Below are 143,768 nucleotides of genomic sequence, written 5' to 3'. Positions count from 1 at the left end.
ATGTCCAGCATCACCACGACCCACACCTTGCGCAACCAATAATGCTCTGGGGTTAGCATGATATATATCAATGTTATTTAGAGGTTATATCGTGAGAAGGATCAGAACAGGAAATAAGATTCGTTTTTCAGAACATGTTGTTACGACTGTTAGGAGACTTGTGGAATTTAATAAGGTCTGTGACAAAAGATCGTAAGTAAGGCCCAGGAGCTCAACGAGAGAAGCTGTCGATGGAGATATTATTGCATTTAGTATCGAAAATTAGATAAAGCAAGCTTTAGAAGACGTCTAAAGAGAGTCATGGATCGTTCAATTGACATGTCTATAACAGATAAAGAGCTTGTTCTCAAGAGCAAAGTAAGCTGAAAGCGACGCTCACGAGCATGCTCATGTAGTATATTTAAGGTGAGTAAGCTCTCGAGAGCAAACTTTTGTATGTTGTATGACTTTGTTCCGCATCAAGCAATTAAATTTCATAGAGATTTTGTTTAATTGATATAATTTTGTTCCGAATAATCTAAATATTACAACACATTCGCGCTCAACACCAATCAAATATAATTTCATAATTACCATATCATGCAATCATCCAAAAATCATTCAAAATTAACATAAAATATAGCCATGGTTATAACACAATTTAAATTTAATTGCACCTTGAGAATTTACGTTTTTATACGAAATTAAGTCAGTCAATTTTATTATTTTCAGACACATAAATTGTTCCTATGCTGACTTCATCATCATATATAATATTTATTATACACAAAAATTTTTTAATGACTATGGCAGGTGATAACAGAATTGTTGAAAAGTTTTGAGTGGTGTGCATTTTAATGTTTGAGTGTAATAAATTTAAAATAAAATCAATATTGGATGTGTAAATTTTTTGGGGTAAGGATGGATGTAAATGAGATGAAAATGCATGAATATGCATAATCTTCAAGCCTGTCTTTATATAAAATTTAGGTTAAAAATTTTATATTCTTTTCCTTTTGTTAATATTGATTCTGTTGGGTTTCTTGTTAGGTCTCGTCTAGACTCAGATGGATAGACTTTTTATTAAAGCACACAAATTTTGACTTTAAATTTTTCACTAAATCCCTTTTTTGCATATTAAAGTTCAGAATCAAGTCCGAATAGAAGAAAATCTGGTCCTAAGCCAACGCGACTCTGACTTGATGTCGGATTTAGATCGACTAGCTGACCTGAGCTTTAAGGGTACCCAAAAGAACAAATAAACGTTAGAACTAGTCATCAACTAGACATAAACAGACCAACAACTAGTTTTGATGTATTTTCGTCCAATCAGAGTCGATTTTTGGTCAAACAAAGCCACTAAAAATATTTCATCGAATAATGCAACCAAGCCATTCAAATTCATCCCCCAAAATGTCCTTAAACAGATGCATTCAGATGATCAATTTCGTTTACGAGCTACCCAGATAATATAAACTAGTCTTATACTATTAATATTTAGTCTTTCTTACAACTAAACTGCTGAATGTTGTAAAATATATAAAAAAGTATTTTATGGTCAATAAATTGAGGATACATAAAATTTGCTTATGGAAGTAAATAATCATAATTTTAAATTTATTGTGGTTTAACCCGAGCGGCATATATGAGGAAGGGTCTGCAAAAGTTCTTATATCAACACCAGATTGATGTCGGCTCTGGATGGTATTTATATTACTGCCTATACTGTCTAATAGAGGTGACTTCCATTTAATTTTAGTACTCGAGTGACTCAATTGATGAAGGCTTCACCATGGACCTAAGGTAGGTGACTGACGTCATATGCCTTATAGCTTCGACATTAAAGTGGCTTCGATTTAGAGTTCTCAGGTTAAAGTAGCTTTGACAAACCCTTTTAAGCTCTCTGACAAAGTCTTCATCACATGTACCACTCGGTCTTTAAGTTTCTTGTAACATGCTTCATCCCAACTTCGTCTTTTGCTTATATTGTAATTTAAAGCTAACCAAATTTAAATACATTTTTTGTTGAATCCAAGTTTCATCAAAAAAAAAAAAGCTTTAACATTTTTTCCACAACAAATAACTGTAAATATTCAAAGCCGTTGGGAAATTATGACAATGTAAATGAAATAATTACTTGCTGTAGCTTTTATTTGACATCTGAGGTCATGGTATTTAATTATGATCAAACAATGCTTCATAATGAGCATTTTGAAAGAGTAACAAACCGGATAAAAAAAAGTTAATCTAATCTCATAATTACACTGTATGCTCATTAGAATACCCCCAAAAAAGTGATGCATTTGGCATTGCTAAATATATTATGGATTGTAGATGGTTTTGTCATGTAAATTCGGTTGATTGTGATTAATGTTAATTGAATTAATATGGTTTATGGACGATTGGGACACAATATTCATGATAGCCATTTGGCTGCTGTATGGTGTCCAAGTGGCAGATTTTTGTGGATCAGGACTAGAATAGAACAGTTTTGGCAGGACTTTAATGTGGTCGCTAGAGTCCTTTCTCCATAGTATAGGCGGATTTTTTGGAGTCCGGACTTCCAAAGTCCTGTCAACTCTGTAATAGAATTGATGATTTTCTGCCAAAATTTTAGTAAGAAAACTGACAAAATTTAATATTAACCCTAACATACGAAGAGACCAGGTTTAGTTATGTTCACAATCATGGGTCGGTCAAGAACTTCCTGAACCATGTAAGCATCCTCTTTGCCTTTTATGGTATACCATCCACTGAATTGTTTCCAGAATTTTTCCCAATTTTTTTATGACATTTTCCCAATAATGTCTTCAAAGCCCATCCTATATATGCAAATGTCTACAAATGTCTATGATGAAAATTTTTCCCAACAATAATAATGATAATAATAGAAAATTCAAAAACTGGACATACTGAAATTGCGACATCATCATCATCTACAATAAGCAAAGATGTCCTCTAAAACTATAATACAGTCCGTTCCATTACCATTAATTCCCAATTGCTTGCCTTTTCTTACAAAAAAGAGGAATTTTCATATTTTGAATATGTAAATTGTCAAAAAAAAATATTTATATGTAGATATAGGAAGGGTATCTGATGATCGAATGAATGATAGAAGTTCAATTTTGGTCGAATGATGATTTTATTATGTAACAAAAGTTAATGTAAATTGGCTCCTAAAAAAAGTTTTTTGTGAATATCGATGAACGTCCTTTTATCTATTTTTATTCCTTTCTTGCCAGCCTTTTTTCCAGCCTTACAAATACGATAATATAGAAGAATAGAAATTGGAAAAGAAAAGGTCACCAGAAATAAAATTGGATAAAAAATTACTGCGGAAATTCAAAGAAATTTCAACATTTTGATGACTTAAAAAAAATTCATGAGTTTGAGAAACTGTCATTGCTGAATATAAATGCCATCGTCAAAAGACGTCCTTTGAACCCTTTTTTTGTACATTCATGATTCTCATTGTGTCCTTCACTTGTTAGTTTCACAACCAGAAAACAAAAATTTTCCACCTCTAACACACTTCCTTCCTTCCTTTTATACCATAGGTCTTTAATAGCATGTATTCTCACATGCACGTACTTGAATACATAACAAACACTTTATCAAATTACATTTTATCACTACAATCAAAGAGGAAGAATAAAATAAAGCAATGAGTTTAAAATTTATGTGATAATTTTGAGCGCACATTTGTAAGCATTAATTCTAGTTATTGAGATTTTGTTGATAAAGTCTGGTCTACAATTTAGTTATTTTGCTTATAGCTGTCGCGTTTATGATAGAATGTATGGTTTTTTTATTAAGTCTATAATAAAGGGCGTAGTCTGAAATTCAGAGCTCGTAGTCGACTCGAATTTAATATGAAGTTTGGGCTACTTACTTACTTACTTCGCTGGTAATTTTTTTGGCAATATTTAAAACATAACCGGCAAAGTTTGTTGGACCTACCCTTGAGTAGGTGCGTGATTATTTCTCATTTTTACAAAAAACACTAGGAACCTACCTTTATCTACGCTAGGTTTGTCTAGACATAGACATGCCTATTACAGGCAGTGCATAGGCTAAGGCAAAAACTATTGCAATACCTAGGCCTAGGTATTGCCTTTGGCTAGGTAAGCCTACAATAAGGTAAATTTGTTTGCCTTTCAAATCAGTAGATTCCCTACAGACAAATTGATCACCCACATCCACGCCTATCCTAGAAAAGTAAGCACATATATTTTCAAAAAAAGAATCTAACTTTATTGGGTAAATAAGAAATTCAAAAAGGGAATGATGATGTCTGACAATTTCATACAATTCCAATTTATTTCCTTTTCATATTCACATTCATACGTACAAACACGCACATATTGTAATGTATTTTTTTGCTGTATTCTCACTCCCATTTCCACTTTCTTCTTCTTTTCTTTTGAAAATCGATTAGATGATGACGATTTCCTTTCTCTTTTTTTGCCTTGACTCTTGTATACGTATAAGGATGAATATTTCGTTTGCAATCAAAAATTGAGAGCGATGAACAGAAAAGGATAAAGAAAATTGCATGGGAAAGTAATGCTTTTTGGAAAATCAAATTCTTATTTTTCTGAGTGCGATTTTATTGCATGGGAATTTTTGTGAGGAGTTTTATGGATTTTTAAATGGTTGAAGATCGGAGGATACGATTATTGGCAAATTTAGAAGACATTTATGAGGAGGAGGGTATATGAAAATAAAATTGACACTTTTTGTTGTCAGATGGTGGATAATTTTTTGAGCATTGGTGCATGTTGAATGTTCTAAAGTATTGCGTTGGAAGGAGTCAAGGCGTAGAAGCTCCTGAAACATCCCAAAAATCCAAGCAATTATTGATATGATTTTTAAAATCTCTTTTAAGGTCGATACTAGTTCTTAGACCAGATTTCATGGAATTTTCTGCCATTTCAAGGCATGAAAACTCTAAAAAATCCTTAAGCATCCTGAAAACTCAATGAAATTCGGCCTTATACCAGTGTCAAGTTGTCCTGAGTCGGATTTTTGGTCATTTCTAGGACGCGAGCTTTTCGGGTGTAGTTGATGATTCGCAATAAGCTATTAAAGATATTTAGTGATTTTTGGAAGTTTCTACGCCTTGAAAATATGTCGGAGGTCAGCAACTTATAATGACAATCATTTAAGAAGGAGAATCTAAAACTAAATTAATGCTTGCCCTTTAAAAAGCAAGAAGGTGGTCTATAAAGTCCTATTTCATGAATACACATCGTTTACGGACTAGTCTTAATAATATTTCAAATTATTCCATCGATTTTGCATTATTGAACCCTTAAATATCTACATAAATTGACCCTTTCTTCTGTTGTATTCAGCATGCCATCAAATCTTCAAACGCGCTATTACTCTATTCGATTTCATCACTCATCCAATTTCAGTTCTTTGAAGTGAATTGTAATTTACAGTTTTTACAAGCATATCGAAAGACTAAGATTAGCCTTTCAAAAGAAATTATCCTTTAAGTTATTTTTGTGCCTTTTTTCAGAGAAATTTGTCAAACCCTTTTTTTAACGCTTGCTGTTGTTGTCTTTACTTCCATTTACAAAACTCAAAATTCGATGGAAAGGTTTCCTCTTTCTGAATCGGCGTATTTTACAATAAATTGACTGTTGTCAGCACTTTTACATAAATACGTTTCAACCTATTCAATTAAGCCGAAGGTAAGCTCTTTTATAAAATGATTATATAGTTGATTGAGTTGAAAATTTCCTCCACGTCTTAAATTAATCGGGTCAATAGTTTATATTTATTTTTTTATCAATACAAAAAAATCTGCTGAAAATGTTGTTTTTTTTTGTGCTTGTTGTTATTGTTGTTTAAATCAGTGATGGGCAATCTTTAACAACATGCTAAGAAACCAAAAGTAGGAACCGGGCTGGGTAGGAGGTCATGGACTACAACTGATCTGTACGACCATCGAAGTAAGTAAGTAAGATGGACAATCTTTAATTTTTTGCGGTATACCTTGATGTTAAGTCTCGACTGAAATCGCAAACGGCATATGGTTCATGCCGCGGCACAGAGATTTTCTACCACCATTTAAGATTAGTCTTGGATTATGTCGACTTACTGCACTAACAACTCTGGTTCAATTTGGTCAATTCAACCATAAAATTGTTATAATTTCAAATGACTCAGGGTAAGGGTGAGTCGAGGTGGCTCGATGATGAAATGGTTTAGTACTTCGGTACATAATTATTGCGGTACCGACCAAACGGTCATGGGTTTATTGAGAGACTCGGCAGGAGAAATTTTATCACTCGTCGAATCTTATGCAATGATAACCGCGGCTCTATACACCCTTTGTTTCCTAAAGACAATAAGAAACTCTATTGTCAGAGTCATCAAAGGAGTGGTTCCGATCCCACATTAAACTGTAGGTCTACTGAGTATATGAGTCTCTCACTTCTTAAACAATCATTAGCCGTGAAACGCCCTAGCGCAGCTCTGGATCTCAATGATCTGAATAGCTAAAGGCTTTCAGGGTCAAATCCTCCAAAAGTACTCAACTCAATGTACTTGTTTGAAAAGTACAGTAAGTACAGCAACCACGATAATTATACTTTGGAGTATCTGACCCACGTAAACGACCTCTTTTCCATTATTATCATCCTTAAAATCTCCTTTAATTCATTTAAGAAGCAGCAAACATTTCCTTTATACGTGCCAAAGGCATAAAATTGGATTATAAAAAAGCAAAGAAGAAGGATAAGGAATGAATTGTAATTGCGTCATAATTGGGACTTATCAAACTCTTCTTATTATAAAATTTCTATAAAAAAGGAGGATACGAAAGGAAGCAAAAAAAAAAACTCTGTTCATTGCGGAAATGAATTTTCTGTGCGTTTCATGCCTTAAGGATAAATTTCATCCCCCATACTTTTTTTTCCATGTATATCTTTTTATCTATTCTCAACTTCCTTTATTTTTTTAATACTTGAGCAATATGATTGCGTAATTTAGATATTAGAAAATTTTACTCATATATTTCGTATCGTCATCTGTGATTTTGTGCTTGAAGGCGCAATAAAATTATAAAATAATTTAAACATCTCTTTGATTTGTGTCAAGGACCTGAAATACATTTTATTTAATTTTATTCGAATTATATTGGAATGAAACGATTTGGATTGATAATATTAGGAGATGTTCATTTATTTCTATCGGTTCTTAGGGAGAGTTGGGGATCTATGGTGGGGATTTCTGATACCGAGATCAAAATCGAGTCTTCCCGGGTAGTCTCAGTGTCGGTCTCTGCATCGAGAATTTGTTGACCTTATTCTATAGTTTTGCAATAGTTAAAATAGTAAAAGACAACCTTTTTGTGTCAAATCACACCTTGATGGTATATCATGATGGTTCATGCCACTTCTCAAAAAAATTTGTGGCAGTTTAGTAACATGGGGCACAAAGGGCCTGAAAATTAATTTTTCGCATGATGTTATAAATGCAACGACCCCTAATAGGGGTTTTATGATAAAAAGTAAGGTGATGCTCCGATATATTCAATATTGGTCCATTTTGATGATAAGCTACGACTCTAACCGTACACGACATGTGGTTCATCAGGTTGCTCATAACTGCTAAAACTAGTTAAAAACAACGTAATGTCTAGTTCATGACTAATCAGGCTTGTTCATTTCATATCAAAAGAATCTACACCGGATGCTCGGATTTCGACATTAAACAATCCCTTCCTACTTCAGTGAGTTCCTTAATTATCTCAATTTAACTCAAATATATTACTTTTGATTCTGGATGTTTTTATCTGATTTTAACTAACATTAACAATACCAATTCAGCCCAGAATACAGACTAAAATAGAAATTTAAGTATCACATCCATAAATCACTAACAAAAATACTTTATTTTTGTCCCCACGAATATCCAAAATTAGCACGAACATATAAATAAAAAGATAAGATAAATTATCTCTCATCTCAAAACAGTCACAAAACATTTTGCATTCTTATATTCATCCTACATTAAAATTCTTCCTTTTTTCCATTTCCATTCCGTATTTACGTAAGAGACAAACATTCGCAGAAAAACGTGAGTTGTCAAAAAATTGGAAAGCGTTAATTTGAATATGTAAAAATGGTAAACATTTGTGTATATGTGTGCATTCAAGTACAATCCATTTCACTCCTTCCTCTAAACATAGGAAAGTCGTTAAAAGCATATTAGAATATGAAAATTTTACAATATTTGGCAATAGGAATAAGAAATATTTCGGTTCGTTCGATATTTCATCAGTGTATTGTGTCTACATCCGTTGAGAGTAAGTTTGCTTTTGTTAAACTTGATATTTCTTAAAATGCAAACACATTTTTTAAGCTTTCTTATTCCTCTTTTTGGATATATCTTAAGTAAGTAAGCTTAAAGCACATTTTGAGATATTAAAAGGTTCAAATTGTTTGTTTAGTACCACGAATTATGATGCTTTCGCATGATGTTTATTAGAAAACTTTTTTTTATGTACTTAAATTATACCGAGTAGCATATAGCTTTATTTTGTTGGGATAATTTCTAGATTTCTATGAATAAATATTGATTTTATTTCCTATTGATTTGTTTTAGGTACAAAATGAGTCAGGTATCAAGTAATTAACTTGCCGAGAAGCTTTGCAGGGATAAGTACTTTAAAGAATAGATTAAAAGCCTATTCAAATTCCTCGCCTGTAGGATGGCAGCCCTACAAACAGGCTAGGTAAAGTAGATTCAAAACTTGTTATATATAATAGCGTTGTGATGTAGCCAGTAACAGAGTCAGATGGAAGGCCTTTTAATAACCTAGGCTCCAAGTCGGAGTATGGTTCCAGTAAGTAAGTAAGTATCGTTTTATAGAGCCATTGCCAAGTACATCAAATCAAGATTGACCATTAAATCAAGTCTTGCTAACAAGAGCTGGTCAGTAAAACATTAATCGGAAAGTACTCAAGAGAAAGGATCAGCGGTGTAGCCTGAGTTTTTTGAAAGGGTTGGGGACTACTTTGTGATTCTAAACAACTCCATGAATACGTATCTGAAAAGCATGGTTAGATAGGTCACACACTTCATAAGCGAGACACACTAAAACAGTGTCATAAGTAAGATTTAAACACAAACTTGTTATACCACCATATTAGGTAGGAATCTTCAAGGAATAAGTAGTCCTGGTGGTCCCAAACAAGAATGACGTAAAACAATAATGCAAGAATGTCAATTAGATGAGAAAACAAAGGAAACAAAGGATAATACAATATTTGTCACGTGACCATCATTATAGTCAAATGGAAAGCCTTTTGTTGCAGATTAAGTTCCACATATGGAACCCACTGAATACTAACCCTATCCACTACAATATCCAGTTACTTTTCTATAAATAGAACTCTTTACCTCGGCAACTTTCTTGCTTCTTCCATTAAGGTATGAAATTTCAATTACTCCTTATATACGCATGAATAGTTAATTATTTTTTATGAGTACGTTAAGCTTTCTTTTTCTTACACTTACACTTCTTACACTTTCTCTTTATTACACTTATTTACAGTTAAGTAGGAAATACAAGGTAAAGCTGTACTCAATGTATTCTAATATCAACAACTCGGTATATTATAATTATATACACATTGACCTAGATTTATTCATCTGTTATTTAGATGTGAAATAATTTATTTTCTCCAGTTTCCTTCCTTCATGTTTGTTTGTTTCTTGTTTCTTTTGCAATTTAATACTTCACTCTTTCATACTCTCGTGAGGTTAACTGTCTTTTTTACATCCTCTCAAATGACTTTTACTTTGAAATATGAGGAATCTTACGTACTTCTTCTTCCTCCTTTTAGCGTTTTTTGAAAGTGCTTTTAAGATAAACAATTTTACTATTGCAATTTAGGAACATTTAGAATGTTCAGGATTCATTTTGCATGTGATCGAATTAAGCGAGAGATTTGCAATTATTTTTCGGTCTAATGAGTTTATCATATTAAGTTTTAATCACTTTTTAATTGGATCAGTAGCTTTTAAAATTTTTTTGGTTAATTGGATTATGAATTAAAAAGTCATTTTGCATTAGAAAATGTTTTGGTAATTAAGAAGATAATTCCAGAAATTACGAAGTCTGAGTTACACGTACAGTTCTAAATAGAGATGAGTTGTCAAGTCAAGTTATCAACATCACAGTAATAATTAAGATTTGTAACAAATGTTTAATCCAATACAACGATTAGAGTTGTGCAAAGTGCACTTTATATGGAAATAATATTTAAATGAGCAATGTGCCAAACACTGTTTAGTAACCCCGGGTAGCTCAGTAGGTAAGAGTACTTGACATGCAATTAAGAAGGCGTGGATTCGATTCCCACTCGGGATTCGTTATTTGGAATTATATTTATATCTTTTAGATCAGCATCATTTGATTTTTAATTAAATTAGATCTGAAAATAGATGATGATGAATAATGTTTGAATGGGAGGCGGCTTGGAGGTACTTAATTCCTTGGCTAAGGTGCACAGGTGGGCAAATGGTCGCTTAGAGAGAACGTCTTAAGCCGGCTCTATTCTTTGACTTCTTCTTCCAGAACTAGAGGTACTTTGATTAATAATCAAGTGTGCTAAACTCTTTAGATCTACAGTTTAGAGTTGCATCCGAATCATTTGGAAGTATGCACATTGCAAGGACATTAGTGCGTAATATGATCTATTGTTACCTTCATGTATCTAGTTACACATTATGTATGCGCAAGATTGCACCAAGAAAACTGCATCCTAGTTTACCTAGTAATTATGCAATGATATATACTTGACAATGGAGACATATTATAGCTGAAATACCTCTGCACTAAACCCAAAGCACGATCCGAGCTTTGTAATGAGACAATGAAAGCTTTGTAACTTCAGATTCAGATGTGACCTGATATTGAACCCAGGATCTTTAACACATAGGGCCAACGCTCTACAATATATTTCACTGATGCAATTTCATCGCTAAAAACAATCTAAACAAACAACTTTAATATTCTATAATTTATGTAAAAGCTTGTCAAAAGCTTGCAAGCTTGTTAGTGTAAAGACAAAAATTTCTTTTTAAATCATTAAAACTTCCGTAAATTTTATCAGAAATAACTTTTTCACTCGTTTTCCTTTAAAAAAAGTTAGCAACTCAATTAAAAAATATCAAAAAACATCAAAAAGATGAAATGGAATAAATATTAGAACAGAATAATTGCTTACAAAAAGAATGTACATAAAATTATTTTATTTTAATGATTTAAAAAATTTATTTCGCATGACAAGAAATTTAAGAGGATTTACATGCTAGGTATTCCTCAAGGGAAAGCAAATGAAATATTTTAATTGACGTCAAGTATTAAATTACTGATTTCTGATATTTAAAAATAATTGCTAATTAATTGATTAATTATGTTTGGAGAAAATTCCTGCAAAAAAAAAATGTCGTGTTAATTAATCAGCTTACATAGTAATAGATATTAAATTGCTAGTTTAGGTTGTAGACATTTTTTGGAAATCGACTGCTACTTATATCAAGTCTTGCTATCAACACAGTAATGTAACGTTGTCCTAGCGATGACATTCAGCTACTCGATTTCAGTTTTAACTAATTTAATGCGCGTGATAATATTTTCATGGATTTTAATGATAATTTTTCAATTTTAATGAGGAACTTGTGCACAATATTATGTATTCATTTACATGTGATGCATCATGACGTCAATTATTTTCTGATAAACGAGTGGTGAGCAACCTTTTATTTTTCGAGGCACAACTTGGTGGTAAACCTCAACTGAAACCGCACAAGCCATACAGTTCATGGCATTACGAAATTTATTTGGATGCACACTGATTGCCCATCACTTTGATACTTACTTCTTTACTTACCTTGGCTAGAAGGATTCGTCATGACGGCCCATACCGCGCGAATGAATGTCTGAAGACATCTCGGATGCCCTTCGAAACCTGATCTGCCCATCACTTTGATAAACAGAGGATAATTCAAACTTACGTAAAGGCATTACTCAAAAAGATTCGATCATTCTAGAGAAAAACGCGTTTCTAATCTCACGACTCCAATCTCACTTTATAATCCTAATACAATGTATGCAGTTTATTATGTTGCATTTCATTCCGTCGTTGAAATGTATGCAGGAATTTCATGGAATTAGCATTGTATACTTTACAAGCATGTTACATACATGTTATGGAGATTTAAGAAAACAAAAAATTCATAAATAAACCCGTGTTGTATAATAAAGTATGGTTCGACTAAGAACCGCAAGTATGTATTTCCTGCATTTTAGATGGACAAGCCTGTAGATGTGGGATGAATCTCTAAATATTCGTCTAAGCTTGCGGACCATGCGCTTTTTTTTCGATAGAGTTGCATTTTTACAAGAACCTTACAGTAGGGTTTGGAAAAATGTTATGCGACTAATATGTGCCGAACCCTACCTTACAGTAAAGACACAATAATGCCGTTACTGTCCAACATTCAAAGCAAAACATGAGGAGCCCGTATGGCGTTTCAATTGATTATGATTCATTTCCATTGTGAAAAATAAGATTTGCAACATTGTTATATTTGGGAAAAATTCTGGGAAAAAATTGAATGTTAAAACCAGTGATGGGTAATCTGTTTGCCGTGACGCACTGATGTGCAGCCGAATTTTTTAAAAAAATGTCATGAACCGTAGAGAAGGAGGCAGAGTAAAAACACAAGATACTAGTAGAACATCAGTTTTGACCAGGATAATGAACAAATCATCATCTAAATTGGAACTAATCATCATATCACCACGAATCGTATACCGATTTCAGTTTAGACTAACCACCAAGGTGTGCCACAAAAAATAAAAGGTTCCCCACCACTGCTTTTAACTGTGAATGAGATTATGAAAATATAGAGAATAAATAAGATATAATAAAAGCATTAAAGGATTTTCAAGAAATTTTTAAGAGAATTCTCGGAAATCTCAATCGAGATATTTGAAGAGATAATAAGAATGAATTTTTGAAGATATTTGAGATCAAGGACTTGTATTCCTGGTACAGAAAAAGTAATTAGAAATATGAGACTTTTGATTTATCTTTAAGAATTTTTGATTTAATAATATCGATATGATATTAAATATTGATATTGATATTACTGATATTAATACTAGTAAGATGAATGATACTTTTAAAGTAAGATTCATAATTGAATAAGTTTGGTTGCCAAGAGCTGATTCAATTTTTCCGAATTTTCTACATAATTGCCTTTAATTCCGAATTATCTGAAAAATTATAACTCGGTTCCTCATGTAAAATTCTAGTCACATTGTATCAACGCATTGCAGAGTTCCCCATCCATCCCAAAAACCTCATTTACATATCAACACTTGCGAGATAGTTGGATGAAAATTCTTTTTGATTAACTCTTAAACGTGCCAGTGCTGCTTTTAATTTTTTTGTGGGTAAATTTTTCTGCATTCAGTCTTTTAAATTCCTTTACTTTTCGCATTTCTAACATCTTCAAATTTTTTTTTTCACTTCCAATTCATTCTTATTTAACTCGCGCGCGCTTAAAAAACTTTTCTCATTTTCCTGCTTTTATTATTATGATTACCTTCACATAAGTTCTTCCTTCTTTTGCTTTAATTTCTCTCGTTTCCTTCTTTTCTTTTTGCTTTTGATTATTTAATATGGAAAATTATTTTTCTCGTGTTGGAAAAACTTTCTTTTTTTCTTATTGTTTGCACTTCAAGAACGGATAGAAAGATGAATTTTTTTTTCCAAATTAGTTAATGGAGTTTTTAGGCCATAAATATTTAAAGAAGAGTAAAAATTCTCTTTAAAAATTTCTCATTAAATAAAACTGAGATTTTTGCCTTTAATTAAGAATTCTTAATCAAGGAAAAGTAAACCTGAACATCGACCGTAGTTGAAATTCCGAAACGTAGATGAACAGCGGGGTATACCTTACGAATACTTATCCGTATTAATGGTTATGAAGTTGATAAATCGTGAGTCAGAAGCATATTCTATCTGTAATTATTGATAAAATTAATCCTTTCTGATTTTGAATCCAATTTTGTATTTTGAAATTAAATGAAATACTGAGAATGAAGTTCAAATGATTTCATAACGCTTTAAGCTTACTCTCGATTATTACATGTTGAAATGCTGCCACTACGACTGGTGGCAGTACATTTAGAGACACTTGACTGAAACATCCAAGTTTGCCAATTGCCTACCACAATTGTCTCGTCGTCGTGGTTCGATCAATGAATTAAATTGTAGCTTTTGTGATTGCGGTTTAAAACCTAAAAATGAAGCAAAAATATGATTTTATAAATAAAAATTGTGGTTTTAAAACTACCAAAATAGCAATTTTTGAGCTTCTGCAAAACTTAAGACAAATTAAGAATTTGGGATCATTTATTTTATATTTATAAATATGTTCACTTTTAAAGTATCCCGAACAGCACACGTCGCTTAATAGATGCGATATCCGGCATTAAACTTGGATCTAACATGATACCGGATTTTAACCGATTCCTCCACCAATTAGAGTAACGTATGCCAGATTCTTGATCGATTAACTAATTTGTGCTATTCGGGTATATCAAAAATCCTCAAATAAGCTAAAAGAAAACAGTTTTGTTCTCGAAATCATGATATTTAGACTTGAATAACGTCGTAGGTAGTTTTTGTAAAATACCTAAAATGTGAAGGCAATAATAATTGTTTATTAAAAAGAAAATCATTAAGTTTCATAGAAAAATTAATTAACAAAATTTATTCTAGATAAAAAAACCTCAGATACGAAGATTGTTATCTATTAATTAAGTACCATATACAAAATAATTGCCTAAAAATATTCGCTAATGGCAACACATTTCGCAATGTTCTTTAGATGAGATTAGTGGGTGCTAAGCAACTAAAATTGAACAATAATAATAAATATTCTTCATCATCTAATTATTTAGCAAAAATTTTGGCTGTATTTATAGAGTTTTTGACGAAATACTGCTTACTGTTGTCTTAGTGATTGTCTTTTTTATTCATAAAGAAACAATTTTTAATCTTAATTGATTTTCACTTGAACAAGCGGCCAAAAGTTTTATTTTCGATTATTTTTTTCTTTCTTTCTTTTGAATTTCTCAATCAATCCAATTATATTATTTTACTGTTCAGCAAATATAATATCAACCTGTTTTGGAAAAAAACAATTGGCTTTCTAAGAAGGTTTTTTGTCAATGTTGTTACAAAAAATGTGAAAAATAATTTAACTTTCAGATCATTTATAAAAAAAATCCTTGATCGGTTCATGGAGTGGAATGCGTGATTTCACCATCAATATATTGTTGATAGTTTGAAATTAAAGGAAATTAAAGTTTTTCAAATGTTTTTCGCTTTAACATAAGAAAATTGAGGCAAAATTCGACTTTTCCGAGTGTTTTTCGACATAATGTAGGAAAATTGAGAAAAAATTTGGCTTTTCCTAGTGTTTTTCGACATAATATAGGAAAATTGAGACAAAATTTGGATTTTCCAAGAGTTTTTCATCATAATATAGGAAAATTGAGGCAAATTTGGACTTTTCCGAGTGTTTTTCGACATAATGTAGGAAAATTGAGACAAAACTTGACTTTTCCGAGTGTTTTTCGACATAATCTAGGAAAATTGAGGCAAATTTGGACTTTTCCGAGTGTTTTTCGACATAATGTAGGAAAATTGAGACAAAACTTGACTTTTCCGAGTGTTTTTCGACATAATGTAGGAAAATTGAGACAAAACTTGGCTTTTCTGAGTGTTTTTCGACATAATATAGGAAAATTGAGACAAAATTTGGATTTTCCAATGGTTTTTCATCATAATATAGGAAAATTGAGGCAAATTTGGACTTTTCCGAGTGTTTTTTGACATAATGTAGGAAAATTGAGACAAAATTTGGATTTTCCAAGAGTTTTTCATCATAATATAGGAAAATTGAGGCAAATTTGGACTTTTCCGAGTGTTTTTCGACATAATGTAGGAAAATTGAGACAAAACTTGACTTTTCCGAGTGTTTTTCGACATAATGTAGGAAAATTGAGACAAAACTTGACTTTTCCGAGTGTTTTTCGACATAATGTAGGAAAATTGAGGCAAATTTGGACTTTTCCGAGTGTTTTTCGACATAATGTAGGAAAATTGAGACAAAATTTGGATTTTCCAATGGTTTTTCATCATAATATAGGAAAATTGAGGCAAATTTGGACTTTTCCGAGTGTTTTTTGACATAATGTAGGAAAATTGAGACAAAATTTGGATTTTCCAAGAGTTTTTCATCATAATATAGGAAAATTGAAGCAAATTTGGACTTTTCCAAGAGATTTTCACCACAATATAGGAAAATTTAGGTAAAACTAGGCTTTTTTGAGAGTTTTTCGACATAATATTGAAAAATTTAGACCAAATTTGGATTTTCCGAAGAATTTTTACCATAATATAGGAAAATTGAGGCAATGTTCGACTTTTCCGAGGAATTTTTATCATAACATACAAAAATTAAGGCAAAGTTTGACTTTTTCAAAAAAATTTCATTATAATTTAGGAAAATTGGGACAAAATTCGACTATTCCGAGAGATTTTTATCCAAAAATAAGAAATATGAGGAAAAATTCGACTTTTCCGAGGTTTATTCACTTAGGATTGAGAAAACTAAGGTGAAATCAGACTTTTTCCAAAGTGAAAATAGAATTTTCACAATTTTCTATTTAAGTGTTTGAGTTATAAATGATCAGCGGTATTTATATGAAATACCGCGGTATTTGGCGGTATTTATATGAAATACCGCGGTATTTTGCGGTATTTAGCGGTATTTATATGGAATACCGCGGTATTTTGCGGTATTTAGCGGTATTTGTATGGATACCGCGGTATTACCGCGGAGTTTCTCAGCCTGGAATTTTTCGGAGTTTACAACAACAAAAATATTCACAAAAATTCGAAAAAAATTAAAATTGATAGCTTAATTTGTTAATTAATGAACTGGAGTAGAACTAGAGGCTGTATTTATGTTGCCTTTTTGTGTTTTGATACTCAGATTATTTAACAGAAGACGTTTTTTAAACTTTTGAGTGATTTTAGAAAATGGAACTGTTTTTTCGTCTAAGCCCAAATATTTTCAATTTTAAAGTATCCCAAACAGCACACGTCGATTAATAGATGCAATATCCGGCACCAGACCGGTATTGGCTCTAAAATAATACCGGATTTTAACCGATTCCTACACTAATAAAAGCTAGATTCTTGATCGATTAAACAATTCGTGCTATTTGAGTCTCAACTAAGCTAATATAAAACAGTTTTGTTCTCGAAATCATGATATTTAGACTTGAATAATGTCGTAGGTAGTATTAGCAAAATACCTAAAATGTGAAGGCAATAATAATTGTTTATTAAAAAGAAAATCATTAAGTTTCATAGAAAAATTAATTAACAAAATTTATTCTAGATAAAAAAAACCTCAGATACGAAGATTGTTATCTATTAATTAATTTTTAATTTTTTAGTACCATATACAAAATAATTGCCTAAAAATATTCGCTAATGGCAACACATTTCGCAATGTTCTTTAGATGAGATTAGTGGGTGCTAAGCAACTAAAATTGAACAATAATAATAAATATTCTTCATCATCTAATTATTTAGCAAAAATTTTGGCTGTATTTATAGAGTTTTTGACGAAATACTGCTTACTGTTGTCTTAGTGATTGTCTTTTTCTGATTCATAAAGAAACAATATTTTTAATCTTAATTGATTTTCACTTGAACAAGTGGCCAAAAGTTTGATTTTCGATTATTTTTTCTTTTCTTTCTTTTGAATTTCTCAATCAATCGACTTTCTTAGAAGGTTTTTTGTCAAAGTTGTTGTTACAAAAATGTGAAAAATAATTTAACATTTAGATAATTTTTTTTAAAAAATCCTTGATCGGTTCATGGAGTGAAGTACGTGATTTCACCATCAAGATATTGTTCTATAGATTTAATGGCTTATTGAGTTTGAATTGCACAGCCAGATATTCCTAACAGACAAAGACAACGTAGTGGTATCACTGTTTCATTAAAAAATGCTCAATGTTTGTTAGAGATTATCGTAAAAATACAAATAATCGTGAAATTTATTTGCAAAAATCGAATTTATTTGGAAAAATCATGATTTCTGCGAAAGTGTTTGATCCTTGCTCGAAATAGGCTCATATTTTATATTGAGTCGAGTATGCTTTCTCTCGGGATCGGGATTCCCCGGAATTTCCCGGATATATTTTTTTTAAAAATTAATTTGAAAATTTTTTAAACTTTTTCATTAAATTTCATTTATTTTTCTAAAATTTCCGCAATTTTATAGTTTAGCGATTTTCGCTGTTAAACTGTTCGAAAAACTCCCCTTTATTGGTAAAATTGTTGCCTCATAGGCACTATTTTCGGGATCCCGGGATTTACGATTTTGAACTTTGTTGGTATATCGAATGGTTTCGTTTGTTCAAAACTATTTCTGAAGGAACTTTTGTTTTCAGAACCCTTCTTCCTCATTTCAGTGATTAGTCAAAAAATCATAAAATAATATTTGTATTTCGTAACCAATTTTTAATATCTCTTCAAATCCTTAAGTGCCACGTAGGAGTGTCATTGGCAGCACGGGATCCTTTCTGAGAATTAGAAAACCATTTAGTTTATACCATTTTTTCTGGCTACTCCAATGGCGCTACGTGATATCCGAACGTTCCTCAAATGCTTTAATAAATGATTTTTATTGAACTAAGAAAGCTTAATAATTCTATAAAAAAGCTTCAAATGTTCATTCTTGACGAGGACTATACTAGTTAATAGTCACGTTATGACAGAAATTCCTATCACGAAGGTTACAGAGAAACATTTCAATTATTTTTGTTATCGCATAAAAATGGTTGAAAAAAGGTATTAAATAACAGAAATTGTAAGCAAATAATTCTGCTAGTTGTCGGTAAATATACGCAATTTTTTGGATGCTTAAATATTGTCACGATGTAAATTACTATCCAATTCAAATTTGATAGAGACCTTTAGGGTATTTAAATCATAGAATATGAAACAGTCAATCAACAGTTAATAATAATAATTGTTTATTTTCACCAAAACAAATACTCTAAAAGAAGTAGGAAAAAGGCTCAATTCAATAGAAAATCAATTCATTATTTTCCGTAGAATAAAAAACCAAAAAAATAAATAAGAAAGTAGGTAGGAAGGAAAAAATTTTGATTAATGACTAAGTGAAAATGAATAAGAAAACAAAGCATTTTCACCTTAACATTCAGTGTAAAGCAACCTTTTGCGCCCACGTGCTGTACAGTCATCCATTTTGTAACATTTAAATTACACCATAAATAATCCTAAATGAAGTGCACTTAGTTTGTTTAATTTAACCATTTTTTATTAGTTTTATTATCCTTTTGTACTTCCAAAATAGGCAAAAAGGAGCTTTGTTGTTGTAATGAAGAGGAATCTCCATTGTTAGATGATCAATATTTTGTGTTTTATGCCAAAAAGTGCTCTTTAGAAAGGTTGTAAAATCAATTTTGATTTTATCTGAAGTGCCTTACTTTAATTACCTAAATTTGTTGATCTTTTTAATGTTGAAAGCTTTAAAAAATTTAAAGTGAAAATTTTTCATTCATATTTTATGATTTAAGACCTTTTTAAAAATGAATTTTATTGCAAAAAATGATGAAAAAGTTTTGTGCTCTAGTTTATCAAAAGTAGAACAAACTATAGTTATAAAATAAATAATTTATTTACTGTGGGGATTTAAAATGCAAACCTCGAGCATTTTAATTGATGTTAAAAATTTATTATTGAATTAGTCTGGATTTTTATTTTTTTTTTGAATTTTTTAACAAATTTATTTTTAATAATAATTTATAAACTATTTTTTGAATAAAATATTATGAAGAAATATGAGTTATCAGCTTTAAAAGTTAAAGATATGTTCAGGAATTTGAATTTAATAATTTTTACTACAGCTCTTTTAACCCTATTGAGGATGTACTCAATACAATTTTTCCTAGAAAAATCGAAAAATACTTGAATTTATTAATCCTTTATAAGATCTTTATTCACTCAAAATCATGACACTGGATAAAATGTAAGAGAAACTAATGTTAGAGTATGCATGTTTTCATGATACAAAATCACCAGGATACCCAAAAGAGGTCCTTTTGCCTGTTATGGTCAAGAACAAACTTCTGAAAATTAAGAATTTTTTAAAAAAATTTCAAAATTAAATTTAAATGAAAAACATTTAAATTTTGCAAAATTTCCTGAAAATTTTCATTCATTAACAAATCACGCGTTATGATAATGATGATGATGTTCTTTTATTCTGCTGTGAAGTGTAGACAAAACTTTTGAATCCAACAGCTAGTTCATTGAGTTGTTTGCCTTGCTGCCATGTCGCATCTTTACTGAAAAACAGTTACAAACGAGAACTATTTATATCTATAAGGATTTCGCTTTATTAGAAGATTACAGAATACATTTGGTCGTGTTATATCTGAAGGGTATTAAATAATCGTGTGACTAATTCAGCCTCACTTCTTTTTCCTTACATCATCAGCAATGAACTTCTAATTCATCAAAGTGTAAAGTATTTCTTATAAGCTCCGAGTATTATCTAGTTGGACAGGTTTACATAATATCTCTTTAATAACTAAATTTATGGTCGACTTTTGCCACATTTTATGGAACGTCCTTGAGAAAGTATTATTAGTCGACCGTTGGTCTAGTTAATACTGTCTAGGTCTATTAGGTCAAGTTGTCGACTCGAGGAAGATGCTGTTAATTTTTAAATTTCAAAGAATCCACAAAACTCACACAAATAAAAGATTTAATATTTAACATATTTACCTCTACAAAACATACTCTTAAAGAACTCTTGGAAGGAAACTGTCGATAGAGATAGTAGTGCACTTGGTATCGGAAATTAGCAAGTGGTAGCCAGCGATAGAACCAGCTTCAGACGACTCCTGTGGGAGTCATGGATCACAACTGATCTGTACGACCAGCAAAGTAAGTAAGTAACTAAGACATACTCATTATCAGAATAAAATTCACCATTTTTATATTTTGTTTTATTTTGAAATAATAATAGTCAGTTTATTCTTTTCCTTCTTTTTTTCATTTTAAATAGTTTTTTTTTTTTTATAATTCTTTCAACAGTCAAAAACATTTTTTTTATCAGTATTTTCAAGTTTTTTTTATTAATTTATTTATTATTCTTATTTTGTAGGTTTTTTCTCATTTTTTTTTTATTAAATATATACTTTTTTATTTCATAGTAAATCATCTTTAGTTATTTATTCACAAGAATTAGATAGTTTTAATAATTATTAATAATTAGAATTGAAAGTTGACTTGGATTTTGTGTTAAAAAGTCGACTTGACTCGCTCTACTCTTTTATTAACACTAAATGGAAGCTTTCCATTTTTGGTAGTCAAATAGACCCCAAACGGAGATGGCTTCCATTTGGTATTGATAAGAAAGTATGGCTATCTGCTGTATTGTATGCCGGGACGCTGCTGTACTTTTCTACCTTGCTGCTGTGTCCCGACAAAGCCTCAAAATGTCCCGATTTTTCAACAAGTCGAAACTCCATACAAATATTGGAATTTTTGACAAATTTTGAACATTTTCCTTTTGAAGGTCCGGGTTAAAGTTCAGGACTGAAAATATATTTTTTTCGGAATTTTGACTTTTCATTTGTGTCGCTCGGATCAATACAAAATTCCAGTCAACTTCAAGCACTAATTATCACAATTAATTAAAAACTATCTATTTCTTCTTTGACTATTTCAAAACGAAATTACTTTGTGGAAAAATTTACATACGTTTAGGATATTAATATCCCTAACATATAATGAGCATACTCATAAGCATGGTCCTTGATGGTTGGGTATAATAATGGAAATTTACAAATGTTTACAAGGTTTTTTTTAAAGTAAATTAAATAAGAATTAAGTTTATGTATTAAAATTGAAAAAGATTGATGTCTACTTTACCAATACTGCATATTTAATAATTTGGGAGAATCATAATAGATCCAGAGTGTCCCAAATAGCACCAGTTGGTTTAAATATTAAAAATCCGATACTAAAACAGCCTAACTCTAACATTTTGCCAAATTAAACAAAATCCAGCAACATATTCATTCACGTCAACTGATCGGAATTTGGATTGATTACCCAACCTGTGCTATTCAGCTAATATTTGAAACCAGGAATAAATCAAAAATTGGCTCAAAAATTAATGAAATAAACCAAAAATAGTAAAAATTATCAAAGTAATTTCCTTTTGAAACATAATTTAATTTATCCTTATTACCATTTATATAGAATATACATACATTTATATTACAAATGCAAATAGAAATTTAAAATTTCCTCCCATCCTCACCTAATGGCATAACTGAATTTTAAATCATTTATTCGATTATTATTGTTAGTCTTTTCATATTTGTTAAATTTATTTAAATGTATTTGTAATATCATTATTTGTGTTAGTAATAATATTATAAGAAAGGACATTTTATAATTAATTTTATATGGATTATAACTAGTTTTATAATTATTCCTATTAATTATCCTTTCACGTTCATTACATCGATGACGATCACGATGATAACATGTTGATGTTGTCATTGAATTTTCTACTACATAGCCACCATCATTAGTTTTAACATTACAACGCTTAAGGAAGTGTCTCGTTAACTTCCAGTAGAATTTCAGCGTGTGCGTGTGTATTAGGAGAATATTACAAATCATTGATTTACATAAATCACCACTTAGAAATTGTATTAAACGCTTATGAATATCTTGAGAAAGGAAAACGTGGATAATAATACTGATATACAAATGAACAGATAATGTCGACTTGATGCTATTTGATGACACGGCACCCCGCGCTGCATTGCTGCTGGGAACTCCCCTGGAAACAGAATGCGAAGCACCTGTTTAATTTTGACTTTACACTGCTCTCCAAATATTTCCATTAAATGCATTTTTGTCGACATTTCTCACAATACCGTACATTTGTGCATACATATCACCTTTTTTAATGGTTAATTCACACAGAAAGACGAGAGTGGATTGTACTCATCTCACAAATTATTTATACTGCATGTGTTTATATTTGTTATTATTATTGCAATTTTCATTTTCACAACCAATATGGATACTTTCATGTGGCGGTATTGTGACAATTGTCAAAAGTGGATTAAACATGGAAGATGTACAAGGGATGGAAAGTTTTTCTATTGAGATTTAATTATTTTATCTAATTTAGAATACTTTACGTTGCCCACAATGAATTGGCCATCTTCACAGAAGACCAAGTGACCCCTCAATATTTAAGCTAAGATTTGATGGCATTCTGAATGGAAAGAGATCTCGAGATAGACTTAAAAGCTCATAAAGCTACTGTCTAAGCTACAAAGCACAGTCTAAAGACAGATTTAACTTTCGACGAGCTTTAAATGTGACAATGGACCCTAGCAAGGCCCTCGTGCGCCTTCGTCAAGGAAGTAAGTAAGTATTACATTAACAAATCAAATCAAGGAAAGAGTGTTAGACTTGGGAATTGGTAGTGGTGGAAGCCAGGAACAGACCCAGCTTCAGGTGATACACATCGGATATTACGGATCACAATTGATCCCTAACGAGCAATGAGCATTTTCATGAGCATGGTCACAATATTAAATATGCTCAATTATATTAATTTGGTATACTCATAAGTAAGCACTCTCATGTATGTAAGTGAGTATGCTCATTATCTGTTAGGGGATCTGCATGACCAGAGAAGTATGTGAAGTAAAACAAAACGACAGACGCTGCGACATACTGAATTCTTTAAAGCTTTATTTATCTGGCAATTTTTCAATTATCACTACTCAATTTAACATTTGTCATTCCCATTCCGCTGATTTTTCCGATCAATTAAATCTCATTTTCATTTTAACATCCCTTGAACGATAATTCATGTATCATACACATCTATTTAATTATTTACCATTTAAAACATGTACTGTAACACTCCTACTCTTTGCATTCGACGGATTGCACTGTAATGTAATAATAAAATATTTATTAATGTAACATTTGTTGTGATTGTAGCTTGAGGATAAAAAGGAACGTTGAACACATTCACACACAAATTTTTTTTAATCGCAGCATGTGTGTATGTGTGCTGTCATTCTACAAAGAGCCTTATCGATTATTTTAATACCATATGTATAAAAGGAAATTCCAGTATGCATATGCATTTTTTAATCCACGATAATTGCTCTTGAAATATGAATATTTAATAAGATATTTTCTCTCTACATACCTGATACTGTCCCGAGTCTGATGGTTTTGCATTTTGTATAAGCAGAAATGAGGTGGATGTTTCACCTTTTTCCGTGATTACCTAAAGATGTGCGTGTATATAAATATAAAAATTAATATAGAAATATACCATAAAGAGAATGTAAGAGAGATTTCATACCGAGACACCGCCGCGTGGAGAATCGTAGGAAATTATCTGTGAAATGAGAAGAAATTTCATAAGAAAGATAAGAAAAATATCAAAAGTTAGAACGGGGTTGAAAGCAAGTGAAAAAGGAAGTCAGAGACGTGTTAAGGAAGAAACAGAACTTCAAATAATAATAAACTTCCACCTTAATACATCCCTAAAGTAAAGTATGTAAATGGAAAATTGACAATGACTTTATAATATGAAGATAAGGAGCACAGAAAAAAATTATCCTTGAGATGAAGGGAGAAAAAAAAATGTTTTCGTAATTAAGCATGGAGGGCCAATGCAAGAGAAGAGGTTAATTGCTCTAAGTGCTAAATGAACCTTTACTTGGTAATGGATAATAATAACGATCTCGACGTCCTTTCATTTGCAGATGAACAGAGAAAAAATGAAAGCGAAAAACGTGATTGCCTTGCATGTAGGTGTGCAAAAATGATTCAACTGGGAGATTTCTTGTTTAAATTATTACTTTAATCATGTTTTGAGATGTAAGATTGGGGATGTTTGGAGAATGTGGATAGGATGTGACATTTTTGTGAAAATTGGATTTTTGAACTTTGTTGAAATTGAGCAATTGAAAGGATGTTGATTTGAGCTTGATCTACTTCATATTTGGTACTCAAGTTAAAGCTTAGATACGTTTTGAGTTAATGATGTTCAAAAATTAACCGAATTTAATCAATGATGGTCAGAACGTCGAGGATCTTGAAATATCTTTACCAGAATCAAGCATGATTTTTTGTTATTTTGAGAAATCTAAAGCTCTGTATCAAATAGTAGCTTAAACAGGAAAAATCGGTTGATCACTCAAAGATACTTCCTCAAGCAAACATGAAGAAGAATTGGTGCCATATTCGGTTTAAATCCTGAATCATTCTAAATTCTCACTGACCAAGAACCCGAGTTTGGATCTATTAACGAAATTTTAATAGACATAAAGCTCTAGCCAATAATAGAGTCAGCCTTAAGCTCCATTTTAAGGAGGCCCATGGATCACAATTGATCTATACGATCAGCGAAGTAAGTAAGTAGCCTGATCGTGCGATTCGGGTTGATCCACATTAAATTAAGATATTTCCCATATTAAAGATACTCTAATAAATATTCATGTAAATGGATTGTAATCCATAAGCATCCACAACCATTAAAATTTAAATCCAAAGACAACGGCATATTTTGTTGCTATTTTTTTTTTGGTTGTAATGATGATGTTTGATGGGAGTAAAAGCACTTGCACATTAAAAGCACATGTGGCATCATCTAGTATTATGAATTTTTTTGTTGTTGTGCTGCTCTCATGCACTGTACTTGTGTTGTTTAAAATCTATGCTTTTACTGTAAAAGCCATCTCTATATTCTTTCATTTTTCAATAACAATTTACCAGCATTAAATTTTTTTTTTCCGTTCACATCTTTCACATTTGTATACATATTTATATAAAGCAGAGAAAGCACCAGGAGGACGAAAGGTCATAAAATTTTTTTTCATTGGCAAAAAAAAGAGAGAATCATCATCGTTGTCAACAGATGCCTTGAATAGCATCATAAAAGAAATGAAATGTATATTATGATATGGTACTTTTGGAGCTTTACCATATGGAAGGCTCTTGCCCCTTTTTCTTTACTTATAATATATATCATAGCCAAACATATGCACTGGATTTGCATGTGCTATTCTCAATTTGTTCAGAATGCATCTATGGTAACAATGGCATTTACTTGCAATGAGACATGAATGGTAATTTTTTTTGGGTATGAGAATCCTTTCATGTGTGAAGGAAAGAAAATATTGCAATTTTCCTACATTGAATGATAGCAATCGTGAAAGAAGAAAAAAATCTTTTTTTATTTTATTATACTTACAGCATTATTGTGATTCCAAAATATGAATGCTGGGGGCTCTGGACTGTCATGAATCTTTAAAAAAATAAGTAAAGTTTATTTATAAAATTGTGCACAAAGAATTGAATTTAAAGGGTTGAATTCACTGGTTTTTTTACTAGAATTTGCGAAATTAGATGCATTGGCCTGCATAGATGCAACCTTACTTTTTTCCCCAGGCTGAGAAACTCCGCGGTAGTACCGCGGTATTCATACAAATACCGCTAAATACCGCGGTATCCATACAAATACCGCGAAATACCGCCAAATACCGCGGTATTTCATATAAATTCCGCCGATACCGCCTAGTTTCTCAGCCTGGTTTTTTCCTGCTGCAGGCCTGTGCATCCTGGTAAATCTTAGTTTGTACTATCGCTGTCTCTAACAGACAATGAACATGCCCGTCCAAATTAGCGTTCTTTTGAGTATACTCAATCAATATAATTGAGCATTCTCAATTTTGTGAGAATACTGATGAGCATGCTTCTTGTCTGCTCGGGCATTTCCCAAAGTTTCAAGCTATTCAACCTTATATTCAAGTTATTTTACTTAAATTTAAAATAAGATTTTTTTAGAAAACTGATGCTTCTAATAATTTTGAGAATAAATGGAAAAGTAAAGCTTTCACTTACAACACATGTTAAATTTATCGTTGATCCACTCTCAATATATAAATCTGGTGATCCAATTATTTCAGTTGATGGTTCTGCAATGAAAAATTAAATATTTAACATTCGCAATTTGATTAAAATTTATAAATTTTATTAAGAAGTGCTTGATATATTTTGTTGATTTCTACATTTGAACATGAACTTTACTGAATTTAAGTCGACTTGATTCGACTCAGCATGCCTTCAATTGAGTCTAAAATGGTCGATTTTGAGCTCTGTTCTACAATATATTAGGTTTAAGACTAGTTTAAATTTAAGTTTCAAGTTTGAATTCTAACCCAATCTGCACAAATTGTTCATGGTAGCCAAGTGGCTGCCATATCACGTCCAAATGACATTGTTCGTGTTAATTCTCATAAAAATCCTAAGTTTCCCGAAGTCTCGGTCTTGACCAATTATCGAGTCAGAAAGCAAGACCGAGACTACCCGAGAAGTCTCTGTTTTCGATTGAGAATCCTTAACTTGGATGCTATTGGGAAAAAGTTATAACTTATAAGCGATTCAAACAAATATAATTTATTGACTCAAGTTTAGTGTTTTAATTCCCTCGATTAAAACGTATTGAATACCGAGATTGATTCCAAGAATACATACAATTCAATCCCGGAACTGAAACCCCTACTCAAGATCCTTGAACCAAAAACACATTTCTCTAATTACTAAACTAACAAGTAGTTCCTTTTATCCATTAATATATCAAAGAGAATTACTTTCTAACATTATGATACATAATTAAGGTTCTTTGATGAACCCTTAGTGCCTTGAAAGCTTTTATGCTATCCTTAGTGTTCCATAATTTTTTATCTAAATTATCCCTCCTATGTCACACATATTCTCATTAATTTCTGAATTTATGTCCGCCTACATACTCACAAGCACTTTATCAAATAATATAGATCTCTTTATATATCTACACAAAAAAGCAATTAAAATCCCTTTTTTTTCGTAGATTTCGACGCCATTTTACACATATTGTCGTGCTGTTATTATTATTGCGATGTATTTTGTACAGATTGAATCAGCCTTATGTGACTATTGTCGCTTTTATTGATAATATTTCATATTTATTTCACAATACGCATACAGAATTTTTTTCGATTTAATAAATTCTCGTCCACTCTCTATTGATGCTTGGTTCAGGTTCCGGTATAGTTTTTTATGCTAAATCAATAGCCAACGATAAACTTAAATTTGTGACTGTATTTTTTTTATATTTTGTCGCGTAAAGTAGTGAAAGATGATAAAAAAAATTGATGAATAGGTGAAATTTATTTAGAATTCGGAACCGTATGTGTAGAACATTAGACTCGCGTGTCATATGTCAGTGGAACATTTTTTCCATACAGCATGGGTAAGCTTATAAATGTTGAGAATGGCACGCAAAAAATGTCTAAATTTAGAAACGTAGGTTATAAATATTTAAATTAAAATTAAGGGGATTTGAGTTCGTTTGAAATGTTTTGTAGCAGTGCTGATGATATTTGAAGAATTCTAGGAATACGGGTCGATTCTGCCACTTTTTGGACGTTTTATAAATTTAACATTATCGACACATTCCACGTTCAATTCATGGTTTCTATAGCTTAATCTCAACTTAATCTAATTTATTTCTGTCATAAGTTCATATTGGTTCACACTTCAGGCTGGATGGCAGCTTTCATCATTTCTCAGAAAATTCATAATACTCCCTCAGTTCGTGCCTTCCACGTTATATTTATAACATGTCGCATTTTTTGTCGTGAATGAAATTGAATAGAATTATTCTGAAATAGAACCAAACTTTTCAAGCATGTAGTATAAATATTTCAACAACATGAACTTTAAGCGATTCTTATTTTTTTGCTTATTAAGTCAGTTCAAGAAACGCCTACGATTAGCATGTCGGATGTGAAGAATCATTCAATTTTTTTTTATGGGAGCTAAGAAGAATAAGTATGCAGGCTGTGGAATATAAATGGGATATTTTGAACTTTTGTATCGTTTTTAGAGTTCATCTGAAACTGCAGGCTTGCAGCCAAGGACGAATATAAGCAAGTCAAAAATGAGGCTGTGCATTAAAATGCAAGTCTGGAGCTCTTTGCCGAAGTTGTAATCCTTTATAATTGATATCATAATTTATGCAAATTCTAAGGAGACACTTTTGTGTCTCTGAACTGAAATAAATACCCAGCAGGCCAAGAGTCTGCCTTTTGCAGTAAGCTCACGAGCATGCTCAACTTGTATATTAAGGATTATTAAGATCTCGAGAACAAGGTCGTTGCCTGTTACAGAACATTACACTGTCAACCTTTCCCATTGCCTTAGCCTGTAAGTATGATTTCCAAAAAAAAAATCTCCGATTTTTCGTGTAGACGACTTGTGTGGGTGAATTATTATGCGTCGTTTAGTAGAGCTTAACAATATTATTATTGATCTGTAAGAAGGGAAAGAAAATGTCATAAACAGATATTGATATCAATTTGGAAAATTCATGATAAGTAATTGCGTTGTTTTGGATTATATTTTTTGTGTAACAAAATTTCCTGTTAAGGATTTCTAAAGATACATTTGAGATACATGTACACGTGTCTTAAAAAATTGTATGTAACAGTATTCAAAAGGATTATGTTGGCTGTTAAGAGTTTTTAGAAGATTTTATTAAGTTTTCGGAATTAAAAAGAATTGTTTGTTTTGCAAATCGAGCATTGATGTTTGTTGCTGGGGTTATTAAATCCAGTTCATTTAATCTTGATTGACAAGTCATGTGATTTGGAGTGTTACATTTTGATAGTCTTAATGAGCATTGACACATGGATGAATTTAAATAGGGTGGATCGCAGAGGTGACTGTACTCCATTTTGAAGTACACTAGAGTCCGACTCTTGTAGTCCTGCACAGCTCTGACTGATCTCTTTTCTGGTGGAGAAATGAGATTTATGCATATTTAAATACGGTTTAGCCTAAAACTGCAGACCTACGCATCTAAAATGCAGCAGTCTAAAATGCATCTAAATCGAGTTGGGGTATTAAAGCTGATTTGAATTCGTCAATCCGTTTCGAACGTAATAAATGAATGGTCCATAATTTAAAAACCAATTTACATCAATATAAACACTTTCATCATATGCATCACTTGCTATAATTATCTGCAAAAATATCAAAACAAATCTAAATTGCACAAACAATAGAAGTTCAGTTCTGTCAATTTGTTTGAATGCGTGACGATCAAATATTATCAATTATTTCAAATATTGAATTCAATTTCACAGATGTCGAGATATTTAAATATGTATGTAGTCAACAAACACGCACCAAATTATTCGATTGAATGATAAAATATGTAAAAAAATTCCTGATCTGGATTATTTCTATTTCAGCTCACTAATCCTGCCAAAAGTCCATGGCCTCGAATTAAGAATCATCTTTTAAATCCAATTCCATTACTTTATTTTATTTTTATCATTCTTAACTAAAGCGCGTGCACGTTAACGGAATTAAAATTGAACAAATGCTGTCTTTTAGATTATCAGTTGTTATGTATGTGTCTGCTTGTCTGTGCCTTTGATTTGTCTTTCTATGATTAAGTAAAATAAAAATATTATTTGGTTCTTTAGGAATCATCTAGTGATGTTAGTTATGAGATTTGATTTGTGATGACGATTAAGAGCGTCGAAATGAGCAATCTAGCTAGTTAGCTAACCAGACAATCAGACAATTAGCCAACCAGTTAACCAGTCAAGTAGTCAACCAGTAAACCAGACAGCCAACCAAGCAATTAGTCAAACAGCCAATCAGTTATTCAGTCAACATGCCAACGAGTCAACCAGTCAACTACCTGGTTGACCTGGAAATACCCCTTATAGCAAGTATACCAGTCAACCCGCCTAGGCCTCCCTGAACCCCTGACTAGCTAGTCAGCCGATTAAAAGAAGGGATTAGTGAATTTACATACTAAATCAATGCCTAATCTAGACCTATCCAAAGATCACAACTCTGAAATCATCAGTAACACAAAAAAGCCATTTCTATATTGCGGCAGCAGCATTAAATAAGAAAAAAAAAGTAAAGAAGAAAAGTTTTCGAATCAATTTTTATTATATTTCCTTCGACATCCGTTCAATTCAACTTGATAAGGATATTCAGAATTCGTTAGTTTCATCTCTACAATTTTTGCTGTTAGTCTCACAAACCCCATGTTGTGAACAGATGAAAAAGGAGAGGAAAGAAAGAAAAATGAAATAAATAACTTGCTCGCCAACCAAAAAAAAAAAAAGAAGAGAGACAGCGATAGAGATAGAAACTTTTTTTTGATACTTTATCTACGACAATAAACAGAATAGTAACAAAGACTGGAATATAAATGAAAAAAAAAAAAAACAGAAAGTTAAATGCTTTGACCAACAACAAAGAGGAAAGAGAGATGAAAGGAAAAATGCGAATAATTTCTTTTTTGTTGCTTTGTAGCGAGCTTTTAGTAGAAGATGGGATTAAAAGTTCTGCTAGATTGACTGGAGGTTTAAGTAAAATGTTAATCAATTTATTCTGTAAGAATGAATTTCTCTTCTTATCAAAAGTGTTATCAGAGATTCAAGATTCTTCTGTAAATCTATAAAAATCCGTCTCGCAAGTTTATGAACGCTGCGATATTGTTTGGATGTATTAAAGGAAAAAGTTTGGTATTAAAGTATTAAACTCTGTATTAGAGATGGAATTCTATTGAAGAATCATGAATTTGACTATTGGGATGGATAGTAATCAGTTATAGTTTGAGATGAGTTTAGTTCAAGCTATGTTTATTAAGTTGCAGAAAGTTTAAGGTGTGCTTTTTGGACGCTGTTACGCTGCTAGTTCAAGATAGGCTCAATAAGACATGTTTAAAGGAAGTCAAACTCAAATGGAAGTGTTGCGCCCTAGCAGGACAGTAGAATGGATGGGAATCCGCCGTAATTGAGCCATCAGGGCAACTATGCGTCCTACAGTTGATACAGCAACGCTGCCAAACTGTTCAAGTTACTCTACTTCAACTTAATAACATTTAAACTACTCGACAAGCAGATGACTCATATCCAGTGCGTCTTGTTCATTAAAATTAAGCGTAAATCATTCAACTTATACAGTTCTCTTATCTCTATCCATCCCATCAAAATGAAATATCTCGAATATTTGCTGCTCGTTCTCTGTGTGTGGTAAAGTTTGCGATAAAATCAGGCAATGAATCAGGAATTAAATTTATATTTTATTTATTGTTCCGGTGGTGATTTCTGCTACTACCCCAAATAATTCTGTGAGTCTGTAGATGTATTTATATTGCCTATTTATTTTATTTGTATTCGTCTCTTTCTCGCTGCTTGTCATTTTCTGCTCATTTCGCAGCGTACAACAAATTTGACAGCTCTCATAGCAGAAGCCATGGCAGCAAAAAACATGTTGTTTGTTATTGTTCAAAATGAAAATATTGTTTGTTAGTAGATGTCAAATATTTTCATCCATTCCATATACATTCTCAACACACATTATATTATTCAGCACAAATTTCTTTTTATTATGTTTTTTTTTGTTGCTCTATCCTCATTGCTTCCTCTCACTCACTCTCTCCTCGCTGATTTCATTTTTTTGTTGCTTTCGTCAGTATCGTAGTTAGGAAATCAAAATGAAGGATGAAGATTAGCCGCTTGAAATCACACAAGAGAATATTTATGAATGTTGTTCTACTACTTGCTTATTGCCATTGCTCGACTAGATAGAGAATTGTTGTTTCTATGCCATTAAAACTATTTATATAAGTATGTATATAGCATGAGACAACGGGGAAAAACACACACAAAATAAGAGACGACCGATGGGGAAGAGATAGAAGACATTGCAAGATATAGAAAACATTTTATTTCATTTCATTGATGTTGTGTATTGTGGTTTTGTAGCAATTTTCTCGTTTGCTAATAATAATTTTTTTTGCTTCCTTCTCTTATGTTTTATGTTATATTATGTATTGACTATATCGTCGAACGATAATAAGTTTATGTTTAGGAATTAATGTGATGCTATAATGAAACTTGTTTCTCGATATGGAAGCTTATAAGTTTTATAGTTTCTTTTTTTTTTTGGCAATAAATTAGAATTTATTATCAAATTTTTGTTGTTACCTCAAAAGTGTTGCGCTCGTTAGACTTATGAATAGTCGTTTAAGATTGGGAGATAGAGAATATTTTGGATCATTAATGAACCTTTAAAATGGGGTCAATTTTTAATGGATCATAAATTTTGAGGCCTAAAAGAAAATGAAGTTATGACAGACAATGGTGATCGTTAAGGACATTTTGTTTGGTAATAAAGTATTTTGGAATCTTAAATATCAAGAAATATGGTAGACTTAATTCTTTACTCCCCTAGACTACCGCAGACTCCTTAGTAGAGGAGGACTAGTCCCTATCAGGCAATGAGCATTTTCACTTAAACAAGAATATTCCTAATTATGATTATCTTAATATAGTCAATATAGTTGAAAATCAATCAATTTAGTTAAAAATGCTCAATTTTGTGATCATACTCATAAGCATGCTCCTTGTCTGTTCAAGTAATGCGATGCTAATACCTGATAAAGTAGCTAAATAACTTCTCCAAATACTACAAACCGGGTAATCGATCAAGAAACCGACCCAGTCCTTCGTGACTCTGACTTGGCTCTGGATTCGGCGTTCCTTTGGCTCCATTGAAATGATTGAATACAGCCTGGTGCCAGATTTTGAACCGCTTAACTTCTTCAAAAACCACCAATAGGAAAATTGCTCTAAAATCTGGATGAGGTTGTCGCACTTTGACTTTGTATCGGATTCGGTTTATCTTTAGCACCATGACCATGAATCTGGAACTTTTAACCGACTTGCGCAATTAGGGATCAAAGTTTGAACTCTCTGTAAATTCGAGACATTTCCTGTCGAATTTCGGATTTTTAACAGGAAGTTCATATCCCACTGGAAACCGAATCCCTAAATCCATTTCAAATATTGATGATGACATGAAAAGGTTTTTACCTAATAAATCGTTCACCCCTTTTGTTCCACGATTCCTCTTATCAACAAAATAATCGATTGCATAACCAATCAACCCCAAAAATCATCTGACTATATACTTCCTTGTATCAACCATTTTTATTTTCTCCTCCTTCTACATCTTTTTAGGATTAAATATATATTTTTTTTGCAGAGTTTGTGACTTTTCGCATTCCATAGGGGCTTTATTCATCGCATTGTATAATACACAAAAAAAGGAAATAAATAAAGAGTAGCGATAAAAAATAGATACAAAAGCACAATTTTGTTTATGAAGAAGCTTGCTTTTTTTTGTGCTTCGTTCTTTGCCTGATAGATATTCAAACACGCTGCTACCATTGTCATGGAATTGAAGGGTCGCTTTGTTCAGTCGGACTAGCATGACCTTTCTATGATGAGGAGATTGCTCATAAATTTCACAAGATCACCATAAAAAATTTTTTATATGCCCAAGGTTTTCGGTTTATTACAATTATTTTGCATATATAATTTTACTTGTGACAGTTAAAAAGAAGGCAAAATAGCTGTTTTTGTGTGATGGCTGATGGACAACGAAGAAGAATAAAGTCTGATTTTCTGTTTTCGATACGACTAATTTATTATATTTTGGATGTCATCAAACTTAGTCATGCATTGACGCATGAAATGTGATTCTAAATTTTTCTGGCGACTATTCAAGGTTTTGTTGTTTTCAAGTTTGATGAAAATATATATTTTTTTGGATGGTGGATTATTGAACGCTTAATCTCGATTAAAGTCTTATCACTTGAGGCGGTGTCAGCACTTTATTACTGATCTTTTTATGATCTACATCAGTTTATGGGATATTTTTCAGGGGAATAACTGGATGAGTTCAAAAATTTTTACTGTTTTTCACTTTTAGCTGATTTTTATCATTGTTGTGGTCGTTGTAAAGTTTGAGATACTATTGTCTATATTATGCCATAACAAGCAAAGGGCATGCTTTCAAGAGATTACTCTACTTGAATAAACTAATTGAGAATGCTCAAGAACTTGCTCTCAGCTTACTTACTGAAAATAACAGTGTGCTTGCTAGAGCATCGTTACGTCGCCGGTTATTAACGGCTAGACATCAAATTGACGCGGTTAGCTGGATTGTAGCATTCGGGCTATGCTTTTGCGAGCATGCTCTTTGCCAGTGTGATATGCATGTACTGCTTTGAGTACAATGGACTTCAACTTGTGGCAATCCATCTAGGTGTCCTTTTTTTGGAAAATAATTTCTCATTTTGCCAGAGTTTTTCTAGTCAAAATTTCAAAAACTCCCTCATTTTTTGCATTTGATTCATAAACCACCCTTTGCCCCCCTCATCCCACTATTCTCTCAAGTAATTTCTGACTACGCTCCTAACTTGTAGTCAACACATATCATTCAATATTAATCAAAAATCCTAACAACAAAACTATAAACCTTTAACTTTTATAAGTCTACTCTAAAATATAGACATAAATGCCACTAAAATGCGCTATAAACACCTCACTAGGTCAAATTTCCACAAGTTATTCACCCACAAAACAAAAGGCTTTATATTTTATTATGAAATTAAAAAAAGTTCCCAAAAAAGATGATGAAACTTTCTAAATGTCGAATATTTCCTCGCCATGAAGCTATTAATGTCATAGCCTCAATAAATTAAAGTCACTGAAAAGTTTGTCACCCCCTTGAACCCCATAAAATTTCTATTCTGCGTCATTTTTATCTCATCTTGTTCATGTTATAAAAAAAAGTTTTTTTGTGCTGTTCAATCATAAAAAAAAGTTTTATTTTAATGTTTATCGTAGAATCACTAAAATATATCAAGCACAAGTTTTGTTCTTATATCCTATTTTGACATTAAATAAAAATATAGAATATTTCCAGACTTACCTATGACATTCAAATGAATGAAATGTGACATGTGTGGGGTTGTAGAGATTTGGCATTCATAAATGCCTGATGAATGGAAGTATGCAGCATATAGAAATGGATAATAAAAGAGATAAAATATTTAGGAATAGAATTTTATCCATTTTAGAATTTGTGGCTTGTTTTTCTTTGTCCGTTTATTTTACATTTCACACAAAGCATAAAACACAACAAAAAAGTATGTAGCAGATCCTCACCTGAATCCCTATGTTGTGGATATTTTATTTGAAGTATCCAGTCTTCTGAATGTGGATGGTGAATAGCTTTAAATCGTTGGTCAGATGTATACCTTAATTTAATTTATAGGAAATGAAAATTTTACAGTTTTTGTTCAGAGATATAAAATTTTATGACAAACTTACGTATATCTTCCCACAGTCAATAAATGAATGTCTCTATGCCTAACCCATGACACTTGAAGCAGCATCTTTTTTTATTTTGGTTGGAGTTGTATGGGGTGATATAAAATATAATAGATAGGGTGAGTCAAAAAATTCAATTAACTTTTATGTGCAACTAAATCCTAGTTTCCATATCCCATCATTTGAATGTTTCTATAATTTAAATTCTCCTTTGGTTTTCCAACTTAATGACCATTCAAAAATAATATCTTTCAAGACTTTAAGTACATAAAGTACATAAGGATGTTAAGATAGTTCATTTAAAATGAAAAGTATATAAAAATGTTATAAAATGTAAATCGAGGTTTACTACTTATATTAAATTTGTGAGTAGGTTTCTCTATCGACTCTGTTTAGTTATCACTGTTGAATATCGATAGTCACTGTTAATTATTTAATCCAGAATTGTCTTTATAAAATGACTTAAGCATTCTTATTAAAGAGAACCTGAGTGGCAGAATAAGGCAAACCACATTTCGCTGTAAAAATGAATCAAAATCAGCCGTCATGGTGTCTCCAGCGGAGCTTTGCTGAATACTATCTTAGTGGTACCCTAGCGAACACCAGGACCCAAGCACCACTGCTCACGGGTGATCCAGACAATGCGTCAAAATGCATTTTTCACCACAAAAATAGACAACGTGATGCACAACAACGTGGTGGTGTCCTAGCGAGCATGTTGTACAGCTCGGTCGATTGGCACAATGCGGTAAACTGCAGTTTTTGTCATTAAAATTGGTCAAAATTCATCGTCACGGTACCGTTAAGATAACTTCTTGTCTAATAGTTTAAACTACAACGCAGCAGTGCCCTAGCGAAACAATATACTATTCTGGAGTCGATTTTTCCGGAGGTAGTATGCTACGATACGGTATGGTATAGGTACAACAATGGTAGAATTCTTTCATACACCTGAGATGGTAAAGTGGTATAATTGTACCGTACCAATGGTGTACCTATCTCAGAGCTCGAATTTGACACAGAATTTGTATAGAAAGAAGCTGTCGATAGTGATAGTGTCACACTTGGAATTGGTAATTGGCAAGCGGTAGCCAGCGATAGAGCCAGCTTCAGGAGCCGACTGAGGGAGACCATGGATCACAATTGATCTGTACGGCCAGCGAAGTAAGTAAGTTTGAATGGAAAAGTCAACTCGAATCGACTCTACGTTCAATTCAAGGTCTATATAAGGTTTCATACCAAGCCTAACAGATTTCAATATTTTTAAGGAGACACCCTTAAACAGTACTGAGCTTTTAAAATATTTCAAGTACTTTCGACTTCCGCAGTGCTTAATCCTTGTCTTTACTGCTCATTTTGCTTTTTATTCTCATTTCCTTACTCTCTTTTCCTTACTGCTTATTTTACTCGTTATATGTATTAAATCCCAGTTTAATTTTTGTAATGAGAGCTGTTGAGTAGCAATTTTAGGGGTGATGTAGAGTACGGAAAAATGAACACTAGACGGATCTGTGTATAAAAAAAATTTAATTAAGCACTTTATTTTCATTTATATTTATTTTCATTCTATCTGAAATTGGATATGCTGAAATGGAATTGCAGTGATAATATCATGAAATTATTTTCTCTCTTGCGGGGTACTTGAGTTGTTTTGATTAAGTTCAATGGATAGAAAAATTTGCTCTATGCTCTTTTCACTTCACATCATTTCGAAGATGTTGAGATAATGAATTTGGCTTGAATTATTGTACAAGAGTCTTGAGGAAAATTGTTATTTTCTTCAGTCTTCCATGAACATTTTGTGGAGGGTTGATTTAATATTATTATAAGATTTAACATTATGTTCATCTTTTTTTAAGGATTAATTGATGCTATATAAAGTCACATTCAATTAAAATGAATGGCCCGAGCATTTATATGCTCTTTAATTTGACCCTTAGTCAGGATGATTATCAGGACAAATTCTTTAATTTTTTTTAGAGCAATTGTTGATGTCAAGCAACGAAATTTATAATTTATGAGAACCTAAACTCTAAGAAATTGTTCATTGATCCGTTGAGTTTCAGTATCCAAGTCAGTTTCTTTGATTCCATAGAAATGTCAGACAATTGTGAATCATTTCATTGAATTTCAATTATAATAATTACATCATTTTCATACCAAATATTGTCATGGCTTCAAATTTCATTTTTATCTAAAAATAATGTCAATAAACTTATTCAGCAACGACGAAAAAAGTGAGCGACAAATTTATTCAAATTCCCAAAATAGATTCAACCTTGCAAACGTCGATGCCATAACTGTTTACAAATAAAGAAATTTTTTGTCAATCCTCTTAGCACACATCGTCGTATAGAAATGAGCATATTATAAAAATCACTTCCGTTTAATGTTAAAAAATATGATTGAAATTTTTTCATTTGAATTTTAAATTAAGTTTAAAAATATGAGCATATAGAAGGGATTGAGACATAACTTTTAAAGCTTCAAAATAATTTAAATTTTAATTCTCATTATAAATCTCTAAATTTTAAGCTTGTTGTGCACATAATGTTATTTATGGTGTTTGTGCTTTTATATATTATGTTGTGATTCAATTTATGAAATTGATTACTGTTGCTGATTTTCATAAGTATCGATCATGCATTAAAATGCAAAATGTATATTTAATAAATAGTGTTTATAGATAATTTAAATCAGAGTTGTTTCTATATGCACAATGGCAATTCACATTTTAAGCTCTAAATCGAGCCACTTTTACGCTTCTAACCCAATATATTTTAAGGTAAGGATTCTGAGATTTATGTTAAAATGTAGCTGTTTTCAAGCCATATAAACAATATTGTATATTTCAAAAATAAGAAACAGTTTAAAATGCAATTTATCTTTGTTCATAGCAAAACAACTCTGATTTAAATTAAATATTCAATAATACTCTTGATATGTTTTAATAATCATGTAAATTTACATATTACAACATATACAGTTTAAAATTAGCTAATGGTTTTGATTTAATTTTGAATTCTGTGGCTGGCATTTTGTTGTTAAATTTAAGGATATTCAAAGGATTCAATAATGAATTCACTCAAGTTTCTAAATTATAATGAATAAATTTTTGTTGCATATGATTAAGTTTTCAGGCTTTAGATTTAATTTTACTCAAGTAAAAGATTTCACATTAAAGGACTTGAAAATTAATTATGTATAGAATTCAAAGGATTTGGGGTGTCAAACACAATTCCTAAAATGTAGTGCAATTCCTTAAGTTGGGACTTAATCAATCTAGAAATGAATTAAATTATGCAGAAATATTTTAAAGGACTGGATGCTTCTAATAAAAGCCTAAATTTGCATTAAAAATAAGCTAATTAATAATTATGATGGTTCTAGAATTGACTTTTAAGTGTTGGGATTTGAAATTACTATGGCTTATCAAGTATGTGGTTTTTTAAATGAAATTTGAACCAGAGTTGGCATTTGGAGTCAACTCCTAAAGGAATTGGACTCCATTTTTTTGGAGTCCGGACTCCAGTGGAGTCCTGCCAACTCTGATTTCAACATGTTGGGAAGCAACAGATCTTATTAAACCTTTCCGTATCATTTGATTCCTAGTTTATATAGTTAATAAGTTTGCAATTACTGTAGAAATTAGAGTACTTTTCAAGAATTAGGTTAGACACCCCTCTCACAGGCTGAAAAAAACTTGATATTGCAATCCCGAAAGGACAACTTAACATAATGTCTAGTTATTAACTAGACTTACGGTCGACTAATGATATTTTCTCCGAAAAGTTTCATAAAATTTGTCTATAGTCGACCTTAGGTACCACTATTAATTAGACAGTATATTAAACGTTGCATACCACTGCACTATATGATTTTTATTGACTTGCAAAGCGATTGTCATTAAAATAATATGTAGTTCTTCCCATAAAACCAATGCGTTTATTAAAAACCCACAAAAAATTTTTTGATTGATCAAACAAGCATAAAAAATTGTGCTGATTTCACAAAGCCACTAATTGCATATTTTCGAGTCAATCATCATATTTACCACTCTATTTGACAATTTAATTAAACTGAATCAAATTTTTATTGCAAACGACGTAAACATGAGAAAATTGAATTTTCTATCAACCCCTCACGTTAAAAAATTTTCCAGGAAGATTTTCATCGAAAATTTCATTACATTGAATTAAATTTAATTTTCCAAGTATCAGAAGAGGACTAAAAAGACAGATCTTGATGATTCTAAATGCTCATTTAACTATAATTTAACATCAATGTGCTCATTTGTAACATCAACAGCGCAAAAAAGAGGAATAATAATTCCCCTCAATGGATATAATAAGCATAATTCAATTTATTTTGTGAATGAAATGAAAATTCAATTTATATGAATGTGTGGGTGATGATAATAATGAAAATGAATGAGAAAGTGCACATTGATTCCTCAATAAGTAAGTATCAATGTGAATACCTAAATATAATGTACATAAATTTATATATTTAATTCCAAATCAATGTCGCACTGAATTTTCATGAAAAATTTTATTTTTTTCCACTTCAATGAAGTAATGCCGAATATATTTACTGAAATAAGGCAGTATGTAGCATCTTTTTCAATAGAAATACATTTATGTCTGTGTACACGTTTTCTCGTCTACGGGAAAAATAAGAAGTAAGGCGAGAAATATTTCCGTTTGCCATTGAAATAGAAATTCAATTTTCAAAAAACTCGTGTTGAACAAAATTCTTATTTTTTTGGAATGATATTAGCATTTTACTATTGATACTAACTGCTTAAGCACGATGAAGGAGATGAGGAAGAAATTTATGTGAGAGGCATTTGATATACATGCTGACTTAATGCAAAGTTAACGATAGAGTGTAATAAGAAGAGTAAATATGCAATAAAATTCATTGGGTAGAAATTATTGTGTGGAAGAATTCTTGAGTATGGATAAATCTATTTGTGATTGCAGTTTTATGAATGAATGTTATGATGAGAATATGACTGGGGTAGAGGTTAGCAGAGGTGAATACAGAAGGGAAGGAGTTTAGGGATCAATCTTCCCAAGTACTCCTTTTTGAAAATAAGTCTTTATTTAACTAGAGATTTTTAAAAAAACTCAATTTTGTGAATGAATATTATGGGAAGAATGCCTATGGTAAGTAACAAGTAGAGGTGGATTCAGAATGGAAGGGGATTTGAGGTCAAACTCTTCTTCCCACCCCATGATAACTTTAATTTAAGTAAGTGTCAGTTTTTGAATTCTATCCACTGAATTGTGAGGTCCCAAAATAGCTTTGAGTGGGAATTGAAAGCCTAAGTCTGACTCCAAAACTGACCAAATGTCAAGTGTGTATACGTTTCATCTCTTGAAACCACTAAATACTCTGCCGATGTCTGAGCTATGAGTCGGAATAAGTACGTTAAAGAATAGATTGAAAGACTATCCAAACCACTTCGCCTGAAGGGTGAAGTTTGAAGAACTGCAGTCCCACAATCAGACTAGAAATGGTAATGTGTACAACCGACCAGTTCCAAAATCAAATTGTACAAATAATTAGACATTCTACATTCTAAATATCCTCTAGCTTCATCAATCATAAAACACTAAAACAATACAAAATTTCAAAAATTTCAATCTGTTTCAATCTAAATGTTTCATAACTCATCAAACATGAATCTGTCCGACCCAAATTGTCTACCTATCAAGAACTACCAACGTAATGTTTCTAAAGTGGAAAAGTTTGTGCTAAAATCAATTTTCCAAGTTTCTATTTTTCCTGTCTTTTTCTTTATTTAGTTCACTTCTTTCATTGTAAACTTCACAAGAACAAATACTTGTTGAAGGCAAAGAAAACTTTCATTCTAAAACGTGCCGATATATTTTCAGCTTGTGTACAAATGTCAACAAATTCTTAAAAATTCTATATTAAATTGCTTCTTTTTAAATTTTGATCCTCCCATGCTTGTTGATATACGATATAAAATATTGGCAACAAATCCACTAACCATACTGAAATTAATTCTCATCCAAAAAGTCTCATGAATATCAAAAGCATTTCACCCATCCAAAAAAAAAATTATTCGACACAATGAAGAAAATGGAAATCCATTAAATCGGCCACACTAAGCTAAAACTATCAGAATCTGACCAAAAAAAAAAAAGAATCCTAGGCATTTGAAATTTAGTTTTATACCAAAAATGGATATCAACATTGAATGCTTACGTATGCAATACATACTGAATAATATTCATCTCCAACTCCACATATGTACAATTTTGGTAACAGCAAAGGAATGAAAAAATAAATAAATAAATAAAAAAATTCTCTATACTTGGTATTAGTTTTTTTTTTGTGTGGCTTTTTCTATATCCTCAAAAAAGGAAAGGGAAAATGAGATGGAATTTTTTTTTTCTTTGGGACGAATGATGTGGGTGGATGTATGGATATACATAAAAAAAAATTCCGTTATCGCAATGCTATTTTCTTTCATGAATGCTCAAATGAATAATACATGGACATAAATTATTGAAAAATGGTGAAATAAAGGAAGAATAAATTGCGAATAGCCTTCGAAGGATTTTCCTGACTTCATCTTGGTTAAATCAAATAAGAAAGAAAAGAGAAAAAGCCACAAAGCTTGTAGTAAACTTTAATTGATTAATTGCCTAATGAATTAATTTGAATTGTATTCGAAAAAGAAATTTGGGGTAATTGACGATTGAACAACTTTGGCTTTCTTCTGGAAATTGGACTAATTAGATCTTTTATTTTTTTTGATTTTTCATAGAAGGACAAATATAATTGTGAAAAATTACCCGGAAGGCAAATGGCGTGAAAATGTCAGAAAATGGTGTCCGAAGGCCAAAAATCTGGAAGTGGGCTCGGATTTTTGAATGGAAAAGTTGACTCAAGTCAAATTTAATTTTAAATACAGTCTCAGGAGGATGTGGTAACAAGATGGTGTTCCTAGACTCTAGTTTCAAAATGGATCCGCGTCAATCCAGTCCATGTTAATCTCACGCTGAGACGCTCAACCTGTGTGCCGCAATACACTAGTGTGCAGCCATTATCTTTTAAATCGTGTCGTATGCCTTGTGCAATTTTGATCAAGCATCGTCACCAGTATATGCCGTGAAAAATTTAAGAATTCCCACCACCGCCATGTACCTTTCGGGTCAAGACAAGTCTTTAAATAAGAATCTTCGCCAATGAAAATTTTCTTTTTGTAAGCAATAAAAAGGATAAGCAATGAATAATGGATAATGTGTAGGCAGCGATGACAAAGTCATATTGAACCAAAATTCAAACTATTAAAAAGAAGATGCTAAACTGTTTGAAAGAGTATTATTTATGGGGTTCTGATAAGGAGCAAAGAGTTTTATTTGAAAACAATTTTTTTAAATGAATGCTTGGCCCTTCCAAGAAATTAAAGCGATGAAGAATTAAGGAAATTGTTGGGAAAATGAGAGTTGAATGGTGACTGAGTTGGACAACGTAATTGCTAGAGCTTTATGAATTTACGACTGGACGCGAAGTTGTCCTGATGGCACTGTGAAGCCTCACTTGTGTCGCTTGGGCATTTGTACCATAATGGTATTTCTGTACCATAAAAGCATGCTCTTTGCCTGTATGAGACACTCAAATATTATATGTGCAAAATTCATTGACTTTTGTTTATTCCTAATAGAAACAGTTGCTATGAAGCTTGAATTTCCAAAAAAATGTCAATTTTAAAAACAGCTTTAAATTGCGTACGTGAATCGCAACGCATCACATAGACAATATATAAAAAAATGCCATCATAATGATGTATCGTTTCAAAATTTCCATAGTTACATAATTCAGATCCTCTAAAAATAAAATTGAATTGAGAAATTTACACAAAAGCATTTCCTTAGCATTATTGTACAATTTCATTGCCATTCATTATCTTATTGATTACATTTTCATGAACATCCCTAATTGTATACATACACACCACCATAGCATAGATAATGAAACAGAAATTATTTATCTCAGCTGTCAGATACTTTTTTGGATGTGAAAATTCTTTTCTTAAGATAATCAATAATTTACACCTTTGTCACCGGGGCTGTGAAAATGAAAAACTTTTTCTTCCATAAAATTGCCCAAATCTTCTCATTGTTTGAATACCCTCGTGGACAAATCACAATAGATTATATAAAAGTAGAAAGAGAAGCGATGTGAAAAGGGTTTTTTTGTTTGCAATTTTGATAACAACTTTTACACAGGTTGAATTTCAGCAAAAATAAGAGCATGTCTGCTTTAAAATTAAAGTTTCTTTTTGGGTACGCTTGCTTATATTTAGAATAGCAGCTATGTGAATTTTTATGTAGTTTTGAATATTTATACGTGATTGAGGGAACGTTTGGAAGTTAGGTGAGGCTAAAATCAACTTTATAAGATCTCTTCTATCCACCGTAACACCAAAATTTGAACTCCGTAACAAAATTATACAAAATGGGTGTTTAAACCTCCGTAACCGTTACGTAATTGGAAACATTCCGGAAAGCATACGGCTTAGAAATTGCATAAAATAAAGCCATCTTGACTCTGGAATCTGACCACGACCAGTATGACTCTAGAATCTGGTCTGATTCGATAAAATCCGGTCAGGCCATGAGGTCATGATGACTCTGACAAATTGGCCAGAATCCAGCCTCAAATCTGGAGTCAAGTCAGTCTAGAGCCGGGTTCAAGGTCTACACCGTGTGCTTTCCAATAACCTAACCAATAACCTTCAAAATTAAACTTACAAATGTTCAATTTTCATTTCTGTAAAGGTTTTTCATTTCATCTATCAGTAATACAGTCATTCAATTGAAAAACCAATAAATTGCACAAATAATGGGAAAGGATTATTCCAAAAAAAATGTCATCCAAATTCAATTCAGTTTTCAATAGATACTCACCGTTTTATTACCTAAATTTTTTACTCTACAATTCAAATAAGCAGTTTTTCCTAGTAGTGCTGTGACCTGTATATAAATTTTTTTTGGACATATGCAAATGATTTTTAAATATTAATGACAATTTAAAGATTCAATTCAATTCAGCCAGAAGGTACAGATATAAAAAAAAGGTATATGAGAATCAATATCTCGTTTTATGTAAAAATGTCAATGCTTACATTTTTGCTGGCAGCTACGTCGAAATATGGACCATTTCGATTAGCATCTGAGTCGGATGTTGTCGCGGTAGATGCGACAGCAATATTTTTGTTACTGCCAACGACAGCATTTGGATTATTTAAATTACTACTTGTCGATAAGTCCTTGCTCTGTTTATTGGAATCTCGATGTGAGCCTTGTACTGTAAAATAAAAATAAAATAAATATATGAAAATGGACGAGAGATGAAATAAATGTTTATTATCATAAAATCAGATTTAAATATTCAATTGTGTGTGAAAAATTCATTCAGTCAATTGTCAACATGCAATGGCTATAAATGTAGTTGTTGCCAAAATTTTCATGCTCACAATTGGCTACAGAAAAAATTCAATACACTATTTATTATTAATTAAATTACGGATAAAATGACTTGGGCATTTATATTCAGACATCAACAGCAGAAGTTGTTGTTGTAGCCAGAGATAGAATAACAGTCAACAATTTGATGGGTAAATTATTTGCGCACGGAATTGTCCCAGGATATGGAAAAGAAATTAATGAAGATAACATTGTCACTAAATTTTCAGCGGCACGTAAGCATATCGTACATCAAGTTCCTGTATGTAAAAACCGTTAATGTGTGCGTCAAGTAAGTGGTGCGTTGTGGTTGCAAAATCTGGCTTTTAGCCGGAAATTTATCAAAATTTAGAATTTTTGTCAACAGCTGCTCCATACAGATTCTCAGAATTTGATAGCCTGGAAATCCAGGAGATTGTGTTTCTAATAGTATACTTTTAAGATCTGGCTAGGAGGGCATTAATCGTGAAAACTCATGCAAAAGTAGGGTTAAATAGATCACACACTTTAAAAGCACAATACTGCAGAAAATGTTAATGCGAGAGCAGAAACACGAGTTAGTTTAATCATCCTAGGATAGAATTCACAAGGGAAAAGACGTCCTGGAGCTCCAAAAGTAACATGAAATACGAAAACTTTAAGAGAATGTCAGTTAAATTCAAAAAACGGATAATTTGCATAATCTTTGTGATAAGGTTAGCAACTGAGCTGTAAGGAATGGCTTTTGTAGTAACCTAGATGCTACCTCTGAGCTTTTAGTGGTATCGAGCTTTTCATCGTTCTATTAAGGAAGTAAGTATGTCAAATCACACTTGGTATTGGTAATTGGTAGACGAAAGTCACTGAAAGAGCTAACTTTTGGCTCCATCTGAGGTAGACCATGGATCACAATTGATCTGTTGAATCGCCCAACGAAGTAAGTAAGTAAGATAACTTGTTAGGCAGAGAATCAAGCTTATAACTTTCGCTATCCAACCCTGTAAGAAGTGACACTAGTATTGGTGCAAAAAACTTTTTTTTTTATCTTCCGTATAATTTTCAATTGCTTTTCTGCACATTCATTTATGTTATTTTTTTACCATTTAGTTGCCAAAAACTTTTTCTAGGGCAATTTAAGTTTTGTTAGCCAAAAAATATATAGATATGAGAAAAAAGTCATTGTTGAGAGGGAAGGTGAAGAAAAGAGACAGACAATGTGAGAGGTGTATAGGTGAAATAGGAAGGGATGAATTATTTGATAAATCAGAAGCGAAATAAAAAATAATGGCAATTTGAATTAGAATGGACTAAATGTGAGAAAAAAGGAGACAAAAGTTTAGTGCTGAAAAAGCAGCACATACACACAATAGGACGTGAATAAAAAAAGTTCAAATATTTGACCCAAAAAAAAGGAATTGAGCAAACATATGGAGACATTTAACCAGTTTTTCTATGAGGAAATTAGAGAGAACGAATGACGAGAGCTTAAAGCTTTTTATGTGGATGCTGAAGTTATAAAAGTCAAAGGTTAGAGGAATTTCAATTTGTTAAAGTGACTTAAAAAAATATTTAATAGAAAAAGTTGAGGAATTAGAAACTTTTTCCTGTAGAATGAGAAAGTTTAATTCTGTTGAACTTCATGTGCCACAGATTTTGTGATTTGAACTACATTCATCAAGTTTAAATCAACCATATCCTCAATTTTATTTCCAACTGACCACAATACATTTTATAAAAATTATTATAAAATTTCGATTTAAATCACAGAAACCCCAAATCTAATTCAAATTCTTTAACAAGAAGACTTCTTCATGTTCATCTCGTATCATAATTCATCTTCAACACTCTGAAAATTTTCCTTTTTTACGCTTATTTTATTTTATATGAGTTGTTTTGTTGATATGTATGACTGTTTGTCTACACTTCTTCATCACCTGTGTGTGATGGAGTGAATTAATGGATCCATTAATATTATATTATGAGATTCTTTGTGACACACCCGAAAAGTGCATAAACAACCAAGTACACTGTGCTCGCTAGGGTACCAGTAAGACTCAAAGATGCCTGGATATCAACTTGATGATATCCGATCATTATTAATGATATGATTTCGACCGATTTGACGCATTAATGATCGACACAAGGGAGATGGTGGTCATGTGGCATGCAAGTGGCAATTTTTATGGCTGTTTGCATGAAAATTGTCTCTTTAACCCCATGTGATCATGAATAATTCGAAAGTTGAAAGCCACTTGGCTGTCATGAATAATTTGAGTCGATCGAGATTGGTTCGCTTGGGTCAGTAAATCTGTTTACTTGCTTGGTTAAGTATAGACTGAAAATCTTTATTATGTATCATTATTATGTATAGTTCGCATCCTAAACCGACAGAGCCAAGTAGCATTACAACTTACTAGAACCATTCCTATGTATGTGGAGCTCAGGTTACCACAAAAGGCTTTCAATCTAACTCTGTTAGTGGCTCTATCATCTTGTTAATATAAATTGTCTGTTTGCACACTTAGTTGAGATTCTTTCATCGCTTTTCTGCGCTAAATAGCTTTTAGAGCTTCTGGTCATTATTTTCTTTGTGAATTCAAGCCATGAGCGATGTAGCAAACTAAAGGATTTGTCCCAGCAACGATATTTTCTCTTGCACGAGTAACATGCTTATGACTTTGTTTTAATGTGCTCCTTTTGGTGAATAAACTCAATATTTGCTTGGAATGAATGATTGAATGAATGAATGTTTGCTTGGGATGATGTGAACAATGAAAATCTGACTTTAAAGTTTGTCAAATTACCAGTAATTGAATCATTTCGAGCAATAAACCACAATTGTCACAAAATGCGCTTTTCTCCCTATTTATTGGATATTACTTGCTCCTATACTTTTCTCTTTCTCTTCGAGTGCCCTAAAAATAAATCACTTTTATGCAAATTTTCGATGATCTTGAGAGAATAAGAAAGCTCTGACTGAAAAGCTCTTATGATAAACTTTCCATTTTTTTTCTCTCTCACTCTCTCTCTTTTCCTATCAAAAGAAGATATCGGGAATTGACATTTATTATTATAGAGAAAAAGAACACTGAAAGAAACTCATCAAGACCCAAAAAAAAATATTTCACTTCTTCTTTTCTTGTCGCATGAGAAAAAAAAAGTTTTTCTTTTCTTTTCCTCTTTGTGTTGCTTCTTATATATAAACTCGTGCCTTTTGTACAGCATAAAACTTTGACGACAACGCTAAAATTTCATATGAATGAAAAAAATTTTCATAGAGTAAGCATATAGCAGCTGAAAAATGAAATGTGAGTTTACAAGGCAACAGTAGCGACAAAAAAGTTTATAAGTCGCTCTCATGTATTTTCATGACTAGACATTTTCCGTTTGTTTTATATGAACGGCATTTAATCCCTGAGTGGGTTATAATCTCTCTCATACATTTACTTTGTGTATATGTCGTATAATATACATGCTTTATGCCTTCAAGCCTGCCCCCTTTTTTGAACATTCACTGTTGTTATGTGTTGAAAGTCTAAGCAATGATAAATAAGGAATTATGATTGTATAACCCTATATGCTTTGTGCGCGTCCTCATCTTCGTCAAAATGAAACTAGTGTATCGGGTAGAAACCCAATGCGGATATATTCACACCGTCCATAAAAAGTCTTGCGGGTAGGCCAAGCTTTGCTTGGCAAATGTTTGAAGGATCAAGCTCCAGCGGGTAGGCCAAGCTTCGCTTGGCAAATGTTTGAGGAATCAAGCTCCAGCGGGCAGGCCAAGCTTCGCTTGGCAAATGTTTGAGGGATCAAGCTCCAGCGGGTAGGCCAAGCTTCGCTTGGCAAATGTTTGAGGAATCAAGCTCCAGCGGGCAGGCCAAGCTTCGCTTGGCAAATGTTTGAGGATCAAGCCCCAGCGGGTAGGCCAAGCTTCGCTTGGCAAATGTTTGAGGAATCAAGCTCCAGCGGGTAGGCAAGCTTCGCTTGGCAAATGTTTGAGGGATCAGGCTCCAGCGGGTAGGCCAAGCTTCGCTTGGCAAATGTTTGAGGGATCAAGCTCCAGCGGGTAGGCCAAGCTTCGCTTGGCAAATGTTTGAGGAATCAAGCTCCAGCGGGTAGGCCAAGCTTCGCTTGGCAAATGTTTGAGGGATCAAGCTCCAGCGGGTAGGCCAAGCTTCGCTTGGCAAATGTTTGAGGAATCAGGCTCCAGCGGGTAGGCAAAGCTTCGCTTGGCAAATGTTTGAGGGATCAAGCTCCAGCGGGTAGGCCAAGCTTCGCTTGGCAAATGTTTGAGGAATCAAGCTCCAGCGGGTAGGCCAAGCTTCGCTTGGCAAATGTTTGAGAGATCAGGCTCCAGCGGGTAGGCCAAGCTTCGCTTGGCAAATGTTTGAGGGATCAAGCTCCAGCGGGTAGGCCAAGCTTCGCTTGGCAAATGTTTGAGGGATCAAGCTCCAGCGGGTAGGCCAAGCTTCGCTTGGCAAATGTTTGAGGAATCATGTTCCAGCGGGTAGGCCAAGCTTCGCTTGGCAAATGTTTGAGGAATCAAGCTCCAGCGGGTAGGCCAAGCTTCGCTTGGCAAATGTTTGAGGGATCAGGCTCCAGCGGGTTGGCCAAGCTTCGCTTGGCAAATGTTTGAGGAATCAGGCTCCAGCGGGTAGGCACATGTTTGAGGGATCAAGCTCCAGCGGGTAGGCCAAGCTTCGCTTGGCGAATGTTTGAGGAATCAGGCTCCAGCGGGTAGGCCAAGCTTCGCTTGGCACATGTTTGAGGTATTAAGCTCCAGCGGGTAGGCCAAGCTTCGCTTGGCGAATGTTTGAGGAATCAGGCTCCAGCGGGTAGGCCAAGCTTCGCTTGGCAAATGTTTGAGGAATCAGGCTCCAGCGGGTAGGCCAAGCTTCGCTTGGCAAATGTTTGAGGGATCAGGCTCCAGCGGGTTGGCCAAGCTTCGCTTGGCAAATGTTTGAGGAATCAGGCTCCAGCGGGTAGGCCAAGCTTCGCTTGGCAAATGTTTGAGGAATCAGGCTCCAGCGGGTGGGCCAAGCTTCGCTTAGCAATGTTTGAGGAATCAGACTCCAGCGGGTAGGCCAAGCTTCGCTTGGCACATGTTTGAGGGATCAGGCTCCAGCGGGTGGGCCAAGCTTCGCTTGGCAAATTTTCATACAATGTTCAAAGTTTCAAGAAATCATAGAAAACATTGATTTTGAAATTTTGTATGAAAACGAAAGTTTTTTGCTTTTTTAGAAGCAACGGCTGTTCCTGCCATGCCCAAAAACTAATCAGCTCTTCTATAGAGCAACACGGATCGTTTGCAAAAAACTAGAAGTCTCTACGATGTCTCGTTATTGAGATTTCTTGCTGATTAACTTGTTTGTTTGCTTGCTTACAGAAAGCGAATTTTTCGATTTTCTCAGCAATGCCTCCACCAAAGCCAAATCTGTTTTTTGATTATGATGTAAAATTCTAGGCACAAACTTTTTGCAATAGGACATACCTTGCAATCATGCTTAGTTTGGCTGAAAAATCCAAAAAACTGGTTTTTCAATCTGAACAAATTCAATACATTCACACGTGAAAACGGTGTGAATATAAAAAAAATATTTTAATAAGAAGAGGAATGAAGATGAAAAAAGGACCAAACAAGCAATTATGAATAAACAAAGCACAAATGGTGCTTTCTAGAACATTCTATTAAGCTATCACTGCTGTTGATAAAATACATATGTAGGCGGAAATATGTAGAATAGAAATTGAAAGCATATAATTTAGTTAGTAATCACGTCTGACCATCATTTGTCATCTATATTGATTGTTATAGCTTGAAATTCCCTTAGAGACAATGACCATAGTCACTTAATATAATAGAACATGCTCAATTTTGATATCATGAACATGCTCCGTTTAAAAAGCAAAGAGCACACTTTCATGGTCTAGAAAGACCTCTAAAAGCAGTCTCTTTGTCTGTTCGGGAATATTGGCGACTTCAAATTCATAGAGTGCTGAAGAAGAGACTCATAATAGTTTTGTTCTTAAGTCAAGGTACGCCATCCAGCAATCATGAATTCAAGCTCGACATGGGATATGGTTCACTAATTCTGTTATGAAGCATATGCACTGGAATCGCGGCTTGCAGAATCTCTTTGTAGGCTACAAAGGTAGCCTACTGGTATTAATGTCGTTAAAGGAGTGGTTTGGATCCTATTATAAGCTGTCTTGAACAGACAAGTAGCGTGCTTATTAAATTGTGTATGCTCACTGTCTGTTAAGGCGTAAGTCTAAGTTTCAGCGCGTTTGCTTGTTGAAATCGCACTCGTTAAACTGTCATTAGCCCGGAAGCTCACATAATGCAAAGTTCTAGTTCTTTCAAAACTGAATGGCTAAAGTTCATTCCTTTCTTAATTCATAGAGACTAACATGTCCTTAGCCAACTTTTTCAAGTGGGTTTAAAAAGTCAAGTTTGTTGAAACAATGAAATATCCTTAGCAATAGCCTTTGCATCTTCTTTAATTAATTCAGACACTTTTAAAGTGGTTATACCTAGACGGTACTTATGCATGTGATTGTAAACACTCTTAAGGTTGCTAGACGAAGTAAGAAGTTAGCATTTTTTGAAGGTATTTACCAAATTTTTTTCGAAAAATTCATTAATTGAGCTTGGTTGGAGTTTCATTCAGTCATTACATGCCGACGATTTGTCTCAAATGTGTCTTAAAAAACTTTTTTACGATGCGTAATAAGTGAACGGCCTCATAAAAAAATAGTCAATTTGAGGGTCCATTCACGTTTATATCCATAACTCTTGGTTTTTAAATGCTTCCTCAATTTCATCACTTTATTCCTCAATCTGCTTTTACTTTAATGACTATCTGCTTTTTAAACGAACATAACATTTTTATTACATCATTTACTACTTGTTGTTGTCATTCACTGTACACATATAAGAATAATTTTCACTTTCCGTCCACTTTTCCATGATTTTGATGATATACAATATCAAGTGCCCATCGACATGAAGTCATTATTTTCCAATTTTTGTTTTTCTTCTTTTCCACATCTTCTTATCATACACTTATTTGCCAAATTGCTATCTCTTAATATAAGGATTTATGTACAAATGACTATTCAAGGGCTTCCTGTTGTTCGTTCATTCACATTTCCCCCTTTTTTATATTTTGATGTTTACATCATTTCTATCATTTTTTATTTATATTACATAATGTCCCCTTATTTTTTTGTCCATAAAACACCAGAGGGAGAAATATTCATTCCCCTAGTCTGAACATGGACAATGGCAAAATTTGTCACAGGATGAAAATGAAGCGGCAGTCGATGGAGTTATTTGTAGTACACAAAGCATGAAAATGCAAACAATACTCGAGTGAAAATTGCAGAAAATTATTCTATGTCTTGTTTGCTTACAGAAGTGCCACAAACATATCTGAAATATGATTGTTACTGTGTATATGTCTACAAACAAAAGAAAGAAGGCCAAACAATAGTCCGACACAGAAAAAAAAGTTTTCAAAAAAGGGAAAAAAAATCTTTTGTTCTGTTCCACTTTTTGTGGTTTTTTTGCTGCAGCACAAGTAGGGGCAGTCATAGTAAAAGTGGAAGAATGGAAAAAAATCTGTACAAATCGTAACTTTGTATACCACATAGTTTGTGTAACCAATAGCACACTTTATCTTTAACAGTTTTTTTCTCTTCTTCCTTGTCTCCTCTCCATTTCATTTTGCGGGGAAGTTGAAGTTGTGTGCATGCACTCGTAAATTAATGGAAATTGAGGTAATTTTTTTGATTGTAGGAGCGATAAGGATGTTAAATAGATAGAATAAATGAGATTGTGGGATTTTTGAATAAATGCAGAATCGCTGCTGTTTGTGGACTGATTGCATGAAGGGACAGCTGATTAAAATAGAATAGAAATGTTGCAATTACTGCGATTGTAACAAGATGGGCTTTTGTGGATAGAATTGAACATGATATTAGATGTGGACATTTGTGTTCATCTGATTTTGGAATTACCCATTTTCAGTCAAACCTTTAGATTAATATCGACGTAGGTCGACCAACAGCACAAAATATGATGTTATGTAAACATTCAAATACTCCTTTGCATAATGGAAAGTTGACGGTCACCTTGACTGCTCATAAACAGACGCAAATTCATAAAAATGCTTTGTTTTCCTCATATTTTGCAACGCAGGTTGGATGCCCGAAGCTCTTAATGCTGATCTTGACAGCTTATTTTACAGACATCAAGATGTTGGTGCTAATAAACAACTTTGATCCCTGCTTTGATCCTTGAAAAAAAACAACGTTTTTTATTCAAACATTCAGTCTTCAGGGGTAAGAATGGGAGATAAACAGAGAATTTAGGAATTTTTAAGTAATTTATTCATCCTTGCCTAACCTAGCTTGTAATTATGAATTGGAAAATATTGGCCGAGAGGTACAATGCGGGAAATTGAATTTTTTATTGTAATGATGGGTCATAATTAAGGTAAAATAGTGAAGATCCTTTTAAAAGCGAACACCTGTAATTTTTGACAATTCCTTAAAGTTCGTCTAATGCTATAGGTCTGCAGTTTTGGATATTAGTCGAAATCAATGGTCCTGACAATACATGGTCAATTCACGGTGCTGACAAGGCAACTTCAAGTTTAATCCTAGTCTTACCGTTAATATGTCAACATAGTTCTGCCTTACCGAACACATTGAGCTGTTTAAGTCAAATAATAAAAATACTTTAATCCTTAAAGTCCACAAAACACTCAAAATGTTTCTATTCAATTTTATAATCTGTATTTATGTAATACCAAATTCAAATCAAATTTTTATTGTCTGATTCATTCAAACTTAAACCAATAAAATTACATTCAAGTTTAGACAGCATAAAAACTATTGAATCATAATTAATTTGTCTAGTTGTTGAATAGATTCATTTATCTTTTGGATCCATAAATTTCTAACGATTTATTCATTATAAAGAAGAGAACATCTACATATTTAGAAATCAACACATAAATTACATATTGTGTAGCTGCACAACGATTAGCAAGTTCCCTGTTCAGTTTATGGTTTTAGTCTAGATGTCCTAAATCCCGAGAGACATGAATGAAGAAGGTTCTGTCACGGATCGAGAATGAGTGGACCAAAATACGTTATAAGCAGCTAAAAGTGGATTAATATCTAGTTGTTGGCTAATTCTAAAGGTTTTATATCTACTAGGTCTTATGGGCGCCAAACAGAGCCATTAAAATTAGTTTAAGAAGCAATAAAACAGATTCAATTGAGTATTAAAACCTCCATGTCGGAGCCTTCTTCATTTGTGTCGATCTGCCTTAAAAAAGCTTTTTCCTCTCATGAAATATCAAAATTCATTCTCAAAATATAATTCCGTTTTGATGATTCATTTTATTTTCAATAATCTTCAATAAAAGAATTTTTATCACATCAAAAAATACCTAAATCTTCTTTTTTTAAAGATACGACCCGCTCGAGATTACGATACGAGTTTCTACAGTCAAAGTATATAAAAGCAAAATCCTCAAACAAATTTTCACTTCCTTAGAAAAAAAATAAATCCCCATAAAAAATTGCAGCACAAATTAAGCAATCAAATCTCGATCGAATTCAATTTTTTATAGTATTAAGCATAAAATTTTGTCTTGATTTTATTACATTTTCTCTCGTTCACAAATGTCTAGGAAGCTAAAGAAGAATGAAATACCGCCAATCAGCATCAATCGTACCTGCTGCAGTATTTTTAACCCATCAAAAAGTCAAACGAAATGACTTTTACCGAGAATAATAAAGTTTCACAAGTACCTGTAAACATTCGTCTATTCGTGGGCAATTTCGAAAGTTGGAAGTGAAGGAATCAGATTCATTAAAGGCCAATAAATGCCTTACAACAAGCAAGCTGGAAGGTAGCATTATTTTTTCTATTATCAACAGCAGTGAAATATCCTTTGTGATTTATGATTTCTTCCATCGTGTGCACTTCATTCTAAAAATGTATATATACAGCCACAGTTCAGTGCGACGGTACATTAAGGAGAGAAAAAATTCTTTTGTTGTGAAAATAATAAAAATATTTAATCTTTTATGAGACATTTTAACATTAAATTTTACGTTGGGTGTCATAAATAAAAAGCGAAGAAAAGCTCAACTTAATTCCTTTGTAATCCTCATTTTTTATTTTCTCGGTGTCTGTTTTTATTTTTTTGTGCTTTTCAGTTTTATTTTTTTTTTGTATGATATTTGCATGTTTTAACCATAAAATGATGGAAATTAAATTTTATTGATGGTGAATGGTGAATAAAAATTAGATGTTGAACTTGGGATTAAAACAGAAGTTGGAACAGTAACATTTATGAACGTTTTTGGTGGGATCTTGGTGATTTTTTTGAGGAATAATGAAGCTTATTTAATACATTAGTGTACCCTAACATACAAAGAGCATGCTCGCATTAATGAGCATACTCAAAACATGCTCTTTTCATACAAATGACTCATTTTAGTTGGTATACTCAGATTATGCTCTTTGTCTGTAAGGGGTAGTTTATTACAGTTATGTTATGTATTTGTGGTAACAGTGTCGATAATTGAAAGAATGCCAGTTAAATTTTCGAACTGATTATTTTTACAAACAAGGTAGCATAGCCAGTGACAAAGTCACATAGTAAGCCTATTTTTGTAACCTGAGTGTCTTATAGGAGCATGTTTACAGAAAGTGAATGTCGATTATTTACACCGATACCCTAACAGGCAAAGACCATACTCTCAAGAGCTTGCTCATCCCAAATGTATTAATTGAGCAAGCTCGCTCATGTTACTCTAAGCTTACTCATCTCTTGAAAAAACGATCTTTTCTAATCTGGGATTACAGTCAACATTACTAAAGAAACTAAAATTCCAATTCCTCAGATGGACAAAACACATTGTTAGAAGACCTAATGATGCTGTCATTAATTAGGTCTTTAAGTCTGATTTTGTAAATGTCAAAAAACTACGAGAGCGGCCTAAGTACTCTTGAAGAGAAGCTGTTGATAGAGACAGTGTAGCATTTGAATTGATAATTGGTAGGGTTCGAAGCCGACATAGTTGAAGTCGACTTGACTCAAATGTAGTCGATTTCGAGTTCTGATAATTGGCAAAAGTCAGCGAGCGATAGAGTCAATTTTTGACCCCAGCAAAGAGAGACTTTGGATCACTGATGATCTGCACGGCTAGTGTCATAAGTAAGAATGAGAGTTTTGACACCAAAAAACAACCCTCCTTCCGTACTTAACTACGCCCCTGTCTATTGACAAGTAAACAACCAATTACCCTAATTGCAAAAAATCCCCATTATTGACCTAATTTTAAAATTAGAGTTTGAATTGAGGTAAATATTAATTTCCCACTTTTGTGGGATTCACTCATCTGTAATAAATTATTACAAAAAATTGGAACAATAAATTTTTCTGTACTTGATACAAAAGGGTTGTACATAATTAGTAAACAACACCTTATTGAATCAATTATAAATAAAAATTCAAGCTGAAAATGTTCGAGTTGTTTACTGTTTTTCATGTTAAAATAAAAAAAACCAAACCAGGTATTTGCGTACAACTTGATTAATAAATTTTGTGTGAGAGTATAAAGCATTCCAGTATTTAATTAATTTACAAATTGAAGGTATTTATTTACCGTAAAATTTATATTTTAACAGTTTATGTACAAAATAAATTGGTTTGCTTTTTTATTATTTTACAAAATAATAGTCCGCAATGAATATGGAAATGGAAAATTGGTAGCACTTTTAAAAGCTCATTGATGAGAATGTATTGATTGCATTTTATGTGGATTGTTTATGCGGGTGCTGCAATAGGCTTTTATGATTGTTAGAATGTTTTTAAAATAGCTCTTGCAATTTATGGTATGCGAAATAGTTTGTCAGCATTTTTATGCCTATTTCTATTGTGGAAATGTCTAGCTGGTCATTCATAGTGAATGTATGACATTTTAAGTGTTATGCAAGTATTTTTGATGTATTTAAGAACGGAAATCATACCCAAAATATTTGACAGATACATGATGACCATTTAATTTCATTTAAAGTGCTCGAAGCTTTAACACTTGTTAGCTGGAGACAGTGCGATTAATAATCTATTGTATTACACTAGGTACCACATCATTTAGACCTATAGTTAATAATAGGATCTGAATTACTTATTAACTTTGCACATTGCACAAGACACGAGTACGTCATAAGATCTGATGTACCCTACAATGTATCTCTTGTAGCGTCTTTGTTGATATACCAAGCAGTAGAGATACATAATATGCCATAGACATCAAAATTGTCCCCAACAGACAAACCGAGATCGTACTTGCGCGATTAAATAGAAAAAAGAGCTTCGAAAATTGAACATGACCTAAAATTTAAGCTAATGATCTTTATTTCCCGCTTACGGATATAAGCAGTTCCTTTGCAGATAATTTAAATCTATTTTAAATTAAGTCTTACCTACACTTTAAACATAAATAGAAGTAAACTACATAAACAGTTTCCATTCATCAAGTACCTACACCTAGTCTAAACAATTATCTACACCTACTTGTCTTAAAACATTAAACCCACGACATTTTTCCGTAATATTTTCAGCACATTATAAAAAAACAATAAATTGTTTTCACGATTTCATTATTATTACGATATATGGGTTGAAATACTTGTTGGCGTCGATTCAACCGTGCATAAGAGCACTTTTGTGTAAATTTTATATACATTCATGTAGTTCTTTATGATCTTAAAATGTCACCTGAAGTGTATAATGCATAAAAATCCCCGTTTTCAATGTATGTGCTGGATGTGTGAAGAAATCACGTTTTAAACTCGAAGCAATTGCTGCGTTATTGAAAACTTCTTAACATAAAAAATTATTGCTTTAAAATTGACATAAATACAACATGAAGAGCGAAAGATAGGGATTCTCTACAGCATAATATGAAAATAAATCTAACAGTAGAAAGGATGGATAAGAGGTTTAAGTTACTTAAAATTGATGAAAAAAAAAGGAGGAGATATAAAAAAGCTTTTTGCATCCCACGGGATGCTTGAAACAATTTTCAACGAGTTGAAAGCAGAAAAAAAATCAAAAGTAAATCTTCATGGCTTTATTTTATTGATGATGCATAAAATCCTTTTTTTTCCCTTCCTTTTTTTCACGCTCATGAAATCGCTTCCTTGATTGCGGCGCAATTATATCGAACAATTTCATTCATTCTCCTTCCACATACGTTCGAGAATATGAAAAAAATATTCTCAAGTGGAAAATTTCATTTCAAGTTCATTTTTTATCTAAAAATTGTTTCTTGTTCCTTCTTCAAACCCACTCAGTTCCTTACAGGAGGTTTTCTCCCCTTTTTTTGTGCCTTATATACTCCATTAACATGAAAAATTTTTTTCATCATTCATCCATGAATATGTATATGAGTAACGATCTCATGTCGTACATATACTTTGAATTCAGGATATGAAGTTGGGGTTCCACATGTTCGGTATATTAACATTTTAGGAATTTTTTGTGTAGAACTTGTTGATAAAAATAAAATATTTATGAGCTTAATGGGCTCGCAATTCACAAATACAAGGAAGAAAGTTGTTTATTTATCAACCCAGTGTAGGAATCAATACAGAAATAAATCGATGCTGGTAACTTTTATTAGATGAGAATATTTGATTTCATTGTTTAGGATTGTTTCATATTTATGAATAAAACAATGCTTGTACTGTAGATAAACAAGTTTAAAAATATTCTGACCTTGGGGTGCACGAGCTAGATTTAATGATGAATTTACTGTGAAATTTGACAAGCTTCAATCAACCACCACGGTGTCGTATTGGCAACTTCGTGTCTTACGGCGACTAAGAAGTGCCTAAGTGAACATATTGTGCTGTTCGAGTTTATTATTACATATTTTCTGTTTCTATCCTTAACTAACCCGATCGGCACAAATTGAAATGTTGCCACCGGTTGTTTTCGCCAAGTGGCAGCCACTTGGCTCTAAGTATACGACCGACTCGTCGCCGTGGTGGCAAAATTTCAATTTGTGCCGATCGGGTAAGACTAGAGAAATAAGTCAAAAAGGCATCAAGAAACAGAAATATTATTGAATTTTCTTGTAATTTTATTTCTACGTAACTGTCCCGACTAAACAAAATAAGTTAGGACAAGTCATTAACCCTTATTAAATAAACTTCAACTTATTACAACGTATTTTGTCCCTTCTGATATTATTCGACTTTAACAGCTATTATTATAGATGATTGTTAGTCATCGACACCAATTATAGATGACACCGAACACAAAATGGTTTTGAGAGTATCATGTTAGAGTCTAGAGAGCTTATGTAACTCTAAGAACTCTAAATACTTTTAAGAAGCTCAAAGTAATTATAAGCTACTCTACGTATCGTAAAAATTCTACGACCCAAGGAATAATGTATCGAAAATTCACCATAATTCCTTTTTCCAACTTCACACTCCTCCGAAAACTCCACCCTAATTTCTCCATCGATACAGCCTTCTTCCTATCGATCCCTAAACAAATCAAGATTAAATATAAATATCAAAAAGATATTTTCTATAATTCACTCCAAATTACCTCCAAGATAAACTTCTTTCATCACAACTCCCTCTCAAGTACATAAATCAACGTCACTAACTTCATTGACTTCTTCTTAAACTTCATCCCCTATTTACCAATAATTGAACTGAATAAAAAACATTATTCGATGATGTTTTCGTCATCAAGTAGGAGCTGCAAAGAGGAGTGTCTAGGGTGTAGCTAAATTTTTCGAGGGGTTGGAATTTTATGATGAAAATCCCTAGTAAGTTGAAGGTGACCTCCAAAGCCCCCTAAATACACCCCCAAGAAGTGTATACTTTAAACACAAATTTTGTGATTCCAAAATTGACAGGAAAGACTTATGGATTTAATGTATGTTTGAATACATTTTGAAATACGGAAGAATAATTCAGTCATGCCATTTTACGATTCTTCTACGCTGTTGAGGATTTTTTGATGATATGTATACCATGACTGTTCTTTCTGTTCAATCATACAAAACGTAAACGAAAGGAAAAAATATGTATATATACAGGGATGTAAGGGTATACAAGGCATACAGAATATGTCGATAAAATCCAATTTCCTGATTTTTGACATAACAACTGGGAATGACATGTGTTATATTCTCTACACAAAAGCAGTGCTGCGAACTCATATATGTATGAAGAAGAAAATGAAAATCGAGGAAAGAAAGGAGGCTCAGAAAAAAACATCTGCTATTCTATCCGCCATTGATGATGATTACAGCGTCGAGAAAAATATGAAAAGGAAGGAAAGCGAATTGCCTAAAAGGTATGGATGTAAAGGTAGAAATGGCATTTTGGGGATGATGTAATGATGGGTGAGAATATATTTTTTTTCTGTTGTTATTATTTTTTGTTGCTTCTTCTACGCTCTTCAACAAATCGATATTGATAGCAGGAGGAAAGTTTCCATCACTTATTCATGTGAATTAAGAGCAAAAATGTTCATGTCTCTTATTCACTCACTCACTATCGATCGAAACCATCTCTCCATTATATGGGCCGTGTATACGCTCAATGAAATATTGTTGTCTGTTCTGGTAAGTGCGGCAATATTGTATTTTATTCATTCGCTTCTCCTCTCTTTTTTTGACATAATTTTCAGAACACTGATAATCTTTTTTTTCGACGATTAATGAAATTTTAATGAGATTTTTTTTTTTTTAACTTCCTCTTCTTCTTTCGCTTTGATCTAATATTAATGACAGAGTAATGTCATGAATGAAATATTTCATCATCATCCCCAATAATAACATTAAATGTTGACAGAGTAATTTATCAGTTATGATTTAGTTATTGGTAGCTTACGCATGAATAAATTTAAATCCTATTTTGAAGAGTGTGGAGGTAATTTTTTGAAAATAGCCGACTGTCTTTAGTATATACTTGTTGATGATTTGATTTCACATAATTTGGAGACTACTTCAAATCACTTGACAATGACTTTGTCAGTTTTGCTGTTCCAAATTTCATATACTACTAACTTAATTAACAAGCAGTAGATTTCAGGTTTGAATCGTTAATTGACCCTAAGTTTCGGCAACAATCGTATATTACTTATCGGTAAGAAAGCGCTTTTATATCCTCTCCCAACTTAATCTTTTGGAACAAAATCATGAATCAAAATTTGACCTTCGTAACTATAAACCCTCTTTGTAAACCCTCTTACTCCATTAGGTGCACTTCGTTGATTGCTTAATTTCCGATCTGAACAGCACAAGAATGTTGATTAATACAAAATCCTGCACCAGACCGGCGAGACTCTGGTATTTTGCCGGATTTACGCCGGATTGTGCCATTTGAGTCAGAGTCATCCCAACCCGAACATATTTTGGGACTGTTAACCGATTTGCAACTGATTTGTAACCTGAAAGAATGTCAGCTCAACGTGCGGACAGAGAATTTGTGAAAACCAGGTGACAGAGCCAGCAACAGAGTCAGATGGAAAGCCTTCTGTTCTAACCTAAGCTCCACATAGGAACATGGTTGCAGTAGTAAGTAAACAACCGATTTGTGCTGTTTGGGATTTACTTAGAGTTCTATTACAATCTAATAATTGAATGATTGAAAATGCTCAATAAAATCAAAGTTAACAGGCTCTTCTAGAGCAAGACAGAAAGTTGTAAGGATACTGTGAAAGCTCCATTAAACAAGGTATTTAAGTCAAATTTAGTTTATGGCAAAAGAGCATGGAGTAGGTACAATAACTCATAGACTGCAGCCATCGTTGGAGAATGGATTGTATTTGATATTGATAATTGGCAGACAGAAGCCATCAATAGATCCGGCTTTCAAGGATACGTTAAGGAAAATCATGGATCGCAATTAACTTATACAACCAGTAAAGTAAGTGAGCAAAATGAGAAGTACTACTTGTTTTGAAGGATGTAGTAATTAAAATCATCTCAAATATTTGCTACGTTTTTCCATAGTATATTTCAAAATTTTTTGATGGACATCCCCTAAATATTTATTAAACCACAATTAAGAGTAATCAAAATATTTGAAATTTCAAAAAATATTCAACTCGGATAAAAAAATTCGAATAAAATAAAGTAAATATTGCCGGAAATATAATTTCAAACACAATATTTTAAAAATTTCTCCGAATAAGAATGCGTACGGAAAATTAGCTATCATCATCATCCTATCAAAATAATTTGTTTACGTGCCTAATTTTTGGCATAATAATATCTAAATTCCGAAATTTAGAAAGATACAAATTTTTCTCCAACCATAATTTTCCACTTCCACGAAGATTTACGCTCAATTTACATACTAGATTTATAGGATGATGTAAGCCATGCAGAAAATGTTCGTCTCAATTTGAGTTAACAATTTTCTCATGCTTCAACCTTTATTGAATATACATTTATTTTGTACTGTATTAAAAAAAATCCTTGACATGAAATAAACCTTGAAAGTTATGACATGAAATTATTACTTAGTCATGTAACTCATTCAGTGATAGTTACCCAATGATAACTTTTTTTAGGGTTCGGCCATATTCAGTTATCTACAGTTATCTACACTTATATTCAGTTATCTACAGTTTACTAACTGTAGATAACTAACTGAATATATTTTTTGAATTTAAAATGACCGTTTAAATTGAAATGCGTAAATTTCCTTCTTCAGGATCTTCTTTTATGACTTAGGGCAGCCATCTGCTGTCTTTTTGCCGGGACACTGCTGTACGTTTCACCCTTGCTTGCTGTGTCCCAACAAAACCCCAAAATATCCCGATTTTTTAACAAGTCGAAAACTCCATACAAATATTGGAATTTTTGACAAATTTCAAACATTTTCGTTTTGAAGATGCGGGTTCAAGCCCAGGACTGAACATATTTTTTACAGAATTTCAATTAATTTCTGCACTTTTTTGCCAGCTCCTAACGTATTTTAATTAGTTCTTTCAATATTAAGACTCAAAATAGTAAAAAAGAACCCCAATAGTGCCAAGTTCAGAAATGCACAGAAATATTCAATTTGAAATTAACGGAATTTTTGTATTCAAAAAATTTATCTACAGTTAGTAAACTGTAGATAACTGAATATATTCTGAATATTATCTACATGTTAGTAACTGTATATATTCAGTTAGTATTTTTCCGAACCCTACTTTTTTCCCACTCAATACCTCATCGTAATACTGTCATAATTTAATCAATTTGCTCATCTGATTAACATGTGAAGATAAGGCATATTAAGTTTATTGGAAAGTTAATGGAATTAAAGCTTAACCTACATCTGTTGAACTCATTGCCTCTTATGTAATGACCTCCATACACTTGATAACTTAATACTAGTAAATTGATTCATAAATCAATCAAATTATTCATTTGTATATTACTTTGCGTGAAATTACAGTTAATGTCTACTTATCAATAGTTACTTCCACTCTAATTTTTCCTTACACAGCACAATATTTTATTCAATGGCATTAATATCAGCTAAGCTGAGTACATGGGAAAATTTTAAATCAAATACAATAAAAAAATGTAGAGTAAATATGACATAGTTATGATTTATTCGAAATGTCATGAGTAGTATAGAATTAAATTTCTTACTTGTAATTACTTTTTGTGAAATTTTGAAAATCACGCGAGTGAATTGAACGTAATTATGGTAATTTGTGGAGTGGAGTAGTTTTGACTAGAGAGGTATTAATTTTGCAAAAAGGTAATTGATGTCTCGTCTAGATTGGGGGCTTTTGAAAATGGATATCGTTGAATATTACTGATGTTATTTTTGAAAATGAATGTGTTTTTAAATTTTGTGTAATTTCCTTGGAAAGCATATGTAATGGTTTGGCTTTATCACTTAAAAATTAATGTATAAAACCATTAGCTATTCAAATTAATGAGATTTAGAGCTGAGCTAGGGTGATTTGGGGTTAATAATTGTTTAACAATTCAGGGTGCGCCAGATCTCTGGACTATTTAGACCCACAGTTAATAAAGGAATCAGAACCACTCTTTTGATGACATTACTGTCTGTAGCCTAGAAAGAAAAGCTGTGAGCAGTGTTTCTACTGCCTTATAAGGACAAGTGAAAATTTTCTCTTGTCAAATTTCATGGAAGCCCAAGATCGCAGGGTCGGTACTGCAATAATTATGTACGAATGTTCTATACTATTCGAGGTTAGTTTGAGTCTACAGTCAGACCAGATTCAATGAAATCGGGCTTGAAACCACAGTCAAGTCGGCCTAAGGCTCGATTTTTGGCTATTTCCAGCGCCGAGTGATTTCCGGACATGTTACATTAATTATTATTGTTCATTTCATATGCATTACTTCATTTTCAGCATGCTCTTCCGACATTTTATCATTAAAATTTGAGTGAATTTCACATAAATATTGTATTTATATTATGTATACAATCTCATACAGCAGGAACTTAAATGAGCATTACAATGAACACAAAGATTATTTACAAAAAAAGAGAAAAAGTCTGTGTGTGGGTTGTCGACAACAAAAAGCCGGTAGCCATTAGCAAGTGGTGGGAGCAAAAGGCATGTAGACTAATTTACATTAATTGTGACTTCCTTCTCTCTTATTTTCTCTCTTTTTTAATAACAATTGCTTCAACTTAACATTGTGTGGATGTTAAAAAGGAACAATCAGAAATGATGAAGGAACGACAACTTTTACTTCATATTCATTTTTTTTCTAAATTATAAGCATATATCTACATATTAGTTGACAGTTATTGTAGATAAATATGTATGTTGCGAATGAGAGGATTAAAAGGAACTTGGGATAGACACAAATTTTAATTTAATTAAACTAAAAAAATACCAAAAATGTTTAATGAATGTAATTAATATGGCTACACATTTACATATCCAGCAATGCACACAGGAGTTTAGTGTATTAGTTGGAATTAAACGAACATTTTAGTTAATCATGGTGAAGCACAGTTGGGGGGTAATGGAAGTCTGTTTATTTAATATGGGAAATATATATACATGTAATCAAAGGATATAAATGTTAAACGAGAGTATAATTGTAATAAGGGAATCATTTTTAATTTATTTCCGCATGTTGGGGTTGAAGTATTTTGGGATTTTGTTGCTTTTTTCATGTAATTCTAACATTTTTTGAGGAATTAAGGAATTAAGTGTAATTGAAATTCTAAATTTAATTTATTAGGGAGGAATTAAAGCTTCTTGTGTAGTGATTTGTTGTTTTTTTGTGAATGGTAGCTACTGCCAGAAAGTTGTCACAGAGTATACATCAGTGGTGGGCAATCTGTGTGCTGCAGTGCATTGAAAATCTTTAGAAATGCCATTAACCGTATGTCATGTGTTGTTTCAGTCGAGGCTTAGCACCAAAGTGTGCCGCAAAAAATGCAATTTACCCAATACTGGTCTACGATGAATAGAGACGCATTCAGGACGGGGTGTTGAGGGTCAAACTCCTTCTTTCAAAGCAAATTCTTCAATTTTTATTTAATTTAAATTCCAAATCACCCTAAATTTTTGCTACACCTCTGACGATGAATAAATCCATTAGCAGAATTTTTCACGTGACTGCCTTTTAGTGAGTTTTATAGTTGATTAAAAAGATTATTCTAATTATAATTTATTGCAGTTATAGTTTTGAAGTATTTTTTAATGCATTAAAGCTCCCCTATTTTCATATCGTGGCTGTTTGTACTCGTAATTAGAAGGGGTGTTGTCAAGAGGGTCAGCTGTTATTTACCGATAATTCTGCTAAGCTTTAAATATTTTCGAGACTTAAAGGTAATAATACAAAAGTATTTTTAGTCCTTAAAGCAAATAAGCCACAACATTACATAACATTGCATTATTCCCCCTTTAATAACAATTAATTTCCTTAAGAACTTACCAAGAAAAATTATCACAATGCACACAAGTAGCAAAGGAGAGATGAATGAAAAATAACGACGAAGAGAATGTAATTAACAATAAGAAGGTAAGTAGGAAATTGTCGTTGAACACGCTCGTAAATAAGCTGTCCAGGACATAAAAATATATGTCCACAATTATTCAGATACCTCACATAATGTCATACAATTACTTTTAAATTAACATTCTCATGTTGTCATAATTAAATTTCCTTGTTTGTACTTTAAGCACAGCCATTTGTTAAGAGTAGTCATATTCATAATATTCAATGTGATTACCCAAGAGGTATGGATCGTCTACGTTTGTCGTCATTCGAAATATATGTATGAATACATCCATAAAAGCAGTGAATGAATGGGAAAGCTTTATTGTCACCCATAAAAAAATTGTGAAAGGAAAAAAACAATAAAAATTGTTAATGTCGACATTGCGTTTCACACGATGAAAATCCCATAAAATTATCTCTCAATATCATTCACTTGCTTCCTTAGCTTATCATCCTCTCCTTATCTGTTCTTTCCGTTTTTTGTGTATGTTACTGTTTTTCATTCTTTTTGGTAATCTTGTATCCAATGATATTGACTCGATGGGGTGTGGAGTCATTTACACACATGTTCTTCCTATATAAAGCAATTGGTTACCTGTGTCATGTCTAGATTACTTGACAATATTGTCGTTAACAATTTTTTTTTTTATTGATAAGCATCAATGAAAATTGCGCTTCTGTTCCTTTATTCAAAACTCATATTTTTCTTCTCCATATGATGTGTGTAGGCTGTATAGCAAGCGTGGATGATGATTGCGTAAATAAATGTATTTTATTTTTTATAAACATTCTTTCCTGTCTTACAGATGCTTATGAAATGAAGCGGAATGTCTAAAAAAGACCTCGTAAATTTTTAATGATTTTTCGTCCTTAACTTTTTTGCCTGTTTTACAAGAGAAGAAGCATACAGCACCAAAAAATTCCCCAGTGAGAAATGAAGCAGCATGAAATTTCCATTTTATACATACCTTTGTCTAGGTAAAATGGCATTGAAAATTGAATTCTAGGTTACTCGAGTTTTATGAGACTTGTGGCTGCTTCTGGGATTTTCATTTCTGTCCTTTTGATATCTGGTTGGAGTTTTATTGCCATTAGAATTCATACTGATGCTATGGTAATTAATTTATTTAATTTAATTGAGATTCTGAGACTTGAATACACATAACATTTCAATTCCTTCTTTTTTGTTCCAAAATGGTCAAAAGGTTAATCAAATCAGGCATTCATTTCCTGGGACTCATCCCTTTTTTCCTTCTTCTTCTTAGAAATAAGGAATGTAATTACTGTAATGCATAATAAGGTTGCGTAATTTCAATCAGGTAAAATGAGTTGACGTCAGACAAATGTCAATTCCCAAGTGTCGTAACTCAACAGAGTTGTAAGGTAGTTTTATGAGTTTTCGGGTTGGCAAACTTTTTGGCATCTGTGAGTTTTTGGAAGAAATGAAGTGGGGGAGGAAGTTTATGACGCAGTATTGAGTTTGGGTTGTCAACCCGGAAAGCATACAGCGTAGAAATGGCTGAAAATCTGGTTTTAGGCTGACTTGAATTTGACGTGAGGTCAGATTTTATCGAATTCCGACTATATGTCAAAGTCACGATGACCTGAGGCTGGATTTTCGTTATTTCTTCATTATGTGCCTACCGGGCAAGTATACTGAATAACTCTTAAATGCCAGATCAATCGAAGGACGGCAGTTCCTTAAACTATTGCTTAAACACTTGAATCTCCAACTCTCCCCATGCTAATGCCAACAAAATGTCATTTTATCCGTATAAAGTCTTGAAATAATATAAAATAACCTTTTTTTTATATATAGAGACATTCTTACCTGTATTTGATGTACCAATCATGACAATAATCATCCATAGGATAAGAAGGATAAAGGTATTTGTGTGTGCCATTTCTTATTATACTTATATTTTTTTTTATTATTTATTCTATGTATGAATTTTTCTTCGTTTTCACTGTAAAAATTTTTCTTATTTCATTTTTTTATGTACACACCACATATGTGTTATGCCGTTAAGTTTAAGCACTCTCTGTGATACTTATAAGTATTATAACAACAATTTCATCTCATAAGTGAATGTCATATGAGAGATAGACGACACAAGCTGAGTAGCTTCTCTTATTTTTCTCTTTCCTGACGACAATGAAAAATTTGTTGCTGCACATAGATACACAATTACAGATTATTGTGAATCAGAAGCATTGTCACTTGCTTAATATCACTCATTGTATGCGTTTATATCAATTTTCTATCCAGGTAGTGTGCGCATTGTGTGAACTTAATGGACTCAATTATCGACACTTTCACTTACTTCATATTTTGCATGAATATTCACATAAAGTGTAATTTAGTGCTTCACTTCTTCCAAATAATTTCACAAAAAATTTTTTTTTTGAGTCTCAAATTGCGCGAGCTTTAACACACAACAATAGATTGTACACTCGGTTGTATTACACGGAGGTATGATGATGGTGAAGTAAAAAGGGAAGCGAGGGGATGAATGAGGGGGGAAATATGACGATGGTAAAAAAAAAGTTTTTAATAACAAGCTATTTTCCCGCCCATTTTGCTTCTTCTCATCATCGTCATCATCATTTTCTATACATACAAAAAAAAGGAATAAAGAAGTTTAATTCTCCTTGCTTGATAATAGTAGTAAAAAAAAGACAATAAGAGGAGCAATTTATGTTTAATTATCCTAAGTTGTGCTGTAAAATGATCCTCTTAGTTAAAAATTTTTCTTTCTCCTTTCCTCTTGATTTTTGATGTTGTTACTGTATACCATAACATACCGGTTTAAGCATGACTGCACAACAACGGTAGTTGTAGCTTATTTTACACATCATCTCTGTATGATAAATTTTTTAATGATGAACTTAAGGAAACTTCTTCCTTACACATGAATTCATCCTTTAGACTCTCCCATTCGATTCCATTGCTGGCTTCCGTTTCGTTTTTTTATGGTTGAGTACAAGCAGAAATAATTTTTTTTTACCCTTATGTGTATGCTCATAAATCTATAAGCCGCTCAGCAGTGGATGCTTCTATTTCTATTGTTCTTTATTATTATTATGTTTTTGCTCTTGGATAGGTTTTATCTGCAAATATATAAGAAAAGAGGATGGGATTTTATTAGATTATCAAATTGTTGGGATGAATATTTGTAATTACTTCATCTTCATATATACATTTAATTAGAGGATTTATTTTTATATTTGATATGGAATTAAGTTGGAGAAGAAGAAGTTTTGTGCTTTATTTGTTCTTAAATAATTTGAGAACGTAATTATATTGTAAGGTTAGAAACCGTTCACTTATTACGTTCACTTTTTACGTTCTTTAGACTTTGTTATGCGTCACAAGATTAAATATATAATCTTTGAAGATCTTGATATAAAAGAGGTTGGTCGGGGATCGAAAAGTTGAATTTTTGCGTTACGTAACAAGGAAACGGCCCCTTATTTTCTTAAAATTGCTTAATATTGAACAAAAATGGGAGTGACTTTTTACGTCGACAGAAGTTCTGCAGAACTTCTGCAGAACTTCTGTCGACGTAAAAAGTCACAATCAACAAAAATTATTTCTTACATATCCTAACAGGTAAAGAGCCCGCTTTTAGGTACCATAGTTGTATTTCAGTACAGCATGCTCTTTGGATGTTAGGGATAAAAATACTTAATAATGTATTTATATGGTTCGTCCAAAACTGAAGAAAATACTTAAAAACGCAAGCTTGCAGCCTTGTTCAAACTATAAGGTATCTTTTGCTTGACCAAGCTTTAGTATTTTATCGCAGAAAAGCTTATGTGGGTTGAATCATGTAACTCATTTTGTAGATCTGCCAGTGACTTAGATCTCATTTTGTAGGTCATGAACTGATATAATAATCACTGGGGCATAAATTCGCTGAAGTGACTCGATAAGAACAAGGACTTTTCTAACTTTTTCATTTTCCTAGTCAGAAATTTATTCAAATATTATACTTTGTGTGTATTTAGTTTGCGGAGTGAAATAAGGAAGCTTTTATTCAAGTGATATTTTTTTCTCTGTGGCTTTATGATGAAGACATTTTGAAATAGAAATCGATTTGAGGATTGTGGCTTGAGGAAATGATAATTATTTTATATTGATAAATGTATTGAATGTTTGGTATTTTAAAACGGAATGAATTTAATAAAATGTTTCAACCTTAATTAAAACTGAAAATTTTGATCATATTGTGAGTGACATAAATGAAGAAAAAGCTTCGTTATGGAGCTTTTAAGGCTTTGCTAAATCTCCATTATAAATATGAAATTGAGGCCGCCTATGTGTTCATATGACATGTATGTGCATGGAGGTGGCCTCCATTTGGTGTTAATCAAGCGTTAATAAAAAAGCTTTAGAAAAGCCTTAAACGCCTTAAAGAATCCATCACAAAGCCTTCTTTATTAGCATACCTCTAATTTAATCACTTAAATTTGTTAAATTATTCCCATTCATAAGTTTCAGGACTTATTAGGAAATTTCCACATGACAAACTAAATTCAATTTCAATCTTCTTCCTAAAAAGATATGAATTTTCCAAAAAATAAAGTTCAAGATCGTAGCCCAAAAGATTTAAGAAGAGCAATCTTCATTATCAATTTTTCATGCATTAAGAAAATAAGAAAAGAACCGAAAAAGCTTAAAAAATTGAATGAAAATTTCTCTGAACGCAAAAAGAAAAAAAATTGTTTCCGAAAAAAAGCTCACTCAGACTTTCTTTTTTTTGAGAACACAAAAATGAGCTTTTTCTTCTCTATTTGTATCGTTATTGTTATGAGCTTTTCTCCAGTTTTTTAATACAATAGTTATGGTAGGAAGGGTAGTGACAAAAAAAATCGATACTATGACACAGCACTACTGTGCCTCTTTCTCTAGCTTGTGCTATTAATGGAGTAGAAGAATACTTCTTTCCCACGGAAGTGCCATGCATAATAAAACATTGAAAAAAATAATAAAAGACAATTGGAAATAAATTGAAATTATGCCTTTTTTGTGAGCTCTTTTATGCAGCCTGCAGCATCAGGACAGAAAAAAAAAAATTAGGGCATAAAGGCATTTGCATGTTTAAAAGAGAGCAAGTAAATAAATTTTGTCAAATGGATCAATGCAGCTATTGTGAAGGGTTTTATAAACTATGATGGTAATGAAATTTTGTGATTTTTTTAGTATCAGTTGAGTTAATGAAGTTATTGCTGGATGTTGCTAAATTCAAAACTAATTAAAAGTCAAGTTAGCGTCACACCGGCCTTATGCTGAATTTTTGATCGATTTGTGCTATTTGTGTATATTGTCAGTCAGACAAGTCACCAAGCGACCTCAATAACTTTAATATTTTGGGTATATAAATTAACGAGTTAATGATCTCATAAATACTCAAAATCAATAATTGTTATTATTATTATTGGAAAAAAAAACTTTATAGTATCAATATTATTTTATGCATATTTTATGACTAGTGATTTATTAATTTTTTCTACAAATTTTGACTGACATTAATGAAATTGATTGATTTTTAGTCAGTTAGTGATACAAATGTGGAAGGCGCCACCACGGAGCTTTAAAGGCTAGGTTAAAGCTCTTTTATTAATACCAAATGGATGCCGCATTCATATGGCATCAACATATTTTCCATGAGACCATTAGCGGAGCTTTAAAAGCTCCATAGTGTTCATATGAATAACTCGGGAGTAAATGACAATAAAAGCAATAATTGAGTTTATCCCTGGGATATCAATTAGATTTCTGTACAAACTATGTCAATTTTCAAGAAGAGATTCAATTTATCATGCAAATGTTGATCAGAATTCTTTAGATCTGTTGGAAATAAGAACATATTCGAATAATACATTTAAGTCACTTAATCGATCCAAAAACCGATACCAGGTAGGTGTGACTCTAGCATGGTGCAAGAGTCTATCAAAATCCCAACCAAATCTGATATTAAGTCAGAGTCACACCATCCTGAGACAGGATTTTTGTTCAAATTAGCAATCAAATCGCCTAAAACTAATTTCTAAATGCTCCTCTTCAAAACCACAAACGACAGCGAAATATTCAAATTCAGACTTCCTCCAGAATAAAAATTGAGATTAATTGAGATGTTTTGATCTTTCCAAAAAAAGAGGAATGAGTGAAAGTTTTATTTTTATGTCAGTTACATTAGTCAAATTACTTTTCCTTCCTCACCAAAAAAAAAAAAACACATTTTCATGACATTCATATCCAATTGTTAAAATAGAACTGACACAATAAAAAAAAGATGAATATATATGGATTACAATAATTTATGTTGATTGTTGAAAATTCGTAGAAGCTTCTCAAACATCACACGTGTACATTTTGAAGTGAGTGAGAGAGAGATACACATGAGGGAAATACACATAGACGAATAAAGGTAGAACGATGAGTTAAGGCATAAATGTGTTTAAACAGGATAAGGGAAAGGGAAGTATAAAATGTTTACAAAACAAAGCCCCTTCGTGCCTTCAAAAAAAAAAGGATCAATTTCAATGTCATTACCATCGTCTTTAACATTATGCCATCTTGTTATGTTGAGTATTCCCAAGGTAAAATAAAAGTGAACAAAATACTTGCGGAAGATTTAGCGGAAAAATAAAACAAAGCCTCTGTTTCATTTACACAATAATGGAATGAAATAAAAAAGAACAATTTGACGAATAAGGTAATTATTTTGATAATAATGAAGAGCATGGAGGGTATAAAGCTGTTATGATTTCTAAGAATATGTTGTTAATACATGCCTGTATGAAAATAATAACTGAATAAATAATTGTGTTTTTGATGGATTTTTGACTTTCTTTAAGGTGCTATATATTTACATAAATGGAAAAATCAAGTACATTATGACGATGATATTGCTTTGCAACTACAGCAAACATTAGGGACAATTTGACAATTTTTAATTGGTACCAGGAAGTAGCAAGCATTAACAAGCGATAGAACTTATTGTAGGCGTCATCAACAGGAGGTCATGGGTCAGAATTGATGTGTATGGATAGCTTATTTATTGAGAAATTAAGGGGACAAGACTCTCCAAATCAGCACAATGGCAGTTTGTCTTTGGCCAGAGTCACTTGGTCAGGTTCAATTTACCTACAATTCCTTAACCAAGTCAGAGTCACGCCGGCCTGTGGCCAGATTCGAAAAGCACACAGAGTTAAAAATGACTAGCCCCAACCTTAAGATGACCCTAATGATGTCTGGTCCCAACCCCAAGATGACCCTGATGACTCCGATGATGTCTCTTCCCCTCTGACCCAAGATTACTCTGGCCCCAGGCAATAACATTTTGATTCAATAAAATCCGTCCTTAGGCAATAGTAAAATCGGTCTGAAGTTGAATTTTCAGACAATCCTTAGCCATGTGCTTTCCTAGTATGCGATTTCCGAAGAATAATTATATTCCTTAAAGCCATAGCTCTTATTCCTCATAAACTATGTCTCAAATTCATTATAAGTTTAGTGTTTTTCTCCAGTTTTTCCTTTAAATTAATCCCATCCTAATTAATGATAATTATTTAACATTAAATCATTAAAACAAGTTCAAAGTATTTCCATACAAAAAACAGATACTCATCAATTTCAACTGAAATCTGGCTAAAATCCTATGAAAGAGTAAACGTGGAAAATGAGATCCTTTAAGGATTTTAAAAATAATCTTGTCATTACACTTCCTTGAAAGAAAAGCAGATTTTAATTTCTTGGAAAAATCAATACATCTTTTGGGGATCATAGATGGAGAAAGTTGCTATAGTATTTAATGACTTTAATTCCTCTTTCATTATTGTTGAGGATTATGCGATACTTATAAGCTCTTACCCTTAGAGGAAAAAAAGTTGTTGAAGATTTTCTGCTTTTGGCATTTGACATGGAAAGTCCCCAAAAAAAGAAATCGAAAAAATAAAGATATTTTATTGTTGTTTAATAAGGGTTCAATTCCAAGAGGAACTAAAATTGCATATGGCATTCGATAATATGTCTTTACTACTAAACGTATTATCGACCATTAAATAATCCTCAAAAATATACTTTAAAAATTTTTACGAACCTTCCAAAAACAAAAAAGAAATCCTTTAAACTTCTTATTGACTTTAAGTCTTGATAAAATAAGAAAAGGCTTTTATATCCATGTCAATGTTAATAACAGTACGCAATTGATGGATCGTGACCTTTACCAGATATATACGAGACCTGAAAGCTCGTAAAATATACCTTAAAATTCTCTCTTACTTCTCTCATACACTCAATATCATTTTCTATAAATTAGCATCATACTTTATGCGCATTTAGGTATAATAAATACCATTGAGACCATTCGTAATTCTTTTCTGTCGAACAATATGAGAGATCATAGCATGAAAAATAATATGCGAACAGGCAAGAAAGGAGAAGAAAATTATACCAGTGGTAATTAATTTGCTTTCTTTTTTCATGAAAAACATAAGTCGAATATGAAAAGCACATTATTGCTTCTTGTCGCAACACTAAGAGCAAGCTAGTAAAAAAGGCACAAAAATATAATAATGAACATTTCGTATTTTGGCGTCCTTAAATCCCCTCGCACTTGATGGCAGCATTAAATATTTTTTTTTTTGCTTCTCTTCGTCTTGCTCTCACTCGTTCCACATTATAATACATGTTATGTTTTTTAAACAAAAAGAAATGAAATGAATGGTTAAACATAAAGTGGGAAAATATCGTAATTAGAAGACTAAGAAGCAGTGAAAAATTAGAATAAATAATAATGAAAAATAATAATAATTTCCCATATTTATATTAGAAGAATTTAAGGATTGGTAGAAGAAGAAACTGTAAAGTTTAAGTTAGATAGATGTTGAATATGTGGCGCATTATTATGGTTCTGCTTAAATTGAATTTGGGGTTCATTCTAGTTACTACAATCATTTTTCGACTTTTGAAGAATCGTCTAACCAGCCCCCTCCCTCGACTTCCGCCTTCTTTCCTTTTCTCTTTCTTTCCTTTAAAATGTTCCGTACTAAGTGAGTAAACCTCGAATTTCCAAGGTTTAGGTTCTATAGTGTGGCTCACAGGTTGTTCCAATCAACCATTTGAAGAATAAAGGTAGTAATGTCTTCAAATACGTGTTTCTGATCGTCCATTAAACAGTAGGTCTAGTTTTGAGCGTTCGATCGTGCGAAACCTCACTCTTTAAACTGTCTATACTCCAAAACGCATATAAAGCGCAGCCAGGAACACAGCTGAGGGTCTCAGAGGTCTGAACAACTAAAGTTTTTGGATTAGTATATTAAAATTCAGAATTTCACGTAAAAGTCTAAATTTCTTCAAATTATTCATCAAAAAGTTCAGTCGTTCAATCCAAAATGAACATCACTTTCATTCACGACAACAGTATCCATAAAATTTATGATTTCATAGCAAGATGGCAAGCATATCAAAGGCAAAGAAAAGAAAAACAACGTCAATTTATCCGTACACTATTTTGCCTATTTGTGTGCTGCTTAAGCTCAAGAACACAAGAAAAAAAAAATGAACCATCGACGGCACGCAAAAGAGGAATTTGTTTTTAATTTCGCTTGCGTGCCCGATACAATAATAATGTATATGCCCGCAAACATATAAATATATTGAGCAAGGCAAGAAAAAAAACTAAATATCGGTAAAAATATGAGAAACAACAATGAAAGCACACTCCAGATTCCATTGTTTATTTCCATATTTAAATTTAATAATCTGAGCTTTGTAGATAAGCACTAAATAACAATAATTGATTGTTTGATGGAAATTCCGTGGCTTTTTTGGTTTAACAGGCAAAAATGTAAATTTTTTTCTGCCTTTTCGTTGCAGGCTTTGCGTATTTCGTTGGATGAACGAAAAAAAGTATTGATTTTTTTTTTCGCACAACTAAACCCTTTCAAACTCATTTTAGGTATATCAGCACTAGACTTCGACAATTTTCTCGCTATTCAAAGTGTCAAGAATTTAAAATTACTGCAATTCCATATAAAAAATAGACAGGCTTTTTAGTATTCATGAAAGTGTGAATAACAAGCTCCTAGCTCCTGTCTAATGCCAAATAATTCAAATGCGGATATCATCGCCGTTGAAAGGTGAATACAAAAAAATGTTTTTTGCCTCTTTTTCACACCATTCGCAATTTTCACTTGTATAATGAATAATTAAGAGACAACGTGATTTGATATCTGTAATTTTTCAAAATGTCATTTGATCGTTCCTCATCAGTTTAATGCGAGACAGGTATTAGAACAGTGGGCGTCGAAATGGCTATTTGTGCTGTCATAAATTATGAATATTGATTTTTTTTCTTCTCTCCTTCCGTCACTGTTATGCACGTCTTTACATTCTGATTTATTGACGATTATTGTGTTGTTCTTCATTTCCGCCCAATTTATTTTTAAATTTTTCTGTTATTACCTAATGGATTTTTGATTTAGTGATTTGTTGGTCTTTGATGTGGACATATGAATTATTGGGTAATGGATATTATTGTGTCATTAGATTGAATAAGCTTCGTCTTTTGGGAAATACTCAAATAAGACAACAGCTGTTGGTTTTTCTAATTGTTTTTCTGAATAGAACGAGTAGGTTAATCGATGTGAATTTAGGCACCAGTACGGAGTGATTTTGGTATGGGATTGAATTCTGGATTTGGGATCTGGTGCCTAATCAGGTTTGAATCCGGGACCATACTAGAGTCACCCAGGTTTTGGTCCGGATTTTAGATAGATTGAATCTATTTTCTTGCAAGGTCCTTGATTTAAAACTTGGTCCAAAATCTAGAGTCACGCTGGCCTAGAACCAGATTTATTATCAGTTATTCGATTTGTGCTATTCGTGTCTATTAGGTACTAGATTCCTAATTTTGTCAAAATTCGAGTCCCAGGCCAACACGACTCAGACTTGGTGCTAGATTCAGTATAAATTTTTGATATGAACCCATCAACATGTAGAGGTCATGCCGAGCCTGTAGCCGAATTTTGAATCATTTGGCCAACTTGTGCTGTTTGGGTTTAAGAACGTAGACAACACCTTAATATTTGACCCTTTTCAAAAAGTTCCATTTTGATATTCTAATAAGCCATCACCATCAAAAAATATTTTTTAATATTAATGGATATCCCCTTTATCAATAATTCACCAAAAACAAAGTACTTAACATCAATATTTAGGTCAGTATTTCATCACAATATTGGATAGCATCCAATATGTCTCGTAAATTTTGATGCCTACGATTAGTTCAGCCATGCGAGCATCAAGTCAGATTAAAGTGATTTAAAAGTATTGATTGAATTGTTTTCGTCTTATTTTACTCAGTAGGGAATTTTTTAAAGCTTCCTTCTTTATATTTATTCAGAAGTGAAGAGATAAAAATTTTTTGTGTATATTTAACATGCTGTTCATTGCTGTTGCTACAGCTCGTTTCACAAAAAAAAATATTATTCAAGTAAGAATTTTATAAAATTTTTCATACTCCATACATTCAAACTAATTAAATGTATGCATGAATCATAAAATTTCAACTGTAGTCAGAGTCATAAATTTCATCTTTCATTCCTTTTTAAAGCTTTCTTTTTTTGCTAATCATGAAATTTTATTCCGTTCAAGTATTACCGTTTAAATGCTTGTGCAGAGTATTTTAATTTTATAGACATTAAATTTAATAGCTTAACATATAATTCTTCTAAAATTTTTAGAACATTTCAGTACTTAATGGAATTTAATGCTGAGACGTGGCACACCAAAGAAAGCTTAAGATTTTTTGGAAATATTTCGCACAAAACTTGTTTATCTGTTGATGTAAATTTTGAATGGTTTTGTACGTCAAGGATTTATAATAAAATATCTTTATGCTTTATATAAATATGATGATTCGAGTACGGGTGAGGAAATAATTAAAATATATAGAAATGGAAAACGGGTATTAAATCCTCCAACTGTGCAATTCCTTTGAATATTTCTCTATTGCAAGTCATAATCCCTTTTATAAAAGCCGGCATTTCTATGTCCTATGTGAAATTACTCACTTCAGACGGAATCGTATCAAACTCATAAAACTTCAGTCTCTTTTGTTCGATAAGAGCATTAAGTGGCATTTGAAATTGATGTGCATTTTACAAATTAATGACATTAAAGTTAGGAACTAATAGCTACGATAGGTTTTCTTCTTCGTAGATACTTTTATTATTCAAAAGTGTTATTAAACAGTTATGAATCTAGTCAATAATATTTTTCATTTTTAGCTCATAATGTGCAAAACATATTATGCTATTTTTAATAGGATTCCATTCGTACTTTATCGTCAATAAATAGAACTTTGCTTTTAAGTGATTGTTAGTGATTGTATAGCTGTTTGTTAAAGAGCATTTATGAATGTTATTGCCCTGCGGTCTCTTATCTACCTCACAGGAGATGCCGTCAATTTTAGCCACTTAGTGGGATAGAATCTAACGATGCTCTGGTTATGAAAAGGTTCGTAGGCCTAGCAAGCCGCATTTCATAATTACAAGCTAAGAAACCTAAAGGAAGAACTAGACTGGAATTATCAAGGTACTCGGATATACCCCGTAAGAAGCACTCTTCCTTGTCTGCAACGTTTTCGTACCCTGTTATAATGTTGTGATTCCCAACCTCTTTAAGCTTTACACAATTATTGAACATTCCCATAATTAAATTCGGTCATCCTTCTGGCAAAATTTTGCACTTCCACCCAAAAACATAGACAGTATCCCTCATAATTCATGTCATTTTCAGCCTTGAAACTCATCATGTCCGATCCATCCAATCTCATCTTTAAATAACTAGAATTCTATTCAATTTCCTTGTCCTTCAAAATCCTATAAGAGCAAAAGTAACAAAAAGCATAAATCATGTTCGTTAATCTTTTTAATCTCATGCTATTATACAAATACTAACAATAGAGAGAATGTGTGAGAAAAAAAAGGAAATGAAATGGAAGAAGAAAAAGTGTTTTCGAAAGTGACATGACAAATAATTTAATTTAATTGAGAAGAATTTTCTTCTTTTTTTTATTCGGGGGAGGGTTTTACTTTACTTTAGTCGTTGTCATCTTGCTATTCATTTAAATGGAGATAAGGGGAGGACAGATCGTATGCTGTATGTGAATCACAACAGTAAGTATATGTATAAAATTGATAAAGGACTTTTTTTTCAGGCTCTCTCTGGATTCTTCTTTAGCTCCTATGGTGTGTGACATTGAGAATATTTTTCTAGATATTCATCAACCTTACTATCTACAATTTCTCATCTCTTCTTTTATTGTTATTTTGTTGACATTTAAGATTGACTTGGAAGGAAAATGAATAGATTTTTTTTACTCCTCCTTAATGCCTTTTTTTGTTAAATATTTTTAAAGACCTACAACCTTTTTGGAAAGTTTATGGAAGTCAAGTCAAAAGAATGCTGCTGAATGAAGTGTCTCGGTTTGAAATTTCATAATTCTTTGCCTTTATAAATATTTTTGATCGAAACTTTTGATATTTCATCTAAATATATCCAGATAATCAATTGTTGATGATGGTGTGTAGGAGTTGCTCACTTATTACGTAATAATTACGCCTCAATGAGTCTAAATTATTGGTTTTTAACTAATATGTAGGTGAGGAGTTTGTTCACCTGAAATAGGCTAGATAGGCATGTTCGTGAGCGTAACTCTCACCTTACTAAGCTATAAAAATCACGCTCTTTGCTTGTTATTACGCTTTTTAAACCAAATTACCCCATAATAAGTAATGAGTCTAATAATATTCCATATAACTTGCATTTTACATCGATTTAACTTGGACATAAATCATTCCGGTTAAAGTAAAAAAATATATAAAAATTCATTAATAATTTTCAATCTATTTTTTCCCACGTGCTGTCGCTTCCGGACTTCAAAGACCCATCCAAACATTTTCAAATTATAAATTATATTTTTAGAACTTCAAACAATTCCTCGAGCTAGACGGACATTATTTCAAATAACCCTTTTTAAAAATTGTTCTTAGAATAGTCAACTCGTATTACTTTCCTTCCTACTTATTCTTTGCATTAATTCCAAGAATACAAAAAAATGAAAAAAATATTTTTTAAGGTTGCTTACATAAAAATCTCATAATTTTCTTTTCCCTTTCGTTATTTGCATTGCCTATTCCTTTTTTAAAACAATTCTATTGAAATAAAAAGCTGTCCTTTTTTGACCCCATGCTTACACCAATCGTTATTTCGTTTGAACTTACTGTATGATATGTATTTTAAGTAAAAGTAAAAAAGTCTTAGACATAAATGTCAGGGGGGTGGATATGGAAATATAATATTCGCAGATTTATGTAGACATAAAAGAATATTTCGAGGCACTAAAATGAATTCATAAATGTTAATGTTTTTCTTGTTTAAAGTTCTGCTTGAATGTGATTTTTTTTTTTTGTTGAATTTTTGAGTGTTTTTTGGAAGGTTGAGACTTGAATGTATTTTTTGTGGGAAATTACTCTTCAGATTTTCATGGTAAGTACTCATTTTAATAACCAGAATGCTAAAAGTCGGTCAATCGATCAAAAATTCAGCACCAGGTAGGCGTGACTCAGGAATGATGTCGGATTTTAAACCGAATCCGTCATCGAGCGTACGTAACGCTTATGAGGTGAAGGGGAAAGAGAAAAGGATTCTTTCTAGAGCTGAAAGCCGACTTAAGAAATCAACACGAGTATCCTTCAAGCTCTGATCCTTACAGTCTATTTAAATCTTGGATTGAAAATTTTGGTTCATGGTTTTGTCAAAAAACATATAAATTGGGGGTCGAGGATCTAAAAACGCTACTTATAGTGTTTCGCAATTACCAAACGTCTCCATTTAGGATTTTGGAATAGTTGTAGAAAATATTCATAAAATCAATGATTTATTGCCTTTAGAAAGTATTTTATATTCGACACTCTAGCACAATTGTCATAATTGCTGTGCTTATGACTCTTTTGAATACAAAAGAATCATTATCAAAATCCTATTGGCAATAACAAGAGTTCCACACCATTCATAAGAGATTATACTAAGACTTCCGTCTGCAATAACACTTAAAAGTGCACACAGTATTGCGGCAAAATTTACTGCCACTGCAAAAAATCATATTTTTTTTTTATTATTATTATGTTCTCTACTTAAGTCAAAAAGCCACTATATAAATGGATTTCAATTGTATTTAATGACGAAAGTTTCATGCACTTCATTATTGTGTGTTTTTCTTATTGCACGATAAATTATAAAAACGGAAAGAAAAGTAAGAAATTAAGTCTTAACTTTTTTTTGTACTTTTTCTCTCTCTTTTTTTCGAATCACTGCAGTATGGTTCAGGCAAAAGTTGAAGATTATCAGTCCAATTAAAAGTTTTCTTTTTGAATGAGCATCTCGATGCAGAAATGGTTCGGTTATGGTCAATATTATTGAGGTAAGATATTTTAAAGTGGATTAATCCAATTTATAGCAGTGGTGGGCAATCTGTGTGCTGCGACACCTAATTGTACAGCTAAATTGTATTGAAAATGTCATGAACAACATCCCATGTGTGTGGTGTTGAACTTGACTTGCCACCAAAGGAGCACAAAAAAGGTTGCCAACCACAGATTCAGATTCATACTGATACATTCCTGCACCCCTAATGTGCTCCCATTTTTAAAAAAAAATCATAAAAAACTGATTATTATCAAATTAATTGCCAGCCCCATTCCCATTCTCAACATACTAATTATTTCCACTTTTACTCAATAAATTCCACAAAAATCGTGTAAAACTTGAGCCAATTTCGTGACAAATTCAAACGTCAAAGCGTGAACGAAAAGCAGCAAATGTAATTAATTATTCAAAAATAAATTGAATGAATTCAATTTGATTTCTCATGATGAGCATGCTTCCATAATAATTATTTTAACATCAACCTTGGGAATATCCTAGTATCAACATCGATGAGGACACAAAAAAACAAAATTATCATAATAAATTGAAATATGTAAAACAGGAGATACGAACAGAAAGAGACTGTAGTACGGGGGCTCAATAATTACTCACTGACCTAAATAAATCGATCGAATTACTCTGTGGGAGAATAAATCATTATGTTGATGTGTGTCATTTACACTTGAATAAATAATTTGCATGCTCCGTAAATATTTTCCAAAAAGAAACTAAAATTGAATATTTTGAAGTTTGCATGTCAACTATTCAAATAATTACTCATCGATAAATTTCATTTTGATGCGGCTGTAACCAACTATATTGTATATACGTAGCCAACAGTTTCCAATTTCTAATTCAAATAATTCACAAAATTGAAATGTAAAATTTTCACCGATTGTCAAATAAAAAAATGTTATTTGTTTAATTTAGAAACGTTCTGTAACATTTTACAAAGTTTAGGTCCATCCAACCCATTCGTTTCTATGTAATCGCTGCTTGTGTACAAAATGATTGCGTTGCACATATAAAGCTTCGCGTGTACACAACCACACTCAATGAAATGTGATATTTGCAGAGTTTCGTCATTTTCATATTTTCACATTTAAGACGGAAATAAATGCGTAGAGTTCAAATGTCATAGGAAACAGTTCAATTTTTTGGTAATAATAAATGAAAGCCTGTGTTTATTGATTGGCGTTATTCATATGTTGCGCATTTATTATTTTATTGACATTTTCGTCACTAGATCGTATAGACTTTTGACTGAAGCTTTTTGATTTAATAAATGTGGGTTTTTTAATTGTTTTAACGAGTTCGTTGATGCTCGAATAGCACAAATTGGCTAGTGGGACTCTGAATTGGTGTCGGATTGAATTTGAATCGGTTAGTCAATCATTAAGGCATCCACAGGTCGGCGTGATTCTGACTTGGTATCGGATTTGGTTTGAATCGATTAATCGATCAATAATCCAGCTTTAGACCGGCTTAATTCTGACTTGATGCTAAATTTGGCTTAATATTCTCACAATATGCTAGAAACATGCTGCTCTGATGCCGGATTTTGCATAAATTAACCGATTTGTACTAATCTAACTAGTTTAAAGTTCCGATTGAACTAAGTGACATTAAATATTATTTCTCATGAAACTTTAAATCAGTTGAAACTTAATTTCTGAAAATTGTTCTTAATTAGTTTAAAAACTGTTAAACTTGTTCACAATAACTCATATGCATGCAAAATAAAAAAATCAAAAGGCTTAAGCAACTTTTATAGCATTTAAAAATAAAATCATATTAAAAACTTTGGTTTTTTAGATAAATGTGAACAAAAGTTTGTGGGTCGTAAAAGATTGAAGTGTAAGAGGATGATCAACTTTTTTTTTCATCTACAACTTCAAATTGAAAGAGTCCTTAATTTACCATATTTTTTGCCTTAGGATGTGAATATTCAAATTAAGTTTTTTTCTTTCTTTTTTTTTCATAAATAAAATTATATATTCTGTTATTTGAGTAGGAAAGATTCTCTTTCATTCTATATGATGTCGATAGTCACCTTAAGGGCATTGTATGAAGAGGTACAATTTCGTTTGTAGATATGATGAAAAGGAATGAGCTTTAGTAGTTGAAATGTTTCTTTTTAAATTTTCTTGAATTTATTTAAATATTTTTGGAAAGTTTTAGATTTTTAAATCTTTCAAAATAACCTCGAGTGGACAAAAATAGTCATAGAACTGGTCATGAACTTGTCATTAACAAAACTAATCATCAACTGGACATTGAAGTGTCATCAACTAGTTATAACATATTTTGTCCACTCGGGTTTAAGTTTAAGACAAGTCAATCCTACGTAACTATTAATCGATAGCAGTATGATTTCATTTAATACATCAAAATCGTCCACATATGTACCATGTGTACATACCATGAATCGTACATGGGGCATCATGATTATATGATGATGGACGATTTTTAGTTGACTCTGTGTCGATTTTTCGATTGAAGTCGGGTGTTGGTTTCGTAGGATGTTGAGTTGATGACTAGTTCTAATTGTTTTTGTCCACTATGGACCCGTTAGCTTATAAAGTTACTAAATAACGAACTTTTTCAATGATAAGTAATGGTATTCTCGGAATCAATACCTCGTGAATCACACAAACCGAATAATTATGGCTAGAACAGCGAAAAAGCAAGCTTAATTCAACCTCTGGGTCATCTGTGCCATTATTATCAATTTGCCGACACTCTAACCACCACACCATTGTTGTCAATATGACAGTATTGCAGAAAAAAATTTAAAAACCTTTAACATATTTCAAAATGCTCTCAAAACTTCTAGCAAAGCAAAAAACTCCCAAAAAAACCCAATACATGTTTCTCTATGAAAATATTCAACATTACCAAGAATTATTACAAACTTGCAAATGTGTGGGTGTTGGAAAGGATAAAACTTTAATAGACAAAAACTTATCATTTTGATAGAACCAAAATTTTCATTTATATGTTAATGACTATATTTTAATATGAACATATTTTACATACGAACATGCATAATAATGATGTTTGAAAATTTTGTAAAATTCATTGAACTTTCGGTATTTTTGTGTTCATTTTAGGGGGAGATGGCAAATATTCAAATTATTTTTATTGTTGTTTATGGGATGAGCTCTGGTAGACGTCTGATAATTTTGTATGTACATAAATTTAATAGTTTTTTGATCAACAAAATATTTTGTGTTGAAAATTAAGCCACAGAATAATTTTGATTTGAAACTAAGTTAATGTACCTTAAAAAGTAATAAAAATCAAAATTAGTAAAGTTTTATGAGTTTACATCAAACATTACGTAACATTTTTCTAGATTCCATAAAATGATAATAATGACTTTTTTTTTTGAAGCCTCTACGAGCAGCATGATGTAGATTTATGGGTAAAAATAATTTCATTTGATATACTCAAAAGTGTATAGACACAAACACAATTTTTGTGCCTCCTACCTCAACCGTATAATAAATTGATGGTTTTGATAGTAGCATAATTTACCCATAAAGCGTGCAAAATTTATGAATATTAGCAACGCAAATGTATGATTGTGTATTATATCATAAAGAAAGAAAATGAACAGAGGTAGCAAAAAAAAGAAAATATGTTAAATGCTAAAAATTTTCATTTTCATACATGATTCATTAGCGAATATCATTGAATAAATAATCATCAAACAGCTTGTAGTGGAATTGCGCATTGTTTCATAATAATTCAAAAAAATAACTGAATGAAGGATAGACGATGCATATGTACATAAATTTTTCTTATTGCCTTTTTTTTATTGCATGCAATGATAAAAGAGCTTTGGAGTGCATTAAGTCCTATCAAGTGAGAGAGAGAACGAGATAGTTTGTGCAACGGTAAAATATATGAAGTGCGATTGTAACTATGATATATATTTTTGAACAGGTTTCGATGTACATTTCATAAAAGTGTTGTTCATTTTTTTTTGAAACGGGGCTTTTGAGGTATAAGCCGTCTGTAAAGGTATTTTTCAGAAATTGATTGCAGATTTTGAAGAAAAAAATTGTTTTTACTATGTAAAACACTAGTATAAGAGGTGTAGGTGGAAAGTGTATGTATACAATGCTTGAAGAGTGCTGTCTTATGAACTCCAGGCACTGCGATTACCAATCTGTTGTACCACATCTAGGGTTTTCAATACCGGTCCTGATTTATATGAAATACTGGTATTACATACATTTTGATACTGGTTTTGAAATCCCTAACCACACCCATTATATCTATAGTTTACAGTGGGATCAGGGTTAGTTATGAAATTTTGTTGTCTGGAATCCCAAAATTTTGGATTTTTATCTAAAAAGGTCTAGCAAATTAAAGAATTTTGTCAAAATAATAAGCTCGGGCATTCGTAGCTATATGATTACTAGCATGAGTGGCACAAATGAAGGTGAGACTACGACACAGAGTGTTAAAGTCTTCACTAAATATGTTTTATTAGCATTAAATGGAAGTCAACTTTATGAGGAATTTGAATGGCCTTCTTTATTTGTGTAGTTTGGATAGTCAATTTTAAGATGTCCTTAGAAATTTACAGCCTCAGGCCTTGAACATTTTCTGTGTACACTCCTGACAAGTATTCACATAGGTAATCATGCTCGAATACTGCGATTATAAATAGGGTTTGGCCATGAGCCTTAGTCTTGTATTTCCTGCAGTTTAAATACGAAAATTTGCAGTTTTCTTCTGTACCTTATAGTTCGGGCTGTATCCTTGCATTTTTGAACGAACCCAAACAGTAAAACACCAGATTAACACAATTATGTACTAAAACAATATCGACATTAAATCGACATTAGCATAAAATGCGCTAATCGTCGATTGATCTCACTAATGATGAGTATTACTTGACTTTATCTTTCTACCTCTCCTTTTTATATTTCATTTTCTTTCAGTTGTGCGAAATGAATGCCTCATCCTGATATAATCGGAATGATAACATTTCACGCCATTGTAGCATTAAGTTTTTGAAAAGCATAAAAAATACACACAACAAAAAACAAAATAATAAACAAGCAAGAAGCTACTTGAAATGAAAATGTATATCAGCTTGATTAAATGAAGTACAAAAAGGCATAAATTACACCTTAGTCATATCATCATATATCCATATAAAATGTATGTAAGAAAGAGAAATAATAACATTGAGATTGGAGAATTGCGAAAAAAAAAGGCATTCAGACGTTGATGTGAAAAACAGAATGGAGGCAAAAAAAAAGGCATCAGCCATACCAAGTAAAAAGGAAGGAAGAAAAATCAATAAATCTGTTCTGTGTTATTTTCATGCTTAGAAAATGAGAAAAAACCGAGAACGAGGATGGAAAAATATTGTGAGGCGAGGCCAACGCAGAGGGTCATTAGAATCCTCGTGCTGCATAATAAATCTGTCTGTGTGAAAATGTTTCTTCTTTTCTTTTCGCATCCTTATTTTTACTTATGGATTTACCTTTTTAATTCAATGAAAATTTATTCATATACAAGAACCGGATCCGCAACCACACAAAGAATTATAAGATTAATGTCTTTACATAAAATATAATAAATTTTCTAATTATATCTCTGTTTTTGGCTTTACTTTATATTCATAATCTTCTCCTTTTTCGCACTTTGTTATATTATTATGGAATATGATTATCATATTATATTTACGTATTATATCGTCGCTGACTTGCTACTTCTCAATTTTGCACACAACAAATTCATTGTAGCTTTATTTTTATCCATCGGTTGTGCTTCTCGAATGAAATTTAATCTTTCTTTGTTTTTGCGTTGTGTTTCCATTTTTTTATGTTTGTTGTTCTGCCTGCTCGATATTTTTAATTTTCTCTTGAGTATTCTAAGGAAAATATCTAAAGGTGTTCAGTTCAAGTGGACTAGACGAATTTAATGTTATTGTTTACCTTTTATGTGCTTTTTTTTGTGGCTCTGATATTTCAGGCTAGTATCGATTTTTGGTGGAAAGACATTCGATGTCTTGCATTTTATGTCATATTCCCGAGTGATAAAGATGAAGAAGACTTTGCTACTGAGCGTTCAAGGCTTCGTTAAAGCTCTTTTATCATCAGTAAATGGAAGGTGGTTCCAAGTGCCATCTATATGACTGTTTAATTGAACCGTCTTCAATTTACTAACTTACTTACTTCTCATAGTCATATCGATCATCAGTTATCCATAGCTTCTCTCATTATGGTCTAAAACTGGCTCTATCTATGGGTGCCCTTTGCCAATTACTAATATCAAATGCTTCGTTGTCTCTATCAACAGCCTCTTACCAAGAGCTCATTGGTCGGCATCCGTTTGGTGCTAATAAAATGACTTTGACAGGGCATTAAATGCCTTCTAAATTTGTCCCGAATGATACGGTAAGTAAAACTCTTTGGTGTAGCCTTCTCGATTTGAATAGTTCGGGATTCTTGATTCAATTTTAAAATCATAGACTATAGAGAAGATATTGTCTTACATACAGTATTGCACTTTACTTACAAAATAATCGATCGAATTCAAAAACTCTAAATAAGTGGTGGGGTATCTATGTGGCGTGGCACACTAGTGTGCGGTTTCGGTCAAGGCTTACCACTAAGCTGTGCCGCAACAAATAAAAGGTTGCCCATCTGCTCTAAACATGCTCTAGACATTGATTTCCAGTTTAGTATTTAAATGGCATGTATTAAATGTCTTTCAAATCAATAGACTGTGCATTGATTGTCAAAGACACAATCCCATACTTTTCACAGTCAATGACCCAAACTGTCATTTTCAATCTACAAAAGTGAGCACAATAAAAGATATTGTAAGAAAATTAAAAGGCAAGAAATTTCCTCCTTTTATCCTTCAAATAACAATTGTTGTTGGAACTGCTCACGTCTGCAATTTAAATTCACGTCTACAAAACGAGAGAGCGAAAAAAAAGAGTAAAATTGAAATGCTAAAGGCTATTGTTGGACTTTAAAGGTATAAACAAAATTAATTTTCATTTCTCCTGCCAAATCGTCTGTGTACAATGGGGAATAAATTTTTACGACGAAGAATTTAAGGACATTACAATCCTTTTTTTTTGTTACTTTTTTTTTCTCCCTGCAGATAAAGTAAATTAATATAAAGTTCGAAATGGAAAGAGCTTTTCAATTTTGTGCTCAAAAAAGTTTGTCAGGAAAAAAATAAACTTTTTAAAAGCAATTGTCAATATTCATTTATGTTCAATTCAATATTTATGTTGTAAAATATTGACTAGAAGAGGAAAGTTTCAAGAGCAGATGTAGATGAGATGATATTGCTTTTGGACACAATAAAAGGAGAAGTTTTAAGAAGTAAAATGAACAGCTTTTCAGATGTAAATAGATAAGATTTGTCTAATATCAATATTGATTTTTGAACAAAATTGAATTGAATTTTTGGAATGAAGAACATTTTTAATATATTTTAAAATAGAAATGAATAAGCTTTTCCATTAAAATCCAATTTATTAGGTAAATTCTCAAAAAATAGTTTTAAATTTTTGTAATTTATTTTTTTACTTTTTCTGTGCTTAATTCTCTAAAATTTAATTAAATGTGGACATTTTTGTTTAAATTTTGATTAAAAAGTGGAAATAAATTAAATTTTAATTTTATTTATTTGAGAAAATTGTCAAATACCCAATTTAGTTTAGTGAAATACCCTATTTAGTTTAGTGTTGGTTTTCTGAACGATACCCCTCCACACCCCCATTGCACTTTTCGTTCATTGTTTGAGACGTAGCTTGTCAGATTAAATCTAACTCCAGACCAAATTAGAAAAATACCAGCTTGAAGTCTAAATTAAGTCGAATATTCGCATTAAGGCGAACCAAGGTGAATTTTCGCCAAATTCAGCCATTTTCTTTCACTTTGTGCTTTCCAGGTTCCGCAATAAATGAACATCCCCATATCATAACCTTCATAATATTGTTGATCTTCCTAACTAAATCCATTTAGACTTTATTTTATGATCGTTATTATCAAACCCATAGTACACACAATTTTCTCAAATTTACTCCCTCGAGCTTATTTCCTTCCTAATTCCGCAATTGTGCAAATAGCAAATTTTCCACAAACGAGCTTATTCTCATTCATTTTTATTTAAGTTTGAATGTGATAAAAAAAATATTTCATTCAATAAAATTTTAATTTTTTTCATACTTTCTCTACAGAAATGGCATGGCAGTGCAAAGGTTTTGAATTTAAATTTTCATAAAAATAGCATGAAAATAAAAAAATTTATTCCACAAGAGTCAAAAAATAACTTTTTTTTTTGCCTTCAAGATTCGCTCTCGACGAAAAAAAACTTTTTTTCTTCATTCCTTCATATTTCTTCTCGATTCTGTCGTGTCTTTTGATATTCAAGAAATGTGGAAGAAGAAGTAAGAAAAAGCACAGCTACAACAATTGTTATTATTAATGTTCTTTCCCGTTTCATTTATTGTTAACGCTAAACAATGTTTGTATTAGGCAAATGGATTCAAAATGTCACGAGACATAACGCAAAAAAAGTAAAATGATGAAGGAAGCGTGCGCTTTCAATAAACATAAAAACGAGAATAAATAGATATGTGTATTTATTTCTAAGTAATAGGGATATAAATTTATTCAAATGATATGATGAGCTCTGTCATACGGAAGAGTATAATTGTGCTTATCATTCCGCAATTTTCAAAGATGGAAGTAGCTTTTATAGGGATAAATGCTTCTCATAATATTTCTATTTCATCATACACATAATAATAAATGTGTACATGAAAATAAATCGGATATGATGAGCATACTAAAGAGGACTAATTCAAGAGGGATGAATATGACTTGTAAGCTGATGAAAAGGCACTTGGTGGGAATTACTTTGAGGATTCATATTTATTCATATTCACTTTATCGTTGACATTCTTGCTGTAAAATGTTATCGTGTTCCTTTAGGCTTCTGAGTCTATCTAAGTTTAATCGTTAGAATTCAAAATTAAGTGCAGATTTTTGGCTAAAAATTAGGGAATAAAATGTATTAAAACCCGAGCTGCATAACGGATTCGCTGGGTCACCACTGTTAAAGACAAGGCATTAAATTGTCTTAATCGTTCTGCACTTGAATAGACAAGGAGCTTGTTTATGAGTATGCTTACAAAATTGAGCTTGCTCCATTATATTGAATGAGTGCACTCATGAGAACGTTCAATTAAGTGAGTATGATGACTGTCCGTTTTGCAGATTTTGATCTATTTTGATCTATTTTGACATAAAAACTTGCGAGTCCCCGCAATATGCCGTTCATGAAAAGAAAATTAATAAGAAGAGCTTTTCTTAAACTTTGAAAAATAAACATGAATAAAGAAATGGACCCGAGCAGCTCAACACTTCGAACGGCATTTTGCGATGTAAAATTGAGTCAAAATGAGCTGACGTCATGGTGTCGTCAGAGCAACTTTGCGTTTTAACATTTTGATAAGGTACCGAAGCGATGCCCTATCGAAGACACTGTGCTACTGAGCTACTGTGCTACTGTATTTAAATTATGAAATAACCCACGCAAATTTGTTTAAAAAGCTAATTATACTTTTTATGTGAGTTGTCTTTTATGCACAACCAATTTCTGATGAGTGTGTAGCAACCAATTTGTGTCACAGAAGACATATTCTATGAATCTACGACTTTATGTAATTTTACTAAATTTAATTTAATCTTTTAAAAAATCCCAATTTATGTACCAAAATATGCAAAGCCAGACGGACTTCTTATTTTCTGTCTGTCTGTCACAACATCCCTGCAGTTAAGCCTTATTGATTTCACAGTGGTAGAAATGCTGTTACAATTTAAATCCAAATCATCATCAACAAAATCACCCAACCCAAAATGTATACCCCATTCACATATCTTACAACTATTAAAAGCATCAGCTACCATGAGACAGAAATAAAGAAGAAATATAATCACATAAAGGATATAAACACGATTTAAATGCTAAAGCTATTGAATGCAAATCAGTTATAAAGGCAAAAATGTTACATGAATTAATACGCAAAAAGGAAAAACAGCACAAAAAGGAATGAAATAAGAAGTACAAAAGAATTACGTCAATGATATCGCGCGGTATACCGCGTGCTATTTTTAAGCTTTCTTCTTACATTTTCCGTTTTCCCGTTCAATGTATTGTATTTGTAATGTAAGCAGAAAAAAGAGCGAACAAACAGTAATTTAATAAATACACGTATCCACGATTAAATTTCAAGGAAAAATGTGAGTGTAATGAAAGAACAACATAGAAGAAATTCGAATACAGCCTCAGGTGAATTTTTGTTATGCTAGCACAAAAAAAGGAATGGAGAAGGTTTTAAGAAGTTTAATACCACATGAACCGATCTTAATGAAAATTTGAAGACTTCTGAGAAAGGAAGGAAAATAAGAAAATTACGGGCTACGTTTTCAATTTTTTTTTGTTCTCACCATACGTCGCATGTCTTCTTGTACATGACTGTTAAATACAGTTTCAAGCCTCGTTTTTTGCCTTGACTTGTATGAAATGATGATGGTACTTTATGATCTTTATGTTTTCATACGAATCAGCTTGGCAAAATGAGATTGCACATCTCTTCTTTTTCTGTGCTGTTTTTACTGCTCATTGAGTTAAATTTTTTGTTTTCTTATTTTCATCAATTCATGCTTTTCGTAAGATAGAGAATGAACAAAATATGAACGAGAAACAGAATACATAATGACCCTGCTGTCTCGTCCATCGTTCGAGGCTGAGCAGCAAAGTGAAAGATGAGCTTATTTTTTTCCTTTAATAGGATACGAAAAGTAGAAAAAAATTATTTTATGAGCTTATTTTTAAGAGAAAATGTGTGCAATTTTGTCTTTAGGCTGGATTTTAAGAGCAGATTGAGGTAATGGTGGATGTAAGAAAATTAAGTAATCAAGGTTTCTAATAGACAATGTGCATATTCATCTAAATGAGGGTGCTTATGAGTGTACTCAATTAATTTAATTAAGCATGCTTTATTTTGTGACTCGCAGGTCTGTTCCTTGTCTGTTTGGGGGTTAGGTATAAGGTATGGTGTTTGGGAGTATATGGATATGGGGGGTTTGAGCTTCGTCAGTAATTAGCCCGAGCGACACAAAAGAACAGGGCCCAGCAACTCAGCTTTTAAGGATCCTTCAAAGCTCTATATTCACTCTTTTGGAAGCCTTTTGTATTTGACAGCTAGGTGAGCTTTGGAGGAGGTTTGACGGAGCCTTGAATTGATTCCAAGCCAATATCTTATAAGTGCGCTCACAGACGATTATACAACCTTCCTTTAACTTTTTTCTCAAAAAAATATAAAAGTCTTCGTCAAAAGAATTTTCATCTTTTTTCTTTCTATAAAAAATGAGACTCTTTGCGTCCTCTAATTTTACAATTAATCAATGATGAAATTCCATCATCCCTCTTTGAAGCAAACTTCTTGCTTTTTTCAATAAGTTATGGAACAAAGTGAAAATACTTTGTTATCTTATTCTTCCATTTCGGATCATTATAGTCACATTGTCGTGTAATTTGATGAAAATTAGTGTAACATTAAGCTCTCTCGCACCAGCGCAGGGTCAAATTACTATACCAAGAAGATGGATAATTAATAACACGAATGCCTCATAATCTCACTTTCTTGTATGGAAGAAAATTTCGAAAAATATAAATTTAATACAATTTTTATGCTTACTAAATTACCAGAGAGAATTGAAGGCAATGGTAGTTGAATTGGTCGTGAAAATTAAGGAACGCCCTTATGGTAATAATAATAAAATATTATGGCATTTAGGGCATTAGATTTGTAGTTAAAAACTCTTACGTATAGTAACGCAAATGAGAATTTTACGATCAAAATTACGATTATGTCAGGTGTTAAGGTCTAGAAATGAAGTTTTAGGACTGTGTCTTTAACATTTAGTTGAAGATTGCTATCAAAAATTAGACTTAAATGAAATATTGAAATTAATTTAATTTTATATAATTTCAACGTAAGGTGAGCTTAAGTTGACGTTTGGGAGTAAGGAGGAGATCCAAAAAGCAATATCAAGAACATCAAATTAATTTTCAAGCTTCTAATCCTTTAATATCCCTAAATCATTTGAATTTAACATTCACAAATTAGTTCAGCATCTTTAATGAGGACTTTTATGCCTAATATGAGGGGTATTAAAGGATCACGCATCACATTGAAATTTAATATTTCAGGAACCGTCATAAAAACCCGTTAATTTCACTTTATTTGATTACACAGTCTGAAATATATGAAAACATAAGCTATTAAACGTCAACTAATGCATATTAATGATAGCCATAATTGATGTTCTGGGCTTTTAAATGATATGACTAATTTGATTAAATGAATAATCATTAGAGCTATATGATCGTATATTTCTGGTTACTATTATTGGATAATTATTGCTATTGACTCATGTTTGATATCATATATAGGCTTATTTTGTCAAAGATATGAAGTATGTCAATTGCTAAAATTTGAAATATTTAATTAATTTTTTTGCGATTAATTGGCAATTATAAGACGGAATTTGCGTGAATTTGGTGCAAATTGAAAATTTTCAATTAGTGAGCATATGAGCCGCTGTTCAATTATTAAGTTAAGTGAAAAATCGATTTTTTGAACAGTAATTTGCTCCTCTTCAACATAACTGGTATGCAGGTAGATATAATAAGCGATAGTCCGCAGAATCTCGTCTTTTGTAGGTTGTCGTCTTTCGCCGATTACCCTTTGTAACCTTCGACTCCCCCTTCACTTCTGTAAGAGCGTGCTTCATAAGAAATCGCCCTTTACTGTTTAAAAATGCTTGTGTATCTATACTGTGCTATTATTGGCTCTAATAGTGGGTGAACCTTTCTAAAACAAACTTTTATTTATTAATTTTGCAGGACTTAATTATAAATTTTATCCAAAGATTTACAAAGTTGAAAACATTTTTTCATTAAAAACTCAACATTCCTTAAAGTTTCTCATCTACACAACAAGCGAAGAAATTCCATTAAAAATCAAGAGTCCTCAACACGAAACTTTTGATGAAAAGTACAATAACTTTTCTATTTATTCACAATCTTTTCCATCATCTTGCATCAAAATTTCCTCTGTTGATAAACTAAATTAAACAATTCGATGGGATTTTTTTTTCTGTGACAAAAGAAGATTAGAAACTGATGCAGGAGAGAGTGAGTGAGATAGAGACAAAATCCTAAGTGTACATGAAGAGCAAACAAGATAAGAAAATGACAAAAAGTTTTACGATAAACTAACAAGATATAAGACATGAGACATACATCACCGCACAGTTTATTCTTTTAACAAGCTTCAAGAATTAAATTTTTTCCTTATAAAAACTTCACAATTTTTTTTACGTTTTTTTTTTGTTCTTCATCTCGAGCTTCGAGTAATAGCAATTGTTGTTTGTCATGTGAATATACAATCGTGTATAATATAAAACATATATACATGTAGATAGTTCATTGTTGAAGAATGTCAACTGCAACATGATGCAACTTTTTTTTTTATTCCTGCAATGAAAGTTTTCTTCTATTGTGCTTGTGCTGTTCATTTCATATTATTGTATTAATTTTTTTTTCCTCTACCCTCATCCTCATCTCTCTGTTGTGCAGTTCAAAGGAACTGAGTAGAAAAAAAAATAGTGTTATGATCTAACAAATGAATTGTCGCTTTTTTCCCATCCATCTGAAGTGTAAAGTGAAAGACATGTTATGATAACAGAACTGAAATACAAATGAAAACTTCCTCATATATACATGTACGAAAAATTGTTTGTTTAGTTTATATTATCATTTCTGACCTGATTATATCATATATATGTTATGTACATGAAAATTTTCTCATTATACCCTATTTTTCACTTTATTAAAATAATAATAAAAGTTGTGTTTGCTTAAAATGACCTTTCTCATCTACTTTATTACTGTTGATGTTTTGCTGGCAACTTTTACTGGTAGTTGAAAGGATTTTTCTATTTTCTAGGAGTTAATGGATTTTCCTAGGTAAATGTAAAACCGAATATTGTGGTGCTTAATTAAATTTTTAGGTAAATTTACTTTTATGCAGCATTAAAGTGAATTTTTCATGTGTCGAGATTTCATTTTTAGAAGGTAATTACTGGGCAATCGTTGTTTTAACAGAAGTAGCAAGCTTTGTTATACTCTGACCTTATTATGCTATTTCAAAAGGCACACAAAACATTCCTGAATAGACTGTAAAAATGGAAATTAACAGAAATGGTGTAGAATTGTATCGTTGGCATATTTTCTTATCGTTTTAAATCATACCCGATAATTCTTAAGTGTAAACCAGAGCTCCAAGTCTACTCAAATTTTTTATGTCGAGCTCTACTGCAAACAAAAATTGAAGGCATGTATCCTTGGACGAGCTATAAAGTAAAATAGAAATCTGATGGCCTGTGAATCAGAAATGCAGAAAATGCAGACCTGCTGTTCTTGATCAATAATTCTTAGTTAGACTCAGAGCATCTTTAATTTTTTAAGAGAAAGTAAAGTCAGGAATTCATATTTTATAACTGTATTGGAAAATAAGTATGATTTATTCTCTATTTATTCCAAACAACTTAGTGACAGGACATGTTGCTTACAATTTTGACTCCTAATCTCTTGTACCCTACGAACATGCTTTCATGGTACAGATATACCACGACGGATGGTAGGTTGTACCTGACTCCAGGGCTGCTACCCTTCAGGCAGAGTTTAGTCTCTTTGCTTTGTTAGGAATAAATGTATTTCAAGCTAGAAGTCCTCATAAATTGTAAAATACTCAACTACTGCTGAATAAATCAGTATCCATCAATAAATATGCTTTAAGGATTGAAAATTCTCAACTACACCAAAACAAAAATTCTCCTTTTACCAACAAGAATCTCAGCATAAATTTATTCACTTTATAAATCAAGATTAAGTCATTAAAAATTCCTTTTTATAGAATGTAATCGCAAGTATCAGCTTGCATCATTTGAAAAATATGAAACATTAACTTATGTAAGCATAATAAGAATGTACCACACATTTCTCGTCGTGTATACATTTTTTTCTTTCTTTCTTCATCGTCATGAATTTCATCTTTAAATGTACACATGTAACATTGGAAAATGTATATAAAGTATATGAATTGTATGAACCGAAAGGAGTAGAATGAAAATAAAATAAAATTCTGTATATATTGTGTATGTCATGTTCGCTTTAAGCAATGAAATTTTCATAGATAAATAGAGCAGTAGAGAGAACAAGCAACCCTTTTTTTTACATCGATCTCATTCCACTGTTTGTGCTCCTTTATCGTATATATTTTTTTATATTTATGGTATCGTTGGAAAAATATTTTTCAAGATTCAAAAACCACTTGCTTAACTTTTATAATTTGACAGTTTTAAAAAAAAAATAAAAACTTCCGAACCCTTTTTATTATTTTCACTGTGGGAACTTCCAACAAGTTGTAATTTGTTGATAAATATTTTCATTTCTTTATATCTGCAATTAGAGATGACAAAGTAAATATGTTCTGATTTCAAGATTTTCATTCCATTTGTAATTTATATGAAGTTTCAATAAATGAAATTAGTGAGACCGTTGCAAAGTTGAAGATGAAACTAACTGTCCCGAAAGGCACACGTCATAAAAAATCGGAAAATAGGATTCGTAGGTTGGTGTGACTCTATTTAACGTATGACCGGATTTATCCGAATCCGACTCGAAGCCAGAGTCATGTTGGTCTAGAGACCATATTTTCCGACTATATCTAGCCGTGTTCCGAACAGCTAAATTCCATTAATCCACCCAATATCCGAAACCATCTCAGCGTCAGCTTGGGATGGTCAGAGCTAACCGAATCCTACGCAAAGTCAGATTCATGTCGGTTTAGAGCGAATTTTGGATCGTTAAATCGAATTGTGCAATTCTGCTTGCTTTTCAGGTAATTTTTGGATGAAAAATGAGAAATTTGACATTTTCTTCAATTTCATACATAGAAGAACAAGTTTTTATCAAAAATGTAAGTCATTTAAATAGTTTTGCTACTTCCAACTATTCCCTTCTAATAAAACATCTACTTTAAGTGAACTAAAACTCCTTAAATCCTGCTGTTCATTCATTCTCATCTGATATAACAAATTGCATTAACTTAATCGCAAACTGAAAGCTCTAATGTATCTGAAAAACTTTATACTATACCAAATGATACATATAAGTTGATGAAGTATGCAGCAATTGCTTAATGCAGACACCATTCTCGATGAGACTTATAGCTATATTTCTTGCTTTTTCAATTCTTTCATGCTTTATTTTATTATTTTTGTCTCACAAAAGTATTCTTGGTGCAGCAAAGCCTTTATGTCTCCCGACACATTTGCTGTTTGCATTACATGGAAGTACGAAAATATAAAAGCACTAAAAATAACAAAAGAGAATTCTTTAAAATGTAAAAGTTAGGCAAAAAAGAAGAACGAGAATTGTTTGAATTATATGGAAAAAAGAGAGGAAAAATCTACAAAACAATATTATGGCAATGGCAATTCCCAGTCACATGTTGTTTTCATATTGCACTGACAAAAAATATTTTTTGTGCAAAGAAAGCACAAAAGGAAATTTTAAGTGCAAAAAATACATTGAAAAAACGGGAACAAGTGAGGAAATTAGTGGGTTAAAAGAATTAGGCGATTTTGGACGATGAAAATTAATGAATTTTTGTGACTAGAAATTTGGGTCTAAATACAAATTCAGTATGTTTGGAAATTGCGTATCGCTTAAAGGTGTAGGAAGGAGAGGTTTAAAATTATTTTATGGAATGCAAACTTTGGTTCATTAATTTTTTACAAAGAGATGCATTAGGATGGCCTTAAAACGTCATTTTAGCGTTATGTAATTTCTGGAAGTTCCTATATCAAGAATTATACAATTTTCTTTGAATTTCTGAAGACTTTCAAAGTATGCAACCTAACCCATTAGGCACATGTCGAAGAAATGACCCAAAAGTCGGACCTTAGGTCAATATAGCTCTGAACCCAGACAAGAAGCAGATTCGATGAAATCCAGCCACAAGCCAGAGTCTAGTCGACTTGGCACCTGATCTTCGGCCAATTTTATGCTGTCTGCTTTCCAAAAAAGACTTTGAGAAAATTATTTAATAATTATATCCTCAAAGAAATCATAAAAAGATATGACATGACAAGACCCAAATCACCAACTTTAAATAAACTGCTAAAACAGTTGAAAATAATGTGACTGCAGTTTTTTTGCAAGCTTTTCATGCATCTGCATTGAATTTATCGCTTTCCTCTCGTCACTGAGAAATTTCTTTCTTCTTCTATATTTATGTGTTTTGATGATGATGATTGTATAAAGCACAAAAAAATATTTTTCATCGCCTTCCCGCTGTTGTGCCTGGCTGTCAAATGAAGCACATTGATGTTATATCTTTATGCATACAAGCATGCTGATATTTCTCTCCTATCTTTCCTCTTTTATATAACTTTCATGCATGACTGTCTGCATTATTAATTGCGACATAAAGGAGAGATTTTTTTTCCTTTTATAAATTGCACAAAAAAATGCAGAAAATCTACTCAACACTTTTTTTTGTTGTTGCTGCAATGATGATGACTTGATTGTAATTCCTTTGATAATGATGATAAATTATAATTGAAAGCGACAGAAACTTAAGGATGAATTTTTTTGTTTGTTTTCGATCAAATGTTTAAAATGCAATTTCTGTACATTCTTGCAGCAGCTCCATCTCGGAGAATTAAATTAGATTTTGAAAGCAAACAATGAAATCAAAACGAAGACATGACCGTCAAATGAAAAGAAAATGTGAATTTCATTCGTTTTTTATTTGCATGATAAAAAATGAAAATCTTATTTATATTCCACTCTGACTGAGCGCTTTTAATTGGATTTTCTGTAGTGTATTGAAAAATATCAAAGACCCTGATACTTTTTTTTCTACTTCTTCTTTTTATTTCGTCATGCTCATGAAAGTTTTGCTAATGAAAAAGAAATTTGTTTTCTGCATGTTTAATATAATCAAAGTAAAATTTGATTTTATTTTTGGATAAGATTAAAAGAATTTTATTTGTGAAATTGAATTGGAATTTATTCAATACTAAGCAAGAGGATAAATGTTGAATGGATATTCTAAGCTGAGGAGATCAATGTTTGAATATAATGAATAAAGCAGACATAATTCTACCTTTTTGTTGGAATCTGCAAGGATTATGACGACCAGGAGCTTTAAAAGCTGTTGGAATACTGAGCATTGGTGAAAGAATGGCAGCTTAACGTGCGGACAGGTAATTTACACATACAAGGTGACAAAAAAGCATGATGGCTGCCAAAGAACTCTTGGAAAAAGGCTGTTTATAGAGATAGAATATAATTTTGGGTTTGCTTATAGCAACGGCACTGCGATCGATGATCTGTTGTCTTATAGAGATAGGTAATTGGCAAAGGGTAGCCAGCAATAGAGACAGCTTCAGATGCCAACTAAATGAGTCCATGGATCACAGTTGATCAATATAACCAATGAAGTATGTATGTAAATATGTTGCCAGACCCAGCAATAGAGTTACATGGAAGCATTTTGTAGTAAACTAGCGCGAATGGACAATTTAACATGAATTCTAGTTTGCAACTAGATCTAGATCAATTTAATGACAATATGGTTGGAATGATGCCTAGAAATATTCTAATAACTAGACCTACGATCGGCTAATGACAATATTTTTCGAATAATTCGGAGAAAATGTCATTAGTCGATCCTTGGTCTAGTTATTAACAGTTATTAACTAGACATTATGTCAAGTTGTCGACTAGGGAAAACTCCACATACGTTGGAATATGATAGTCATAAATAAGATTGCTTATCCGCTAATTTTGCTTACCCTTGTTACACAATAATCAAATTTTTAAAACCCACTTCCTCCCATTGTTGCAAAAAGTCCATACAAAAGCTGTTACGCAATCGTTCACATACCCTATTCCCCCACCCGTCTAAAATTCGAACATTATAAGTGAATGACCGCAAGATGTCTGCACGCATTGGTTTTAAACATCAAATTTCCATACCACAAAATTTCTTCATTCAACACTCAAACTCATTGTTCCACATCATCATCTATCACTTTATCTAAAAATAATATTCCAACTCTTGATATTCACAAAATCCTTTAATGTACAAAATATACAAACTTTTTCTTTTCTCAACAAAAGGAGCACAAAAAAAAAGAAAAACTTTTTTTCATTCACAAAAATCTCATCCTAAATTAATACTTGAAGAAACCTATCAAAATCCATCAATTTAAATTTATCTCATCTCTTCTTCCTTTTTTATCACTTTTCTTATTTTATCTCTAATCACAGATTTCTCTCCTATAGACAAAACTATGTGATTGAGTGAATGAAGATAGAAACTAATACATCTTGCGTCAACTTAATCCATCATTCTTTATCTTTTTTTATCGTTTTTCACCTGATTGCTTTGTCTATAAATATTTCAGAAATGGAATTGAGTGTGTTTCTTTTGTTCATCAATTATGTAGGGAAATTTGCAATCAATCTGAATTTGTTTTGTTCTACATATATTTTGGGGAGAGAATTTCTAGAAATTTGGGGTAAAATTGGTTCCGGAAATTCATTTGAATGTTGATTGAGCTGAGTATTTGAGTTTTGAGTTTGAGGTGTGAATTTGTCTGTGTTTTGTCTATTTTTCGTAGGTTCCTAATGTTGTTATTCTGTTCCAAGTGCCACAAATGAAGAAAGTTACGCTAGGGAGCTTCTAAGGTACCGCCCGGTTCCGCTAAACCTCTTTTAATAACACAAAATTGAAGCCGCCTATTTTTTGGCAGTTAGATGGATGCCAAATGCAGACAGCTTTCATTTTAACCTTGGAAAAGTCTCTTTCATTTGTGTCGCTCGGGTTCATAACATTCAAATCCTACCTCACATGAACAGCCTAGCAAAAATGCTGTCTATTTTCCATACTTTTACAGATACATTCAATTCTCTTTTCCAGCTATTGTGTATATGCAACCCTTTTTTCTGCTATTTTAATTCGACCTCTTTGCATGTTCCATATATTAATGACAAATTTTCTGATGTATTATGTTGAAAACTTCCGTTCCACCACCAAAATGAATTATATCAATGAATGAAATGTTTTAATGACTTTTCAATACATTGGGTAGATAAATTTCCATACATCCACAATCAATTTTTATGAACGGAGGAAATCGAAGGGGAAATCAAGTTAAATAATTCATGAAATATGAAATTTTTTCCCATTAATAAATAATCACATAATCGGTTTGTTGAAGAGATACATATCTCTCACTCTTACTTATATGTAATACGCAATTTAGTTCTGTTCTGTGCCTTCATTAAATTCCAATCCATTCAGCAAATATATCATAATATAAATCTTCTTTTGCCAGTTCTATATGATGACGATGATGATATGTGATAACATTTCATTGCTTTTTACATTCATCTATCCTATTCTCACTCTCTATAGATATATCAAGCACAGAAAGAAGAGCAAAAATGATTAAAATCTCATTCATTTTGAATTAAAATAATGAGTAAGAGTGTGAGATATTGGCACATTTTAATTTTTATATCATTTTCATGCTTCTGATTTTACTTCCTTTTATGAGAATCAATTTTATGCTAATTTATGTGCATTATATGCTTCAATTATTTGCTCTTTCTGTGTCTGTGTATGAACAAAATATTTATGAAAATTGGATGCAACACGAAAAAATTTGTAAATAGCTTTCAGCCCACAGAAAAAAAAAAATCTAAAAATTGCTCTTTTTGCAATAATAAGCTTAACAACCGACATAATGATTTCCCATTTATTGAAGCTTTTTAAGTATCATTTATTCAATTTTTTTCTGTGGAAAGGTAAAAAAGTTTTCTTTATTTTCAAATTTCTGGGAAAAATTGTTAAGTAAATTTTGCAATTTTAAGGACTATTCATGCATGATACTCAATATTTTGAGATTTTGAGATGTATAAGTACATTTGTAGGTAGATTATAGAGTTAAGGGATGTTCATTTGTTATGTTACGCTTGTTAAGGAGGAGGAGGGGGTCTGGAATTGGGGAACAGCATTAACAACGACAATACATAATTTTGTAACAAGGGATGGGGATGGAGGGGGTAGAAATTAAACAGTTCCCTTCTTTAGCGTAATCAGTGAGAACCCCCCTCCCCCTCTCCTTCCATTGAGGCTGTCTAGAAAATTTTGAAGGAACTGTGAGTAGCAATCGAATTTATGTAGATAGAATTGTATCAGACTTTCACATTGTATCAGCACAAAGAATCATAAAAACAATTCTATTCAAATAATGACTTTCCATCCTACAAATAAAAAATGGAAAATTGAACTAAAGCCATAGTTGAGTACACACTTAATATTTTTCATTTCTTGAGATTTTCATTTCATGCCTATTCTGTTGTCTAAAATGAATACGAAGTTCTTATATTGATGAAATTTCCTAATCTTGCCACTCATTCCGAAAATTGAAAAGAAAAAAAAATGTTGATGGATGTAGAATCATGGCCGAGTGTCCACTTTACTGAACAAAAAAAAAGTAATCCTCTTGAACACTTCACTGCTTTCCGACGACATTTTCTTCTTTAAACACTTCAATTGTGAATAAATCGTTTGGGGATTTTTCTGTTAAAATTGAGAATTTGGCATGGGCTTTAGACGTAAAAAAGGGAGAAGAAATTGGAAGCGAATTATTTCCCTTCATTTTATCAATGTCAACTGATTATAATAAACATTAATCTTCATGAGCAATTACTGAGATTAAAAGTCTTTGATCCATAAGCCACATCCAACCCTGAAATGCAAAAAAATTGGGAACAATCATCGAAGACATCCAACCAAGACAATTAATCCATGATAATCGCTTAAAATCACAACAATAAAAATTGATAAACGCTCCACTAAGTTTTTCTATCGAACCTCCAGAAATTGGGACAAGGAAAAGTTTTGAGTAAGGTTTAAAATTTTCGGATGTCCTACATTTCATCTTGAAGTTAAAAAGAGAAGAGAATAAAATTCTCATCGTTTCCTTTATAATTTATTTATCTTGACTTAAAGAATATTTTTTTCTCATTTCCTCATGGGACTGAATGAATGCTTCAATAAATTATTTATTTTTACAATTTTTATATCTCTTTATGTTTTCTTTTCTAATTCAACAAACATGAAAAATAAATAAAACAGTTTTTCTTTAATTATCTCTTGGTTTACTAGTCTAGATGATGCTTTATTGTTGTTGACTTTATTCTGGATGTCAATAAAGTCCTTGAAGAATTTTATCAATTATTTACAGTATACTAGGCGTCTAAATAAGCAGTGGGATTGTTGTTTAAAATTTGAGACTGTTCAGCATCATGTTCACCAATATACAGAACTATATAACCTACATTCAATCTCATAAAATTTGTAACAAGCCAAACGTAATTATTTTGCAACATCCGAGACAAAAAGATAAAAGATTTACGATCACAAGACAAACTTAATTTGTGATAACAAGATTTTAAAATTAATTGATAATTTGTGCGACATGATATACCCATAAGCTATACAGTAAGACGTATAAACACATCCCAATGTGATGATATTAAATCAAATTGATGCTTCGTGCTTGATGCTGTTTATCGAGCGATCTAATTGAGTTTTAATGATATAAACTCAACATTGAAAACTAGTAATTAACAAAACATTGTAATTACTGACATTTGTAGAGATATCCACAGAGTTTAATTGTTCATAAACTTTCAATCTACTTAATACGATTGCAGTAAAGATAATGGTATGTTTAGGTGGATTAATTTTTATGGTTGATTGAATCATGGAGAGACGTTTGAATTGATTGATTTTCTTACAGCTTATTAATCAGCTAAAGTGAGGATGTGATGTATATTCTGAGAAATTAATTGCGTTTAATGTTTTGAAATAAGTTTTATTGAATTTTTGTGAATTTTCCAATCAATTTGAAGTGTTGCAAATGAATAAATGGCAAATAGTCTTTCATATTATAGCGGCGTATAGCACAAGACTTATTTATGGATAAATATAATTAATTCCTAATGGATTTAAATAGTAATGATGTTTATTCTTTGGAGTTTGTAAACAAACTGAATATTTACATGAAGGGGTCAACAACTATGTAAGGGGAAAATCAACTAATTCTAATGGCAAATATATTTTGAATATTAAATGACAGTTGATATATTCTTAACACATATAGATTAACACGAAAACATTAGTAACTATTAAATTGCTTACTTTATTTTTGAAGTTATGAACTAAATTTGAATAATTTATCAAAAATAGCCTGAGAAAATTTTGGACTATTTGATACCTACTCAAAATGAAAACTGATAGCCTCTTAAAATAGAATAACTAAAAACTTGTGAAAATATCCCACGTCGCATTAAAAATTCAAAATTTACAAAGTATTTATTAATTTATTGAAACGAGTCAATTTGTTTCCAACAAAAGAAAGGCAAACTTTTTCTCTCGGATAAGTTTAAAACTTTTGTGTGTTGATTATCATTTTTTATGTAAACTCAATAGACAGAATGATGAATAGATCAAGTGGAAAATAGAGAATAAGAAGTAGAAAAATTGAAATTGAAAAATACTCATAAAAATGGTAATGTTCAATTAGCATAAAAATACTTGAGATGTTTATTTCAATTTCAATCAACATTCTTGCCAGTCTTTATTCTCCCGATAGTGGAATCAAATTACATTGCATTGTTGAATGCCTGAACAAAATTTGAAGTGTTTGGAATGCGCGTCAATATCCATTATTATCCATAAATATTTAAAGCGATGATATAAACTGATTAAAGGGCGTCATAAATACATAACTTTTTGGTTCTGGCATTTGAGAAACTAAATTCTTGTCCTTCAATAAATTATGAACAAGAATGATAATGGTGGCAATTTGTCATTGCATTAGTGCGATTTGAAAATTATATGACAGGAAATTTATCATAAGAAATTTATTGAAATTTTATTCATATTTTTTTTGGGATTATTGGAGCTGAAAAATCTTATGAGAAGAATTTTGGCTTTAGAATTAAGTTTGATATTTTTTGAAATTTCCCTGCTGTTCCAAATATAGTTGGAATATCTTAAAAAATAGATATTTGAGCACAAAGGTCGAAGTCGACTCGGATTTTGTATGTTTAGTCAAGATTTCCATACAAAATTCAAGTCGACTTCAAACTGTGGTTGAAAAGCACATATTAGCTAATCGATCAAAAATCCGACCCAAAACTGGTGTAACTCTGTAAAGGTGCCAGAATTAAATCAAATGCCAGAATGAAAGTGGTTTGATGACGGATTTCAAATCGAATTCACGACTTGTGCTATTCATAATATTTAGTTTCTATGTTCAGGATTACCAGTTGTGCCCAATATGTACCCAAGTTGTGCCTATAAACAAAAATTATTTTATTGCTTGACTGTTCTACTTTCAATCTAGAAAAACAGCCAAAACTCATCCACATCCATAAATTAAAATAAATATTTGTAGCTCGTAAAATTTATAACCGTTTTTTTATTTGAGTTTGTCCTTCTGAGAAAGCCTTTGAGATGTTATTCCAAAACTCAATTTAATTTACAACACTTAGCAACTAAAGGTTTAAAAAAATTCTTAAAAAATTTTAAATTACAAATTTTCCTTCTCAAAAATGTTTTTCTTTTTCATCAAATAAATTTGACTTATTTTCTCAAACTGTGAGCAATTTTCTTCTTCATCTCAATTGACGTCTTCCCGAAAAAAAACAAACATTTTGAAGGACGACTTCTTTTTTCATATTCAAACATATTTTTCCATCAATTTACCATCAAATCCACCCATCCGTCTTACATAACTCTTCACTGATTATACACACATTAAAAATAAATCAAAAACAGCTTTGCGTTTATTTCATATGAGCATAAAACAGAAGTGAGCAGGAGGTGAAAATAAAAAAAAAGCCCTCGCATGCCTCAATTTTATTATTTTTTTCTTCTCTTCTTCATACATGTGTATTTTTTTCAGTTTGCTTATGTTTGATTAAAAGCTAGAGGCAAAATAAATAAATAAATAAATAAAAAAATGGAAATGAAAATGAATTAAGGGAAAGCTTTAAGTGTTTCACTTAATAACTAAGCATGACTTTTTTTTGATTTTTTTTTATATCTCATTTGAAATCAGTTTCGTTACATGTTAAGGTTTTACGTTTTTTTGTATTGTAAATGCGAAGGGATTTACGTTATTAATGATGATGATAATGTTGATGATATTTGAGATTTGTTTGATGTCGACACGAATATATATTTTGTTGTAATTCAGTACTTGTACGTGTAATTTCATCCTCAAAAATAATTGACAACTTTTTGGAATTTAATAAATTAGAAGTTGATATAATCTACAGCAGTGGTGTGCAACCTTTTATTTTACGGGATACACATTTTTAATAAGCTTCGACAGAAGGCACACACGACATACAGTTCAAGTCATTTCTAAAAAATTGTGTCGCGGCACACAGGTTTTATAACCATTGATTTCTAACTTGAAAATCAATAGAATCAAAATATTTACGTTTTAAATGTTATTTTAGAAATTAAATGTTTATTATTTTAATTGAAAGATTCAAAAGAAAATGTTGCGAAAATGTCAAATTTTAACCTTTACTTCCGATAGGAAATATTAGAAGATCAAATCATTATTTAGACAATTTTTAGGCATTTTAAATTACAAATTTTTTGCATCAATATTCTTCGAATAGCAAAAATCAGTTAATTAATTAAAAATCTGTCACAAGGCTGGTGTGACTCAGACTTGCCCTAATAGGCAAAGAGTTCACTATTAGACACCATAGCTGTCTTACTGTACCATGAAAGGATGATTTATTCCTTTTAGAGATGGTGCCAAATTCAATTTAAATCCGGGAATACGTCAGAGTTACGTCGACCTGATGCCGGATGTTGAATTGATTAGACGACTTATCCTATTTGAGTTCTGTTTTGACTTTATATATACTTTAAAAGGTTTTTTCACAACCTATTGACTTGATCAAATGCCAAATTCTTCTTTACATTTTGAGGAAACTTCCAAAAATTGTTCAAACTCATTTTTGACTACACATCAAAATCATGTTTAGATTATTCTTCAATATCCAAACTCAACTAGGCGTTTGTTTGTATTTTTCACATCAAATTTCCCGATCTAAAGCCGCAAAAGTTTTTTCTTAAATCGTGGGCTGTATTAAATATCAAGATTTAAGGCGGTATAAAAATGAAAAGCTAGGAAAAATCAGAATTTTCTTGGAAATACTCTACAAAAGTAAAGAATTGCTTAATATATAATTTTTTTTGAGTAATTTCCAAATAAATAGAAAATTCGTTTATTTTCCAATCAGCATAAAAATCATTTAAATTGTAAATTTAAAGGCTGTGCAAAATTTCTTCCCAATTAAACAAAAATAACATTTATTCTACTGTGAATATAGAAATATAAAAAAAGGCCCACACAGAAAAACTTTCGGAACCAACAAAAAAAAGTTCACATTGAAATTTTCCGCATCAAAAACATGCCGCCCATTTAAAAATGAATAAATTAACCACAAAAAAAATCCAATCATGAATTTCATGAATTATTTACAGTTGATATGGAAATATCACCGCTAGAATGTCAATATGTCATTTTATAAGGTATGTTAATCTAGTATCAGAAAGCATCATTGTACCTTGATACGGCAAATTTTTTTGTTAATTTTTGTTTTGTTTGCCTTATTCATTTATTCATGGAGGGTTTTGTGACTGGCAGGGTGACTATAAACATGAGCTGATAGACATTACAAATTTAAATTATTTAGGGCTTTTACCCGAGCAACACAAGTGGAAGAGGCTTCGCCACGGAGCTTTTGAGGCTTCGCTAAATTTCTTTTATTGGCATTACAATCAAATGCTTCAAAATTTAGGCGGCTTCCATTTGGTCCTTCTTCATTTGTGTCGCTCGGGTTTGTATACAAATACCAATCAATTTATACAGCAAAGCCTAAATATTTGTATAAATGCCAAACATTTTTTGAAGTAAAACTAGTTTGGTAATTACGAAAAATCAATAAATAATAAATTTCAGTATTTACACATCTATGGCTCTCAAAATATCAACAATCCCTAATTATTTTGTCAATTTAAAGTTACATACATGTGTACATTTTAATGCCGGCATTGAAATTCCTATTAAACATGTTAATTATTCCTTCAAACTAGGGTTTGTTCAAAATTGCAGATTTATGCATCTACATAAAATGCAGGAAATTCAGGCCTGCAGGGTTCAATTCTACTGCAATCCCACTTCATTTAAATTACCTTAAAAGCCTCACTTCCTTAAAATCTCAAGTCAATTCCGATATCCTTTAATTTCCCAAACATTTTCTTTATTTTTTCAAATTTCTTTATATTTCACCATTTTCCCATCAAATCTTCATAGCCTCCCTTCATATTCTTATCATACCCAACAGACCATACTACCTTGTACATCCAACAACGTGCTCAAATGCTCATCATTTCGGCAAACACATTCCGAATGAATAACAAACATAAATTCAGGAATTAATTATACATTGTTGTGTAAATCACAAGTCATAAGTTTTGCATACCCAAGGTAACGAATTAAATTTACATTTCAATATGAGTGGCATATAAATTTTCAGGCATTTCATGCTAAGCTTTTCACATTTTGAAGAATAAATATAATGAACGCTAGCGAGCGAGTAAAAAACTTTTTTTTTTGCTCATTTAACCATTAATTTTTAATCAAGTTGAAAAGTAATTGCGACCACCAACAGACACAGTTGGTTGAAGCAGCAAAAAAAATGTCTCGATCGACACGATGTGGTTGTAGTCAGAGAATGGAATAACCCATTCGTCGAAGCTTGCCCGTGAGCAAACTGTGATGTGAAAATTCAATTTTAGATTCTTATCACAAAATCCGGAATGGAATGGGTGAGAAAAAAATACAGAAATGTTCCTCAGATACGACGATGGCTGGTCGCTGCGGTTTGCAAAAAAAAAGAGAAATCATTTAATAGCACTTGACATTTTTCTATCCCCCTTTTTTTTGTGTGTGTTCGCTTGTCTAGAGCGATACCGTACTGCAATGTCTTAAAAATTATTCACACAGTATGACATTAAGAATTCCAATGTGTTTCCTCAGTTATCTTGTTCTTTTACAATTTCATTCTCAAATCATCATCAATCAAATAACAATTTTAGCACTTCCTTTTCACATTTGTAGTTTTCTCATAAATAATTCATCCATCTAATGTGATTTGACTGATTAGATTTTATTGGGATTGACATTAAGGGAAATTAATGAATTTTTATTTCACATTTACTCACGTTTAATAAAATTTTTAATTTTATATTTTTTTTATTCCTATGCGTCTTCTAGGTATTTATTTTATATATTCACAAAAATTTTTGAAATTATTCAATTGTACTTTAAAGAATTTCTCTTCTAACAAAATCAATACAATTTTTCATTTGATATTTTTTTTCTTCTTTTCTACTTTTCTTATTAATCGATTCTGCTTTTTGCTACTTTTTATCCAATCGACACTTTGATTATTATCATCATCATCACATTTCACTCACATAATTCTTCTATTTTTCCTTTGGGAAATGCTGAAAGGATTATAAAAATTTTTATACTTTTTTCTCTTTTCTCTTTTCTTAAAGCACAAAAAATTATTATTTATCACTTTTAAATATTCACAAAATTGAGAATTTTTGATTTAATACACATGAAAAATTATCACAACAATTTAATTACTTCAATTTGTTGTCTTAATCTCACAATAAATTTCCAAAATAATTTTTTTTAATTCACTTCACTATTTTTGTGTCACACGGCATGCATAAAATCCGTTTTACCCGCATCGAGTGTCACTAGTAAACTGATTCAAGCGGTTCCTTATGAAAAACATAAAAAGTTTTGCGATATTCCATTTCTGCGCAGAATGTAACATTTTCGTCCCGTGCGCATCCATGAGTTTCCAGTTAATGGAACAAAAAACTATTGAAGATCTTCCAAATATGAAAAGTTTTCACTTCCATTCGGTTCCAATTCTCTCACAAATTTTCTCTTTTAACGAAAGATTTTAACGAAAAGGACTGAGAAGAGCTTTCATGCTCGATAGTTGATTTTTTGAGTCGTAAAAAAATCTTTAAATCAAATTTTTTTTTTGTTAGGCAGCACACAAAAAAATAATGGAAAGTAAAAATTTTTTTTTCATATAATCACGCAAATAAGCGGTGGAAATTCTACAGGCAACAAAAAAAAAATATTTATTGGCAGCAGCACAACAATGTCATGAACCATAAACATTGCTTCTCTTCCTCCCTTTTTGCCTTGTTTTTCGTCAGCCAAAAATGTTGTTTTTATAAAGCTGCTTGGAATGATTATATACAATTTTTTTTGCTTCCTATTTCTTCTCGATATGACTTCCATTCATCCTTTACACTCGCTTCGTTATTATTATTATTATTGTGGAGAATTATTACATCAATTTTTCTTCTTTTTTCTATAGCTCCGCACTATTTCTCATGTGTTGATGTTGTTTTGCCTTTTATGAGTTTTTGACAGTTCTGAGGTCATTTGTGCGTGTGAATAAATACAGAATGGAATTTCCTTTATAGCAAAATTCTTTTAGTTAATAATCATAAAAAAGTTTGTGGTTTTATACTGGATAATTTCACAGTAATTTGACCTTTGGAATGAGCAATTATAAATTTTCTTAACGAGAAATCAATAGATGTACAGAAAAAAGTTTTTCAATTGTTTTGCTCTAGTTTAATGGAGCTTGAAAAAATCAATGAATTAATTACCTAGTTAAATTTGAATTTTTATGATTTAATTTTAAATTAGAGGTTAAAAAATTGAACACAAAAAAATGCAATTAAGTCATTAACGTAGTGATGAAGCCTTTTATTTCTCACGACACATCTTACAAGTAAGCCTCGACTGGAACCACACACGGGGTATTTTTGAAACTAATGTGCTGCAACACACAGATTGTCCACCAATGCATTAACTTATTAAATTCCAGAGCTCGAAATAGACTCAAATTTAATATGGAATCGAGTCGATTTATTTTTGCAAAATCCAAGTCGACTTCGAAATCTGATTAATGCTGCTTTTAGAAGTAGAAGATTGATTGACGTCTTAAATATCACCAAACACTGTGACTATTTACATGATTGTTTTACAAAGGTGATTATAAAGGCTTCCGTGCCAAGTCTTTCAAGTCTTGGTGTCATGATTCATCGATACCGAGACTTCGAAGACTTCCTTGCTGATTATGACTTCGTCTTGGCCTCAGTGTCGGCCTCAGTTTCTGCCTCGGCTTCGGTCGCAGCTTCGGTTTCGATCTCAGTATCGAAAATTTGTCGAAATCGAAATTTCAGGATACTCTAAAAAGGTAATTATTCTCAAATGCTGATTATCCTTTTCATTTCACATTTCATGTGACTTTTAACTTGCAAAAGTATTTTTGTCACATTTGGAAAATGTATTTATTCAAAGATATTTATTTAAAGCTTTGATGTAACGGTCGTTTACATTCATATTAGGAAACGTTTGAAATTTATGTAATGCTAAAAATAGAGTTATTTTAGACCCCCTTCCCCTAGTATAACGCTTTATAACAATATCAGGATCCAAATTTTGTACTCGGTGACAAAATTTTAAAACCTCATGCCCCCTAAAAGCAACGAAACTTTTGAACGTTCCCTTACATAACGCTAAGAAGGAGAGTGTATTTGCCTCTGTAAATTACTTAAATTACCATAAATCTTGATATAAATATTGTTAGAGTAAGAAACTTCTCAGGAACTAAAATTACATTTTTGACATTAAGTTTCACCCAAACCTGTTAAAACATTGCATTTATTTTAGTTTGAAAACATATCCAACACCTACATAAGTTTAAAATCTAGTTCACTAATTCAAAAGTTTTCCTTTTTCCATACCTTTCAAAAACATATCACAACATGTTATCACATAAAATCTCTCCACTTGTGGGGATATGAATAGGATATGTTAAATGATACAAAATAAATATTCTCCATAAATGAATGATGAAGAAGAAAGGAAGTATACAGAAGTAGAGAATTGATTGATAACATGAAAATTGAAATGTTTTTTTTCTTTTCCTTTTCACATCTGACATAAATGTGTGTGCATCTATCCTCTTTGTCATATTCCTTTTCAGATTCTCGAGTGCGATAAACATATGAATAGGTTAATAGGTAAATAGATTGACATTGCGGCTGTTATGTAGACTTAGAAAGATTGAAAATAATTCATGAGCTCATCTTTAAAAACTTTTTTTTATTTCTTTCTTTTTCTTTATGTTTGCTTCCATTCCTTTCTTCATATAAATAATCCTATTAAAAATTTATGATCCATCTATCCAATGCATGCACTGTAACGTGATATGGCAAAAGCTTTCTGTCCAAATGTGTTTGTGTGTGTATGTATCTGTCTCATCGTTCTCGTAATGAAAAAAAAAGAGAAATAAGATGGATGGCATGTGATGATACGAAAAGATTTATGAATAAAAAGAAGAGTGACAGTTTCAGTAAACTTTTTGTCAAAATAAATTAATCGAAAATTTTCGGAGAAATTCAGTGCCCATAGGTATATTTTTTGTGCAATCATCTTGTATTAAGCTTGAATAGCACAAAACGGTTAATCGATCCAAATTCTGTTGCTAAGCCGGAGGGACTCTAACATGGTGCTGGCAATTCCTTCATATTGTTCAAGCAAAAATCCAATTTCTGCTTGATCTCGTAGATTAAGCAGTTAGTGTGTATCAACGTTTCAAAGTCATCAAAGTGCACAAAGTTGATAAAACCTTCAATTTTCTAGAATTATTTAGAAATTCGGTGCCGAATTCAGTTTAAATCCGATGCGAGATTAAGCAGGTGACACAATCCTCTCTCAGATGTCGCCTATAACTGGATCTATCGTCGGCTTCCGCCTGCCAATGCTGTCTCTATCGACAATTTCCTTCCAGGAGTTTTTCGGTCTGCCTACAGCTCTCTTACCATCCACACAGTCTGACTTAAAGACATTATTTAGTGTAGCTTCAACACGTCTTCTAATAACATGTCCAGCCCATCAGAGCCTGTTTACTTTGACTCTTCTTTTATAATTACATGGACAACATTGATATATTCCTTGAAATCATCCAATCATCGACTTATGGTTATGAGGACATTCACAATCAATTCCACTCATGTATCTTTGTATGCAAAATAAATTTCCAAAAATTCAAATCTAAATTCTTTATTGAATAATGTATGCCAGTATGCTTTTTATTGACCTTAATTTCATTTGTTGTGAAAAGTAAAAAAAGCTCACGTGTACCGATAACCAATGAAAATTAAGCAGTCTATTGAATATTCATAACCAATTTAAATGATTACTATTACCACGTATAATGACATATAATGATTGTAATGAATGCTAAGGGCGTAAAAATTTAAATTGTAAAAAAAATTGTTTGATTTTTTAATGGTGAATGCAAGCAAAATTGATGTCAATCCTGGGCAGGGATGGATTTAGCAGAAAGGGGGATATGGTGTGTCAAGTCCTACTTTTTGGAAAAACTCTTCAATTTGCTAGTCAAAAGCTTTTCTACATACGCGATACATGCAATTAAAAATTCAACAACCGCCCCTACCCCCTCATCCCTTCCACGACACTGTCACCAAACATGGAAAGAGCAAGGAAAACGAATTAAAAGATATTTTTAAGTCTTCCATAATTTTTTGCATCTCGTCAACATATTCTCTTTTTATTCATCTCCATTTGATGACATATTCCAAAGCCAATTTAAAAGTAAACAAGTAAATTCTTTTTACTTAAATTGAATAAAGCATAAAAGTTTGTAAAAACAACGAAAGTGCATCGCAGACATAATTTTTTTCGTTTGAAAAACAATTTCAGCATATGCAAGTGTCGTAAATAAATGAATAAGAAGATGAAAAAATATAAAAAAAAAATTCAATTGAAGAAAAATTTTTTTACTTCCTTTCTATTTAATTTGTGAAAAATGTACGAAATATGGAGAAAAAAAAGAGAGGATGAAGCACTGATGCATCATGCAGAAAATTTTCATATTTTTCCCGTTTTACGATATATATGCTGTATGATATGATCCATATCCATTCTTCTTTTGCTTCCATATGGCAAGTAAATGAATGAATGAAATAAATGAATGCAGCATGAGCATAAAAGGAAGGGAAGAAGATGCTTAAAAAAAATTTTAAGCATAAAAAAAAATTTTCTGCTGAAGATCGCAAATATGGTTTTATATTATTCACATAAATAAAACTTCTTTCTCCCCTCCTGTTATCTACAGACATCACATTCTCTCATTTGATTTCAATTCAAGTTTTATTTTATTGCAGTTGTAGAATAGAAATGAAAATGAAAAGTTAAAAAATGCAAAAAAATGTGAAAAAGACGAAATAGAAGAAGGAGTCTTGATGATGATGAGTGTTGTGTAGCGTATTATTTGCCTTCACTCACTTGCTCGTCTTTTTAATTCATATTTTACATCTTTGTTCTCACTCTGGCTGTCTGAATGTTTGTCTATTTCTGTGTTACACAACCTTGGTGATAAGCTTCATTTGAGACCAGACACAACCTTGGTTATAAGCTTTATTCGAGACTAGACACAACCTTGTGGATAAGCCTCATTTGGGACCGGATTCAACCTTGGTGATAACCCTTAATCGAGGCCGAACATGGTATACGGTTCATGGTATTTTCAAAAAATGTCGGTGGCATACCTGTATGCTGCGGCACATAGTTTGAACAACACTTGTCTAATGGATTTATTTGAATAATTTGAACAATTCAGTTTAAGTGATTTTTCATCAGATAAGACTAGTTTGACTCAAAATTGTTCGATGGCGGAATGTTTTAGTACTGTGGTACCTAATTATTGCAATACTTACCTAATAATTATGGGCTCCAGCAAGAGAAATTTCTTCATGTGTCCATTTTCGAATCAAATGTCTGACAGTCTTACTTTGTAGACTACAGACAGTAACGACAGGAATGATTCTGAATCATCAAACTGTAGGTCCACTGATTGCAGAGGTCTGGCACGTCCTCTCTTACTGCAAAATTACTTGTAACGAATCGTCTTAGTGTAGCTTTAGATCTCAATAATCTGAATAGGTAACAAAACTTTTCAAGATGATCTGAACATAAAAAGCGCCTTATGTTCAAAAATTGTCAATACTCAATTTCATTTGAATTCTTTTAACCACTTTTCTTCAATATTTCTACACCAACTTCAATAATTTCTTATTCTCAACTTCATCTTCTTATTCAGAATAATTTTAAAATTCAAACTCATTGTTATGTACGAGAAAAATTCTCAACTTGAAATCGTTGAGAAGTAGGTAACTTGTGTTTACATTTATTTCAAATGATATTCATGAATTTATTGTATTTATGCATTTCTGATGAATGCTAAAGAAAACTTTTTGCTAAGCATGCATTAAAAAAACGACAATTTAAGGTAATCAGCTTAAAGCTTCTTTTGATTGCAGCTGCCAGGTCGATTAGGGTGAGAAATTTAATTCCAATGGAAATGAGAATTCAAAAAGGATGAAAAGAAAGTCGTTTCGGTTGAAGATTATGTTCTTTCCATTATGATAAGCTTGTTAAATTTCATTATGATAAGTTTGGGTTTTAAGGATTTTTTAAAATTTCGCGTTAGATTTGCTTCGTCCTATGGTGAGTAGGGTGATCAAATATTTCACAGAGAAGATGGTGTCGTGAATCACAAATTTTAGAAATCTTGGCTAGAATAGCCAAAACATGGAGGGGAGGGGGGTTTTAAAATATGGTTGACCGACTCTCAAATCACTACGCCTCCACTGCATTTGACCTGTACTCTAACCTTATACTATTTTATTAAACATCACCCTTTTCCAGAGATCGAAGTCGACTTGAATTTCAAATGAAGTCGAGTCGACTTTTCCATTAAAAAACCGAATCGACTGCTAGTTCTGTCAATTTTCATCACCCTATAGGAATCTACGTAGCTATAAAAACTAGTATTTTTGACACCGCAGCACGGATATCTTTTTGAATGAACAAGATTTAAGTTCATACCCAACATCTACTGTACAGACTACCACAAAAACTCTATTCCTTCAAATTACGAATCAAACTGACATTAAACAGACACCTTCATGTAATCCACTTTTTGATTTAAATCAAGTCAATCACACAAAATCCATTGCTAGATACACAAGCCCACTAAAATTATATTGACCACAAAATTTTATTTATTTTTTTATTAATGGAATAATCGCCTGTATTGCGTTCAAGCTTTAAAGATTAACACAGAATTACGTGAAAGCTTTTTACCAGGAGGCAAAAGTAGAGAGTGCTAAAAAATAAACTCGAAAAGCATATTTTATTATTCACACAACTGCCCACAATTCGCATTTAAAATGCTGTTGGTGTAACTGTCCGATAAAAGAACTATAAATCAATATAGAGTAACACATACACACCGCATTTAGTTTATGGATAAAGCATATTTAAATATAGATTGAGGTAATTGAAAATTCAAGATTGAATTTGCATTTTGCATCCCCATTCGCTCGCCATCGTTGTTCGCCCTTGAGATTTATACCCCCGATGTAATATCAGAATATAAAATTGAATTTTTTTCTTGCTTCTTTCAATTTTTTATGCGAATAAACACAAAAGACGTGGGCGAAAAAAGGTTAATAAACTTTCATTTAATAAGAAATTGATGAGAAACTTTAGTGCAATTTCAATTGAAAATTCAGCTATTTAAAGATTTTTGTTTGCTTTTGAAATTCCCACAATAATTCCTTTCAATGCTTGAAAATTCCCAAAGAAAATTGTATTCAACTCCTGCGCTTTTCCTCTCAATAAATGTCAAGTTTACAAAATTGACATATAAAATGTTTGTTTTTCTTTTCACCAATTTGATTAAATTTTTTATTGCTGCATCGCACGATGCACATGAACGTTGATCAATTTTATATGTATGTATATCGATGTACATGTACTTAAATTTCTTTTAGCGATTTTTATTTTTTTTAAATAAATATTTCATGATTGTAAAAAGTCAAATTGATTGTTGATCATTTAAATGAAGTCAAATAAAGTTTTGTTGATTAAATGAAAAATAAATGAATGGATATTTGGAATAGTTTTTAACACGATTAGGAATGGAGAATTTATTTTAAAAATAGGAACTTGATTTTATTTGAAGCTTACTTTACAAATTACCAATATTTATTCCAAATTAGAACTCTGATTTTTAAAATAGGAATTTTCAAGGAAATTGATTTTTAGGTAACTTAAATTATAAGCTCCTAATGAGGGACAAGTAACACAGTATGGGATTTTTATTAGTTTTGAAAAATGTCTGAACAGACAAAAAGACCGCTTTTAGGTACCGTAGTGTTCTTTCTGTACTATGAAAGCCACAGAACCACTCTTTGCCTATTTGGGATAGTGAGTCCAGATAGATCGGTGGAAGAATGGTTTCTTACTTCAGTACCTAATTATTAGGATACCGACCAAGCGGTCATAGAATTGAGAAACTTTTTCATCTGTCCTTTTTCTAATCATTTGAAGTCAGAACGTGGCTCAAAACCTCCTTTTGCAGAACAAAGACAATAAGCTGATAAAAGCGTCATCACCGGATTGGTTTTGAACCCAAACTGTAGGTGTTCTGAGAGCAGTGGTCCGACAAACTCTCACTCGTTAAACAACGAGTCAGCCGAGAAACGCCCTAGCGCAACTCTAGTTCTTAATGATCTGAAAATTGGTACTTTTTCAAATCTAGAATGAAAATAGAGACGTTGCTTGAAAAGCGGAATGACAGGAAGGCGGAAAGAATAATGAACAAAATTATATTATTAATATGCGAAATTTCGAATTTAGAATTTGTTTTGCTTACATAATTTTGATAAGCTTTAAGTTTTTTTAATCCCCACTTACTCACTTTTCTCTGAAACTTTTCAATACAGAAATTTGTATTCCATATCAATTTGTAATACAATCTCCATAGAAACCTCACTTGATGAAGTATTTAAGTGTAGTTATTCCAGAAAAGATTAAAATCAAAAATTTTTCTGGATACATAACAACTCAAAAAGCACTTAAAGTTGAATTAAACTAAACCTCTTATCTAATTTTTCCGAAAAATTCAATTCATAATTTTTTATAAGCTGCTTAATTTTAATGTATAATGAAACAAAAACTCTCCCATTTATGTTAAAATGAATCAATAAAACACAAACATAGCGAAATTCATTGAAAAGTCGTCAAAGAGGCTTAATTGAGGTACATACACTTTTCATACGAAAAATTATTTCACAAATATTCATTATTCCCCCAAAAATTATAGCACGTTTTATAATATTTATCAGTTCACAACTGTGACAAGTTGTTGGAACAAGGTTAAAACATTCTCGAATATCAAACGAAAAATAATTTGCAAAAAATATTTTATTTCAGTGCCGAAAATTGATGCCAAAATAAAAAATCATCAAACGGAACTTTGAATTCACCTTTTTTTTCTCTCAAAAAATATATGTATGAACATTGACTTTTGGCCATTCCGATTGATTTCGATTGAATTGCAATGAGAGAGGAACAAAATCATTATACATTCATGCACGTACACGTTTCGCGTCAATTTTTTGATCCTCAAATGACATTTTTATAATTAAATAAAAGCGAATGAGGCAGGAACTCTTTTTTTTTTTGATGCTGAACTTTATTTCAGTGTATTTTATATATAAACATATTTATAGCTGAAAATGACATAATGAAATTTCCGTGTAAAACAAAACTCTACTGTACTTCGTACGTCGGAATTAATAACGAGCTTTTGCTGTTTCATCATTTAATATTATACAAAAGCAATAACAAACTGGAAAAAATAATTTAATGTATTTCACGAAATTATTTTCATCGTATGATGAGTAAACTGTATAAATGAGTGAGACGTGGATACACGATGTATTTTTCTCTTCTCATTTTTTTTTTTGAATCATCATCAAGCCTTAAATGAAGGCTGGTAAAGATATTTACCATTCTCATTCTGCTCGTTGCAAGCTCGTTGTCATTATTTATAGATTTTTTCAAAAAGATTATATTTTTTTATTATTATTGAATTATGTCACAATCAGTTAAAGTTGATTTATTGTCGCAATATTTTGATGACTGAGGTTTTTTTTTTCATTGACGTCGATTTTAAAGGCTTTAAAATGGATGATGATTTTCTGACAATTTTTTTTATCCTTTAAAGGGATGTTTTACAAGCGTTTTTCTCGATCATGTCACAACAGCTGCAAATTTTGCAATTTAAAGTCAATTTTAATTGTTTATGGAGCCGAAATTCAACTGAAACAAACAGAACAAATCGATTAATCGATAAAAGATCCGGCCCAGGCAGGCATTATTTCGCCTTTCTTTTTAAATTTGACTCAATCCCAGAGTCACTCCGGGCACTTACTTGCTTTGAATTAAACACCATGCCAGAGTTAACCCGGTCTCCAACTTGTTTTAATTTCGACACCAATACAAAGTCACACCGTCTCTGACTTGTTATATCCGGCATCATCCGAGAGTCAAGCCGGATTGTGAATTGTTTCAAGTTATGTACCATGCCAAAGTCACGCCGGTATCTAAATTGTTTTAAGTCCTGAACCATGCCAGAGTCACGTCGGTCTCTACATTGTTTTGAATCCTGCATCGTGCCAGAGTTAAGCCGGTCTCTGATTTTTTAAGTCCTGCACTATGCTAGAGTCATGCCAGTCGCTGAATTGTTTTAAGTCCTGCACCATACCAAATTCTCGCCGGTTTACTGCCGAATTGTCATGTATTTCAAAAGGTTTAAAGCTGAAATTAGTTCAGTTCCTCCAAAATTCCAAAAACAGTTTGACAACCATGGTTTAAAGGACTTAAACAGACCGTGAAAACAACACTTTCGATAAAGCAGTAGAAGGTATTTAATTTTAGTGACCTCGCGAATTATCATGACAAAATTTATATTTTTTCTATAATTATGTAAAATTATTACATTGATGATGATTAAACACCCAAAAAAAAGCGTCATTTAAAGCTTTAATTAATCTCAACAACTCACGCAACGTACCACCATATTTCGTATAATTAAATAAACCTGAATGTACTTATTATTGAGTGAATGTTTCATTTTATTGTTCTTTCATGCAAAATAAAGCTCAACACTGAAAAATAAAAAAAAAATAATATAAATCTTTTTGTTGAGAGCTCTCCCATTCTTGTTGAACTGAGAAGAATATTCTATGCAGCATGTGATCTGATAATTAAATGCTCGTTATAATATGTACATACGTTCATATAATAAAAAAAAATCTGATATATATTAAAATCATACATTATAAAAAATTTATGCATATTAAGCAAGCATCGTTGAATAATTCTTATGTTACCCAAGTCACTTGACGATGTTGCTGATTTCCTTCTTTTTCTTCCATTCGCTTATTTTAAAATTGAATAATTTTTACTCGACTCATTTCAAAGCGATTTTAAAATAAGCAAAAGAGATTTTGATACAATACATATTTGAAATTGAATGAAAAATTATAAAGAGAATAAGGAAGAAGGTTCATGTTATGCATCACTGAATATATAATATTAGAAATCAGAGCAATTTCATTCTGTTTTCCTCTTTCCATCTCTCTCTTCATTCTAAATTAAAATTTTAAATTGAAAAAATGTTTTGCAATATATGGCTTTACTGATGCGCTATACAATACATGCTAATTTGTGTCTATATGTGTATTTTATGTAGCTATGACTACCAAGTCATGGCAACTGATAGTAAAATGCTTGAAAGCTCTTCAAACTTAGACTTGAATTATAAAAAGTAATAATTTCTGCATGAATTTCTCTTTTTCACTTTTCAACCGACGCTCTTGTGCCGCTGCTCTGATTGTACCTCTTTATTACGCCACTGACAACTACCCTTAAATGTGCACATATGAAAAAACAATTTCAAACTTTTTTTTTTTGCTCCACAAAATTGCCACACCATGACAAGCAAATATGCCAACAGACATACACAAAAAATATATTTTGTTTTTAGAAAATAGAGTACTTTTTTTTCGGTGAGGCATTGTTGAGAGTGCAAAAGGGGCACATTAAATTATTTCCCACTTTTCAACATTTCATGATAAAATTTGTGGATAAGAATGGCAACATTTAGCATATCTAAAATATCTAAGTTTAATCCATTGCATTCTACCGCTATCAAATCTATTTCATGAATGAGCGGAAAATTAAGTTAGGAAATTATAGTGTCGCTGATTTGTCTGCGAAGCTGGAGATGTAGTAAAAAGTTTTAAATCTAATTAGATAGCAGACGTATCGTTAAGTTATGGTATGATAAGGGAAATTCTGGATGTTATGTACTTTATTAGCTGATCATTTTAAAGTCACCCTCTTTTCACCGCTCAAGCATTAACTGCATGGCTCAAAATTGACTTGAATTTGGAGTCTCGAGACGGCTTGTTCACACATATCTGAGTTGAGTTTGAACTCTAATATTTACAACCTAATCCGAATAGCACAATTAATCGGTTAATCGATCCAAAATCCAGGATTCCTCAATGAATACGCTTATCTAGGTGAGTATAATTATTGTCTAACATGGCGTAGGACGGTAATGAAGGAATGCCAGTTAGATGTCCAAACTGAGTGTTTGTAGAAGCTTTGTGATACAACCAGCAACAGAGTAAGATGGAACCTTTTGTAGCAACCTAGGCACTAAATCGGAGAATGGTTCCAGTAAGAAAGTAAGTAATTATTGTCTGTTAGGTTAAGTAGGCGTGACTCTGACAGGGTGTCAGATTTAAGCCTAATTCACCATCAAGTCTGAGTCCCAACTTGAGACACTCTTCCGGGTTTTGGATCGAATAACCGATTTGCGCTACTCGGAAAATCTAAAAAAATTGGTCAGATTCATTCTCACAAATGCGCTTAATAATCAATCAAATCAAATTTCCACCCTCAACCTCGAGTGTTGCAGTTGCAGCTTTCTGTCTAAATTATATGCATTAAATGCTTCGATTGTGGAATCTACGGCAAAATAATATTAAAATGAGCTAAAATGCTCTTTCTTTTTTATTTCATTTAATTCTCATATTGCACATTTCCTCCCGAAAAAAATCCTCATGAAAGAAGCAAGGATAGAAAAAAGAATTAAATTATTTCAATGCAGTTGCATGCAAAATTTTTTCAAACAAAAGAAAGAACTAAGCGAAACGGGGTGAGAAAGATTTAATTTTAATTTCATTTCTAGGAATGAACATATGTACTCACTCATCGACATGTAGCAAGTTCATCTTGTTAGAATGAAATGAATACGTTAAAGGTGAAAAGCGGCAATAGCAACAGCAGGCAATAACGTATGTATGGAGTATATAGAGAAAAATCAACTTTTTTGTTAAATTTAGACGAGAATTTATGTTCATAATGCTGAATCAAATGTATACTTTATAGATTTAATGAATTGAATTCTCGATACTCTTAATTCTCAAATGCTGTGTGAGAATCATACAATGGATTGAGGGTTAGCATAACTTTTAGGCGTTGGAGTTGAAAAGTTTTTCATAATGCTTGGAAAAACTTTTCTTCATGTGCAATATTGTTGAAATTTTCATGTTTTCTTTCGTAAAATTGCATAATTAATGACTGAAATTTCAGATTTAATTAACCTTGAACAATGTTCAAATTTATTGGAAATTGAATATGCTTAATGAATGAAAAATTTAGTTTCGAGATTAGAGATAAAAGTTTGAATCTACAACTATATTCTACAAAAACTAGTTTTTCAAGTTTTCTCAATATATAAAATTAGTTTTTAGAGAATTTTGCATATGTTCAAAAATTTCATTGATTAATAATTACTAAATGGCATTAAATACTTAAAATCTATTACACTCCATAGACTAATGATTCTAAAATTCCACATCAATGCTATTAAAACTTCAAAGCGTATTGTTTCAAAATGCCATTTTCAAGTCCCTTGTATGAAACACTAATCAGTAACGTTATGAGAAGCAAAAGCATTCAAGCGTACTAAGAGGTTTACAGTGTAGGCCAGTGGTGGACAACATGAGTGTCACGGAACAACATGTAACGGTTTGTCGCAAAGATTCCGATCCAGCCGTAGTTTTTTCGGGAAGACTTGTCATTTTTCCTTCAAATTGGACAATTCATTTAACAAGTCAGCAAGACATCAATAAAGAGATACAGGAGAGAAAGTACAAATGGATAGGACATACATTTCGAAAGAAGAATGCCAGAGACAATATCATTCCTGGGACAGATACACAAGTTTGTTACACCATTCTTGGTTAGAATCCGCAATGACAATGGTTTTCAGGAGCTCCAACAGCTACTTGACACAGAGCAGCATGAAGAAATGACAGTTGAAAATGCCGTCAGAGCATTTTGGACAAACTAGTTGACAGCAGTTGTTGTAAACTACGCTCCACATAGGAACATAGTTACAGCAAATAAAACATCTGTAAACTATCTTTGCTTCAGCCTGTTTCTTCCCAAAATGTGACCAGACCACAAAATATCAACACTGTAAGTTGGAAAAATTAGACTCTCGCTCTAATTGATCTTTAATATTTCAGTCATTCGTGAAGGTATTTGGAGCAAAATACCATATACATATATACACTTGCAATATTGTTATTAATGTTCTACAGTAGAAAAAGCTTTCCACTTTAGTCCTATATATGAAAAGGAATTCAACAATATTGTAGAAATCTCACAAATGTATTATATATATAATCAAACAGCAGCAGCACAGAGCGTATCGTGATAATAACATTTGCATGCGAATTATAAATACACACCATGAATGAAATTAGGTTCTCGCTGGAAATTTCGTTTCCGTGTACGCAGTTTGAAATCGACGTCGACATATAATTTCATTCTCATAAATGCTATAAGTATTGTATAGGACGAAATAAACCGCAGAGGAATTTTTTTCTCATTTTCTTTTAAGCTTTTATAAGCATGAAATTATGCATTGGAAATCAAAATTCAGAAATCCGGTTTAAATTAAATTATTAATAATTGATCTGGTGCTAATGTTCCTCTATTTTCGACTAATTTTGCGTAATTTAGTTCTTATCATTTAACAATATTATAACAGGAAAAGAGCATGCTTTTATGGTACAGAAAGGCCAATTACTTACTTACTTCGCTGGCCATACAGATCGATTTTGATTCAAAGCCTTCCTCAATGACGTCTAAAGCTGGCTCTATCGATGGCTTCCGTCTGCCAATCATCTATACCAAATGAAATACTGTCCTATCGACAGCTTCCTTCTTTTAAGAGTCAAGTAAATTGAGAGCAATGCTTGCGAGCATGCTCATCTGGTATATTTAGGGTGAACAAACTTTAGAGAATATTCAGCGCCATTCAGGGATTTTCCATTTGTGTCGCTCGGGATTGCAGTATAGAAATTATTGTATAATATAGTTAAATATAATATGTCCACAAATGAAATTTAATTATCAAACCAACAAAGCAAAGCTCAGAATTCATTCAACTATGAACAGAAAAGATATCACTTTCATTTTTATAAGAATGACTTTCAGTTCATTTCACTCAATTCAATGTAATTTCAAAAACAAACCGTTGAAATGTTCTAGAGAAAAAAAGGTCTAATTAAACAATGGGTGCATGAATCGTAAAGAATGAAGGTCTTTAAGGAGAAAATTTACATAAATATACTTCTTACTGCTTGCTTTTATAACACTCAAAAATCATATTTTTAAAAGAAATATAAGGAAAAACCCTTAAAAGGAGAAAGGAAAAAAGTCTTAATTGTTGTTACAAGAAAAAAATATTTTTATGGTGCAATGAAGAAGGAAAAATAAACGAACAAGGGAGATAGGAAAAGTGAAAGGCTTGCAAATTTCCTTTTTTGTTTTGTGAGCATAACCCTTTAAACAAAAACAAAATAATGTAAATTGAATTCAATTGAATGAGCTTCAAGCTTTGTTTTTTGTAGAAGCATCATTAAGACAATTGGTGAAATTATTTTTACAGCTAGCATGTGGCTTTAAGGAAATGTCAATGTTTGAGGATTTAAAGTAAATTTTTGGAACGTTAATCAGGTGTGACGAGATGGTAACAAAATGAAGGTATACCACTTATCAGATGCTTATTTACGAGGAAAAGATTAAAAGATTATTAAAACTCCTCGCCTTGAGGGTGGAAGCTCCTCAAACAAGCTATATATACTAACTTACTTACTGGAACCATGCTCCGACTTGGAGCCTAGGATATAACAAAAGGGTATCCTATACCCCCTGACTCTATCACGAGCCAAGTCTCCCAACCATAAAGCAGTACCGAATTGACACATGCAATGAAGATCTTCAGTGACTTGCTTATGTTGGTAGAGTTCCAGATATTTGAGAGTTTCATAAATGTGCATCTCGCCTTCTGTATCCTTTGATCAACGTCCTCTTTTGTACCACCATCTGCTGAAATGTTACTGCCAAAATTCGTGAAATGCTCAACTCGATTGATTGAAAGGGCTATTGTTCCTCGTTGACTCGAATCTCTTCCGTCATTTTGAAGTTGATAGCATGGCCCACCTTTGCTGATTCTTATTCAAGATCAACTGTGATCCCTGGCCTCTCGCAGATGTCGCTTATAACTGGTTCTATCGTCGGCTTCCGCCTGCCAATTGTCAATACCAAATGCAATGCTGTCTCTATCGACTAGTGGAGCTTCTACAGTAGCTCTACAACCAGTTTTATTCGAAACTTTATTATGCAAAGAAGATTACAAGAAGATAAAAGGACTGCATTACAATTTTAATGAGATTGAATATGATAATTAAGCAGCTTAGAATCAAATAGAAAGACTAATTGTCTAAGGCTTTGTGTATCGCAAATAACATGTCGTCATTTAGCAGTGAGTACTAAAATACTTGTAGGTATTTATAGCATAACATTGTTTGTAAAATAAATGCTAAACCTTGTACTCTAAAAATAAAAATCTACTCTTATATCCGTACATTTTAAACCTTAAGCACATTTTAACAAAAAAAAGTATTTAGTCACTTGTTTTATTTTTGACAGCAAACGACTCGATTATTTTTGTTCACTCAATTGACATTTTATTTCCGTTCAAACATAGTCTCATCAAAAGCAAATACTTTCTGAAAAAAAGACAATAGAAAATCTGTGCAATCATTAAACATCAAATTCTCATTTCATTTTTATCATCAAACTGTAGAGGAAAAAAAAAAATTGAGAAAACATCATTGAATCTCTAAGTTCCGGTTTGTTCCTTCCTTCCTTATCTCCTCTTCCGAGAAGTAAGTAAAGTTCCGATTTTTTTTTCTTTCTGTTCATCATCATTATTACGTTGTCAATTTCTCATTTTTCGCATTGTTTCCTTCTTTCCGTTTTTACCTCACATCAAGCAAACCTACTTCATTACTATGCGACCATAAATGATTGTCATTCAGTACAAATAGATGGAAACAGTATGAGAACAAAAAAAAAGATGAAGACTTAAAAACATTTAGAGGAGAAAATTATCTTTTTATTGTCATTTTCGGCTCTATTGCTCGCTTTTTCATTCATTCAACTAAATAGAACCATTATTGGGATTGTTTGGAATTTGCGTAACAATGAAAGGGTATGAAAGGATGCCCGACCTAAAACCGATAGAAGTAGTCATTAAATAGACGTTAACTTGGTTTTAACAATTGATAATGCATGCTGGTCTTCTCAGGAATGATTTAAGTATCATCATAGCAGATGGTGACTATAGAGAAGGAGGCAGAGCAACAACATAAGGAACTAGCAGAAGTAGCCGTTTTAGCCAGGAACAGAAACCAGTTCGACCGCTTAATAAATACCCAATGATTCACAGTGGGTCAATTTAAGCCGAATATCATAGCAAATGATGCAAAATTTCGAAATTCGAATGCAATCCCCTAGCTGGCATAGAGTGTGCTCTTAAAAGCAGAGTAAGGTCAAAACAGCACTCACGAGCATGCTCAGCTAGTAAATTTGCTCAAGCTCTGTAGAGCATGCTCTGTGCTTGTTAGAGCCCAATGCTTCATAATATCCAAACAACCCCCAAAGATTGAAGAGAAAATGAATTTTTCTTTTTGCTACAGCTGTTCTAAATAGTACGCATGCAGTAGACACACAAAAAAAAATGAAATTTTTCATCATCAAATGCCACAATTTTCATGAAAAACGAAAGGGAAAAAGAAGGAAGACGAAGAAGGATGATGAAATGAAAATCTATTTGTTAAATGTGATATGATGCGAATGATTCTTTTAAATTGTAAAAAATCCTCAGATTTCAGTCTGTCAATTGAGGAAGCTTAAAGTATCGTACGCAAATTTTCCATAAGAGTAATTTTACTGCTGAAATATTCATTTTTTATAATATTTTTTTTTTATATTCACACCGTTTTCACGTGTGAATGTATTGAATTTGTTCAGATTGAAAAATCAGTTTTTTGGATTTTCCAGCAAAACTAAGCATAATGGCAAGTTTTGTTCTATCGCAAAAAGTTTGTGCCTAGAATTCCTCACCATAATCAAAAAACAGATTTGAAATTGGTTGAGGCATTGCTGAGAAAATCGAAAAATTCACTTTCTGTAAGCAAGCAAACAAACAAACAAGCAAACAAACAAACAAGTTAATCAGCAAGAAATCTCAATAACGAGACATCGTAGAGACTTCTAGTTTTTTGCAATCGATCCGTGGTGCTCTATAGAAGAGCTGATTAGTTTTTGGGCATGGCAGGAACAGCCGTTGCTTCTAAAAAAGCAAAAAACTTTCGTTTTCATACAAAATTTCAAAATCAATGTTTTCTATGATTTTTTAAAACTTTGAACATTTTTTGCAAACATTTGCCAAGCGAAGCTTGGCCTGCCCGCTGGAGCCTGATTCCTCAAACATTTGCCAAGCGAAGCTTGGCCTGCCCGCTGGAGCCTGATTCCTCAAACATTTGCCAAGCGAAGCTTGGCCTGCCCGCTGGAGCCTGATTCCTCAAACATTTGCCAAGCGAAGCTTGGCCTGCCCACTGGAGCCTGATCCCTCAAACATTTGCCAAGCGAAGCTTGGCCTGCCCGCTGGAGCCTGATTCCTCAAACATTTGCCAAGCGAAGCTTGGCCTACCCGCTGGAGCCTGATTCCTCAAACATTTGCCAAGCGAAGCTTGGCCTGCCCGCTGGAGCCTGATCCCTCAAACATTCGCCAAGCGAAGCTTGGCCTACCCGCTGGAGCCTGATTCCTCAAACATTCGCCAAGCGAAGCTTGGCCAACCCGCTGGAGCCTGATTCCTCAAACATTCGCCAAGCGAAGCTTGGCCTACCCGCTGGAGCCTGATCCCTCAAACATTCGCCAAGCGAAGCTTGGCCTACCCGCTGGAGCCTAATTCCTCAAACATTTGCCAAGCGAAGCTTGGCCTACCCGCTGGAGCCTGATTCCTCAAACATTCGCCAAGCGAAGCTTGGCCTACCCGCTGGAGCCTGATCCCTCAAACATTCGCCAAGCGAAGCTTGGCCTACCCGCTGGAGCCTGATTCCTCAAACATTCGCCAAGCGAAGCTTGGCCAACCCGCTGGAGCATGATTCCTCAAACATTCGCCAAGCGAAGCTTGGCCTACCCGCTGGAGCCTTATTCCTCAAACATTCGCCAAGCGAAGCTTGGCCTACCCGCTGGAGCCTGATTCCTCAAACATTCGCCAAGCGAAGCTTGGCCTACCCGCTGGAGCCTGATTCCTCAAACATTCGCCAAGCGAAGCTTGGCCTACCCGCTGGAGCCTTATTCCTCAAACATTCGCCAAGCGAAGCTTGGCCTACCCGCTGGAGCCTGATTCCTCAAACATTCGCCAAGCGAAGCTTGGCCTACCCGCTGGAACCTGATTCCTCAAACATTCGCCAAGCGAAGCTTGGCCTACCCGCTGGAGCCTGATCCCTCAAACATTCGCCAAGCGAAGCTTGGCCTACCCGCTGGAGCCTGATCCCTCAAACATTCGCCAAGCGAAGCTTGGCCTACCCGCTGGAACCTGATTCCTCAAACATTCGCCAAGCGAAGCTTGGCCTACCCGCTGGAGCCTGATCCCTCAAACATTCGCCAAGCGAAGCTTGGCCTACCCGCTGGAACCTGATTCCTCAAACATTCGCCAAGCGAAGATTGGCCTACCCGCTGGAGCCTGATCCCTCAAACATTCGCCAAGCGAAGCTTGGCCTACCCGCTGGAGCCTTATTCCTCAAACATTCGCCAAGCGAAGCTTGGCCTACCCGCTGGAGCCTGATCCCTCAAACATTCGCCAAGCGAAGCTTGGCCTACCCGCTGGAGCCTGATCCCTCAAACATTCGCCAAGCGAAGCTTGGCCTACCCGCTGGAGCCTGATCCCTCAAACATTCGCCAAGCGAAGCTTGGCCTACCCGCTGGAGCCTAATTCCTCAAACATTTGCCAAGCGAAGCTTGGCCTACCCGCTGGAGCCTGATTCCTCAAACATTCGCCAAGCGAAGCTTGGCCAACCCGCTGGAGCATGATTCCTCAAACATTCGCCAAGCGAAGCTTGGCCTACCCGCTGGAGCCTTATTCCTCAAACATTCGCCAAGCGAAGCTTGGCCTACCCGCTGGAGCCTAATTCCTCAAACATTTGCCAAGCGAAGCTTGGCCTACCCGCTGGAGCCTGATTCCTCAAACATTCGCCAAGCGAAGCTTGGCCTACCCGCTGGAGCCTGATCCCTCAAACATTCGCCAAGCGAAGCTTGGCCTACCCGCTGGAGCCTGATTCCTCAAACATTCGCCAAGCGAAGCTTGGCCTACCCGCTGGAGCCTGATCCCTCAAACATTCGCCAAGCGAAGCTTGGCCTACCCGCTGGAGCCTGATCCCTCAAACATTCGCCAAGCGAAGCTTGGCCTACCCGCTGGAGCCTGATCCCTCAAACATTCGCCAAGCGAAGCTTGGCCTACCCGCTGGAGCCTGATTCCTCAAACATTCGCCAAGCGAAGCTTGGCCTACCCGCGAGACTTTTTATGGAACGGTGTGAATATATCCGCATTGGGTTTCTACCCGATACACTAGTTCTTATCGCGCTTGTCACTAAAATCATTGGTGGAAAATCTCATTGGATTTTACACGTCATCGAGCTTTCACGGAAGACATTTTTCTTCTACTGCACTCATTATTGTTACTAAGTAAAGATGAAATAAAAGCTTTAATAGCATCAACATTTTTTACATTTTTTCTCATTTAACTGGGGATAATCAGGTGATGTTGTTGCTGCTTTTTTTTTACTTGCTCCAATATAAAGTCTGTTTTTAAAACATTTCATGTCATGAATAACAATAAAGTTGAGTTTTTTTGTGTTTTTATTTCTGCAGGAATTTTCATTCACTATGGTTGAACTTGAAGCATGAAAGTGTGGTTGTTAATATTACAACAATGCAGAGCTAATTTTAAATTTCTTAGAATGTGAAAAATGCTTTTGATGGAATTATTTAATTCAAGGAGTTCAAATAGGCTTCATTTGGTATTGGAAATTGTCAAAGGGAAGCCAGCCATAGGGCCAGTTTCAGGTGAAATCTGAGGGAAGCCATGGGCCACAATTACTTTATACGGCAAGCAAAGTAAGTAAAATAGACTTTTTATTTCAGTTTCTTATCCCTAAAATGCACCAAATGCAAAATTGAGGAGATTTAAGTCTAGAAAAACACTAGCAAAGTCAAGGATTTGGGCCGTTGACACTCAAACCCCCATTCCTACCCCCTGAATATACTCCTGAGAGTGTTCCTTTGAATCAGAGCTCGAGATCGACTCGAATTTTGTATTTGTAAAGCCGACTCAAAGTTCAAGCAGACTTCGAGCTCTGATGAGTATTTTCTAAACTTATTTTCAAACATATCAAATTTGTGACTCTGAGATTTGATGAACTCTTTTTTAATAGATTTAAAAGTTAGTAAATCTAAATTTACAGTAGATAATACAAAATTATTTCAAACTATGCTATTGTCAGTTTTAATTTAAATTTCACAATAAAAAGTGAACATTTCACCCAATTTCACCATTTAAATTCTCGTCTCTAAAAACTGTCTATGAATAAAAAAATAACTCGTAAACCAGACGACCAACAATTCTAAATGCTTGTGCACATTTATTTACAAATGCAAGAAGAACAAAAAAACATTTTTATGTGTTTTGTAAAATAAAATATAAAGTTAAACTAGAGAGCAGGAAAATACATGAGCTTACTGTGAGGAGTATCAAATAAATGTCAATGCAGCATGGAATGTTTTTATCTATGCAGGAATGTTTACTGAGCAAATTATTCGTGGAATTTCAAAAGAGTTGAACAAGTAAATTGAATTGCTGAATAATTGAAATTGTTTAAATTTATTAAAGCGCATTTGAAAGAATTTTTGTGAATTTTACATTAAAATTTAAAATGAATATCCTTAAAAAGAATGCATTTAAGGCACATGATGCTGAATATCAGACCTGTGACAGCCCAATTAAATAAGGTATTTACTTCAAATTTTATAGAATCTAAAAGAACGTGAGGAAGGCTCATGAAGTATAGTTGTCGATAGATATGCATAGCATTGCATTTGGTATCAGTAATATCCTAACGGAAGCCACCCACTTTAGAAGACGTCTAAGAGATGTCATAAATCGCAATTGATCTGCATGATCAGTGAAGTAAGTAAGGAAGTATAAGTACGTCTAATTAAAGATTTTAACCATTTTAAATATAAACTAATCAAAAACACGCCGGAGCATTCAAAAATTCATTGAAAAGGGTTAAACTGTGTGTATTCTTCATTCAAATACTCAATTATTTAAATCGTAACATCATCAAGAACTGAATGACAGCCTTCTTCGAAAATCATAATATTTTACCTAAGAAGCGGTTTCCATTAAAAATTTTAATTGTTTTCACAGACTCTCTTACTGAATGATTTGGCTTATAATACCTTTGTCATGGCCGTTGTCGTCAAGGATTATTCTCTTCTTGTTATTATCAGATGTACTTGAAAAATTGGCTCACAATCTTCATTTTATTTTGGACTCAAGTGAACTTGTTCTGGCTTAATTTAGCTTTGTTTTATACCCGAGCGACACAAATGATGGAGGGTTCGTCATGGAGCTTTTAAGGCTCTACTTAACCTCTTTTACCTCAAAACTGAGAATTTGGCCAGCAATAGAGTTAGATGGAAAGCATTTTGTAGCAGCCTAGGCTCTTAGTCGGATCATTCCAGTAACTAAGCTAACCTCTTTTATCCTTTAACATCAAGCTAGTGGAGTCTTAAATTCTCCGTCACGGAGATTTCTTCATTTATATCATCGGGATAACCAATCTAGATGCTTAAACAACAGCATATAATGCAGGAAAAATGAAAAATGACTATCGATTGCATCATATGATTTTAATCCATCTATAAGTCATCTTCCATAATACAGGAGACTATAGAATTGAAAGTAAATAAAAATAAAATATTAAAATTAATCGAATGTCTGACATGCAGACAAAACCAATCAATCATATGCATATATACAACATTTCACGGTAGAGAATAAAATGTACTCAATTTATATTCTCTACTTTAATGCACATGCTTCACAAAAAAAAATAATTTGATGGATTTCGAGGGTCATAAAATGATGAGATAAATTCCTTTTCATTCTTGCACCTTACCTTTTTTTCTTGTATGCTGTACAAAAGAATGAAAAGTATGCTTTATGGATGGAAAAGCGGACGATAGAAAATCGAGAATATTAAACAACAACAAAGAAGTTTTCATATCATCATGACGATCTATTTATCATCTGATAGTTGAACGACATCGATGAAATATTTCATCGTAATGCATGAAAAAGGGTTAAAAAAGGGGTTCATTTTTTGCCTCATAATAATAAAACTAATAAACCTTAATATTCCATACATACTCACATCTTTAAACACTTTGAAAGCAATTAAATTTTAATTTTCATGAGGCGTGTCATAACTTATAAGTGAATTTATGAATAAGGAATGTGAAGTGGGAACAATACATACATATATGAGACATTATTGAATAAGACAGTTCATTATCAAGCGTGATATGAAAACTTAATATGTGCGTACAAGTATTTGCTGAACACATAAATATTACGTGACAGAGTAAGAATATATAATAATAAAAACAATGTTCTATTCATGTAAGATATGCGTAGGTGGCACGTCAGGATGAAGAAGTAAAAGGAAAGGGGTAGTTACGACAAATAATTAATGCACATCATGATGATTTTCCATAAATGATTCAATCGAGTATCATTGTACTATATTTACAGGATTACAATAAATTCATATTCACACACATCCCCATTTTTCTTCATAATAAATTCATAAGATGTTCTAATAATTTCTGTGCAATGACTTTGCATTCTTTCGGGTTTTTCGTCTCTCACACACAATTCAGGACGTACTAACGCTTTAGTTATCAATTTGCTTATTGTTATTGCTGTTGTCGAAGTCATTGTTCTTGTTAAATGAATATTTCATTACTCACTTGTATGAACTGAATTGAATTTTTTGTTTTTTTGGAAGTTCTTCATTTTTATTAAGCCGATTAATGTATTAATTTCTAGTGACATGCCCTTCTATTGAATATGTATGTCGTATGTTGATTAGATTAATAAGTATTAATTATAGATACTGTCTTGTATGTTTCAATGTCGTTCATGGTAAAATTACTTTACATAATTGTTAACGAGGGTGTAGTCTGGGATTTTTGAAGGGTTGAATGGATGCATCTCGTTTTAGTCAGACTCTTTACCAGTCTCTCTACAGCAGTGGTGGGCAACCTTTTATTTTTTAAAGCATACCTTGGAGGTGATCTTCGATCGAAACTCGATACATTATGCGATTCATGACATTTTCAATAAGAGGTTATACATAGGTTACCCACCACTGCTGTAGAGTCTACAGCTGACGTAGTATACCCGAAAATCAGATGGTCCAGAATTAGCCGAAAATCTGGCTTCATGTCAGTGTGACTATGGTCTCAACCCCGATTTGTTGAATTCCTAAAGAACCTAATTAATTCAACCTGAGTCCAGACACTCCAGATACTCATTACTAGTCGACTTGTGACCAGATTTTCGGCTATTTCTACACTATGTGCCATCCGGGAATATAAACAAGCATTGATTTTTTCACCGGATATTCAAAACAGCATCAAATTTATATCATTTACATTCCATATCTAACAGAGTTCACAAAGCTTTTTGACTTTTATTTACAATCACGTTCCAACTTTTTTTTACCATTCTTACCATACGTTTTTCTATAACAATTTTTTGTTACATATATCGAAACAGCCTTACAATATGATGAATATATCACTATCGTTACGTTCCTATCTTTAGCTCTGTTATAATTTTGTAACACATGTGAGACTGGATATTAGCCTTGCGGGCAAGTACACAAGGTATAACTAGAAAAAAACGGAGGGAAACGAAACTTCTGCATGAATATAGATAGACAAAGTGGCTGCCATAGTTAAAGGAAATTCGATGCTGTTGTACACCACGTGTTTCATTTTGTACCTTTTATGGAACGACATAAATCAAAAAGTCGGAAGCGACATGTTCGGTTAAATGTAAAGAAATATATAGCTGGGAAAATGGATGAAGAACTTGAATGAAGGACTTAGTGCTGACATTTGATTGGTGGAAATCGGAAAAGTATAGAAGAGTGCCTATTTATATAGTAATTGACGTAATTATTGAGCTTATAATTTTAAAATATTTTAGACAGTTGAAATAAAACTCTTAACATTAATCAGAGTTCCGTCTAGCTTACAGCACCCTTTTTAACTTTCTATTTCGTTTTGTATTCACAATTTCCACATCACCTGCCGTAAATGTGTCTACACATGTGTAACTGTATATATATTTATACAAAAAAAAGCACTGATAGAATTGTTAACAAACTTACTCAGTAAAATTAGGTCAAATCAATCAAAGTGTCACATAATATGCGACGAGAGTATTCGATTACTGGCAATCCATTATGAAAATAAAATTGATTGCCTTCTTCAAAATGCTCATAGTGTGAAATGAAGAATGAAAGGTGAAAATTGATCAATGAAAAAGTGAACTCAGTGTGAAGGTTGAGGAAGAATCTGTGAATGTATATATACATATAGTTATACATAAAACAACCCGTCAGTATAGAAAATAGAAACAAATGTCACAGAGTCAATGATTGAGATGTTATTGTCGTGACTCTGTATAAACTTGTAGGGAAATTTATATTATGATTATGGTGGAAAAACAGACATCATCATATTTTACCGTGATTGAGAGAAACAAATAGCTTCTGGCAGCAATAATAGAATAGTAAATTTATGAAGCTCTCTGCTATGAGGCTTTTTTTTTTTTGATGACCTGCTCGAAAATACATCTCATTTCATTTCGTATGATGCTTTCCAGCGTTGTTATCTGATTGTAAATTTAGATCAACAACATTTAAGTTTATATGAACCTGAGGATAAAGAGTTGTGATGTTGTGAGCATTGAACGATGTCATATCGACAGCATTCCCTGCAGCTTTTTATATAAGAATCAGTGCGAAGTCTGCTTTAGTTTTGTATGGAGTCGAGTCCACTTTTCCATACAAAATATGAGTCAACTTCTAGCTCCGCTCTATACAATTATTGAGAGATGGGTATCTGATGAGAAAAGAACCCACATACGCACAGAAGAGTGGCATAGATTTCCGGTATATTGCCTAGCCACTCGACCACTCGAGACTCACTCTCGAACTGGCAGATTCGCCTATATACGACTCAATACCCCAGATTCCACTCTGCTCTGACACCACAAGAGTAAATGCTCATAGGTTAATGAAAAAGTCGTCCAATGTCATCTTCTGGGTACAAGTGTCTAGTCAATCTGAATTTCTGGACATCTCCACCTGTATCGGTATCAAGACCCTCAACAAGCATTCAAGTCTAACACAAGTGGTCTAGATTACGTCTGATCAGCAAATTGTCATGATTTGACGTAATCCATCCAATTCCAGATAAATTGCATGTTAACAACCCTGACATCCTCTGATGCAGAATGATCTACTCAACTTGATGTTCATTTATTTGCGTATCTCATTAAAAATGGAAATACATTACCCCCTGCGAGACATGATACAACACAAAATATGTAACTAATTTTGCTGAGCGAAAAAGCATTAAAATAAATTTTACAAGGATCTAAAAATAAATTTTTTGACGTTAGCGCTTTTTTTTTCAATTTCTTCAAACAAGAATTCCGCCATCTACAGCCCACAATCGTATTTTCTCACGAATAAGTTCACTTCCATGAAAACGGGAGAAAAAAGAAAACATTTTTGTGGTTTATAATAAAAAGTTTTTTAAGCAACACAAGACGTAAATAATATTAGCTTTAGATCCAATATTCAAGTAAAGCGATAAGGAGTCTTTAAAAAATGAAAGTTTGCAAGTCATTTCTTCTTAATACTGGAAAGGAGAAAAATAGCAGCAATGGACCGCAAAAGTTTCTCTTTACTTTTATTTCCACTAATTCTTTTCCCTTCTTTTCTATCAAACATCATTAAAGTTGTCAAAATTGATGTGTTTTGGGGGCGAATGAAAGAGAAAGTTTTGCTGTGGTTGAAAAAAAATAAAATAATATAAAAAGAAGAAGCAGTTCCATGATGTTTATAGAAATCAATATAAAATTTATCTTACATGAAAGTTCTAAGAGCTTTCTTGAGTCTTATCAACAGCATTACGACTTGCTTGGTCTTTTTTTTTCGTAAATGATATTTTTTTCTCTCTATGTTATTACAAATATATGAGAATGTGCTGTATGATGCTCTAGCACAACCAATGTGATCATAACCATAAATTTGGATTCAGAAAAGCATGTAGAATATATTATTAACTGCGAGAATGTGAAAGAAACAGACAAACAGACTCCATTTTCCCTCCAAAAAAACGGCTATAAAATATTATTTTTTTTTCTTTTTTGCGTCTTTGCTGCTCTCTTTACCACTTTCACTTCCTTCTGTTCACAATTTCTCAATGTATCTGTTATTTTCATGTAAGATTTTTTTTTCTCTTGCCTCCATGCTTTCCATAACGCAATAAATTTGTTTTATGAACCAATATTTCGTTCTATACTTATTTACTTTCTACTGCTATATCCTTCTTTTCAATGCCTTACATTCATGCGTGTATATAATTTAAGGTGATTTTTTTGGGACTGTGTATCTTGTGTTCATATTATGACTTGTTGGACATGGTGAAGATTTGAGGATGTGATCATAAACTTAAATGATCGCTGACTTGGAAAGATTATCGAAAATATCTTGTCATAGACCGGTACACTTACTTACTTACTTCCTTGGCTGGGGTGCCCATTGCGATGGCCCATTGAAACCTTCTGCCAGTTCGGGATAGACCGTTATAACCTAGACTATAATTCGAATCATGAGCGACCAGAATTCCCCAAATCCCGAACAGACATGAGTATGCTTACAAAATTGAACATGCTCATGGACAGTGATTGAATATACTCATATACACTCTCATTTAGGTGAGTATGCTCATTGACTGCTAAGAAATGAACATTTCAGACACCTTCCTTGCTTGTCCCAAAAACCTACGAAAACTATCCATCAACAGCAACAATTTATGCCCCATAGGATATATCACATCTCCTTAAAATATACGACATAGAATTTGAATTATCATATCAAAATGTATGTAATATTTCGCGTAGCATGACAATTTTGACGATGAGAATTATGCGTAGTACCATAAAAGCCATTGCTAACAGCTTTTAAGATGAATAGCACAAATGTGAATAAGGAAAGGAAAAATCAATTACCTCAAAAGTATAAAAAGGAAAAAATGCGAAAGAAATGACATAAAAAGAAGAAAGTCATACATTTGTTCATTCAATGCCAATTCTTAGAAATTCAATTTCTTTCATGCAGAAGCAGCAAAAAAAGAATATCATAAGCACATTAAGATATCATATACATTTCGCCAAAAATGTAAGCTGTTTTAGGTCTATTAAGTCTGTAAATTATGAATAGTGGAATTAATTATAAAGAGAATAGGGTGGGGATGAAATAATGAGTTGAAGCACTGGTTGGAGTACTTGTGTATGTTTAAAGAGGAAAATTTGGTTTACTTTTGCATTAAAAGGCTTATTACGTAATATGAATAATCGACTTTCTGATCCCATTTCCCTTCCGTAACGAAATCTTCACTTTCATTGCTTCAGATGTACCAATTTCGAATTCTCTTTAAAGGCGTTGCATAATAAGCAATCTCAGGTCAATGTGACTCTGTACCCAAGCCAGATTAAAATCAAGTCAGTATGGAGCTGTATTTTTGTCCTGTCTACGCTGTGTGCTTTCCGGGTATGCAATCTTGCGAATTTGATACTAAATTTGCAGTTATATGATTTATTGCTATATATTTTAAAAAATATTTTGATATTCTCCTAAAATACTACAACATTTTGAACCCTCCAGCCTGTGTAACCAGTGTTTAATTCAAATTTTGATTCAATAAAAGTCACATGGCTACCTCACTCACTACAATATGCTAATTAGGAAACAAAAGAAAATTATTTAATAAATTTTTCCACCTTTAACACAAAACACATTATGACATTTTTAGTGTGTTAGGGTTTGGTGGCCACCAATATTTCGGTGGCGTGTCCCTAATATTTCATCACGACTAGTAATTTAAATAGGTCTAAATTGTTTGTGCTGTTTTTTCAAAGTACTTGATGATGAATGAGGATGTATCATTAGACTATAAATAGTCACAACTCCCACTGTACATTTATAAATATTTCTCCCAAAAAAGAATAACAATCTTATTACGTCAGTCAACCACTTGGTCGATAGTAAAAGAGAAACCAAGGAAACAGCAAACAATATTATTATTAATAATAATAAAAGATGGAAGGACAAGCAAGTTCAAGAGGATCACAACATTTGCACATTATCACAATGTTGTAATCAATTATAATTTTCTTTTCCCAACTTCTTAGTTCCTATTTGGTGCCATCTTAACAATCTTACACGAACTAGTCAACCGGTCATTATGTCACATTTACAGAACTGCTATTTTCCTCTTCCTCATTCTTCACTTACTGTTTTTTTTCTAGACTTTCTGTAGCTGATTTCACAACGGTTATTACTCATAAAAATGTATGTGTACTGAGTGGTAAAATAAATGAACAAGGGAGGGTGATTCTGCTTGACATTCAGCATGTTTGTACATATGCATGCTGTTAATTATAGATGGGGTCATTCACTTACTTTAACGCTTTTAAGGGTGGGGGTTTGATATTTTTTAGGGTTCGGCTTACAACGCAGCTCTGCATTTCCTACATTTTAGATGCGCAGCCCTGTAGTTTTCGGCTGTACCTTATAGTTTGTCCAATACAGTACTTATTGTTCATAATAGTTAGTTTAACAATCCAAAGTTCATCACCAGGTAGGTGAGACTAAGACATAGTGCCGAATATCACAATCGATCTGTACGACTATCAAAGTAAATAAGTAAGTAACCAATTTGTGCTATTCTGGAACCATAACCTCTCGTATTGTTCACCATTAAATAATTTCTGGCCTTAAAAAGTCTCCATCCCTTGAGCAACGAGAAATTGAAGCTCATTTGCCATTTAACAACCATAGTTACACTTCCATTTCCAAAATAAATTCTTCCTACGTCTCGTAAATGAGGAAAAAGGAAAGAAAAATAATCGCGAATGAGTAACAGTAGAGAAAACTAGTAACGAAGAGTAAATGGGTAGCAAAAAAAAAGAAAAGGCAAGAAGGGGCACATTTAATGAGTCGCCAAAGGAAATCGCATGCTGGCTTCATGGCCAAATGAGAATTATAAAAATAATAAAAATCGTACAAATTTCATTACGACACGCTTCTCTCTCTACTCAACAATGGCTGTGTTCAATGATGACGGTATTTTTTTATGATTACTATGTGTATGTAGTCTTGAAAGCAAACAGCAACATAAACGACGACATATCAATGTTATGGTCTCCGAACTTTTTGGTCGTTACGGTCACATAAATAAAAAGAGGAGAAGAAATAATTTCATTTTATTTTCTTCTCTTTTTCGGCATATTTCCTTTCTGCTCATTTCCCATTCATTTAAACTTACTTTTCCGTTGCTCTATCAATCATTCTTTCTTTCATTCTGTCTCTTATCGTTACCATACCAATGCTCTCCATCATTATGGAAAAATTATTACACGCTTTATGTGTTATATGCTTTGTGCATGTTATGCCAACATTGAGGCTGAAAGATCCTTTTTTGATGAGTTTTGATGCTTGTTTTTAGCAAATTGGGCAGTTTTACTTGAGTTGTAATGAAAATTTGACATAATAATTAAGCTTCAATTTAGCATTTTGAGCAGTTAACTGGAAGGAAAAACGAGAACAAATGACTGAAAATCCAGCTTCAAGTAGACTTGACTCTAGCTTGGGATCTGATTTCATCGAATCTGACCTGTAGCCACAATCACGTTGACATTATGCCGGATTTTCAGAAATTCCTATCCCATGTGCTTTCCGGGTTCCTCAAACATTTTATGTATGTCGGCAATAAAAATATGGTATAGTGCGTTTATTAAATGTACTGAAAATATATAACGACATTCCTCATTTATGTTGAACTACGAATTTCTGTACAAACATCCCCGTATACATCGTATCTACATTTTCACATGCTACAAAGATCAGCGAAAAAAACTTTTGGTAAACATTTAGGCTTTTGCATCAACTGCTGAAAATCATGATAGTCATTGGCGGTTTATGAAAATGAAAATGACAAAGCAGAACGTCTGAATTTTGTGTTTTATGAAAAACGGTTTTTAGTGTCAACATTAAACAGGTAGAATTGTAATTATGTAGATATGTCTGCGAGTAATAGAACATTTTGGGAGTAGCCTTGTTATCAATGCTTAACATCATGGAACTATCGGTGTGACTCTGACTTGATGTCATTTCCATGTAATAAAACAATGTGATTTGGCCATTAATGGAGTCAGATGAAAGGTTTTTGCTAGGCTCCACATCTGAGCATGGATCCAGTAAATAAGTGTCTAAGTCTTCTTGCTAGTCTACACTAGCAATCCTGAATCAAACAGCGTGTTTCTGGTTTGGTTCCGGATTCGATCTAAAGCCAGCGCCGTGAAAGAGTCACGTCGGATTGGTGCCAACTTATGTTACTCGAGGATGGTATCCCAAGGGACACAAAGGAAGAAGGCTCCGTCACGGATTTTTAAAGATTCCATTAAACCTCTTTTGATGACGACAAATTTAGGCAATTTGCATTTGGTGTTAATGCAGAGGCTTTGACTTAATGACGGAGCCTTCTTCATTTGTGTCGCTCGGGTACAATCTCGATCGATATTTTCACTTACTTCAATAAATAGAATTCAAGCAATATTGAAGACTGTTAATGTACTAAAGAATTCTTCAAGATCAAAATCCATTAAATCAAATTTAAAACCAAACTTTAGCAATTGATATTTAACTTTTAAAGTAATGTCTGCTTAAACTTCCTCAAAGAACCTCTTTCCATCGACATTATGGAGTGAAAAATTTCCATTTCTTATCAAGATATTTAATATTTTTTTGTGGTGTTGTAAATTCTTTCTTATTCTTTAACTTCGCACTTATTTGAATGACAAACGAGGATGCTTCGCTGTTTAATGTTAGCAATAAAAAATTTATCTTCTTGAAAATTTTGTTTCCTATGCACAAAAAAAAAATAATAAGATAATAAAGAATGGGAAAAAAGGAAGAAGTAGAACGAGTTTTAGAAATGGAAGCCACAAAAGCTATAAAACGATTTGATAAAAGCACGCGGATATATTGTTAATACAATATTTACTTTCAA

General features: G+C 32.4%; 1 protein-coding gene across 5 annotated transcripts; it reads right to left on the bottom strand.

The window, feature by feature from the left end:
- Positions 1-22,368: 22,368 nt before the first annotated feature.
- On the bottom strand, positions 22,369-111,600 carry LOC139096789 (zwei Ig domain protein zig-8-like). 5 transcript variants are annotated; one of them, XM_070648538.1, is made up of 15 exons: positions 111,490-111,600; positions 111,057-111,341; positions 69,820-70,125; positions 68,846-69,625; positions 45,633-45,814; positions 45,415-45,480; positions 36,464-36,528; positions 36,299-36,390; positions 36,063-36,128; positions 27,108-27,181; positions 26,458-26,511; positions 24,562-24,597; positions 24,403-24,483; positions 24,085-24,136; positions 22,369-23,026 (listed from the first exon to the last, which is right to left on the bottom strand). In XM_070648538.1, exons 4-15 carry the CDS (start codon positions 68,916-68,918, stop codon positions 22,470-22,472), a joined length of 1,398 nt encoding a protein of 465 aa, XP_070504639.1. In that variant the 5' UTR covers positions 68,919-69,625; positions 69,820-70,125; positions 111,057-111,341; positions 111,490-111,600; the 3' UTR covers positions 22,369-22,469. The 5 variants fall into 5 exon arrangements, with proteins under 5 accessions (XP_070504639.1, XP_070504640.1, XP_070504638.1 ...); XM_070648539.1 differs by having other exon boundaries at positions 111,459-111,554; XM_070648537.1 differs by having other exon boundaries at positions 111,057-111,594.
- Between the last annotated feature and the right edge of the window lie 32,168 nt (positions 111,601-143,768).

This window comes from Chironomus tepperi, unplaced genomic scaffold, assembly GCF_022539635.2.
Source record: "Chironomus tepperi strain 1889 unplaced genomic scaffold, CSIRO-AGI_Ctep_v1 contig_406, whole genome shotgun sequence".
Classification (NCBI taxonomy): Eukaryota; Metazoa; Arthropoda; class Insecta; order Diptera; family Chironomidae; genus Chironomus; species Chironomus tepperi.
This window is presented reverse-complemented; position numbering and strand designations above follow the sequence as displayed.

What these genes read in the sequence shown, in the direction of transcription:
- LOC139096789 (XM_070648538.1), bottom strand. Translation starts at nt 68,918, where the DNA reads ATGGCACACACAAATACCTTTATCCTTCTTATCCTATGGATGATTATT. An exon ending in TTGACTGTGGGAAGATATAC is followed by an intron (nt 36,391 to 36,463) that starts GTAAGTTTGTCA and finishes AATTAAATTAAG; the next exon opens with GTATACATCTGACCAACGAT. An exon ending in CATTCATTTGAATGTCATAG is followed by an intron (nt 27,182 to 36,062) that starts GTAAGTCTGGAA and finishes TTTTCATTGCAG; the next exon opens with AACCATCAACTGAAATAATT.